Source organism: Coregonus clupeaformis, chromosome 24, assembly GCF_020615455.1.
Source record: "Coregonus clupeaformis isolate EN_2021a chromosome 24, ASM2061545v1, whole genome shotgun sequence".
NCBI lineage: Eukaryota > Metazoa > Chordata > Actinopteri > Salmoniformes > Salmonidae > Coregonus > Coregonus clupeaformis.
This window is the reverse complement of record NC_059215.1, coordinates 22,420,900-22,542,795: the sequence shown is the minus strand read 5'-3', so window position 1 is coordinate 22,542,795 and position 121,896 is coordinate 22,420,900. Positions and strand designations below refer to the sequence as shown.

The window sequence follows — 121,896 nt, the reverse complement described above, 5'->3', positions numbered from 1 at the left end:
AAACAGGCCCCCTCCCGACATACACCCTAACAAAAATCACCTGAAATTTCATCAACATTAAAAAGCAACCAACTTAAAGCCATTAAAATAAATGTGATGCGTCTCTTCAAAGTTGTCACAACGATCTAGTGCAGGAGTGTCAAACTCATTCCATGGAGGGCCTAGTGTCTGCAGGTTTTAGTTTTTTCCTAAGACACAGAAACCAGGTGAGGGGAGTTCTTTACTAATTAGTGACCTTATTTCATCAATCAAGTACAAGGGAGGAAAGAAATCCCAGACACTCGGCCCTCTATGGAATGAGTTGGACACATGATCTAGTGTGTGTGCGAGCCACCATCTCACCATATGAGCACAAAAATGGGGATTGGCTAATGACCAACTTCTCTCTTCAACACAGAATCAGTTAGCTGGTGTTTGACTGGCGTTCAGAATAAAAACAAAAAGGAGATTTGTCCAAGCTGGTGGAACGGAATGTTCAACGACCATTGTCTCTCCCACCGGGAATGTCCCCAAGCTTCCACTGTCCCTCTCAGTCTCTCCCTAGGGTTCAGTAGCTAGTGAGCGGGTTCGACAGGGAGTGTGTGCCCTGGCGAGAGGCAGGGTGTGACAGGGAGCAGGAAGCTCAGTCGGTGGAGAACAGGTCTCCAGCAGAGGGTAGAGGGGCCAGGCCTCCCGTCACATTGGGCAGCAGAGAGAGGTCAGGCAGGCTCTGGATGTGAGACTTGAGCTCCTTGCGCACCTGGGTGACCCGTGCCAGCTTCTGTTTGTACTCCTGCAATACAAAGAACAGTACTCATGTCAGACGGTACAGTTTGGATGGGTTCACTTTCTACTTCTTTTAAACAATCCAAGTAACTCACAAAGCTGCTGTAATTCGATCATGAGAAAATAGATTTTTTTCCCACATTATAATTGCTTGTTTGTAACAGACAAGCAAAACAATGATTTAGATGGTTTAGACTTGCTTCTAGTTTCTTCTCCCTCTCGGTGAGGGCTTCCTTCTGGCTACCGATGTACTCTGTCAGCATGCGCGCCAGCTGCCTCCTGTCCTCCAGCTCAGCAGCCAGACGTCCGTTATACTCAGCCAGCAGTAGACAGGCCTCGTCCACCGTCTTAGAAAGTTTATCAGCTGCCTCCTTATCTATAGGGACAGGGTGAGTCCAGTCAAATAAGGTGGTATTTTGCCTTAAGCATAATATTGAAACAATTGAATACAAACAACGTTAAGTTTGAAAAAACACAATCCCTTGTAGTAGACTAGACTAGGCCTACAATACACATCGAGGTGGGAGAAAGGTGGGGTCAAGTTCCCTTGTGCTTCAGGTACCATGAAGGCTTCCTTACCAGTGATCTTCTCTAGCAGGGACACATCCTGCACCTCCTGTGGCAGAGAGGCAATCTTCTGGCGCACAGCAGCATCACCCGAGGCAGCATTCTCCAGGTCCTGCAGGGCTTTGACCAGCTCCTCCGTCTGAGGGGAGAGGAAGGGAAGGAGAGAAGGGTGTGTGAAAGCTCTGGGCAACAATCTCCAATTTTCAAGCTGGATAATTTTTCTAAACAACAATTCACAAATCAAGAGTCCATGGGACATCCTTTGTATCACTGACACCTAGTGGAGAGTTGGGAGATAATTTCAGCTGGTGTGAAAAGCTGTCACAAATTGCAGTGTAATAGACAAAGTACTGGTGAATGAGCTAAAGACTTATGGAGTTGTGTTGGTTCAGCCTACCAGCTGTGGCCCTGAGATGTCTGAATCCTGTGGGGACATGTTGCCCCTGTAGTCATCGTCTTCCTCTTCCTCCGGCTCTTGGATCATCTTCTGATAGGTCCGTTTAGGGGCCTTCTTCTCCTCTGCAAAAGATACCACAGATTTAGAAAGAAAACACCACTTTTTACAAAAACAACCAATTGGAAGTGTATGTTTCTTGGGAATTCTGACATCCAAAAAGCCTACATAGGAAACAAGCCATCACCAGTAACACATTTAGTAAAGCTGAACTGCTGCATCCGTGAAGACCTAGGGGACTCTGACTGTACCTGTGGGTTGGTGTTGGGGGCTGTTTGAGTCTTCGATGGCAAGCTTCAGCTGCTGGATGAACTCTGCCTTGTAGAGGCTGCGCTCCTGCCAGATAGTGAGCAGCCTGTCCATAGGCCTTCTGCAGCCATCATCTGCCTCTCTGAGGGAGGGAGAGAAAGAGACAGAGATTCATCATGAAATTCAACTCTTCCTAGCCAAGCAACTCAATAACTTATTTGATCCTCTTTGTTCTTGTTTTGTTATGCTGCTGTAGCAGACAGTAGCAGTGTAATCCATTTACCAATGTTTTGAAGCACGTTCATGTCTAACCAGGGCCTAAAATTAACACCTGCCACATGCAGGTAGATTTTGGCATTGGCGGGTAAGATGTATTTTTCACTAGCCACGTTGGCAGGTAGTCAGGGCTCCACAGTGCGAGCATTTCACTCGCATTTGTGAATAAAAAATAGTCAAGTGTGTTCACATTTATAGTAAAATAAATGCTGCAGTAGCTGTTTTCAAAGTATTTCTGCTGTTTTGTTTCATAGCTGGTAAAATTATCGCACAAAGTCAAAGAACTACAAATCCTATAGCCTATTCCACCTCACGCTGCAACACTGCCTGGCTGGGGGCTGTGCGCAAGTGAAGAGCCGAGTCAAAGATTCATTTTTAGAAGCGCTGCGCACAGGCATAAAAGTTGGTCTAATTTACTTTAAACGAAAGTCTACTGAAGTGAGACTTTGTCCTTCTTGGCTATTTACATTGTTTTGTTCAGAAGCTAGGTTGTTTTTCATTGTTTGAGTTTGAACTGCTAGGGAAGAGAAGACAACGTGACTACTAGTCAGACTCAATATCACAGGCAAAAACATGACTGGAGTCGCATTACCACGGTAACATCCCGCCTTTAAAGGGGCAGGTGAAATGTTTTGTCTCATCTGTAATATTTTAGTTAAAAGACTTAAAAATAAACAATATACCACATTACTTCTTACTAGTAATACATTTGTTTTAGAAACATTACAAAGCATGCTCATCCGTTTTGTTGTGTTGGTGTAATTGTAGCGGCAAAAAAAATATTTTGGCTGGTAGATTTTTAAATCTACCTGCCACAGTGGCTGGCGAACAAAAAAGTTAATTTTAGGCCCTGGTCTAACTGATGTAGCTATGCTCAACGCAACGCGGAGTGCCTGGATACAGCCCTTAGCCATGGTATATTGGCAATATACCACAAACCCCCGACGTGCCTTATTGCTATTATAAACTAGTTACCAACGCAATTAGAGCAGTAAAAATAAATGTTTTGTCATACCTGTGGTATTGGATGAAAGCTGTGGTATATCAGACATTATAAACTGGTTGGTTAGAGCCCTGAATGCTGATTGACTGACAACTGTGGTATATCAGACCGTATACCACGAGTATGACAAAACATATACTTTTAGTGCTCCAATTACATTGGTAACAAGCTTATTATAGCAATAAGGCACTTCGGGGGTTTGTGGTATATGGCCGTGATATATAGGCCATATACCACACCCCCCCCCCCCGGGCCTTATTGCTTAAATATACCACTGGTATGACGCAAAATGACTTGTTTAGTGTTCTAATTATGTTTGTAACCAGTTTATAACAGCAATGAGGCACCTAAGGGGGTTGTGGTATATGGCCAATATACCACGGGTAAGGGCTGTATCCAGGCACTCCACATTGTGTCGTGCATAAGAACAGTCCTTAGTTGTGGTATATATTGGCCCTAGCGTATATGATACCAGATTTTCCTTGGCAAAAAAGAAAATACACAAAAAAGTTTACGGTCCTTTAAAACCAACATTTGTAAAATATTGTGTTCTATACCTTGCAAAATAAACAAATGTGACTCTGGGTGACAACATAGGGCTGTTTTTTCCAACATTAGGACTGTTTTCCTCAAGACATTCAGTCTGCTTCAAGTTTTGGTTCCTCTGCTTCCTTACTTCCTAGTATCACGATACTGGTATCTTGACAACATGAATTGGCCATATACCATAAACCCCTGAGATGCCTTAATGCTATTATAAACTGGTAACCAACATAAATAAAACAGTAAACAAGTATTTTTGCATCATACCCGTGGTATAGTGTCTGATATACACATGGCTGAAATGCTGTTTCAGCTAATCAGCATACGGTACCCTAGCTCTCGAAAACTCTAGGCGACATTCTGCCATCTCCCTACAGTTTTCAGCCAATATCTTCGCCCACGACTAACTCATGTGAACTACAATCCCGACGTTGTGTTTTAACGTTTAGTAACGTCAATAATCATTGCTTGCGATACGGCTTTCTAAACATATGGTCCTCATCTTTCATCAGCGAGAAAGAATCCTTCAAATAAAAAAGTTACACTTACAGTAGCCGTTTTGCAGAGATCCATACAGCTATGGGTGCCTTCATCAAATGAAACTACACTTCCCAAGTTACTCTCACACACAGGTGTTCGGAGCATGCTAGATACCTAATTAGCACAGGTGCGCGCCTCTTGTCTTCCATAAACAAGCACTGTAACATGGAGATATGGCCATGTGGGAACACTAACTCTATCAAGGTGTGTATCAATATAACCTTTTGTTTTTAAAATGATTTCTTGCTGATATGAAAGTCCTTATGCTTCCAAAACCATACTGCAAGCGACGCGTGTTAATGTTCAGATTGAGGGTCGGGGCTCTTAACAAAACTTCCCAGTACAGAAGATGCCTTCGTCCAATGACTTATGTGTAATGTACTGAGAGTCATGATCAAGGGCTACCAGTACCCAAACTACCTAGTTTACAATAAACCATAGGCCTGCATCACAAACCTGAACATTTCAGTGCTAGAGAAGTTTAGCCCTGAAACTGTATCATACCAGACTACATACCTTGCAACATGAGAGCAAGCATCAACAAGGACCGTCTCAAAGTCTTTGGCGAACTCTGGACCTTTCTTCTTGCTGTTTTGAATCACGTCATTGGCAAGATACAGGAAAGTCAACTTCCTGCTGCTTTTTGCTGAAAGACAAATACACAATGTAGTCCAAGTAAATAACATGGTTTGGCATACTTCATGTGACATATCAACGTTTCAGTGTGTAACTAGCAGTTAGAGAATACTGTCGTGATGGCGACGTTCATAAGTTCTCTCACCTTTCTTCAGTTCTCTGTGCCATACTTTGACGATGAGCGGCGAGTGTTTGCGATGATGAATGATCCACAGAGACAGCGTCTGAACGCTCTGTTGAGAGTTGCTGAGCTCCGAAAGCTTCTTCTCCAACGCAGACTCAGAAAAAGAAGACATGATGTGCGCAGAAAGTACTCTTTGATGTACCGTTACCTCAACCCACAACTTTCTTGGAGGTTAACTGAGGAAACCAACAATGTCCTCAAAAGCAAAGTTCCCGCCAGTTAAACACGCAACCTGCTGCATGAAACTGTCTAGCTACTAGTAGCTAATAGTCTATGCTTATCTTCCCTAACAAGATAGTTACAAAATCGTGTAAAATATACACGCGCATTTACAATGATGAGTGTGCAAGCTTGTTTACCTAGCTAGACAACTATAGTAGCTATCTGTTTACAAATAGCCAACTAGAAAGTCCTAGGTAGCCTAGCAAGCTAGCTAACCTATCCACACTGGCTTTGTTTACTAGCTAGCTACTACGATACTAGATGTAAGTTACTCACCAATACATCTATTCATAATTTAGTAAATGTGCCGTTTGAATACATGTAGCTGTAACGTTACTTTCAAACGTACGTTTTTTTCGTTAGCTATAGTACTAGTATAGTAGCTAGCTAACTAACTAGCTTTCTAGAAAGCACCACAGCTCTCTGGATCGCTTCAAAGATGGCCGCTTGACCTTTCACCCGACACACAGGATTCAAAGTCTGTTCAAAAACCTTTGCAGAGAAACTTGTGAAATTAGATCATGACTAGAAACATTACTCAAATACTGTCACGTATAGCTATATTTCACAACTTAAAATGACATGCAAAGTAGTTAGCTAGATCAACCGACGTCGGTCAAGACAAGTACAGTATCATCAGCAAAAATGTTGCATTAGCTAGCTAGCTTACGGTTAGTAAGTTAGTGCTGTACTCGCTTAGCTACCTGGGCAAAGTTAACTTTGACAAGAGAACTGTTGCAATATCTTTCTTTTACAGTATCAAGTGCACCAAAGCTAGCTAACAAGCATGGGAAGCATAAACAACTGTATGCGTCGCAGAATAATGACGCACTACAGGGAAAAGTGATGCTTGTGTGACAGCTAGCTAGGACCCTCAGTGGCTAGGACAGCTAGCCTGTCTTCATTCAGTTTCAGTGCTGTATCTCGACATGAGTTCGTCTCAGATGTCCGTCACTAAATATATACTCGCAAAGGTAAACTTATTTGAATCTTACTTTGTTAGGTTGTTCTAGCTTTGTCGTTTAAGCAATCCATTAGCTAGCTAAGGTAGCTAGATACTGTATATCTGGCTAGCTACCTAACTAGCTTTAACAAGGATGGTAACTAGCTTTAGCAAGGGTGGTCAGGCAAAGTTCTGATTTGGGTGACTAGCAACAGACCAAATTAGGCCTATCAAATGAACATTTGGGTAACTCAAAGATATACCTCTAAGCTATTATCCTGATAATCAAAATCAAGTTGCTAGAATGCATTGAGCATGCATACTGCTAAACTGCATCCAACTACTTCCCTAAACAGTATATGGTAGCTATGATTCTATTATCTTAATTCTCTGTTTCAGTGAGTGACATCGGTCTTCAAAGAATGGACCATAAGATTGACAACCCAAAGCTTGCTTTTGCTTACCTCCGTCCAGCCTGTGTGCTTCTGACTCGTGAGCCCACGGTGGGCAATGTGGAAACCCTGAGCACACACAGCTGAGGCATGTAAACGATGGAACCCTGCAGCAAGTGCAGGACTATGTCCTTTTCCCTCTTCGCCCTCAAAATCCCTGGCCCCAAGCGGGGGATGGCTTGGTCCAGGCTGTGGCCGAGGCCATGGCCTACGTTCTGGAGAACACCTGTGTACGGAGCTGGGAGACGCTGAGGGATCTCCTTTCTGAGCTCTGCCTCTGCTCTCCCACGGACCCAGGGAAGCCAGCACCCGCCTCAGAAGAGCTGAAAGCTGCAGTACTGAGATGCCTGGATGCTCTGCTGCATGCAGCCTACGGTGGCGTGGTCTTCAAGCTGTTTGAGCCCACCATGCTGCCTGGCCTTGGGGCTGCTATCTCCCTGCTGCTTGCCCTGGGAGAGCAGGAGAAGTCCCGCACTGTGCAGTCGGCTACACTGAAATGCATGCAGGCCCTGACCCTCCAGTGTGACTGTTCTCTGGACCTTGTGTCAGTGGGTCAGGAAGAGAGGTGTCACCTAGGCAACACCGTGGCTTCTTACCTGGGTTCACCATCGCTGTGAGCCGTGTGATCACTGGGGATATTAGGCATGGACATGCTGTTACTGTTAGGGCAATAAAGGTGTGGTTCAAGACCGTGGGACTGGTGATGGCTGACGACCAGCTACAGAACACCAGGGCTGGGGAGAGACAGCCTGGGAGCTGGGGAGATTAGGGGAGCTAGTAGTGCAGAGGACTCAGGACTGGGTGAGAAACACCTCTGGGAGGCTGGCCTTACTGTTAAAAAATATCATCTCCTGCACCTCAGCTCATCAGAACCTCTCAGACCACCTCCTGGCCAACTGTAACTCCTCCCTGAGTGAGTGTGTGGGCCCCCTCCTAAAGGCTCTGGTGGGGTCTGTGCATAACGAGGAGCCCACTGTGAGGGAGAGGTGTGAGGCTGCCCTGAGGGAGATGTCAGAGAGGAGTCAAAACTCAGATATTAACAACCAGGCCTTTACTGCCATATTGTCAGAGAACCTCCACTCCCTGGCCACCTCCCTGCCGCGCCTCATAAGGACGTCTGACGACCAGCGTAAGGTGTTTGGCCCTGATGCAGGTGTTGGAGTTGGACGTGATGGATGTCCGCATCGTGGAGAAGAGGATCTGTACAAGGAGTCGTCGGTCTACAGGAAGCAGGCTGCCATGGTGTTGAATGAGATGGTCACAGGGGCAGCGGGCATCAGGGGTGGCAGGGGGTACAGAGAGGCAGGGTGTGCCCAGTCAGGAGTACCTGAAAGCAGCAGTGGAGTCAATCATAGAGGAGTACATCAGCCTGAGCCACTGGCACCTGTCAACCCTTATTAGTGAGGGGCACAGGAGCAGCTAAATCAGTCTAGTCTCCATATCTAATGGGGTTGAAGGGAAAGGGAATCCCCTCCAGTTGGTCCAAGCAGTCCACAAGAGCTCCACAATCCATGAGGTGAACAGCAACATCTGGCAGATCTGCATCCTGTTGGAGGGGATAGGCTGCTTCGCCCAGGCCTTGGAGATGGACTTCCGTCTCATTCTGATGACATTACTATACCCGGTTCTGGAGAAGGCCGGGCATGAGACCCTGTTGATCAGCCAGGCAGCACTGGATGCCATGTGGGACATCAGCCAGGCCTGTGGCTACGCGTCCATAAAGGAGCTGATCAATGAGAACTCTGACTACCTGCTAAACGATGTGTCTCTGAACCTCCAGAGGTTGGGCGTCCACCCCCACGCCCCCAGGGTCCTCACCGTCATGTTCAGCCACTCAAACCCGAGCCTGCTGCCTCTGGTTGGGGACATCGTCCAGGACGTCATGCTGGCTCTGGACATAAGTTTCGACGAGACGTTCTGCACTGTGCTGCACTGACTTATGAAGGCTCTAGGTAAAGTTTCCACATCCACTTAAATGTTTTCCCTAGGTTATAACATTGCTATCACCATGTTATGGCATTCTTTTAAATAGGAGAACTCAGAGGAAATTGAAATACAGGACACAAAATGACAACCTTTAGCTATAACACAGCCTAAGTAACACGATCTTAATCATGTTTCTTTTTCTACCACAGCGAGATGGTTCCCCTATTGTGTTGGGGGAACCAGTGAGAATAAAGGAACCAAGAAGGCATGGCGTGAGCAGGACCAGCTGAATGTGTGCCAGTTTCTCCAGGACTACCACAAAGAAAGAGCTGGCAGAGGGCATTGGGGCAGAGGAGGAGGAGTGCACAGAGCACCCAGGTTAGTTAGGGGGCTCGCTTTCTGGCTGCCACACTATTCCCCTGGGAGATCATTTCTCACACTGATGCACAACATTAACGCAATGCTTGGTGAAGCTTCTTAGTACTACTGTGCCATGAATAAATTTCACTCATGCTGTTTTCCTCACAGCTGGGTCCCTAGTCATTGCACTGCTTTTTAGGCATCGGCAGATTTTGTGTGGTGTGCTGCTCACAGTTCAAGTCATGTTTCACAAATGTATTGAAAGCTGTTCTGCAGAAATCAGAATCCATCAGTGTTATGACTCGCTACGTTCCTTGCACTGCATTGAAGTGTTCTGTGGTTGTTATTTCAGAGATCCCACCTCCGATGGATTTTGAAGAAGACATGGATGGTCCTGATGTGAAAGCTGAACTCCCAGCCCACCTCACCATAGCCAAAGATGTCATGGAACGCTGCATTCACCTGCTCTCCGACCTCAGACTCAAGGTACAGCTGTAGATTGTTTAGAACTCAAACATACAACTGGTTTTGCCGCCACATGTTGTTGTGTGTTTAGTGACACCAGAGCAGTTGGTCCCCCTGTCCCAGGCTGTGTAGATCTGACCCTGTGTGTGTTTGGTGTGTATTGCAGGTGCTGGATGTACTGGAGCTATGTGTCTGTGTACTGAGTGAGAAGGAGAATGAGCTGCTACCCATGGCTCACCGCTGCTGGCCTGCCCTCCTGCTCCGACTCACTGCTGATTGTCCTCCGATCCTTCAGGGTATCTATCTCACTACTTCCACCACTCTGACAATTAGTACACTACTATTTAACTCAGTTGAATAATTATAATTTCATAATTGTTTATATAATAAATAATTGATGACATCAATTTGAAAAAGTACACATAGGAATTAATTTATTTAATTAACGATTAGACTTTATGCTGTCATGAATGTATACATGATTCATCTAGAACAATTCTTTTTTATGTATTATGATGTATGTCTGTGTTTGCTCTCTAGGTACTGTGCACACTGGGGGAAACCTGCTGAGATTTCCTGAGGAAGAGGGTGTCCAAACTGACTGCCTCTCTGTCCAAACAGGCTCCAGTGAGTGCCAGGGCCGGCCCAGTTTACAGCCACGCCCTGGCCTACAAGCTGCAGCTGGCTGTGCTGCAGGGCCTGGGGGCTCTCTGCCTCCGCCTGGACCTAGGTAGGCCACCAACACCCTCGCACTTCTTTATTCTGGGTCACACTCGGCTCTGTTTTCATCATTTTATTGGGAATGTTAAAACTATATAGCTTTTTGGCCACTAGGTGTCAATCTTGCACTGTTTTGGAATTACAAAGTGTGTATTCTATAGACTGCATTGAATGGTGTATGTAAATGTCCCCAACCAAGCTCCCAGGGGAAAAATACATTGCTGCTGCATTAGTCAAGGGAGATGGAGACACACACAAGTCAGAGCCAACATGACACCCACTGGTTTTCAACAGTAGATCTGTTTGGATACACTTCAACTAGCTGAGTCGATTCATGGTCTTCCTTGGTGCTTGAAGATGCTGCCTCCTTCCCCATCAGCCCCAGAGGAATACAGCTGAGTAGGCTGAAGTTGACACACTGAGAGACAGAGGCTGCAGCAGCAGAAGCAGTACTAGAACACACTGGTAAACATCGGCTCCACCTCCAGAAAGGCAATTACTAGCCAGGCCACAGAGAAAGATAAATTCTTCCAATGTGATACGCTTTTAGCTTTATTTACCCTATAGAGAAACACCTGGGCTGGCCTCTCCCTCAGTATTTCGCTGTGTGTTTCCCGCTTGTTTCCACACAAGAGAAGGGATAGGTATACAGGATAAAATGAGTGCTGAAATAATCCCATTTATCTTTTGAAATATGCACAATGAGCAGGCTTGTTTTTCAGCTGTGTGGGTTGGATTGGGGGGGTGGTACTACAAAGTGATGAAGTTGCCATGACTATGAAAGGTACTGAGAGTGGGGAGTGGATGTGTGAAAACCAGAGATGGAGACAGGCTGCTGTGAAATTCCCAGGCCATTTCAGCAGTTTTCTCCTCCAAACAATCTCTCCATTACTTTTTTCCCCCCATTTTTTTTCTTCTTTCCCTCAGTTTTACTTCTGGTATATGTGGGGTATCTGTGTTGTATTTTTCAGGGGACTCAGACCTGGATGCTGTAACTGAAGCCTGCCTGCCCTACCACCCAAACTGCAAGAGGCCTGTCTCAGGTATATTTGTAAAGCAATAATACAGCTAGAAGTACAATATATTAAAAGGCCTTGACATACACTATATATACAAAAGTATGTGGACACCCCTTCAAATTTGTGGATGTGGTTATTTCAGCCACACCCGTTGCTGACAGCTGTATAAAATCGAGCACAGTCATGCAATCTCCATAGACAAACATTGGCAGTAGAATGGCCTTAATGAAGAGCTAAGTGACTTTCAACGTGGCACTGTCATAGGATGCCACCTTTCCAACAAGTTAGTTAGTCAAATTTCTGCCCTGCTAGAGCTGCCCCGATCAACTGTAAGTGCTGTTATTGTGAAGTGGAAATGTCTAGGAGCCACAACAGCTTAGCCACGAAGTAGTAGGCCACACAAGCTCACAGAACGGGACTGCCGAGTGCTGAAGCGCGTAGAGCGTAAAAATCGTCTGTCCTCGTATGCAACACTCACTACCGAGTTCCAAACTGCCTCCGGAAGCAACGTCAGCACAAGAACTGTTCGTCGGGAGTTTCATGAAATGGGTTTCCATGGCCGAGCAGCCGTACACAAGCCTAAGATCACCATGCACAATGCCAAGCGTCAGCTGGAGTGGTGTAAAGCTTGCCACAATTGGACTCTGGAGCAGTGGAAACGCGTTCTCTGGAGGGATGAATCACGCTTCACCATCTGGCAGTTCGACGGACAAATCTGGGTTTGGCGGATGCCAGGAGAACGCTACCTGCCCCAATGCATAGTGCCAACTGTAAAGTTTGTTGGAGGAGGAATAATGGTCTGGGGCTGTTTTTCATGGTTCGGGCTAGGCCCCTTAGTTCCAGTCAAGGGAAAGCTTAACACTACAGCATACAATGACATTCTAGACGATTCTGTGCTTCCAACTTTGTGGCAACAGTTTGGGGAAGGCCCTTTCCTGTTTCGGCATGACAATGCCCCCGTGCACAAAGCGAGGTCCATACAGAAATGGTTTGTCGAGATCGGTGTGGAAGAACTTGACTGGCCTGCACAGAGCCCTGACCTCAACCCCATTGAACACCTTTCGGATGAATTGGAATGCCGACTGCGAGCCAGGCCTAATCGCCCAACATCAGTGCCCGACCTCACTAATGCTCTTGTGGCTGAACGGAAGGAAGTCACCGCAGCGATGTTCCAACATCTAGTGGAAAGCATTCCCAGAAGAGTGGAGGCTGTTATAGCAGCAAAGTGGGGACCAACTCCATATTAATGCCTATGATTTTGGAATGAGGTGTTCGACAAACGGGTGTCCACATACTTTTGGTCACGTAGTGTATTTTAACACATCATACATTGTGGTTAAGCATGTGTAATTTATGACCTTTATCTATCAGCTTTCTATTATAATTTTATTAAGTTACATTTATCAATGTGCTATCGCTATTCTGTGCAGTGTCTTCCGGCACCTGATTGAGGTGGACCCTGATGCCTTCTGGTTGACTCTGAATGAGCTGTACTGTCCGTCCCTGCTCCTACACCCCACCCCACCCTGACCTGCAGCCTGTGGAGCTGAGTGGGTAGGGCCTTCACAGGCAACGTCCTGAAACACTTGGAGGACATTGGCTTACCTCTGGACACACAGCCAGCAGGGATCCAGATCCTGTGATCTGCACTGATGAACAGTACCCCATTCATCCACCCGACTGTCCCCAGGCAGAGGAAGGAACACTACACTGACGACGGCCACTGGAGAGCACAGCATGTCCTAGTCTTCCCCTGCCTCTTTTCAGGGACTGTGCCTTGCAGACATCATCCTATTGTTTAACAGTGACTTTGAAACACCAAAATGTTAAGATGATTCTGTGCAAGTGTTGGGTAAGGGTGTACATATTCCAATGTGCTCCCAAGGGATGGACTAAAGGCCAGTATTTTGAATGGTAAAGTAGTAATAATAGTCCTCTTTTTATTGTTTTTTATTATAAAAGATTTTTAAAAAATATCTGACCTTCGTTGCAACTGCTTAGCCTTTCATACAAGTAGATGTAGCAATCGATGTCATAGTTGACCTTCTCCACTGTAAATGGAATGGCAGAGCTTTCATCTTGCCTTCCATTCCAGCTTCAAATTCACATCTTGGTTCCCTTCCTCCTTTAATAACCAGACGTCATGGTCATTCCACACAAACCTCCCAGTGATTCACACAGAACAGATCTGCTACTTGCTGCACAAATGCCTGATTGAAAGTTGTAGCATGATTTTGAATACAAGTTGAACTCCCCTGAGGGTTGAAGTGTTGGTTACAGCCCTGGCTTGTTTGTCAGGTCTTGTTAAGACTGAGGGGTCTGGAATAATCTCTGACATCATAATGAATGTGCGTGCCGGGGAAATGGGAACAGGGTTGCCACATGTGTTTTGCGTTGGTGAGAGAGCGCTTTATCTCTGCCATACTTAGCTATTTATCCAACTGCCAACGCTGACAATAGCTTCATTACTCATCAGCCATGGAGGCCCTGCCTGGCAGCCCATAAAAACACAGCCAGGGATAGGATAATGCGATTTCCACCAAAACCAGGCTTGATAATGACATGCAGCAAGGCTTTTTATTCTGTTAATCATCAAATCATCTGACACAAGCATGGCTGACTAATTAGGCAGGCACTGCTTGGCACACCAATAGATAGATAATACAGTTCAGAGAAAAATACAGATTGTGTTGATTGCTGCTCAGGTTGCATGGGCGTGAGGAAGGAGACTGGTGAGAGAAAATGTATGACTGCTTATGAGTTAGCAGTGATGGAGTATTCTGGATTTTAATAATATGTTTTTACAATGGCAGCATACAGATCAGTGTGTGTTCGCATATACATTACAGTAAGGTCAGATGTTGACTTTTCATGATGAATGTAATACAAACATATTTTCGATCTATCATCAACGTCTCAAGGGCTTACATATTACAGGTACTAAATTATGAAAATATTCTGAAGGCAGATCACATTCAAGTCACAAATAGGTAAATAGGTTCATATACAATGTATTTAATTTGATAAAGGCATACATTTAGTGCGAGACCAACATCCTAGAAGAAATTCTAAAATGTACATCATTTTTACAATGATCTTTTACAAAACATCAAAGCAAAGTTTAGAGCAAGAAACAATCCCATTATCCATCAGGTCTTTCTCACAGCCACATTGTCTGTTGGGAAAGCACAAAACACCATAAACAGGTTTTACTTTATAAACATTGGTTTAGCTCTGGTTGGATGGAAATCATACTTCCATAGACAGAACAACTTTAGTGACCCACTGATATTTCCCCATAGAACCTCCCTCTGGACTTATCACGGAGACACAGCGAATGAACTGCTCAGAAAACAAACCCAAATGAATAAAGCAACAAGTAACGCTTCCAGCTTATACGTCCTCTTAGATGATTGAAAACGATTGTAAGAAAACATGTTGAACATGCACTTTTTATCATTATATACAGTAACATGTACAGTGTGGACAATCTAGAGCAGGGATGGGCAACTGGCAGATCGAACCCAAAACAATGTATTTATTTTTAGGAACTCATTCGGGGGCTCAATTGACTGTTGAGAGTTAGAATAGTAGAATACACAAGGTGCAATTTCGAAATTTGGTTGTGCATCAGCAGTTTTTATCTTATGTCAGTCATTGAAAGTCACTCAATTAACTAAACTAAACAGCAATCTAAACTTGTAGTAATCATGGTCCCCCATCGATTGTTTAAAGTCACTCACTCAGATATCATATTAACGAGGCATAAGTCAGGTCAAAATGAGTATAATTGCAGGTAATGTGTTATAAAATGGCTAAGTCTTCTCTACGCCCCATGGCAAAATGTGTACAATTGCAGGAAATTAACTTTAAAACAAACAAAAAATTATCTCCATTGTCAATAGGGGGGACGCTAAAATGTTTTGCTCGCAAGGTGGGGGGCCACCCAACAAAATTTTGCTTAGGGCGAAAACGCTAGGGCCGGCTCTGACTGCACATGTACAAGTGAGGGAAAAAAGTATTTGATCCCCTGCTGATTTTGTACGTTTGCCCACTGACAAAGAAATGATCAGTCTATAATTTTAATGGTAGGTTTATTTGAACAGTGAGAGACAGAATAACAACAAAAAAATCCAGAAAAACGCATGTCAAAAATGTTATAAATTGATTTGCATTTTAATGAGGGAAATAAGTATTTGACCCCCTCTCAATCAGAAAGATTTCTGGCTCGCAGGTGTCTTTTATACAGGTAACGAGCTGAGATTAGGAGCACACTCTTAAAGGGAGTGCTCCTAATCTCAGTTTGTTACCTGTATAAAAGACATCTGTACACAGAAGCACTCAATCAATCAGATTCCAAACTCTCCACCATGGCCAAGACCAAAGACTCAGGGACAAGATTGTATACCTACACAAGGCTGGAATGGGCTACAAGACCATCGCCAAGCAGCTTCGTGAGAAGGTGACAACAGTTGGTGCGATTATTCGCAAATGGAAGAAACACAAAAGAACTGTCAATCTCCCTCGGCCTAGGGCTCCATGCAAGATCTCACCTCGTGGAGTTGCAATGATCATGAGAACGGTGAGGAATCAGCCCAGAACTACACGGGAGGATCTTGTCAATGATCGCAAGGCAGCTGGGACCATAGTCACCAAGAACACAATTGGTAACACACTACGCCGCGAAGGACTGAAATCCTGCAGCGCCCGCAAGGTCCCCCTGCTCAAGAAAGCACATATACAGGCCCGTCTGAAGTTTGCCAATGAACATCTGAATGATTCAGAGGAGAACTGGGTGAAAGTGTTGTGGTCAGGTGAGACCAAAATCGAGCTCTTTGGCATCAACTCAACTCGCCGTGTTTGGAGGAGGAGGAATGCTGCCTATGACCCCAAGAACACCACCCCCACTGTCAAACATGGAGGTGGAAACATTATGCTTTGGGGGTGTTTTTCTGCTAAGGGGACAGGACAACTTCACTGCATCAAAGGGACGATGGACGGCGCCATGTACCGTCAAATCTTGGGTAAGAACCTCCTTCCCTCAGCCAGGGCATTGGAAATGGGTCGTGGATGGGTATTCCAGCATGACAATGACCCAAAACACATGGCCAAGGCAACAAAGGAGTGGCTCAAGAAGAAGCACATTAAGGTCCTGGAGTGGCCTAGCCAGTCTCCAGACCTTAATCCCATAGAAAATCTGTGGAGGGAGCTGAAGGTTCGAGTTGCCAAACGTCAGCCTCGAAACCTTAATGACTTGGAGAAGATCTGCAAAGAGGAGTGGGACAAAATCCCTCCTGAGATGTGTGCAAACCTGGTGGCCAACTACAAGAAATGTCTGACCTCTGTGATTAAAAAGCAATACATTTTTGACATGCGTTTTTCTGGATTTTGTTGTTGTTATTCTGTCTCTCACTGTTCAAATAAACCTACCATTAAAATGATAGACTGATCATGTCTTTGTCAGTGGGCAAACGTACAAAATCAGCAGGGGATCAAATACTTTTTTCCCTCACTGTAGGTATGGATGTGGGTGCACAGACCCGTGAGCCACTGTGGCCCCTCATGATGAGTTCAGATTTTTTGGGGCCCCCATCCCCATCAATGTTGCCCATCCCTGATCTAGAGGGTTGTGGTAAAGAGAAGGGATGGGAGAGGGTTTGGCCTGGGAGAGGACTTGGGATGTTTTTGATGGGACAGTGTGAGGGCAGAGGGCAGAGATATAGGACTGAGGTGGCACTGAGATATAGTCCCTTTGGTGTCTGGAGCAGGGGTAGGGGTGGGTGAGCAATCAACTGGGATGGATCAGAGGTCTGCGTACACTGCGCTGCGGCCCTCCGGGACTGGAACTACCCACCTGGGGTGTGGGGCTGAGGCCAGACCGAAAAAGGCAGAGGAGGCTATGGGTGAGCTGTGAGGTGTAGAGGACAGCTGTCAGTGCAGTCAGTAGCGCTGTCAGCCTCAGCAGACCTCTTCCTCAGCTCCCTGCCAGTGCCTGTTGGTTTGTGGTTGCTGTGGTGGGCTGCTGGCGAGTGCTTGCCATGCTCCGGCTGGTGCCCGCTGCTCGCCAGGCCCTTGGTGTCCTGGGGTTGGAAGTTGTCCCCATGGTGGCGCAGCTTTGGGTTCTGGTTTCTGTCTGACTCCACCTGAAGGTAGGCCCTCACCTTGTGGTGGCGGGCGTAGCTGTCAGTGTCGCTGAAGTCGATCACGCGGCACTCGTACGTGCCCTCATCAGACGGCTTCACGCAAGACAGACGCAGCTTGTGGGAGATGTTGCTCCCGGCAACCTTCACCACCTGCAAAACATTCCAACAAAATGATGTTTCATTGGTCAACATCCAAGAGTTAAATTATACATTTTGGTCCATGACTGTATACCCTATCTATCAGATCCTTACAAACAAAAACTATAAATCATCCCATCATGATATCTCAACCCTAATTTCTCCTTCAGATCTGAAAATGCTCAGTGTCTGTATTTGTTGTTACTCAATTTGCTCAAAAAACAATAACTTCCTTGTGCACCCCCCCCTTCTCTGTCCCACCATCCGTGGGTGTGGGTGAGCCAGGCTGGCAGCCGTCTCTGTAATGAGATGCTGGCTGCGTCACCACAGTGCAACACTTACAGAGCAGCTGCCCCTCCTCCCCAACCCCTGTATGCTGGCAGCCCCACCGAGCCCAGTCAGGAGTCCTGCCACCGGGCCCCCGCGGTCAATAAAGCTGTCTGGCAACCAAACAGATTGCGTGGGCATGTGAGGAGGCACACACACACACCACATGTACACACACACTCAGTACAATGTCCTATCACATAGGCGCCAGTCCCTTTGTTTCCATGTTGCAGAGAGCTGTTCCATTTGCTCACTTGAACAAATGAGGAGATGCTGTGCCCCTGCATGCATGCTGTACATACAGAACATGCCTTTACTGGGTAAGGATGTAATAGTTCAGTGGCTTATAAAATGCTGTGAAAAATATATCTTAGATCTTAGATAACACAAAGTGATCACATGCTGTGGGAATGTCATTGGTTGTGACGCATCAGGATATAAATCCAGTTGTCTTTATTAGCTTCCTCCCACACAGGTAGTGCACCCAAGGCTAATGAGTTGTCTGTAGCTGTCTATCTCTATTATCAGCCCAGAGTCCTCTAAGCTTATAGAGAAAATCACACAATCACATTCAACCTTTAGACCAATAATACAGACCAAAATACTATTTTAGGACTATAGTTAGTAGGCCTGCATGGTTTAGTATAATCTCATAACATCAATAGAACATGAAGATAGTTAAACTCTGAGGCCATATACAAGGTGCCAGAAAGCTGATTGGTGTTTTCAGTCTGGTTGATGCCATTAGCTATACTTGTGGGGAAACAAGAAAGGCTGGTATGCATCCATGTGTGCTGAAACCGATGTCTCTGGGCTGGAATCCACGGCACCGTTTTACCGGCTGAGCGATGGCCCAGTGGCATCCTCCTCCACACCACAGCTGGTGGTTTCATTATGGTTAGTCAGCAGCAGCTAGCTAGTCAATGGGGAAATGAACCAGGGAGGAAACATCAGATCAGAGATAGGCTTCATCTTTTCCTGGAGACGAGGGAGTAGAGGGAGAACCTGGTTTATACTCCTTCACACACAGCAAGCTGAATAGCCGCTGTGCGAGCATAGAACTAGCTGTTAACAAATCATTTTCCTCAGTTAGCCTGGTGGCAACAACAAACTATGCCGTGCCAGATGAGCTATCAAAAGCACTGTTGACTCCCTGATCATTCTTCAGCAGGGAGCACAGTCTCGTTTTTTTTATTAAGACAGCAGATCGTACTTGTAAAGACAGCAGTTGTAAAGTTAGGCGCATTCATGCTTTACTGAGAGAAGAAAAGAAGACCTTGCACCATCTTACTGCACTGCAACCTCATTCTTTTTATAGATCTGAAACACACAACTGTAGCAGAAGCAAGTGTACTGACATTCAGCTTCCACAGCTTCCAAGAAATGGCAATATCTATTGCACATGTTTTTTTTATTTTTATTTATTTATTTATTTTGTTTTTTTTAGGGGGTAGATCAGCTTTAATATTGCAGATAGATTGTGGCTTCCATCAATGTAATTGTTTGCATCATTTCCAATATATATATATATATATATATATATATATATATATATACACACATTTTCCCCGAACCCTACCACTTATTGCATAGGTTTGGTAATGAGGCCTCTATTGGACACTAAATTACCAACAAGACAAATACAAAAGTGTAAAAGATGCCAGACAGGCAGGAGATATAACATATAATGCAGTAAAGACTCACACTTATTTTGGTAGCATCCTTTGACATCTCACCCTGGGGTACAACCTGTAATAAAAATATTTCAAAGAATGAGAAACATTAGACATACTTTTATTTTTATAAAATGTTCCCCATTGCGTAAAAATGCCTTACATCAATGATGAGTCCACTTCCAGGGAATTTGATCAGAGCAGAACATAGGTAATGGGCCTAGTAATGCCTACTTTACAGGTAATTGCATCAAAGAGGTACAGCTGGACTCAAAATTACATAAACCCAGTGTTCCTCTGTGCATAGTCTGCATACGGTAAGTGGAGAATCACCACTCTATTCAGAGGAATAGATCTAGAGGTGAAACCTGTGTTTCCCCCCAAGGTACCCATCTCTACATTCTTAGTATAACACACATTTGTAATATGAATTTGAAACCAAAAATAGTATGCAATACATTTCAACCTGAGAGGAACCAATATATTATCCTGTAGGCATGGTTCATCCAGGAAAAGAGTGTAGGCCTGACTACATTACAACACAGCCTGTACAGTATTCTAGGCCAGTAGCACCACCTGGCCCACGCTCCAGCAAGGGAGGCATGGTGTCCTCCAGGGGTACACAGCCAGTCCTCCAGGGGTACTTCATGAATAATAACTCTGAGTGAGGTGAGAGGAAGTTTCTTTACATTTCTCCATTTTCCAATTAAAAAGCGTCGAAAGACAGCAGGAGGCATGGAAAACTTTCCATCCTTATTGAAAACCTGCTCTGCATTGCCCAGCTCAGGTAGTCCTCCTGATAAAATATTTCAAATCAAATCAAATTTTATTGGCCACATGCGCCGAATACAACAGGTGTAGACATTACAGTGAAATGCTTACTTACAGCCCTTAACCAACAGTGCATTTATTTTTAATAAAAAAGTAAAATAAAACAACAAAAAAGTGTTGAGAAAAAAATAACAGAAGTAAAATAAAATAACAGTAGGGAGGCTATATATACAGGGGGGTACCGGTGCAGAGTCAATGTGCGGGAGCACCGGCTAGTTGAGGTAGTTGAAGTAATATGTACATGTGGGTAGAGATAAAGTGACTATGCTCAGTCCTCTTTTTTTTCCTGTAGTCCACAATCATCTCCTTTGTCTTGGTCACGTTGAGGGAGAGGTTGTTATCCTGGCACCACACGGCCAGGTCTCTGACCTCCTCCCTATAGGCTGTCTCATCGTTGTCGGTGATCAGGCCTACTACTGTTGTGTTCCTCAGCCTCCTCTTCTGTTCCTGTGCCTCCGGGGCACCTGGGGAACCTGCTGCTATTTATGCCTACTGCAGTGACTCATGTGTGGTTTGTTACCTGCTGCTCACCTCACTCAGTTTAGCCCTGTGTACTATATTAGTTGGTCCTAATTCTGACCTGTATACTGTAGCTGTGCCTCGATGGCAAACTCTAAAGATTGGGACTGAGGAAAGGAGTTTGTGTGCATAGCCTACAGTACTTACTGTATGCTAATGCTTTGCTATTTACATTGCTTTTTGCAATGAGGGTGAATAGGAAGACTCTGTTCCCCACCTATCCATCCTCTGCCTCATCCCTGTGATCACTGATCACAGAACACCTCCTCAGCAATATTCTATCAGCAGTGACAGAGAGCGAGCAGTCTAGCTACCTGATTGGTGGTCCAGGGCTGTTTCTCTGTCCAGTCTCTGTGGTTCCTGATGTACCACCACTGGATCTCCAGGGAGTAGGAGGGGCCTGCCCCCCGGAAAGAGCACGCCATCTCCACGTCCTGACCACTCTGTGCTGTGATGTCATGGGGGACCTCTGTGAACACAGCTGTATGGAGAAAAAAGCAAAGTTAACAGTTGGCTATGAAAAAGATAACCCAGTCCTCTCTGAAGACAATATGAGTGGTGTTTGCACTTACTGCAGTTCATTTACAGTGATGATAATACACTGTGATTGTAAATAGTCTCTAATAGAATGTTGAGTTAACCCTAGTAACAGTGTGCATAAAGAAATTGTATTTCCGTGCTATAGGCCTTCTGCAAATACAACACTCTTTTAGGAACACAATCCAAAAATACTTGTATTTCTAAACAACTATGAGGAATATAATCAAAATCCTCATTAACTAGTTAAAACATTTCCATTTTGATTAATCTCATTGTGCTCACCTGGCTTGCTATTTAGTTAGCGTAATTATTCAATGTTTATAATAAAAAGTGTTGTTGTTAATATTACCACGCTGCCTCTATACTAAAGAAGGCATTACTGCCAAAACAGCTCCCCTGTTGCTGTTAAAGAAGCAATACTAATGTTTTTGTTTTTCAGTAAAAAAATATATCCTGAAGCTTTGAACTACAACAGAGAGCTTTGGTAGATTTTCAAAAGTAGTTCTGATGAGCAATGTCACAACTGATTAGTGCAGCCTTGCTGAAGGGCTGGCAAACTAAAGAGGATTGGGTGTATCGCTCTCCAGCTTAAAACCACACTCAATCGGTGATGGAGGACTAGTGCTTACTAAACCAACGCTCAGAAAATAGTTGTGAATGTGTTCACAAACACACAGTGTAAATATGCAGTGCAATAATAATACAGTTTACCTAGCCTGTCATAATAATATAATTAAAAAATTCAGCTGAGAGCAGCAATGAATGGGGTTCACAGGATGACAGAAAGGACAGAAGATCAGTTGGATAACAAAGCAAGCACTCTATCATGTAGAAACTATCTTCATTTATGTGCAATCAGTAAAAGCTTTACCATGTTTATCTCTCAATACACAAGGATGACGCAAGTGAAGTTTAGTCTAGTGTTCTAGGTTGGTTTGAATGCAGCAGGTAATCATTCTTAAAGTCATCACTTAATGTATTGAGTTGATATACTGATAAAAAATATAAGTGCAACATGTAAAGTGTTGGTCCGATGTTCCATGAGCTGAAATAAAAGAACCCCGACATTTTCCATATGCACAAAGATATTATTTATTCCAATTTTGTGCACAAATTTGTTTACATCCCTGTTAGTGAACATTTCTCCATTGCCAAGATAATCCATCCACCTGACAGGTGTGGCATATCAAGAAGCTGATTAAACAGCATGATCATTACCCAGGTGCACCTTGTGCTGAGGACTACAGCTCAGTGTTCAACACCATAGTGCCCTCGAAGCTCATCACTAAGCTAAGGACCCTGGGACTAAACACCTCCCTCTGCAACTGGATCCTGGACTTCCTGACGGGCCACCCCCAGGTGGTAAGGGTAGGTAACAACACATCTGCTACGCTGATCCTCAACACAGGGGCCCGTGCTCAGTCCCCTCCTGTACTCCCTGTTCACCCATGACTGCATGCCAGGCACGACTCCAACACCATCATTAAGTTTGCTGACGACACAACAGTGGTAGGCCTGATCACCGACAACGATGAGACAGCCTATAGGGAGGAGGTCAGAGATCTGGCCGTGTGGTGACAGGATAACAACCTATCCTTCAACATGATCAAGACAAAGGAGATGATTGTGGACTACAGGAAAAAAAAGAGGACTGAGCACGCCCCCATTCTCATCGACGGGGCTGTAGTGGAACAGGTTGAGAGCTTCAAGTTCCTTGGTGTCCACATCACCAACAAACTATCATTGTCCAGTTGTGAAGAGGGCACGACAAAGCCTATTCCCCCTCAGGAGACTGAAAAGATTTGGCATGGGTCCTCAGATCCTCAAAAAGTTATTCAGCTGCACCATCGAGAGCATCCTGACTGGTTGCATCACCGCCTGGTATGGCAACTGCTCAGCTTTTGACCGCAAGGCACTACAGAGGGTAGTGCGTACGGCCCAGTACCTCACTGGGGCCAAGCTTCCTGCCATCCAGGACCTCTATACCAGGCGGTGTCAGAAGAAGGCCCTAAAAATTATCAAAGACTCCAGCCACCCTAGTCATTGACTGTTCTCTCTGTTACCGCACGGCAAGTGGTACCGGAGCACCAAGTCTAGGTCCAAAAGGCTTCTTAACAGCTTCTACCCACAAGCCATAAGACTCCTGAACAGCTAATCATGGCTACCTGGACTATTTGCATTGCCCCCCCCACCCCACCCAACCCCATCCCCCTCTTTTACGCTGCTGCTACTCTGTTGATTATTTATGCATAGTCACTTTAACTCTACCCACATGTACAGTGCCTTGCGAAAGTATTCACCCCCCTTGGCATTATTCCTATTTTGTTGCCTTACAACCTGGAATTAAAATAGATTTTTGGGGGGTTTGTATCATTTGATTTACACAACATGCCTACCACTTTGAAGATGCAAAATATTTTTTTTGTGTGAAACAAACAAGAAATAAGACAAAAAAATTGAAAACTTCAGCGTGCATAACTATTCACCCCTCCCAGAGTCAATACTTTGTAGAGCCACCTTTTGCAGCAATTACAGCTGCAAGTCTCTTGGGGTATGTCTCTATAAGCTTGGCACATCTAGCCACTGGGATTTTTGCCCATTCTTCAAGGCAAAACTGCTCCAGCTCCTTCAAGTTGGATGGGTTCCGCTGGTGTACAGCAATCTTTAAGTCATACCACAGATTCTCCATTCCAAGACATTTAAATGTTTCCCCTTAAACCACTCGAGTGTTGCTTTAGCAGTATGCATAGGGTCATTGTCCTGCTGGAAGGTGAACCTCCGTCCCAGTCTCAAATCTCTGGAAGACTGACGCAGGTTTCCCTCAAGAATTTCCCTGTATTTAGCGCCATCCATCATTCCTTCAATTCTGACCAGTTTCCCAGTCCCTGCCGATGAAAAACATCCCTACAGCAAGATGCTGCCACCACCAGGCTTCACTGTGGGGATAGTGTTCTCGGGGTGATGAGAGGTGTTGGGTTTGCGCCAGACATAGCGTTTACCTTGATGGCCAAAAAGCTCAATTTTAGTCTCATCTGACCAGAGTACCTTCTTCCATATGTTTGGGGAGTCTCCCACATGCCTTTTGGCGAACACCAAACGTGTTTGCTTATTTTTTTCTTTAAGCAATGGCGTTCTTCTGGCCACTCTTCCATAAAGCCCAGTTCTGTGGAGTGTACGGCTTAAAGTGGTCCTATGGACAGATACTCAAATCTCCGCTGTGGAGCTTTGCAGCTCCTTCAGGGTTATCTTTGGTGTCTTTGTTGCCTCTCTGATTAATGCCCTCCTTGCCTGGTCCGTGAGTTTTGGTGGGTGGCCCTCTCTTGGCAGGTTTGTTGCATGTTCCTTCCATTTTTTAATAATGGATTTAATGTTGCACCGTGGGATGTTCAAAGTTTCAGATATTTCTTTAGAACCCAACCATGATCTGTACTTCTCCACAACTTTGTCCCTGACCTGTTTGGAGAGCTCCTTGGTCTTCATGGTGCCACTTGCTTGGTGGTGCCCCTTGCTTAGTGGTGTTCCAGACTCTGGGGCCTTTCAGAACAGGTGTATACAGTGAGGGAAAAAAGTATTTGATCCCCTGCTGATTTTGTACGTTTGCCCAGTGACAAAGACATGATCAGTCTATCATTTTAATGGTAGGTTTATTTGAACAGTGAGAGACAGAATAACAACAAAAAAATCCAGAAAAAACGCATGTCAAAAATGTTATAAATTGATTTGCATTTTAATGAGGAAATAAGTATTTGACCACCTCTCAATCAGAAAGATTTCTGGCTCCCAGGTGTCTTTTATACGGGTAAGGAGCTGAGATTAGGAGCACACTCTTAAAGGGAGTGCTCCTAATCTCAGTTTGTTGCCTGTATAAAAGACACCTGTCCACAGAAGCAATCAATCAATCAGATTCCAAACTCTCCACCATGGCCAAGACCAAAGAGCTCTCCAAGGATGTCAGGGACAAGATTGTAGACCTACACAAGGCTGGAATGGGCTACAAGACCATCGCCAAGCAGCTTGGTGAGAAGGTGACAACAGTTGGTGCGATTATTCGCAAATGGAAGAAACACAAAATAACTGTCAATCTCCCTCGGCCTAGGGCTCCATGCAAGATCTCACCTCGTGGAGTTGCAATGATCATGAGGACGGTGAGGAATCAGCCCAGAACTACACGGGAGGATCTTGTCAATGATCTCAAGGCAGCTGGGACCATAGTCACCAAGAAAACAATTGGTAACACAGTACGCCGTAAAGGACTGAAATCCTGCAGCGCCCGCAAGGTCCCCCTGCTCAAGAAAGCACATATACAGGGCCGTCTGAAGTTTGCCAATGAACATCTGAATGATTCAGAGGAGAACTGGGTGAAAGTGTTGTGGTCAGATGAGACCAAAATGGAGCTCTTTGGCATCAACTCAACTCGCCGTGTTTGGAGGAGGAGGAATGCTGCCTATGACCCCAAGAAAACCATCCCCACCGTCAAACATGGAGGGGGAAACATTATGCTTTGGGGGTGTTTTTCTGCTAAGGGGACAGGACAACTTCACCGCATCAAAGTGACGATGGACGGGGCCATGTACCGTCAAATCTTGGGTGAGAACCTCCTTCCCTCAGCCAGGGCATTGAAAATGGGTTGTGGATGGGTATTCCACAATGACAATGACCCAAAATATGGCCAAGGCAACAAAGGAGTGGCTCAAGAAGAAGCACATTAAGGTCCTGGAGTGGCCTAGCCAGTCTCCAGACCTTAACCCATAGAAAATCTGTGGAGGGAGCTGAAGGTTCGAGTTGCCAAACGTCAGCCTCGAAACCTTAATGACTTGGAGAAGATCTGCAAAGAGGAGTGGCACAAAATCCCTCCTGAGATGTGTGCAAACCTGGTGGCCAACTACAAGAAACGTCTGTCCTCTGTGACTGCCAACAAGGGTTTTGCCACCAAGTACTAAGTCATGTTTTGCAGAGGGGTCAAATACTTATTTCCCTCATTAAAATGCAAATCAATTTATAACATTTTTGACATGCGTTTTTCTGGATTTTTTGTTGTTATTCGGTCTCTCACTGTTCAAATAAACCTACCATTAAAATTATAGACTGATCATGTCTTTGTCAGTGGGCAAACATACAAAATCAGCAGGGGATCAAATACTTTTTTCCCTCACTGTATATACTGAGATCTTGTGACAGATCATGTGACACTTAGATTGCACACAGGTGGACTTTATTTAACTAATTATGAACGTACGGACTTCTGAAGGTAATTGGTTGCACCAGATCTTATTTAGGGGCTTCATAGCAAAGGGGGTGAATACATACAGTTGAAGTCGAAAGTTTACATACACCTTAGCCAAATACATTTAAACTCAGTTTTTCACAATTCCTGACATTTAATCCTAGTACAAATTCCCTGTCTTAGGTCAGTTAGGATCACCACTTTATTTTAAGAATGTGAAATGTCAGAATAATAGTAGAGAGAATTATTTCTTTCAGCTTTTATTTCTTTCATCACATTCCCAGTGGGTCAGAAGTTTACATACATAGTATTTGGTAGCATTGTCTTTAAATTGTTTAACTTGGGTCAAACGTTTCGGGTAGCCTTCCACAAGCTTCCCACAATAAGTTGGGTGAATTTTGGCCCATTCCTCCTGACAGAGCTGGTAACTGAATCAGGTTTGTAGGCCTCCTTGCTCGCACACGCTTTTTTCAGTTCTGCCCACAAATATTCTATAGGATTGAGGTCAGGGCTTTGTGATGGCCACTTCAATACCTTGACTTTGTTGTCCTTAAGCCATTTTGCCACAATTTTGGAAGTATGCTTGGGGTCATTGTCCATTTGGAAGACCCATTTGCGACCAAGCTTTAACTTCCTGACTGATGTCTTGAGATGTTGCTTCAATATATCCACATAATTTTCCTTCCTCATGATGCCATCTATTTTGTGAAGTGCACCAGTCCCTCCTGCAGCAAAGCACCCCTACAGCATGATGCTGCCACCCCCGTGCTTCACAGTTGGGATGGTGTTCTTCGGCTTGCAAGCCTACCCCCTTTTTCCTCCAAACATAACGATGGTCATTATGGCCAAACAGTTCTATTTTTGTTTCATCAGACCAGAGGACATTTCTCCAAAAAGTACGATCTTTGTCCCCATGTGCAGTTGCAAACCGTAGTCTGGCTTTTTTATGGCGGATTTGGAGCAGTGGCTTCTTCCTTGCTGAGCGGCCTTTCTGGTTATGTCAATATAGGACTTGTTTTACTGTGGATATAGATACTTTTGTACCTGTTTCCTCCAGCATCTTCACAAGGTCCTTTGCTGTTGTTCTGGGATTGATTTGCACTTTTTGCACCAAAGTACGTTCATCTCTAGGAGACAGAATGCGTCTCCTTCCTGAGCGGTATGACGACTGCGTGGTCCCATGGTGTTTATACTTGCGTACTATTATTTGTACAGATGAACGTGGTACCTTCAGGCATTTGGAAATTGCTCCCAAGGATGAACCAGACTTGTGGAGGTCTACAATTTTTTTCTGTGGTCTTGGCTGATTTCTTTTGATTTTCCCAAAGAGGCACTGAGTTTGAAGGTAGGCCTTGAAATACATCCACAGGTACACCTCCAATTTAATAAAATGATGTCAATTAGCCTATCAGAAGCTTCTAAAGCCATGACATCCTTTTCTGGAATTTTCCAAGCTGTTTAAAGGCACAGTCAACTTTGTGTATGTAAACTTCTGACCCACTGGAATTGTGATACAGTGAATTTAAAGTGAAATAATCTGTCTGTAAACAATTGTTAGAAAAATGATTTGTGTCATGCACATAGTAGATGTTCTAACTGACTTGCCAAAACTATAGTTTGTTAACAAGAAATTTGTGGAGTGGTTGAAAAACTAGTTTTAATGTCGCTAACCGAAGTGTATGTAAACTTCCGACTTCAACTGTATGTTATTTTTTTAATTTCACTTCACCAATTTGGACTATTTTGTGTATGTCCATTACATGAAATCCAAATTAAAATCAATTTAAATTGCAGGTTGTAATGCTACAAAATAGGAAAAAACGCCAAGGGGGATGAATACTTTTGCAAGGCACTGTAGCTCCGTCTATGAATTTGAGAGTGGTTACATTTTACCAAAACAGAGGTGGGGTGGCCACTTTGTTATTGTTTCAATTAAGGATTTTTGCATTAACCAATCCCTTAACTTTTCTCAAACTAAGTTAAGAGATGTACCATGGGCCTACATACCGAATTTGGTGTTATTTGGACATACGGTTAATTAGAATATGTTTTTCAAAGGTTTTCAAAAATGTCCTAGATGGAGGAAAATCCTGACAGACCTTATGAGCAAATGTGTTCACCATGAGGAAAGACACTTGCACAGAAAGTTTCAAGTCTTTAGGTCAAACACCGACTTACAGTCATGCATGCATACATTTTACGCATTGGTGGCCCCGGGAATGTAAGCTGGCATTAAATGTTTACTCTTGTCCATGTGGAAATCAGCTAACCTACTGTATGTCAAAAGAGTGTAGCACATTCTGAAGTAAGAACATCCTCCGTTTCCCACTGTAATTCACATGGAAGTGGAGCTAGATTTGGGCCTCATTCCAGACACCTGCCTGGGTGGGAGGAGAGCGGGGAAGCTGCCTGGGCTGAGCTGGCTCCTCTCCATGTATAACACGGGCTGAAATCCCCAACATGGGTAAACTAGCTTTAGCAGAATGAAGACATCAGTTCTTCTGATCCCAGCACATCTGCCTATTAACTGGGCCCAAATCCTCTTAAACACTCTCTTAAACACATTTTTAATTTGCTGCTAATCCCATTCATGATGACGGAGGCTCAGAGGAAGTAACCACACAACCCCACTGGTGTACTGCTGCTCACACCGTTTGAACAGTCAGCATGGCAAACCATTGTGTTCTAGGAGTAACCTCCAAAAAGTCACACAGACCTCAGGTGGGTAGCACAATATCCAATTCTAGCAATGCCTAAAAAAGTACACTTTCAAAGGTAATTTATATACAGTAGCTAACCATTTACCACAGGGAAGTGCTGGAACATAATTGGTGCTTCCTAGTAAACACTACCCCCAAAAACCACATCAACCTTGAGTATTCAACTGGCTGGAAAATGAGAGACAGAACTGCATTCAATGTGAGACACAGAGAGCTGGAGCTGGCCATTGTGCTGAAAGTCCAGTGCTGCTGCCAGCGTATTGTTAGCTCCCATGTGGTAGGCCTATTCAATCTCCACTAGGATACCGGAGAACATTGCATAGAGGCAATAAACAAATTCCCTTTCTTCTTCAAATTTCTATATACCTTTCTTTGTAATCCACCGCTCCCACGTCTGAGTTTAATAGCCTCTGTAAATATCTGTGAGAACACAATGTCTCCCACTCCGGAGAGCTACAAGCCCTCAGTCATATCTCCCTTGTAAATTGATCAAATCCCTTTGTATTTTCCATTTGCCAGACACAAAACACACTTTGCATTGATTCGGCATTACATGGTGGGAAGTGGAGAAGCAGCAGCCTAAGGGCTCTATTCAATCAGATCCGCTTTAGCCAACATCCGCATAGCGGTTGTTTTGGCGGTGTTGGTGGTGGAACTTTGTTAGAGTCCACAAGCGGCTCCTGGTATTATACCTAAAGCGGACGTTGCCATGAAGAGAAATCCCATGCATTAAGAGTCGCATTACGAGTCGCATTAAGAGAAATCCCATGCAGCCTTGTTTACAAGTTCAAACACTGGAATGTGAGATGTATTCTACACTTCAATTAGGCTGATAGAAATCCTCATTATTTAGTTTAATGATTTTCAATTTGAGCCTCATTATTTCCATATAGCCTACACTTTCTCATTCTGAACTTCTAACACGAGTGGGACGGGTGTGGCTTTGTGACAATGATCAAGAGCAGCTGCTCACTGATTTGACAGCTCCAACACAGTTATACCTCAAACACCGCCCAAAACTTCAGCTATGCGGGTGTCGGCTATCGCCGGTTAACGCTTGATCTGATTCAATATAGGCCTAAAGCTTTCTTGTATTCAAAGCAGTGATGTAAATTGTCATTAAATGGATAGGCTCTCTGTAGTGGTTGTTGATCATGTTTCTTTATGATTTAGTATGAATCAGGATGACACATTTATATTACTTGATGCCAAATATGGGTTTAGAGGGGAAATGTGTGAATGATTAACAATACATTTATTTAATAGAATATATTTATTTGATCAAAGCCTACATGACTACATTGATTTGGAAACAATGCTAATTCAAAGATGGCCTGTGTAATCATTAACACCCTATCTGCACATCTTAATTAGAGGCCTCAATGGACTTTGGAAGTTGGATCTGAAGTGCCTGGAGGCATCATTATGTTCAAAATAAAACAGAGTAATAGAATTAGAAAATCACTACAATAATTGCTGGAAAAACTGCAATAGAAAGACAGACGTGACAGATGAAGGAGAAAAGGATAAGAAAGAGAGGAATCTTTTAGGCTTGAGAAAGCCTGGGAGGGCTCCTGTCATGATCTTCCTTTGAAATGTTGAGTTAGTTTATTATATGTTGATCAAAGCTAGCTGGAGGTGACTCGTCGTGGTATCGTCTTAATTAATAACATTTTTTGTAAGATATCACTAATGACAGACAAAAATAGAGATTCACCACATTCTCACTGCACGTAACCTTTTCTTAAATCTTAGTATTTTCTTTGTGGTATTTTGCGAAAATTGCCTAAAGGAAGGGGGGATTGCAGCCCACACTGTACTGTAAGTGAAGAGATGGATATCTATTTGATTGGACAGTATGAAGAATGACTGAGCATGGCTGGGATGGGAAATAAACCATTTCTATCATCTATTCCCTTGAGATCTAATGAGCAAGGCGAGCTGTATGGTAACTTGCTTATTGGAATCTACAGCAGCAGCTTATTTGAACTCAGGAGGAGGAATTCCGCTCAAGGCTCCAAATAACAAATAATTCCAAGTTGCAGTCTGATAGTCACACTGCACAGCACAGTCCAACATCAAGCCATTACACAACACAAACATCATTAGCATTTTCCTATTCTGATCCATACTCTGGGCTGGAAGTTGCTGTACTGCAATGACTCATCCAAATTCCACTCTTACCCCAATGAAATTCCATCGCAACAGTCTTCCCCTCTCTCTTTCGTGCTTTTAAAATATCTCATAACACTGCAACCACAGTCACTAGGTCCACCTCTGAATATAAATGCTTCTATTCTGTGAGATGATTTTGAGTTTAAAAGATTTGAAATTAACCTGCCCATGTTTTGGTGGTTAGACAACAGTAGACAACAGTTGGTAGACAACAGTTGCTGAGATGGTGGCCAGATGAGGACTGTGTGTTCGTTGCTGGTTTCCGCTGTCCTCCATTTAACCCAGCAGTACCATCCACAATCTTGCCTTGGGCATCTTCTAGATACTGTATGTACATATAACTAGGAATAAAAGTGACAGATGGTAAACAGTAGCAGCAGCACATGTGATGTGTCAAAAAAGTTTGTGAAAAAAGGGTCAATGCAGGTAGTCCGGGTAGCTATTTGTTTAATTATGTAGCTTTGGGGAAGAAGCTGTTCAGGGTATTGTTGGTTCCAGACATGGTGTATTGGCACCTCTTGCCGTAAGGTAGCAGAGAGAAAAGTCTATGACTTGGGTAGCTGGAGTCTTTGACAATTTTTAGGGTCTTCCTCTGACACTGCCTGGCATAGAGGTCCTGGATGTCAGGGAGCATCAATGGTGCCGCTGTATAACTTTTTGAGGATCTGAGGGCCTATGCCAAATCTTTTCAGCCTCCTCAGGGGGAAGAGGCATTGTCGTGCCCTCTTCAGGACTGTGTTGGTGTCGTTGGACCATGATAGATCCTTAGTGATGTGGACATTGAGGAACTTGAAGCTCTCGACCCTCTCCACTACAGCCCTGTCGATGTGAATGGAGGTGTGCTCTGCCCTCCGTTTCCTGTAGTCCATGATCAGCTACTTTGTCTTGCTGACGTTGAGGGAGAGGTTGTTGTCCTGGCACCACACTGCCAGGTCTCTGACCTCCTCCCTATAGGCTGTCTCATCGTCGTTGGTGATCAGGCCTACCACCGGCGTGTTGACTGCAAACTTAATGATGGTGTTGGAGTCGTGACCGGCCACACAGTCGTGGGTGAACAGGGAGTACAGGAAGGGACTAAGCATGCACCCCTGAGGGTCCCCCGTGTTGAGGGTCAGTGTTGCGGATGTGTTGTTGCCTACCCTCACCACCTGGGGGCGTCCTGTCAGGAAGTCCAGGATCCAGGTGCAGAGGGAGTTGTACAGTCCCAGGGTCCTTAGCTTAGTGATGAGCTTGGAGGGGACAATGGAGTTAAACGCTGACCACCATCGTCCGTGAGCTGTAGTCAATGTACTGCATTCTCACGTAGGTGTTCCTTTTGTCAAAGTGGGAAAGGGCAGTGTGGAGTGCAATAGAGATTGCGTCCAGGGTGTCTGGGATGATGGTGTTGATGTGAGCCATGACCAGCCTTTCAAAGCATTTCATGGCTACAGATGTGAGTGCTACGGGGCTATAGTCATTTAGACAGGTTACCTTTGTGTTCTTGGGCACAGAGACTATGGTGGTCTGCTTGAAACATGTAGGTATTACTGCCTGGGTCAGGGAGAGATTGAAAATGTCAGTGAAGACACTTGCCAGCTGGTCAGCACATGCTCTGAGTACGAGTCCTGGTAATCCATCTGGCCCTGCGGCCTTGTGAATGTTAACCTGTTTAAAGATCTTACTCACATCAGCTACGGAGAGCGTGATCACACAGTCGTCTGGAACAGCTGGAGCTCTCACGCATGGTTCACTGTTGCTCGAAGCGAGCATAGAAGGTATTTACCTTATCTGGTAGGCTCGTGTCTCTGGGCAGCTCGCAGCTGGGTTTCCCTTTGTAATCTGTGATAGTTTTCAATCCCTGCCACATCCAACGAGTGTCAGAGCGTGTGTAGTAGGATTCGATCTTAGTCCTGTATTGGCGCTTTGCCTGTTTGATGGTTCGTCAGAGGGCATAAACTTTAGCTTTAGCTGTGGCCTGTAATCCATGACTTCTGCTTGGGATATAGACAGTGCCTTCAGAAAGTGGAATTTGGTTTGTGGAAAATGTTTTAAATTAATAAAAAATGTAAAGCTGAAATATATTGCCTAAATAAGTTCAGGAGTACAAATGTACTTAACTAATCGCATAATAAGCTGCATGGACTCATTCCGTGTTCAATAATAGCGGTTAACATGATTTTGAATGACTACCGCATCTCTGTACCCCACACATACAATAATCTGTAAAGACCAGAGATGCTTTTCAACACCTCACAAAGAAGGGCTCTGGTTTGTAGATGTGTTAAAAAAAAGAAGTAGATGCTGAATATCCCTTTGAGCACTGGGAAGTTATTAATTAGGCTTTGGATGGTTTATCAATACACCCAGTCACTACAAATATACAGGTGTCCTCCCTAACTCAGTTGCCGGAGAGGAAGGAAACTGCTTAGGGATTTCACCATGAAGCCAATGGTAATTTTAAAACAGTTACAGAGTTTAATGGTTGTGATATGAGAAAACTGAGGATGGATCAACAACATTGTACTTACTCCACAATACTATCCTAAATGACAGAGTGAAAAGAAGGAAGCCTGTACAGAATAAAAATATTCCAAAACATGCAACCTGTTTGCAACAAGGCACTTAAGTAATACTGCAAAAAATGTGGCAAAGAAATTAACTTTTTGTCCTGAATACATGGCGTTATGTTTGGGGGCAAATTCAACACAACAATCTTCATATTTTCAAGCATGGTGTTGGCTGCATCATGTTATGGGTATTCTTGTCATCGGCAAGGACTAGGGAGTCTTTTAGGATAAAAAGAAACGGAATACAGCTTATAAGCACAGGCAAAATCCTAGAGGATAACCTGGTTCAGTCTGCTTTCCAACAGACACTGGGAGACAAATTCACCTTTCAGCAGGACAATAACCTAAAACACAAGGCCAAATCTACACTGGAGTTGCTTACCAAGACAACACTGAATGTTCCCGAGTGGCCTAGTTACAGTTTTGACTTAAATCGTCTTGAAAATCTATGGCAAGACTTGAAAATGGCTGTCTAGCAATGATCAACAATCAACTTGACAGAGCTTGAAGAATTTTTTAAAGAATAATTGGCAAATATTGTACAATCCAGGTGTGCAAAGCTCTGACAGACTTACCCAAAAAGACTCACAGCTGTAATTACCACCAAAGGTGCTTCTACAAAGTATTGACTCAGGGGTGTGAATACTTATGTAAATGAGCTATTTCTGTATTTCATTTAAAATACATTTGCAAACATTTCACTTTGTCATTATGTGGTATTGTGTGTAGATGGGTGAGAAAAATTATAATATTTAATCAATTTTGAATTCAGGCTGTAACACAACAAAATGTGGAATAAGTCAAGGGGTATGAATACTTTCTGAAGGTATTGTACATATGATCACTGTGGGGACGACGTCGTCGATGCACTTATTAATGAAGCCGGTGACTGATGTGGTAAACTCCTCAATGCCATCGGATGAGTCCCAGAACATACAGTGGGGAAAAAAAGTATTTAGTCAGCCACCAATTGTGCAAGTTCTCCCACTTAAAAAGATGAGAGAGGCCTGTAATTTTCATCATAGGTACACGTCAACTATGACAGACAAAATGAGAAAAAGAAATCCAGAAAATCACATTGTAGGATTTTTAATGAAATTATTTGCAAATTATGGTGGAAAATAAGTATTTGGTCAATAACAAAAGTTTCTCAATACTTTGTTATATACCCTTTGTTGGCAGCCACGTTTCATCTTCAATGCCCTTGCTGATGGAAGGAGGTTTTCACTCAAAATCTCACGATACATGGCCCCATTCATTCTTTCCTTTACACGGATCAGTCGTCCTGGTCCCTTTGCAGAAAAACAGCCCCAAAGCATGATGTTTCCACCCACATGCTTCACAGTAGGTATGGTGTTCTTTGGATGCAACTCAGCATTCTTTGTCCTCCAAACACGACGAGTTGAGATTTTACCAAAAAGTTCTATTTTGGTTTCATCTGACCATATGACATTCTCCCAATCCTCTTCTGGATCATCCAAATGCACTCTAGCAAACTTCAGACGGGTCTGGACATGTACTGGCTTAAGCAGGGGGACACGTCTGGCACTGCGGGATTTGAGTCCCTGGCGGCGTAGTGTGTTACTGATGGTAGGCTTTGTTACTTTGGTCCCAGCTCTCTGCAGGTCATTCACTAGGTCCCCCAGTGTGGTTCTGGGATTTTTGCTCACCGTTCTTGTGATCATTTTGACCCCACGGGGTGAGATCTTGCGTGGAGCCCCAGATCGAGGGAGATTATCAGTGGTCTTGTATGTCTTCCATTTCCTAATAATTGCTCCCACAGTTGATTTCTTCAAACCAAGCTGCTTACCTATTGCAGATTCAGTCTTCCCAGCCTGGTGCAGGTCTACAATTTTGTTTCTGGTGTCCTTTGACAGCTCTTTGGTCTTGGCCATAGTGGAGTTTGGAGTGTGACTGTTTGAGGTTGTGGACAGGTGTCTTTTATACTGATAACAAGTTCAAACAGGTGCCATTAATACAGGTAACGAGTGGAGGACAGAGGAGCCTCTTAAAGAAGAAGTTACAGGTCTGTGAGAGCCAGAAATCTTGCTTGTTTGTAGGTGACCAAATACTTATTTTCCACCATAATTTGCAAATAAATTCATAAAAAATCCTACAATGTGATTTTCTGGAAAGAAAATTCTCCATTTGTCTGTCATCTTTTTAAGTGGGAGAACTTGCACAATTGGTGGCTGACTAAATACTTTTTTTCCCCACTGTATTCCAGTCTATGCTAGCGAAACAGTCCTGTAGCTTAGCATCCGCTTCATCGGACCACTTCTTTACTGAGCGCGTCACTAGTTCTTCCTGTTTGAGTTTTTGCTTGAAAGCAAGAATCAGGAGGATAGAGTTATGGTCAGATTTGCCAAATGGAGGGCGAGGGAGAGCTTTGTGTGTGGCGTAAAGGTGATCTAGTGTATTTTCGGCTCTATTTGCACAGAGGACCTGCTGGTAGAAATGAGGTAAAACGGATTTCAGTTTTCCTGCATTAAAATCACCGGCCACTAGGAGCGCCGCCTCTGGATGAGCATGTTCTTGTTTGCTTATGGCCCTATACAGCTCTTTGAATGCGGTCTTAGTGCCAGCATTGGTTTGTGGTGGTAAATAGACAGCTATGAAAAATCTAGAAGAAAGTTCTCTTCGTAAATAGTATGTTCTACAGCTTATCATGAGGTATTCTAACTCAGGTGAGCAGAACCTCGAGACTTCCTTAAAAGCTGTTGTTAACAAAGAGACACACCCCATCCACCTTGAGCATACCCGACACTGCCGTTCTGTCCTGCTGATGCATATAGAAACAAGTTATATGTGTATTATCCATGTCCTTATTCAGCCAAGTTTCCAACAAACATGGCATATTACAGTTGTTCATTTACTCGCCGGCGTAGCTTCGTTAGGCTGCCTGCACGTCCGCCTCTATATCGCCGTCTCTTTCTCTTCCGAGTCTCTGGGATTAGGGCCCGGTCTGGGGTGAGCAGTACTGTATGTCCTGTGCAGCCGACTCGTTGAAGTAGAAATCTTCATCCAAATCGAGGTTAGTGATCGCTGTTCTGATGTCCAGAAGCTCTTTTCGGTCATAGGAAACGATGGCGGAAACATTATGTCCCAAAAAAAGTTAGGATTAGTGAAAGAAAATAGCGGAATTGGGCGGAATTGGTCATAATTGGTCAGGAGCCCGCAAAACGGCCGCAATGCATTCCAACGCCATTCTATAACATTGGGCAATGGATTTTGGGTATAGTAACCCTTTATTTCCAGTGTGCATCAGCAAGAGGCAGTTCTTTTTGCAGTTTTTGTAGTGCACATGTGAAGGTAAATACCCACTGGATTGATGCAAATAATCATGATATAATTCTGCCAGGTAAGCATAGGCTACTTTGTAATTAACATTTAATTGATAAGGTTTTTGGGAAAGTCTTTCCATCTACCAGAATACTTTTCATTAGCATAATCGCTAACAGCTACACAAAGTGGTAGATGCACGCACCGCACATACACAGACAGGGGAAGTTCTCGTTGCCTCTTCAGAAAGTTGCAGGAAATACGAATCACTGATGCATTCTGTTCAATATATTTAGTTGATTCCCTACTAAGTTCAATACATTTTTTACTTTTGTTGAATTCTGTTTTAATATCTGGATTCCGTTCACGTTCTCTGTGTCGCAGATTTTATAGGGCCTTAATATATCTCTTGTTTCAGCCATCATCCACAGCGCTGAGGATTGTTGAATGTTCTATCACTAACAGTGTTAGGTACATGTAAAACCCCAGCTCTCAGAGCCATGATGATCAATGCTGGGGGTCTGCCTCTGTCACTTAGAGATTCTGCTACTGTAAGATGAAGTATGAGTATATTGTTCCTTACAGCACAGCCTGTCTGGTATCTATAAAGCAATCTAGTGATATTAGTCATGCCATCATCAGGCCTCCTCATAACATGTCAGTGTTCTATGTTACAGGGGGCGAACTCTAATGAACTACACATTTCTACTGATCTGGGGGCAGATACTCAGGGATACATTACACTTTTTAAAATAGAATGTAGGTGCGGGGAACGGAAGAGCAGGTGAATAGAGAGAAGGTGTGTGGGATGACAGTGAGATCACAAAGGGAGCGAGAGATGAAGAGAAACACACCAGTGGTGACGATGGTGTCAGTAGAGAGAAAGAGAGGAGAAAGAGAGAAGTGAAAAGAAAAGGGATAGTTAAATAAAAAAGGAACTGGAGATGGTGGAGAACAGTGACATTTAAAAAGACAGAATTGCACTCAGGTACCACATTCAGGGCCCTGGGAATAGAAATTAACTTACAGAGAATGCAGAACGCTCTGTACACACAAACTTATACATTGCGTTTATAGTCTTGATGCTTTTAACAAAACAATACCTATCCAAATGACAGTATCTACACCCCCAAAAAAACAGGCAGTAAATTCAGCTTTAAACCCTGGATAAAAGAGCAGGAAAAACAAGTTATGAGAGTGATTTGCTTTGATGCTCTCTCCCTCCCTAGATGATAGCTGGCCTAGCAAATTCATTAACCTCTGTAGTTGCCCCCACAGACCCAGGCACAGAGAGGCTTGTCTCCGAGCTCAGCCTCTGCCTTTGATTTCTCACTTATCACTGGCAGGCCAGCCAGCTCCATCCACTCCACTAAAATAATTGCCTCTTCTAACGATGCTCTCTTAACATAATGCAAATAGCAGTGGTCATGTTTCAAAGACACCTGTAAGCTTCTTGAAGACACAGTAAACAGACAGCGATTGACTATCCAAAGGTCATTCATCTAATGCATATAGCACATTCTGAAATTAATCTTTACTAAATGTCTTTTGCTTTCGTTCTTATCAACTGAAATGCTAGCTATGTAGATATTTCTGTTTGTAATGGATAGCCTACATGGTTAGGCCTAGTCATTTTCCAGGAAAAATGTATTGTAAATCTTTTGGAGAACAGTGGAAACTGGGGTAAGTGAAATCAAAATATGATTACATTTCCATTGAGCAATTTTGCCACAAGACAGAGTTTGGATTTATGCAGCTGATTACAAAAAGTCAACAGTTATCATACATAAACCTTGTGAAGACTCTGTTCTCAGATCAAAACAGAAGTCACAATGAGAGATGTGTAATATATTTTATAGACCTTTTAAAGCATGGATTTGTGTCACAGCCAGTTACTATAACAAGCACAAGCAACATCTAAATGGCCTGGGATGGTTAAGATGATCTAGTAAAAATGCCAATGCTTTATAATCCAGTCATTGATAGTAAAAAATAGCTACTTCCAACACATCTAACAGTCAAAATAGTGATATTCAGAATGATCACATAATAATTCCACGAGACTATTCACTTCAGCGATTTACTGTGAGGTGTTCAATGGTTATTGTTGTGCATACAAAGTACTTTTCTTGTTACAGCATTTGGAAGAAATTGGTCAGAATACCATCATATCTAAATGGATTAAAAACCAACACTGCTAAAATTGTCCAATGAGAGAATGTGTTAAATACTTTGTCACTGTTTTATAGAATGTCTGAGCTAAAAGGACAGAAAAGTACAAAGCATACAGTGCCTTGCAAAAGTATTCATCCCCTTGGCGTTTTTCCTATTTTCTTGCATTACAACCTGTAATTTAAATTGATTTTTATTTGGATTTCATGTGATGGACATACACAAAATAGTCCAAATTGGTGAAGTGAAATTTTAAGATCTGGTGCAACCAATTACCATCAGAAGTCACATAATTAGTTAAATAAAGTCCATCTGTGTGCAATCTGAGTGTCACATGATCTGTCACATGATCTCAGTATATTTACACCTGTTCTGAAAGGCCCCAGAGTCTGCAACACCACTAAGCAAGAGGGCACCACCAAGAAAGCGGCACTATGAAAACCAAGGAGCTCTCCAAACAGGTCAGGGACAAAGTTGTGGAGAAGTACAGATCAGGGTTGGGTTATAAAGAAATATTCGAAACATTGAACATCCCACGGAGCACCATTAAATCCATTATTAAAAAATGGAAAGAATATGGCACCACAAACCTGCCAAGAGAGGGCCGCCCACCAAAACTCATGGACCAGGCAAGGAGGGCATTAATCAGAGAGGCAACAAAGAGACCAAAGATAACCCTGTAGGAGCTGCAAAGCTCCACAGCAGAGATTGGAATATCTGTCCATAGTACCACTTAAAGCCGTACACTCCACAGAGCTGGGCTTTACGGAAGAGTGAGCAGAAAAAAGCCATTGCTTGAAGAAAAGAATAAGCAAACACGTTTGGTGTTCACCAAAAGGCATGTGGGAGACTCCCCAAACATATGGAAAAAGGTACTCTGGTCAGATGAGACTAAAATTGAGCTTTTTGGCCATCAAGGAAAACGCTATGTCTGGCGCAAACCCAGCACCTCTCATCACCCCGAGAACACCATCCCCACAGAGAAGCATGGTGGTGGCAGGATCATGCTGTGGGGATGTTTTTCATTGGCAGGGACTGGGAAACTGGTCAGAATTGAAGGAATGATGGATGGCGCTAAATACAGGGAAATTCTTGAGGGAAACCTGTTTCAGTCTTCCAGAGATTTGAGACTGGGACGGAGGTTCACCTTCCAGCAGGACAATGACCCTAAGCATATTGCTAAAGAAACACTCGAGTGGTTTAAGGGGAAACATTTAAATGTCTTGGAATGGCCTAGTCAAAGCCCAGACCTCAATCCAATTGAGAATCTGTGGTATGACTTAAAGATTGCTGTACACCAGCGGAACCCATCCAAATTGAAGGAGCTGGAACAGTTTTGCCTTGAAGAATGGCCATAAATCCCAGTGGCTAGATGTGCCAAGCTTATAGAGGCATACCCCAAGAGACTTGCAGCTGTAATTGCTGCAAAAGGTGGCTCTACAAAGTATTGACTTTGGGGGGGTGAATAGTTATGCACGCTCAAGTTTTCTGTTTTTTTGTCTTATTTCTTGTTTGTTTCACAATAACAAATATTTTGCATCTTCAAAGTGGTAGGCATGTTGTGTAAATCAAATGATACAAACTCCCCAAAAAATCAATTTTAATTCCAGGTTGTAAGGCAACAAAATAGGAAAAATGCCAAGGGGGGTGAATACTTTCGCAAGCCACTGTATTCAACTTGGCTAAACACTGTACCAAATGAGTGGCATGAATGTAGGTACACAAATCACATGACAGACACACATTAAGTAGTATCCTTTGAGACATGTAGGGCTCTGGGGGCTTTTGAGTCCATTGACATATGCAAGTCATGTCTCCCCCATGGCCCAGTTCCAACTGTGTTTCAGCCGTCACGGAGGAGAGCAATTAAATAGCCTCCCCACAACAATCAATGAATTCAGAGGCAAATACCTCACCTCAGAGATAGGACAATCAATAATCACAACAGTACTGCCTAGGAAAGGCATCCAGAAGCTCTATCAGGACTCAGTAAACATGGATTCAAAATACACTCATAACAATACATCCACACACAATAGCCTACACAGCTAGTTAAGGGTGTGAAATCCACTGATATCTTATGAACCTTCATGTAAAACAAGAAAGGAACATTGAAAACAAAAATGAGCATCCTCTTGCGCATCCTCTTTAAATCTCCCCAGCCAAGCCAGCTCTCTGGGGCCAGATAAAAAGAGTGTGATGCAGCGCTACAAGAGATATCAGCAGTTGATATCTAATCTCCTCGCCCTCCTAATGCACCCAGGAGTCTCTCTCTCCAGCAGCTGAGACGGAGAGGGGAGGTGACAGCTCAGAGAGCCAGCCAGGGACAGGAGAGGAGGAGAGGAGCTGGAAGTGTGCCCAATAGTGATGCTGAAATTCACCTCCACCTAAATCTGCTTCTCCTCCGTTCCCAAAGGGATTTTCATGGGGCGACCTGACACCGAAAATAAGAAATAAACAGCCTTTTTGGATAACATGTAGTCAAGGGGATTCAACAAAACAGCTCTCTTTTTTCTTCTCTATCCATTTGTGGTGACTTTGATGAATGATGTAGCTGACACTGCTTATGTTTAGCGCTCATCTGAAATGAATGTAATCAGACAGAAGCAAGCTGGCGCACTGCAGATACCGAGTCAGAAGTCCTATATAGACAGGAAAGTCTTCTAGGAACATTCCAGGTTATATGAGACAATAGCAAACAGTGATTTCCTGTTTCCAAAAGGTAAAAACAAGATATTGAGAGATTTTGTAAAATTTGTACTTTTGTTACACATTTGCAACATGATTATAAACATAACTTAAAAGTACAATGAATACCTGGATTTTCTTTTTCCATTTCACAGTTGTTCTTAAACTCAGTCCTAGCATACCATGAGCTCCATCCTTGATAACCTAGCCTATTTAATGACTGCTGAATACCAGTCAATATCCTTCACATATAAGAACAGAAAGCCAGATAAATAAAAGAGACCTGTCCTACTTTTTTATACCATCCATTTAAAATAAAACACTTCTGCGAACTCTGAGACAGAGACTTTCTCTCTTTCATTGAAAAGTACAGAACACCATCCGGCTTTTCAAGAGTCTCACTCGATGCCATATCAGTGGAGACTTTGACAGCGTGGCTTTAGAGAGAGCGCAGCGATGACTTTGATGTGCCATATTAAAAAGAATAACAGCCATGAAAAGTGTCACATTTGATAGGCCGGAACACATCAACCGTCTGCAGAAAAGTCCCCAGACATCCAGAGAGGGTAAGAACAAGCACAAGCGACTCAGTGAATATGACGTCCTGATAATAATTTATCTGCAGCAGAATGTATCATATCTTGTAGCTAAATGTATTGTCCTTCTAAACATTGTCCTCCACTGATGAAAAGGCCTGGCCAACTAAAGTGATGACAAGTTCAATCTATCAATCTATCTAACAACTGGGGGGATAAGATAGCTATTAACTGTTCATCACAGCAGTGCACTGCACTGCAAATAAGCCTACATGAATCTAGACTTGTGTGTCACTGCACCAGGCAACCCTATGGTCATTATCTTTTTATATCACACCAGCATCTCGCTCTCTCTCTCCCCTCCATCCCGCTCTCCCTCCGCTCCAGCTTATTCATTCGAGGAGCTGTCAGGTTGTTTTCCAGTCTGACAGTTCAGGACGAGCATGAACTTTACCACTGACACAGGACAGCTTTGCACCTGTCACAACTTGTCTTGCTGAGGGGGAGCAGGTGCCTCAGCTGGTTATGGCAGACACAGAGATGTCTATGGAATCTACTTTAAAAACCCTCTAAAACCTCTGAACACCTCCCAAAGTCCCCACAGCTGGTCAGATGGGGGTTTATGGATCTCACAGACTAGAGATGCATAGGGAATCTTGATTTGTTTCATACGATAGATGCTCATCTGTTTCCCTGGTTTAGAATGACAAATACCCCACCTGAGCCAAAACCATAAAATATGCCTGAATGTCATGGTATTGCATAATTGTATATGATATGATAGCCAGATGACGATCTAATTACATGTAGCAAAATCCCTATTTGGTGTAATGAACATATCATTATGATACCTTCTGTCCTTGGCTAAAGCACCCATCTAATAACAAAGTAACTGGATAGAGACAGCACCCCTGCCGAAGGTAGATGTGAGGCCGGCATTAGCTCTGAGCTGCGGGAGGTGTATGCAGTCAAGCAATACAAAACCATCAAAAAATGTAATTTACCATTCTACATTACTGATAGGTGCAAGCCATCCAGCCCAGCAGCCTTTTGAAATACCAAGTAGCCCCTCAAAGGTATCTGACAGCAATTAGAGGGACTGGTGAAAGACAGACACACTGAATATAAAAGACAGGAGCTCTGCATCGCTGGCAGGCAGTAGTAATAACACTACTGGTTGGGATTCAAATTATGCTGTGAATAACATGCAACATGCGTGCAGATATAAATGCCCTGCATTAATGCTAGGTCGTCAAATTGCCTTTCCTACTAAACTGCTCGCAGATATTCCAACGTTTCTACACTTTTGTCCTCTTGTTGTGTAAAATACAGCCTTGTAGATCATGAAAACTATGGAAATACCATAACACCATGAAACACAGTGTAAATACACAGAGAAACAGAAACAGAGTGAGTCTCCTGTGTATTCCCATCTCCCCCTCTGGGTGAGTCAGTCCACTCCCAGAATGAGATGATTGAACAGTGTTGCTGGGTCTCCATTCACCCACTGTGTGTGAACCAGCCGCTCCACAGCAGCATAATTAGGGCTGGTCACTTCAGAGAAAGAGAGACATTATAATGGATGTCCCTGTCTCAACATGGCCCCAGGCCCGCCTTCTAATTGAGCCAGGCCTCTGATATGATGGATGGGAACATGGTGAATGGTTAAAGTTGTATTTCAACACTACACTGTGTAGGCTACCAGACTGAATAATATTGAAAACCAGCCCACATACTTTCAATAGCTACATACTGTAAGCCTATTGCAAAGCAGTTACATTAATATAGATCTATATTGTTTGTACTGATGTGACCCAAATCCATCTCATGTTCACAAAATTATAAAAATGATAATGATTACTAAATAAATGATCATCATAATTGGCAAACAAATGTGTTTTTCTCCAAGCCCTTGAATGTTGTCTAATGCAGATAATGGGAGTAGTAATTTGTTGGTGCCCATCAGCCATGTGACACTGATGTCAATGCCTATGAATCATCAAGAGTGGGCAAAGTAGTTGCCATGATGATGAAGTGTCTAACTCAGTGCATATGACTATTATTTACCGATGACTTCAGACCTAATACTGACAAAAAAAGAAGAGCTTCCGACCTTGTAAAAGCTATTTATCACACTCAAAAACCTTTTTCTTATTTATTTGTTTATGTGTGACTTGTCCTTACAAACAAAGAGATATTATACTTAAAAAGGAGGAGCTTCAGGCCTTATAAAAGCTATTTATCACACTCAAAAAACATATACATATATATATATATATTTTTTTTTACGTTTGGCTTGTCCTTATAAACAAAGTGGTATTATACTTCAGAAATTAACTCAAGCTGCTGTCTTCATTGGTTTGTTTCGGGACACCCATGGGGGCAAACAAGCTATTTGGAGAAGCAAACCTCAGCTCGACTCCACTAAAGCAAATCAACATCATGCTGATGGCCAACAGATGAGCCCAGCCAAGCCCTGCCCAGGAGGTCTGCGATGGCCACCACAGCAGTCATGTGTCAAATGTGAGATAAGATTGCTCACTCTTCCAACCAGAGCCCAGAAAGATCCCTCCATCCAATTCTCTTATTATCAAGGCTGGAGGAAATATGGAGGAAATATGGTTCTGCTCCCTGTGGGGAGAGCCAGGGAATCGTTGACTCCCAGAGACACTGGCATGAAAAGGACATGAGAGAGACTCTCTGACTCTGTATCGCCAGTCGAAAGGCAAATATTTTAGTCTCCAAAGTGCTCTGGGGATATGTTTGGCCAGAGACATTAGGACATGAAAGGGAAATGAGGAGGAAAAGATCTGTTCACTTTAAGGCGCTTACACTCCACAAGAACCATCAGAACTGAATACATAGAGAGAAAACACATTGAATGACTGCTGGCTGACCCTACAGTTTGTAATGGGCAATCTGGAGAGAGAGGAAAGGAAAAAGGAGAAAGAGAGAAAAAGAGAGAAATGGAAGACTGTAATAGGGGCCCTGCTCATTCAATGGAAATAGTACGTTGTGTTCCTTATGCTGCTGGAACCTTTAGGTCAACAGGGCTTCCCCTGCATAACCCACTGCTTGGAGAAATGGTGGTAAGCTACATTGAACCAAAAAGAGTTCAATGGTTCGCTTCATATAAGGCCCTCAAAATACACACCAAAGCAGTTTTTTGTTGTTGTTGTAGTGTAATTACTTTACATCTAAACATCTAATACAGTGGGGAGAACAAGTATTTGATACACTGCCGATTTTGCAGGTTTTCCTACTTACAAAGCATGTAGAGGTCTGTAATTTTTTATCATAGGTACACTTCAACTGTGAGAGACGGAATCTAAAACAAAAATCCAGAAAATCACATTGTATGATTTTTACGTAATTAATTTGCATTTTATTGCATGACAAAAGTATTTGATACATCAGAAGAGCAGAACTTAATATTTGGTACAGAAACCTTTGTTTGCAATTACAGAGATCATACGTTTCCTGTAGGTCTTGACCAGGTTTGCACACACTGCAGCAGGGATTTTGGCCCACTCCTCCATACAGACCTTCTCCAGATCCTTCAGGTTTCGGGGCTGTCGCTGGGCAATACGGACTTTCAGCTCCCTCCAAAGATTTTCTATTGGGTTCAGGTCTGGAGACTGGCTAGGCCACTCCAGGACCTTGAGATGCTTCTTACGGAGCCACTCCTTAGTTGCCCTGGCTGTGTGTTTCGGGTCGTTGTCATGCTGGAAGACCCAGCCACGACCCATCTTCAATGCTCTTACAGAGGGAAGGAGGGTGTTGGCCAAGATCTTGCGATACATGGCCCCATCCATCCTCCCCTCAATACGGTGCAGTCGTCCTGTCCCCTTTGCAGAAAAGCATCCCCAAAGAATGATTTTCCATCTCCATGCTTCACGGTTGGGATGGTGTTCTTGGGGTTGTACTCATCCTTCTTCTTCCTCCAAACACGGCGAGTGGAGTTTAGACCAAAAAGCTCTATTTTTGTCTCATCAGACCACATGATCTTCTCCCATTCCTCCTCTGGATCATCCAGATGGTCATTGGCAAACTTCAGACGGGCCTGGACATGCGCTGGCTTGAGCAGGGGGACCTTGCGTGCGCTGCAGGATTTTAATCCATGACGGTGTAGTGTGTTACTAATGGTTTTCTTTGAGACTGTGGTCCCAGCTCTCTTCAGGTCATTGACCAGGTCCTGCCGTGTAGTTCTGGGCTGATCCCTCACCTTCCTCATGATCATTAATGCCCCACAAGGTGAGATCTTGCATGGAGCCCCAGACCGAGGGCGATTGACCATCATCTTGAACTTCTTCCATTTTCTAATAACTGCGCCAACAGTTGTTGCTTTCTCACCAAGCTGCTTGCCTATTGTCCTGTAGCCCATCCCAGCCTTGTGCAGGTCTACAATTGTATCCCTGATGTCCTTACACAGCTCTCTGGTCTTGGCCATTGTGGAGAGGTTGGAGTCTGTTTGATTGAGTGTGTGGACAAGTGTCTTTTATACAGGTAACGAGTTCAAACAGGTGCAGTTAATACAGGTAATGAGTGGAGAACAGGAGGGCTTCTTAAAGAAAAACTAACAGGTCTGTGAGAGCCGGAATTCTTACTGGTTGGTAGGTGATCAAATACTTATGTCATGCAATAAAATGCAAATTAATTACTTAAAAATCATACACTGTGATTTTCTGGATTTTTGTTTTAGATTCCGTCTCTCACAGTTGAAGTGTACCTATGATAAAAATTACAGACCTCTACATGCTTTGTAAGTAGGAAAACCTGCAAAATCGGCAGTGTATCAAATATTTGTTCTCCCCACTGTATATATTCCTCTCACTCAAATAACAGAGAGTGGATAGGAGGTGTGCCATTCGGAGCAGCTTATATAGCCTGGTCTCAGGATAACCTGGTCAGGGTGAGGCCTCAGTCCCCCTCCCAGCAGAGGGACATCTGTCCCAGGAGGATTCATCCTGGCTGGGCCTTGCAGGGAGAGGAGATGTGTTGATGCCAGCCCAGCCCAGCTCAGCCCAGCCAGGGCCCCACCGCTGATAGCAAGTCAGAGACCAGCCTGTCAGCCTCTCAGCGTGAGTCTGGCTAATGAATAGTCAACACAAACTGCTGAGGCTGAAGCAGCAGTTAGTTGAGGGCTAGAGCAAAGAGCAGAGAGAGGACATGGACGTTTGGTGGCTTTTTGTTTGTTTTATAGCAGCCCTAACTATTGTTGAAGAGGAAATTCCTTGATATGACAACATTTATTCAATAGTCTATTGGTTTAAATAATATTACTGTAATATTCATGATCTGTATACACTGTTGGCTCTCAGTGTCTCAGTCTCTATGTGGTTGTTTTCTTTCCTCTTTAGCACTTAATTGATTAATGTCATTGATTGGCTAGATAAAACCCCCTCTGGATATTCCTGGCCTAAATTAGGATTTAATTAAAAGGTAACAACCAAAACAGTTGGTGATGCAGTCTGCATCATTCAGAAAATCTGTAGTGAATGACAAATATTTTTACTTTCACTATCTGCATGCAGGGTGATTTTCAGCTTTGGGAAATGCTAACCGACTCTGCCAACAGCAGGGGCACTATAATACTTAACCCACCTTGTAGCCCTCCAGGGCCAGTGTGCCCCACCCCTGCTTTATGCTAAGTCCCTGTGGCCTTTAGGTCAGAGGCAGTGGGGGAGTCATGCACCTGTAGAGGTGTTGGCAAGCTGTGGATGGACACAGCTGGCTGTCTAACAGTGTGGCCCGTGTGTCAGCCTGGTTTGTCTAGGTCCAGCCCACTGACCAGAGGTTGACCCACACACCCTGGAGGAGCAGGTAATGAGGGGCTCACACCCTGATGAGGGGCTCAACTTTTTTTCTACACATTCATTTTGGACACCAAGATGCAGAGTTTTATCAGGGCAACATATTCCATGGTGGAATAACATCAGCCCCAGTGAGGCAGTTTTCCTCCCTCTGCTGTCCTTAGATTAAAAGTTAATGAGTCATCAGAGGGATCTCACTTCTGTCACTGATCACACAACCCAATATCCCACTCTACTTCACACAACCCAATCAGAGAAATTATACCATGCATGTTATCATACTAGTATCTGCTAGTAATACCAGTGGGCACAATGGTGATGGTAGAAGAAGATTTGGCAGAAGTAAGACTCTGATGTTCACTTTGTTATAGGGGATCATCATTATCTTGCTCAAGGGCGTGGAGGCACTTAGCCCCACACGCAATCTTCTCTTCTCGACAGTCCATTTTTCTACCCATGCCAAACTTCTGCCCACACATCTGCTGAGCTGACAGCCAAGCAGCTGGGATCCCAAACATAAGATGATGAAGCCAGACAATACACGTTTAGCTGAGTGATGCAACTGTAAAATAGACAACAGGAAGCCAGAGACAGTGTTGGTGCGTCATCAGAGGATCAGTCTCCAGCAGAGATGTTTTTGCCCTCCAGCTAGTAACACAGTCTTTTGACCATTGTAGCTTATTATTGGACGACCCAATGTTCAAATGTCACTTGTTATCCACTCAATTCTGAAAAGTTGAGTATTGTGCCAGAATATAGGCATGATGTATTATTAAAACTACCACCTGCAGCGGTTCTTTCAACAGTTAGGCTAATTTTCATAAGCTGATAATTATATTGTTCTAGCTATTTAATTATGAGGCCAATATCAAAGTAACAAAGTTGACATAGTTTAGTTGAAACAAATAGATAACTTTCACACACATTTTTTTAAATAGACATAATACAGTTGTTTCATATGAACATTACGATATTCCTGAATAAAACAATAATTTATTGAATGTAGCCATGCATTTCTTAATAAAATTAATTGTTTATGTATTAGCTACATTTGATTTCATGTGCAATATAGAGAGTCACTGCACCAACACGCAGTATATTCATCATAATACACTACATGACCAAAAGTATGTGGACACCTGCTCGTCAAACATCTCATTCCAAAATCATGGGCATTAATATGGAGTTGGTCCCCCTTTGCTGCTATATCAGCCTCCACTCTTCTGGGCAGGCTTTCCACTAGATGTTGGAACATTGCTGCGGGGATTTGCTTCCATTCAGCCACATGAGCATTAGTGAGGTCGGGCACGAATGTTGGGCGATTAGGCCTGGCTCGCAGTCGGCGTTCTAATTCATCCCAAAGGTGTTCAATGGGGTTGAGGTCAGGGCTCTGTGCAGGCCAGTCAAGTTCTTCCACACCGATCTCGACAAACTATTTCTGTATTTGTGCTGACGTTGCTTCCAGAGGCAGTTTGGAACTCGGTAGTGAGTGTGCAGGACAGACAATTTTTACGGGCTACAAACTTCAACACTCAGCGGTCCCGTTCTGTGAGCTTGTGTGGCCTACCACTTTGTGGCTGAGCCGTTGTTGCTCCTAGACGTTTCCACTCCACAATAACAGCGCTTACATTTGACCGGGGCAGCTCTAGCAGGGCAGACATTTGACTAACTGTTAGAAAGGTGGCATCCTATGATGGTGCCACGTTGAAAGTCACTGAGCTCTTCAGTAAGGCCATTCTACTGCCAATGTTTGTCTAAGGAGATTGCATGGCTGTGTGCTCGATTTTATACACCTGTCAGCAACGGGTGTGGCTGAAATAGCCGAATCCACTAATTTGAAGGGGGGTCCACATACTTTTGTATATATAGTGTATTTCTGCTTCCACTCTTGTCCTACCATGACACAAATAGCATTGTCAGTGTTCTAATTATGAACTACTATTTGACAGAAAACGGTAGGCTATGTAGATTTGTACATAAAAAATGTAGTTCAATAACTGTGCATATAGAACATGAATTAACCCCAGGAGCTTAACTGATATTAATGTACAAAACACATCGCTCATCCTTCTACCTCAGGTGTTCCCTTATAAAGAAAACACATTTGCATCACTTGCCTCAACGCTGAACACACTCTCTCCCTCTAAACCAGCAGCATCTTCCTCGTGTTTCCTGTTTTCTTTCTGAATTTTGCTCACCCATATCATTACAATTGAACCAAATAAAACATTAGAGGGCAGAAACATACCGTTCCCGGAGATGTGGTTCTCTACCTCTGCGTGTCCACCTTGCCTTGTGGCGGCAGTAAGTTGGATGTAGAGTCCCATGTAATGTAATGTCCCTACTATCACCCCAAAGGCTCCCATCTCTTTTGTCTGAGATTCCAGTATTCTTTGCCACACTCTCACATTAGTTGTAGTAAGTTTACAAAATAAAATCCAGGTAACGTGTTGTAACGGTTTGAGACTAAAGCACAGGTCGCTGATATGAAGCGGTGTGATGGTGCAGCCGCCCGCTAGTTCAAGTCGCTGATATCTCGCTTCAGCTAGGTCGGCTCTGGATGCGACTGAGGGAGATTTTCCCTCACACAAAAAGGGGAGTGCCTCGGCTTGCAATGGGGAATATCAATTAGACGGAATGATCTGAGCGAGTGATTTATTGAATAAACTTTTACAAGACTATAATTCTTAGAGCTGTAGAACCATCCATAATTGACAAACTATCCGTCTCAAATGCATAAGCATAAAGACACACGATGCAAAGCGAAAAACAAATGATGACAATCGATGCAACAAAAGTAGTTGCATCAAATGTTCATCCGATTAAAAATAAATAATGTTATGACTGGTATTTCTAGGTTTTGCAGGTCTGACTACATGCTGTGTGGTATTGCGCTGATATGATCGCTCTAAAGCGAGTGACAATCCGATTACTGCTTTGCTATCATCAAACATTCCATATGCCGCAAAACTCATGCAGAGTTAATGTAGGCAGCTTCACCTGACAGTTAATATGGAATTTGAGAAATAGGTATTTTGAGGGCAATTTAAAGCTTGGGGGGTAATATTTTCCTGATCGTCAAGCCTAACATAGGCTTTTGTCTCCGGTTTGGTCGCAAAAGCACACAGAGGCATCACAATCATTTCAGCACCATGGACAACACAATCAGCACCACGGACAGTACCAAACGAACAGGATGAGCCCTGCACCCTGAATGCACAGTTGCACACTGCACATACAGTGATCAGACTATGGGATAGCATAGCACCATTGGGAATTGAATTTCTTCAATTATCTTCTCCATATAAATATAATAAGTAACTCAGTATGTAAATATTCTATGTTGCAGCCAGGAACATTGGAAATGTACTCCTTCTCATCAACTAACTTTAATGTCTTATCATGTTTAGAGATAAATAATGTGTTATTTTGTTTTATTAGCCATTCAAGGCAAACGGGCTAGAACAAGAATGTATAAACCAGGATTGAAGAACTCTGCTACAGAAAGATCATGTGGCTAATAATGGTCCTTCACAGTGACCATTCCATGAGATAGCTCCTTTACCATGAAAGTTGTAATGATTTAAGGGCCTTACATTGAATCATCCACCAGAAACCAATTATTAAATAACATTCAAGATGCAGTTTGTCTTCCCACCATGTACACTGTAAGGAAGAAGGGAGAAAATCACAGCACAGTTCTACTCAATCACTTGGAAAATACAATTATTCTACCTCCTCTCAGCTGTGAAATTGCTGTACAGCAACTGTTAACACGGTGACGTCATAATCACTGATAAGAGATACGTAGGGTGCCTCCCTGCCAATACAATATGCAAATGACCATTCTCTCGTTATAAGCAATATTAGAGCGTAGGTTCCAGAGCAGCTGTTACGCTGTTGGAGAACAGCCTCCTATGCCTCCTACCCGTCGTGACGACGCCACAGCAACCTGAGACATGAATGATTGGCATGGCAAGATTGCTCCCACATGCTCTTGACAAGCATCACTATGGTGATGTCCTTGAGTCTCTGCTTGAGCCCGGGCCGGGTGGCTCGCTCTCATTTGCATTTGTTTGATGCTGTGGCAGAGAGAGCATCAATAAAAATGCACTCCCTTGTATGACACCCTTGATCACATATGACCTCTTCTAACGCATCACACACACACACAAACAGGATTTATTAAAACTGCTTGAAGATTCTAGTTACCAGGGAGATGGCAGTAATTTAGTGTGAATAGTGTCGGGAGATCTTGGAAATCAATGACCTATTGCACCAGCAGAGCATTAGACTGAACAGCTGTGAGCAATATGAAGCATTCCATTTCTAAAGCTGAATTTTTAATGTCAACATCTATGCTGAGCGAAGTAGCATCAGGGTCGCATGGGAGTCATGAAGAGAAAACAAAGGCATGGGACAGAAAGCTGCACTATTGAAGAATAATCATAATTATCTGCATCACATTAGCCAGGAGGGAAATGTTTTGTATGAAAAGGCTCTGCAGGCCTTGAATTTGAGAGAGAGAGGAGAGAGAATGGTCTGTTCCCAATGTAGCTATGTGTGCTTAGCTATTCTGCTTCCTTCGATATCGTCAGAATTGCATGAAATCCCTAGTTACTCTCCCAAGGACAGTGCAGACAGTAAATAAATACATAAGGTAGTGTGGGTTGACAACACAATTTTCACACTCATTTGCACATGAACAAACCACAGAGCCTACATCTAGGAACATGTTTTCCAAGCACATTTAATTTATATTTTAAACAAAAAATGTTATATCTTTGGTTTTTTCTTAATAAGATCTGCGAATAAGGCCAGCCCGCCCTATTCCATTGGGATTCCCAGGGAAATAATATGAAAAGACATGGTGCAGTATGATACCAAGGCCTTTATGCCATCATGGGAATCCCAGGCATCAGACCACATTTCCATTATGTGCAGCATATGTCCCCCTGTGACTTCACAACCCAACTGTGGCAGTCCTTCTGTGTAGAAGAGGCATATATTCAGACATCATTCTCCCTTGAAGTGGAGATACACTAGATGCCATGTTTAGAAACATTACATATGTATTCTTGAAACATAAATAACATTCTAGTCTTACCAGTTGATGGCAAAGGGCCTGAGAGTGGATGGCTTCTTTTCAGGTTGTGTCATCATGCCCCTGGCCTACACTGGTCTTTCCTCAACCTCGCTTACTGCAAACACAACCCTGCCAATGTAATGTAATTAATCTGCACAGAAAACAATGTGACAGCAATCTTTCTACCTTTCTATCTCAAAAGAATAACTGAAATGAGATGTAAAGGACGGTTTTTTATTCACAAAAAAGCATCTTACCCGGATAGGATTTCATTACCAAATGTTTATTACAAAATACACAAATCAAAACAAACACCACAAACATGTGAGTCTGAAATAGTTGCAGCTTAAGACTGCACATCTTTGTTAATATATTTTGAGTCACTATAGTCCTACACAGTCCTCCAGCACAGAGAAAGCAATCAATACAGCTTCTCTGCACCTGCTGGACCCTGGTATCTTCTGTCTGAGTGTGTGGAGACCCTCCGTCCATGTTGAAGCTCTGACCGCTGGTCAGGTCACTCCTCCCAGGGGTTGGTTAGGGTTAGAAGTTCTCCAGCAGGTCCATGATCCTCTTCTGCTCGCTCTCTTTGAACTCCTCACTTTTCCCGTCACCAATGTTTTCAGCATACTCTGAAAAAGACAAACCCCCAAGTTGAGTTTGGCTGACTATGAGCTCTTCATGCAGTCTTCTTTTTAATCAAACCTCTCCATGGGCATGGTTCCTGTAATCTACACAAATCAAGGGATATTCAACCCTAGGAGGATGTTCCTGAATTACAATGACACATCTCTCACATCCACCCCAGCATTCGTGAGTGAACACCACGCACACACCCAGTTCTCCATACATGAGTAAAATAACCCAGGGTTTAGTACTAAAACCAGACTACAAAAAGGAGAGATTTGGAAAAGGCTGCAGTCTGGAACCTAGAAACATAATTGATGATATAGCTTTTTCTAAAACTGAAACAGTATCTCCAACCCTATGTTCTAGCCTGTCGATCCAGTGTTGCTCTCTAGCAGTGCAGTATACTGTGTGTTTATTCCTATATCCACTTACACCTTGTCTCTCAGGGGTACATAACCTTAGCCTATATTCCCTGCCAACTCACACTAGACTAGACACTTCTCTGACTGAGGCAAACTAGCTGTGGAAATCCAGTCTCACAGGGATCACCTCAAAGCAGCAGTCTATATGTGAGTCTAAAGTGAAGGAGAGTTTGCAGAGGCCCAGAGTAGGTAGCCCCCTCTTGCAGGATTACCAGTTAAGCCCTGGGACCTTGAGAGAGAAAATCGGCAAAAAAAGTGTATATTTTAACTGCCAGAAAATAAAGAAAATGAGTTTTTCTGACAATGGCGTGGGGCAAGAGGAAAAACAAGCCTTCACAAAAATACTGGAGTGAATCACAAAATGTCTGCACACAGAAGACTAATCTCCTCATGAGTTTCACTGTCCAAAGTCACGACCTTGAGCAGAAATTCAACAAAGACAGACACTCATGATATCTGACAGTAAAACTATACACAGTGGTATCAAGCAGTAACAAAAAAAGGACTCCAGATTGTTTCTTGAAGTCCTACATCATACCCTGCTCATTCAGCCCAAATATATGTGTGCGCCAGCAGGGTTCAACAAGTGACCCACACAATCCCAACATCCCCTAGAATTAGCCTCAAGAAGACAGACCCACTCTCTAGAATCACTCCTCCTGTCACCGTGGCGACCAGGCTGAGAGGAATATGGCGTGACAAACTCTGCCACCATTTGCCGGGTCACCGACTAGGGCTTCCTGCTCGGTCGCAAATGTCGCACCGTCGACAAATAGGTTAATCATCCAAGGATCTCTTGCAGAATGGAGAAACCTTTGAAAATGAATGACTCCTGACACTTTGAGCTGTCACCTCTGATGTGTCACCGATGAGGTTACAAGCTGAAGATAACAGGGTGTGCAGACTGCTGCAGTGCTTGTCAAGACACTGAAGAACTTCAATGCTACATTTCCGCCAAGAATAACACCTTTAATCTGTAGTTAGTAGTCTAGAAGACAGAGGACATGGCAGTCACAAACAACACGACCATGGGATCATTATGATTCTGAATGGCACCGTCCACCACACAGACTTCACAGGTTGGGCCCTTTTACTGAGCAACTGTTTATCTGAGCTAGTCTATGAGGCCACAGCTAGTGCTGGGTTGAGAAAGCTACATTCTTAATTCCCCAACACAGTTTCATTGATACCTTGGTTCCACAGAACCTCCCACACTGAGCTGAGGGCCAAAAAGCCCCATCTAGTGGGACCAGTCAGACAATAAGGTCATTTCACCCCGCATGGCCAGACCACTGGGGCTGCTGGACTATAGAGGCCTGGACATATATCCTGTATCATCTGGAGCAGACAGAATGTAATATGCCTACTGCAGGGTTTCCCACACTTGGTCCCCGGGACCCGAATGGGTGCACATTTTGGTTTCTGCCCTAGCACTACACAGCGGATTCAAATAATCAACTAATCATAAAGCTTTGATGATGTTAATCAGCTGTGTAGTGTTAGGGCAAAAACCAAAATGTGCTCCCCTTGGGGTCCTGAGGACCGAGTTTGGGAAACGCTGGCCTAGTGTATAATTGAATAAAAGTGATTACATAAGTACTACAATCTATTCTCAAGCTCCATATTAATCCATAGAATCGGTGTGAGATAATAGGCAGCAATACAAATCTATATATTTGGTCATCCCAGATCATGAGCGGACCACTCTAGACAGCCTCCACCAAAGATACCTTTTCTTTTCATTACAAAAGATCAGGGTCAAGTTCAGAGCCATTGACGTCCTCGCTGCATGTATTTAACCTTTCATGCTGACATTTCCAATGCAGGAGTCAGCCGTTTAATGGGGGAGGTCAGGGATGAGCTTCCCACTCTGTGGGTGCACACATACACATCTGAGCATGAATGTAAAGTGGCTCTCGAGGGACAGGAGACAGGGGACAGGGGACGAGGGGCTAGTGCTGCACATCAACATGACATTCACTACCCTGTCCAAGCTGTGACACATGAAGGATGGCTCCATTTACACCACTACATGTCACCAGGGCAGAAAGAGCCATGCAGTCCACAACTTCCTGGTCTTAGTTGACAATGACAGAGGTCAATAAATAACTGAAAATACAATAACATGAATAGATTAACTAAAAACAGAGAGGACAGATGTATGTATGCCCTTTAGGTAAAGAAGGAAAGAGTGAGGCTGGTAAATAGGCTAGTGTTGTATGGCTTTGGAGTAAATATATGTCGGTGCTAGTCTCTCTCCCTCTAGCAGGGTGTGGAGTGGACGCTCACCTCTCATGATGTGCCGCACCACTTTGACAGAGCCTCCCCTCAGGTTGAGGATCTGATGCACCCTCTGCTGCAGCTGAGAGGAAAAAGGAAAGACAGGGTCATGACTTTCACTGAATCACTGATAACGCTAGCAGACTGTACACTTTGCCACGTTGTGACATACAGTTACACTATTTCACGCAGAGGTTTAGATAAAAAAAAGATACCTACAAGGTACGAAAACCAGTAACTGAATCTTCATATACATTGTGCATGCAGATATCCTACCTGGGATATCCCAGAGTTGCTGATCTCTACCATGATGTAGCAGAGCAACTGGAGGACAAACAGTCCAGCATCCAGCCTCCGCAGGTAGAACTCATCCTCCATCACATCATCAAGGATCTCACCACGTTTGACCATGTCCTGTTACACACACAGGGATAAAAATAGAAGAAAACATTAATTCAAGTGTTGTTTCTCAACCTTCGCACATCCAATCTCTTTATTGATCAAGTCAACACACAAATCAATTGATTAAGAGTTAAGTGGCTAGAGGGTCTGCTCTGCTGCCTCTGTTGGCACGCACACCTGCATAGTTATCCATCTTAACAAATCGGTCCGTATGCCAATAATGTATGGCTGTCAATACACAGCGGCCACATTAATCATCGTTATGAGCCATTGAAACAGACTGAGGAGAAGGGGTTTCTAGCATGTGGTGCCTAACTCCTAACAATGACGACTTCACAGCGAAGAACTTCAACAGAACTCTGATGTGCATGTTAGCCCTTTCCCTGCTGCCAGCCCAGGTGGGGAACATGACAGTTGGCATTCTTTAATGGATATAAAATCACACTGATAGACATTGGCCTCCTCCCTCAGGACTAAATCTCTTTTCAAGGGATATTCTGGCATCAGAACCCATTGGAGAGGGAGGCATATTTCTGGCATGCACACAGCAGCACTCAAGGTGTGCTCTAGTAGTCAAACAAAGGGCATCTAACAGGAATATAAAATCGAAGCTCTATATATGAGCAAACAAATAGAGGATCCTTTAAAGAGGTCTGTGTTTGTGATGAATGCTCTTTAAATGAGGAGCCAAAGGGTAATACTGTGTGCTTGACATTTAGATTCAAATACTGAAGCCTGTCTGTCTGTTGGTTTGAATTTGAAAGCATTACAACTTTTAAGGGCTTCATCTCTTCAAATAAATCATATCAAGACACATTCAAATTTATGACGTTAATCTTAAAATATCTTTAGTCTGCCTCTATCACAGTGTAAATCCAGATCACTATTTTGGGAACTTGTAAGAATGTGCAACTCTAGCCTGTTTAGATGTAAAACAACAAAACTTTTCCTCTGGGGAGAAGGCTGGTGCAGCTTTCAGAACAAACGCCTGCTTATTCCGAGGCGGTCCTCTCATATAGGCTCGCTACTGCATCAGACACAGTGGATAAAAATGGCGGTATATGCTAATGTATAGCAAACACTAGGGACAAGCAAACATACCAGTTAGTCCGTCCTCATTACACAGGAAATTATTGGAGTGGAGAAAAACATTTTCAAAGGAAGCCTGGATGACTCAATTAAAGGCATAAGGTCTGACAACCAACTGCCAAGGAGAAAGTAATAAGGACATATTCTTAGTCTCTTTCCCTTTCCACATCCTGGTCAGGTGCAGGTGTTAAGATGACAACAGCAAAATGGAACGAACACTGGCTCCATGCTTTTCCTCTGTTGGGATGCAAAGACTGAATTAATGTGACTTCCTTGTCAGCGCCTTCTTTGAGCATACTGTAGCCGTCTGTACTCTGTAAAGGGATACAAACTTGCTAAGAGGGAGAGAGATGCTGATTTTCCCTTTTGATAAATCGCAAAGATGGTCAGGGGGCTGGAACATAATTACAAATAATTTGTAGGCTGCAAATTGACCGCAAGAAGCCCAACAGTTATCATATTTCACTAAAACATAATCATTTTAAACATTGCTTACATTTGTATACATATTATGCATGGAAATACTTTGGAACATATTTCCAAAATTAAAAATCACTTGGAGCTGATTTGCTGGTGTTTTTACAGTCTTTTGTGTCCAACAATTCAAATAAAAACTTGGGGGGGGGTCAAATAAAATCACCAGCGGGACAGATTTGGCCCGCGCCACCAGTTGGGGAACCCTGAGTTAGGCTTTTCTGAAATCAAATTGCATTTTCTTTTATTTTGATGTAACCTAGGTAATAGAATCCCAGAAATACAGGCAACCACCCACACACAAACATAGCCGTCTACACACACATACATACATACATACATACATACATACATACATACATACATACACACTTTAAGCAATCACAAGGCTCAATAAGACTCCAGCAGTTGGCTGGGAGATGAGGCAGAGATATAGGACCTTTCCAGGCCTGATCCCTACCCAGCTCCCATCAATCCCTCAGCCAGAGCCCTCCTGCACACAGAGGCTGAGGTAATGGATGTCTGAGCTACAGCTCCATTCCCTTAATGAGGGGAGAAAGAGGAGCAAAAATAGCCAACGCATTGAAAACCAACCACGTACGCTTAAATTGGAAGAAAGGTATGTTAGGCTATAGGCAAGGTGGGGGAAGGCGAGAGGAAGTTGCATTTCTGGATCCTTTGAAATCCTTTCAGCATTGAAACCTCCAGTTATGAATGCAGTTTGCAAGCCGAATGTGCAGGGTCTGCATGTCTCCGTCTATAGCATGACCATTAGGATAGTGTGGCTGACTACTAGAGGAGCTGGCGGTAGTTAAGACTACTCCTCGCTCCCTGCCTGCAGTCAGCAGAGACCTGACTAACCCGACAGGGGCTGCAGCAGGGTTTCCGTTAGGAAAATGTGCCGACCTATGTGCAATGGCTGCGTAACCTGATAAGGGCGTCAACCAACGGTACTCAGAATGACAGAAATCACATTTAGGTTATTGTAATTCATATTAACATGCAAGTCGAGGATGCAACGATGTGCGGTCCATTTTACCGAATTCTGATGCGCACTTTGAAGACGTTAGAATAACTGTCCACATTTACTTTTCCTCAGCCAACAAGACAAGTACCGAACAGCAAAATCACTAGCCCATGTCAATCTACTATCCCCCATAGTTGAAAATTGTACCTATTCTATTGGTCAGTTTGTCGAGAAAGAAATAGCCCATTCCAAACGGACACTGGGACACCCAAAGGACATCCAGTCAACTTGACACAACTGTGGGAAGCATTGGAGTCAACATGGGCCAGCATCCCTGTGGAACGCTTTCGACATCTTGTAGAGTCCATGCCCCGACGAATTTACGCTGTTCTGAGGGCAAAAGGGGATGCAACTCAATAGTAGGAAGGTGTTCCTTATGTTTTGTACAGTTCCAAACTGCCTCTGGAAGCAACGTCAGCACAATAACTGTTCGTCGGGAGCTTCATGAAATGGGTTTCCATGCCCGAGCAGACGCGCACAAGCTTAAGATCACCATGTGTAATGCCAAGCGTCGGCTGGAGTGGTGTAAAGCTCGCCGCCATTGGACTCTCGAGCAGTGGAAACGTGTTTTCTGGAGTAATTAATCACGCTTCACCATCTGGCAGTACGACAGACGAATCTGGGTTTGGCGGATGCCAGGAGAACGCTACCAGCCCGAATGCATAGTGCCAACTGTAAAGTTTGGTGGAGGAGGAATAATGAACTGGGGCTGTTTTTCATGGTTCGGGCTATGCCCCTTAGTTCCAGTGAAGGGCCATGACCTCAACCCCATCAAACACCTTTGGGATGAATTGGAACGCCAACTGCGAGCCAGGCCTAATCGGCCAACATCAGTGCCCAACCTCACTAATGCTCGTGGCTGAATGGAAGCAAGTCCCCGCAGCAATGTTCCAACATCTAGTGGAAAGCCTTCCCAGAAGAGTGGAGGCTGTTATAGCAGCAAAGGGGGGACCAACTCCATATTAATGCCCATGATTTTTGAATGAGATGTTCGACGAGCAGGTGTGCACATACTTTTAGCCATGTAGTGTACAAGACATGAGAGAACATCCTAGCCAGGACTGAAATAAGATAGTTAAAGAAATTGTGACTAGTTAATTAAGTTTCTTCAACCTATAACTAAACATTTTGAACAATGAACTAGGAGTATCCATGTGCATCAAGATTGTGAAGACAGAAAATGGGCTCTTTGGTTATTACTTGGTCATGCTTGCACTTGAAAGTAGTCGGGAATTTCAAGCTGTCACCCTTCCTTTGCAAATAATTAATCTCTCATCAGATATTAATCTGAAAGCTATCTCCCTCTTAAAACTCTACTACCTTCTCCTGCCCTCTCTCCCCCCTGCTGGAGAAGAGACTCCTCATCTCTTATCGGTCTCCTCTCATCTGTCTGAGTGAGCACAGCCTACAGACTAGTCTGGACCTCACACATTCTCTGGGACCACAGGGCATCAGACTGAAACACTGCCTTGTTTAGCAGAGGCTGATTGGATCTTATTGGCCATCTCTGTCCATAACAATGGAGAGGGATTCCAGCCACAACAAACAAACATCACCCACTCACACAGCAGCATATTCTGAGTGGGTCCATGCAGCAGGAGGTGAAGTTTTTTTAATGTTGACAATGACTTAAGTCATTGGATTTGAACCAAGCCCCTCTCCAAGCTAGCCTCTAGTCCTGAAGTTGTGACAATTACAAGCCTCTCTAAAAGGACTCTCCTTATCTAGACACTTGGATCTGCTCTTGTTTCAGAGATATTGCCAGTCAAGGTTAGAATGCAAGCTGTTGGTAGAGGGGGGGGGCGAGAGGTAAGACCCTTACATGTTTCTCTCCTTCGATCCTCTTGTCAGCCACCTGAACAGCTTCCAGGTACTTAAAATGCAGCTCCATCAGTCTATCAACCTGTAGGACGGAGGGAGAAGACATCAGACACCAATGCAAGGCGCTATGCATACAAAACCCTCATGCAGGGAGAAAATAGGATTCAGACCACCAAAGGCTACCATGTAGTATGTCTATGGCCATGTACAGTGGCTTGCGAAAGTATTCACCCCCCTTGGCATTTTTCCTATTTTGTTGCCTTACAACCTGGAATTAAAATTGATTTTTGGGGGGTTTGTATCATTTGATTTACACAACAATGCCTACCACTTTGAAGATCCAGAATATGTTTTATTGTGAAACAAACAAGAAATAACTTGAGCGTGCATAACTATTCACCCCCCCCCCCCAAAGTCAATACTTTGTAGAGCCACCTTTTGCAGCAATTACAGCTGCAAGTCTCTTGGGTTATGTCTCTACAAGCTTGGCACATCTAGCCACTGGGAGTTTTGCCCATTCTTCAAGGAAAAACTGCTCCAGCTCCTTCAAGTTGGATGGGTTCCGCTGGTGTACAGCAATCTTTTAGTCATACCACAGATTCTCAACTGGATTGAGGTCTGGGCTTTGACTAGGCCATTCCAAGACATTTAAATGTTCCCCTTAAACCACTCAAGTGTTTCTTTAGCAATATGCTTAGGGTCATTGTCCTGCTGGAAGGTGAACCTCCGTCCCAGTCTCAAATCTCTGGAAGACAAAACAGGTTTGCCTCAAGAATTTCCCTGTATTTAGCACCATCCATCATTCCTTCAATTCTGACCAGTTTCCCACTCCCAGCCGATGAAAAACATCCCCACAGCATGATGCTGCCACCACCATGCTTCACTGTGGGGATGGTGTTCTCGGGGTGATGAGAGGTGCTGGGTTTGCACCAGACATAGCGTTTTCCTTGATGGCCAAAAAGCTTGATTTTAGTCTCATCTGACCAGAGTACCTTCTTCCATATGTTTGGGGAGTCTCCTACATGCCTTTTGGCAAACACTAAACATGTTTGCTTATTTCTTTCTTTAAGCAATGGCTTTTTTTCTGGCCACTATTCCATAAAGCCCAGCTCTGTGGAGTGTACGGCTTAAAGTGGTCCTATGGACAGATACTCCAATCTCCGCTGTGGAGCTTTGCAGCTCCTTCAGGGTTATCTTTGGTCTCTTTGTTGCCTCTCTGATTAAAGCCCTCCTTGCCTGGTCCGTGAGTTTTGGTGGGCAGCCCTCTCTTGGCAGGTTTGTTGTGGTGCCATATTCTTTCAATTTTTTTATAATGGATTTAATGGTGCCCTAGAGGATGTTCAAAAGATTCAGATATTTTTTATAACCCAACCCTGATCTGTACTTCTCCACAACTTTGTCCCTGACCTGTTTGGAGAGCTCCTTGGTCTTCATGGTGCCGCTTGCTTGGTGGTGCCCCTTGCTTAGTGGTGTTGCAGACTCTGGGGCCTTCCAGAACAGGTGTATATATACTATATAGATCATGTGACAGATCATGTGACACTTAAATAAAGTCCACCCGTGTGCAATCTAACTAAATTATGTGACTTCTGAAGGTAATTGGTTGCACCAGATCTTATTTAGGGGCTTCATAGCAAAGGGGGTGAATACATATGCATGCACCACTTTTCCGCAAAAAAAAATTTTAGATTTTTTTTTAACAAGTTCTTTTTTTCATTTCACTTCACCAATTTTGACTATTTTGTGTATGTCCATTACATGAAATCCAAATAAAAATCAATTTAAATTACAGGTTGTAATGCAAAAAAATGGGAAAAACGCCAAGGGGATGAATACTTTTGCAAGGCACTGTATGTGGTGAGGTTAATAACTCTTTCCACCACAGGATCAATATTTTAGTCATTAACAGTGACCAGTCACAGGCTGATCAATACATTCTCACACCAGTACAAGGGGATCTCTATCAGGGAAGTGAACATGTAAAACCTCAAAAATTGGGCTGGTTTTTCCTGATGTACTTTTTAAGAAATATTGCTGTGAAAATAATCTGCACACAGTGGTAGACCAGTGAAGATCTCACCTTCTCACAGTCGTTCTCAGTGAATTTGCTGAGGAGCCTTGTCCTCTGCTGGGCTTTCAGGTTCCGCAGGCAGGAAGCTATGATGGAACACACGTGTTCTGCAAAGGGAGGAGAACAATATCAGTCCCACTGTGGCTTCATCAAGGTAGCTCAGCTTCATCTTCACGAGGGGTTAGAAGTAGCCTAGTGTTATTGAACCCACAGTGACGGGAGCTACATTTTACATTTACATTTTAGTCATTTTAGCAGACGCTCTTATCCAGAGCGACTTACAGTTAGTGAGTGCATACATTATTTATATATTTTTTTCATACTGGCCCCCCGTGGGAATCGAACCCACAACCCTGGCGTTGCAAACGCCATGCTCTACCAACTGAGCTACATCCCTGCCGGCCATTTAATGACCTTGGGCTCCAAAACCTCTGGTTAATTGACAAAATTAGTAACAAAAGGCAGTTGGTCACGCGTCACAGAACATTTACTCTACCCCAGAGACACATCCATTTCGTTACAGCTTACATTTGCATCTGACATTTAGGCCTAAATCTGACAGAATAATACATAAGAAAATATGGAGTAAAAACAGTCACATGTTGGTATGAGACTGTAATTTGACTTAATTAATAAGAGGTCAATTTCTTTGTTCAACTCATCTTGGAAGTTGCTAAGCAACAAGCAAAATAATTGATTCTTGATTTGAAAACTTGTCTTCAGCAAGGTGCTCAATACTGCTCTCCCATGTGCCATTCAACAACACATTCTGAAGAGAGATAAGTGCCACACAAAGCAAGCTCACAACTCTATTCTCTAGTGTTATCATTTACTGTTTATGTTTATTATGAGAGTTAACTACCATCATAATGTAATGTCACCAAGTGGACAGCCCCTCTACTGTCTGCACATAATGAGAGGAATGCAACTTCTGGGGACACTAATTTATCAACATAACCCGAGTGGTAATTGTAGTCAGCACCTTGACATCACCGTGGGAAGTTATTGATTGCTACAGGGCACTGTCCACATACAGAACACTGTTTCCAGCAAATTTGGGGGCGTCTGACATTTGTTGCACAAGATCGATGCCGATTAAGACACCCTTGTCATCCAGTGAGGGGGGTGTTAGACTACTGATGGCATGAGAGGAGCTGCTGTCACCTCTCAAGCTTTAGGAGCTCCACTATGCTGACAAGAAATTGGAAGAAATATATAGCTTTTCTATGAAAATTAACAGCCAAATAATTGAAACATTTCAACCATCATCTTACTAATTATAAACCCATCTTTTGGCAGTCACAGTGATAAGCCTGTACAGTGATAGGCCCGTTTCCCCTCCAAATCCCCCTACCAAATACTGTACAATCAGAGGGATTTCTAATTCAGGAGGTACACAAACAGAGCAACAGCATGTTAAATCAGACAGCACCACAGAGAGGAGGTGCCGTCTCAGCTCTCACTCTCCTGCCCTCCGGAGGACCAGTGTCACATGGGCACAGTGGAGGTGTGGTGGCTGGCCGTCTGGATAAATTAGGACAATATTAGAGGCTGAATAAATAGTGTCTCTGCTGAAGGATTGGGACCACTGCTAAAACTCTCCCTGGGCTGGAGCATGCCGTGGGAGACGTGCTGGACTGGAGTCAGTGGCAACTAATCTCTGAGCTAAACTCTGCCCTGAGCCTTACATACAGTAGTAGACTTTCACCTGGGCTTCACTGTAGGGCAGGCCTGCTCCTCTCTGTTACGAGGGTAGAAGAATAGGGTGTGTGAATGAGTTAGCTCACTAAAGTGGCACCAGACCACGCTCCAGAGCCCCTCAATGAGAAAAGCCATTAGCAACAGGGCCATGGTCACAGTGTGACTTTCCACAGACTGATGATTACACCCCAAGTGTGATAGAAGGCTTCAGCTTCAACACCTAGTGCAGTAATCATGGCTCCATTACATGTATGTATCTCAGTCACAATATTATGAATTGCAGCCTGCTGCAGGTTTTAGGCCTACTTACCGCATTTAATACTAAATTATGTGTTACCTGTTTGGTTTGAAGGGTTGAGGTTGAGACATGTTCCGGTTACAGTAATTTCTATACCAAAACTTGGTTGGTTCCACATGGTTGGTCCAACTTTGAGGGGTTATGTTAGGCTAAATGTGGTCACAAAGAAGATAATGCACCAATGTAATTAGTGTAGGAATATGTGAACGTGCTTAATTAGTGAAATATGGTTGATTAAATGTATCAATGATTTATCCAACTCTCTCCTTATCACAATTCTATAAAACATCAGGCAGATCAATGTAATTTTAATCAGTGAGTCAAATACAGCTCCCTGTGCTCACTAACAAACCATTAGGCAAACAAAATGACTGTCAGTTCACTTAAATACAGATTAATGTGTGTTAATGGACTCATGCAAATTGTAAGGAAAATGGCTGACAAAGATTGATGGCACCAGCGTAGGAGATGTAAGTAAATTACCCCATTACCCTCGCTTTTACTCAACAACAACAAGCAAACCACCAAGAACAAAGAGCAGCAAAAACAGAATGCTATATCAAATACAGGCACGGTGCATACCAAAGACACATAATAACGACGGTAACCCCATTCGCTCAATACAGGAAGGCCACATTGGCCAACTGCTCATTAGATGTGACCTAGAAAAATGATGCAGCTCTATTACCCTTATCAAAGGCACATCACAACAAGATATAGCATAGACTGCAATATTGGTCTTAGGTCTCCCAACTGATAGAGGACCAGCATGGTTGATGGTTGTTTCTCAGAGAGTAGCACAATGCTGCAGTGTGCTTTTACAAGCTCTAATTGCATTCTCTCCTCCTTGGTGAATGATGGTAGGATATGCATGTTGCACTTTGCTGGTAGAACTCATCATGAGCTTAGAGAACACACAGGCTACACCACCACCCTGCTCCCTCTACCACAATCCCAATCCCTAGTACCCCCTCTTCCATAAATCAGCAGCAGCAGAGACTGACAACACAATGCTTTCCGTATCACAGCCCCTGCAGCTCAGAGTGGGGGACAAGTGGAAAACATTAATGAGGAAATAATACCAGTCACTGGGAGAGCTAGTGTAGTGCCTGTGATGAACCGTCTCAGTCTAGCGTGGTGATCACATTCATGGTTGAGGAGCTATATGTAAAGTGTTGGTCCCATGTTTCATGTTTTTTTTTATAGCTATAATGAAAAATCCCAGAAATGTTCCATACACACAAAAAGCTTATTTCCCTCAAATTGTGTTCACAAATTTGTTTTAGGGCTGTCCCCTCCTAAAAAAAATATTTGTTGATCAAAAGTTGTCTGTTCTTTCGACCAATCGATTGCTAAAAATGTGTACATGTTTATTTATCCATAAATAAAATCAACTATATGCATTGAGCTTGTCTGATGCTTTAAGCTTACAGTTTGCTGCCTCAAGAGGGCGCAAGAGATTTAGATAACCTGAAATAAATAAAAAACCTGACCCAACTATTCTCCTCCCGCTCCTGCTGGCTTTCGCAGATTCTGCCATTACTCTCCTGAAGTTGCCGGTAATAGGCTACACGACGAGTCGGCAACCTTTCTCATGTGGAATGCCAATTTATCTTACCATTTCTACCGATCTGCGTGCCAGTTATGGTTTTCATATGCACATTTTCGTGACAGTTTAATTTAATTCATAACATCTTCATATCTCAAAATCATTGTCATGTGGTTAATCAAAAGTCTATCCAAATCTAAATGAAAATGATAAACCTAAAAATTAACTTCTACTGCCATTGCCAACTATGTAAAAATAGCCTACACAAAGCCAACAAATAAAAACATTACAGCCTGCAGGTAGAAAATATCCTGATAAAAATAAATATTATATAAATCACATTGGCTACACATGGCCTGTCTGCAACGAACTTCAAACATTGCATCAACTATTAACTGGGTCTGGCCCGAAGCTTGCGCTAGTGAACTTGCAACATTGTATAAAATATTCTGGGCCCTCAGAGTTTCCTGCGCCAGTGAGCTCGGTACAGACACAGCTGTAGGCTATTTGCGCAAGGGATAAGAAACAGTGCTTGACTTGGGCAGGAGCTCACCGGAGCTGAGTACCGGCACCTCAAATGTTCTACTGCTTTAGCTCCTGTTCCTCTGAAGATGATTTCTGTCTGTAATAAAGCCCTTTTGAAAAACTCATTCTGATTGGCTGGGCCTGGCTCCCCAGTGGGTGCCGTCCCAGGCACACCCATGTCTGCACCCCTGCCCAGTCATGTGAAATCCATAGATTAGGGCCTAATGGATTTCCTTATATGAACTGTAAAATCTTTGAAATTGCTGCGGTTATATTTTTATTCAGTATACATATAGGATAGCAAGATAAGTAGAGTAGTAGCCTGATTCTTAACTGAGAACTCTGACTACATGATATAAAATAGCTTAATTACTCATTCACTGCGCACATTAGACGTGGTTGTAATAGCCATTTGCAAGGGATGCTGTTGGTCTAAAAGCTGCTACACATCAACCTGGAACAGCCATCAAGTTAACATGCAAATAGCAAAGAGTGCCACGGCAGGCAATTGAGCTAGGAGAAGGAGGAGCAGTAGAGGAGGTTGAGGGTGGCAGGTCCTGACAGTTCTCTGCTGGGGACAGATTGAACCTGAACCAGCCATGTCCTGAGGAAAGCAATCAACCCGGCCAGACCACAGGCACCCCTGCAAGGTACGGGCTCTCGTCTACACTGTCTGAGGCAAACTCCCACAATACCTGACTAGAATAGTCCAGGGGAAGAAAATCACTGACATGGCTGGGCTGCGTTTCATAAGTTATTTTGATTGACGACAATCATGTGATGGCTTCATTATGGCTCCTGTCATTGCTGGGCATCAGCAACATCAAAATGGATTGACCAAGTTCCAAACCAATTCAAAGATATCTGTATGCAGGTATGGATAAGTTCCCCATTATCAAAATCCCTCATTGACAAGACAGGATACTGAACAGGGCTCTAATAAAGCAACTAATTATCCAGTTTGAGTTAAAAGGATTGAGACTACTGGTAGATCGGCCAGCACCATACCACCCTGCATCCCACTGCTGTCTTGCCACTGAAGCTAAACAGCGTCGGTCCTGACCAGATGCTGCTTGAAGTGCTGGAGGGCCAGTAGAAGGCACTCTTTCCTCTGGTCAAAAAAACATATCCCACGGCAGTGATTGGGGACATTGCCCTGTGTAAGGTGCCGTCTTTCGGATAGGACGTTAAACAGATGTCCTGACTCTCCGTGGTCACTATAGATCCCATGGCACATATTGTAAGAGTAGGGATGTTAACCCCGGTGTCCTGGCTAAATTCCTAATCTGGCCCTCATACCATCATGGCCACCTCATCATGCCCAGCTTCCAATTGGCTCATTTATCTCCCCTGTAACTATTCCCTAGGTCATTGCTGTAAATGCAAACGTGTTCTCAGTAAACTTCCCTGGTAAAATACTAAAATCAGTGCGGTATTGTGCACTGATCACAATATTTGTTAAGTCTATTACCTGAAACAAAGTTATTAAAAAAATAAAAATTATCTACTGCAGCTCCTATTCTTCTAATGTAGTTTTAGTATCATGTGAAAACAGGAAAATAATAGAGATATTAAAGAAGCACTCAGCGGCGTTAGCTCGACATCCAAGGAAAACAAAAGAAACTACAAAGGGCTGCGGTGCAGTCAGAACTATTGTGCTGCTGTATGTAAATGAGGTGTTTACTTCTGTTCCATCACACTGTGTGCATCATTAGCCTGCTAAATATAGTCTGCCACCATCAGTACATCCAGAATCTCATTCTATCTATGCACAACATTAGGACATGGAAATTAATACAGACCTTAAAAAGGTAGGCTATGTGAGTCATCACATTCTGAAAAGATCCTCTGCAATATTTCTTCTCATAACTGTTTCCCTTAATTATTTTATTATATGTATGCAAATATTGTCCGACAATTCACAGCCATTGGGCCTCAGTATATTTTCAGAGGCGATTTCATGGGGATCAATCTCTCTGTTTATGATGGAGAGGTTTGGAGAGCGAAATCATGCACCTCAAAACAATATCAAATTAAATACATTCTAAAACATTGCTGCTATGAAAAAAACTGACTTTCAAAAAGTTGAAAAAGTCCCAAATAAAGCTTACACTAAATAATTGATCTCACAATAATAAATAAAATGCAAACGATGTAAGGACACAAAAATAACTAATGCTTAGTATTATCTTCATTTAGTAAACAGGCCTATCTCAGTCAAGAAACGATGGTATGCATTAGGGACAGGTCTAGGAATATGAAAAGGGTTATTAAAGTCCAAGGGTACGTTACTAGCTGTAGTCCACTGTTCTATAGCCTAGATGTCCTCCGGCCTCAGCCCACAATTACTATGAGCATTCAAAGCTGCATACAGCAAAGTAGCGTAACCATTCTTCATGGCTGTCTGGCTGTGACTAGTAGGAGGTCCATCAGTGGGAGCACCAGGGGGATAAGCTTTAGCAGGCCCTGTTATGTCTGGCTTCATACTCGGCGGTTCAACTCTCTCTCTACCCCACCTGCTATTTCAACCTCTAAATGCCCGGCTATTAAAAGCCAAGTGACATTTACTCCTGATGTACTGACCTGTTGTAACCTCTACAACCACTGTGATTATTATTTGACCCTGCTGGTCATCTATGAACATCTTGGAGAAAAATCTGTTATAATGTACTGTTATAATCTCCACCCGGCACAGCCAGAAGGGGACTGGCCACCCCTCAGAGCCTGGTTCCTCTCTAGGTTTCTGCCTTTCTAGGGAGTGTTTCCTAGCCACCGTGCTTCTACATCTGCATTGCTTGCTGTTTGGGGTTTTAGGCTGGGTTTCTGTATAGCACTTTGTGACATCTGCTGATGTAAAAAGGGCTTTATAAATAAAATGTGATTGATTGATTGAAGGGGGGACCAACTCCATATTAATGCCCATGATTTTGGAATGAGATGTTCGACGAGCAGGCGTCGTAGTGTATTTAACCTAGCTACAAGGAGTCCCTCGCAACTTGCTATTGGCAGTCCTTTAAGAACTCCTCAAAACACAAAGCAGGTCTCTGGTCAATTAATTCTGTCCCCCAGATGAAGCAAACAGACAAAGGAAGCCAATTTGTTCACCTCGGGTGGGCCGTCCGGACGTATGAGATATAATTAAAGACAGCGAAGGCAGTGTTTCCCCTATATTCATTTAGCAGTGGCGCCCCTGCTAAAACTAAAAGGGGAAAGGGAGGGTGGCTGATAAGCACTGATGCTTTCATTTGTCTTATTTCACAACTCAACAGTGGATTCTGAGAGGAACAGCAGAAAAAGCAATCAAGTTTAGATTGATAACTTAAAATCGACAGACTAAAAAGCCATGAGACAAACCTGATTAGATCTCCTGCCTTGTTAAATTGTGTTTTGGGTACAGGTGTTGGACAACTAAGCATTTGCGCTAATGTCAGACAAGCAAAATGATTTCATTGTTATAAACGAAATTTGGAGTGTATAGAAATGTGCAAACCTTCATGTTCTTTGTCTGCGGCCCCAGCTTTCCTCATCTTCTTGGGGGTCTTCATGAACAAGGGGAAAATGGTCCTCAGGCCCAGGATGTCCACAAACTTGTGGCAGTTATCAGAACCCTCTGGGCCAATCATGCCGTGGTCTAAGACCCTCAGAGCGCTGGTCCGAGACATTTTCTTTTCCCTGGGAAGAGGCAGTGCAAAAAAATATACATAATACAATAAGGGCTCAATTATCTCTGGCACAACAGATAGTTTACAGCAGAGGTATGCCGCAAGGTCATTATTGTCTTTTGCCAGGCACACAGACTACACTATACATACAAAGGTATGTGGACACCCCTTCAAAATGTGTGGATTCGGCTATCTCAGCCACACCGTTGCTGATAGGTGTAGAAAATCGAACACACCGCCATGCAATCTCCATAGACAAACATTGGTTGTAGAATGGACTTACTGAAGAGCTCAGTGACTTTCAACGTGGCACTGTCATAGGATGCCACCTTTCCAACAAGTCAGTTCGTCAAATGTCTGCCCTGCTACATCTGCCCCGGTTAACTGTAAGTGCTGTTATTGTGAAGTGGAAACGTCTAGGAGCCACACAAGCTCACAGAATGGGACCGCCGAGTGCTGAAGCGAGTAGCGCGTAAAATTTGTCTGTCCTCAGTTGCAACACTCACTACCGAGTTCCAAACTGCTTCTGGAAACAAAGTCAGCACAATATCTGTTCGTCGGGAGCTTCATGAAATGGGTTTCCATGGCCGAGCAGCCGCACACAAGCCTAAGATCATCATGCGCAATGCCAAGCGTCGGCTAGAGAGGTGTAAAGCTCGCCGCCATTGGACTCTGGAGCAGTGGAAACGACTTTTCTGGAGTGATGAATCACGATTCACCATCTGGCAATCCGACGGACGAATCTGGGTTTGGTGGATGCCAGGAGAACGCTACCTGCCCGAATGCATAGTGCCAACTGTAAGGTTTGGTGGAGGAGGAATAATGATCTGGGGCTGTTTTTCATGGTTGCACAGAGCCCTGACCTCAACCCCATCGAACACCTTTGGGATGAATTGGAACGCCGACTGCGAGCCAGGCCTAATCGCCTAACATCAGTGCCCAACCTCACTAATGCTCGTGGCTGAATGGAAGCAAGTCCTCGCAACAATGTTTCAACATCTAGTGGAAAGCCTTCCCAGAAGAGTGGAGGCTGTTATAGCTCCCTCTCTCCCATCCCGGAGAAGCTGAGCCCTAGGACCATGCCTCTGGACTACCTGGCCTGATGACTCCTTGCTGTCCCCAGTCCACCTGGTCGTGCTGCTGCTCCAGTTTCCACTCTTCTGCCTGCGGCTATGGAATCCTGACCTATTCATCTGATGTGCTACCTTGTCCCAGACCTGCTGTTTTCAACTCTCTCTCTCTCTCTCTACCGCACCTGCTATTTCAACCTCTAAATGCCCGGCTATGAAAAGCCAAGTGACATTTACTCCTGATGTACTGACCTGTTGCAACCTCTACAACCACTGTGATTATTATTTGACCCTGCTGGTCATCTATGAACATCTTGGAGAAAAATCTGTTATAATGTACTGTTATAATCTCCACCCGGCACAGCCAGAAGGGGACTGGCCACCCCTCAGAGCCTGGTTCCTCTCTAGGTTTCTGCCTTTCTAGGGAGTGTTTCCTAGCCACCGTGCTTCTACATCTGCATTGCTTGCTGTTTGGGGTTTTAGGCTGGGTTTCTGTATAGCACTTTGTGACATCTGCTGATTAAAAAGGGCTTTATAAATAAAATGTGATTGATTTATTTATTTTTATTTAAAAAATAAAATAATTTCACCTTTATTTAACCAGGTAAGCCAGTTGAGAACAAGTTCTCATTTACAACTGCGACCTGGCCAAGATAAAGCAAAGCAGTGCGATAAAAACAACAACACAGAGTTACATATGGGGTAAAAAAACAAAAGTCAAAAAATACAACAGAAAATATATATATTGTGTGTGCAAATGTAGCAAGTTATGGAGGTAAGGCAATAAATAGGCTATAGTGCAAAATAATTACAATTAGTATTAACACTGGAATGCTAGATGTGCAAGAGATTATGTGCAAATAGAGATACTGGGATGCAAAATAGCAAAATAAATAACAATATAGGGATGAGGTAGTTGGGTGGGCTAATTTCAGATGGGCTGTGTACAGGTGCAGTGATCGGTAAGGTGCTCTGACAACTGATGCTTAAAGTTAGTGAGGGAGATAAGAGTCTCCAGCTTCAGAGATTTGTGCAGTTCGTTCCAGTCATTGGCAGCAGAGAACTGGAAGGAATGGCGGCCAAAGGAGGTGTTGGCTTTGGGGATGACCAGTGAGATATACCTGCTGGAGCGCAGACTACGGGTGGGTGCTGCTATGGTGACCAATGAGCTAAAATAAGGCGGGGATTTGCCTAGCAGTGATTTATAGATGGCTTGAAGCCAGTGGGTTTGACGACGAACATGTAGTGAGGACCAGCCTACAAGAGCGTACAGGTCACAGTGGTGGGTAGTGTATGGGGCTTTGGAGACAAAACGGATGGCACTGTGATAGACTACATCCAATTTGCTGAGTAGTGAAGGGGTGAACCAACTCCATATTAATGCCCATGATTTTGGAATGAGATGTTCGACGAGCAGGCGTCCACATACCATGTAGTGTATTTAACCTAGCTACAAGGAGTCCTTCGCAACTTGCTATTGGCAGTCCTTTAAGAACTCCTCAAAACACAACGTTTCTGCAGCTTATGAGGAAGTCATTTTTTAGACAAAGTTAAACAGTTGAAAAAATTCAAACAAAGGCAATTATAAAGATGCCTACAACCGTGTTCCTAAGCTCATATTGCAAACCCTTTGATAAAGCCTAACCTCTACAAAAACAGAGAAAACTATCGAAGCAGAGGTGCAGAACTTATGATTCTGTGAATCTTATGAGAAGTAAAAAGAGAGAGTTACGTGTTGCTCCCTAGATAACCCATTCTGAGAGCCTTCTCCTGTGGATGATTTAAAAACGGGTTTTGCATCGCTATAATTAGATATTGATTTTGGTTTTAATCGGTCTGTCTGCCTGGCGTCGTCGTGATGATTAGAGCTTGGACATGGAGGGTTTCATAAATACATGTAATGTCTCTGTATTGCTCTTTAAGGTAACGTCGTGGTGCTGCAGCGCTCTGTCGGCTGATTGATTGGACTGGCAGCTGAGCAGAGCCAGAGATGTGCTGTGCGAACACAAAGACATCACTCAACCCTACCACTCACTGGGGTGCATGGTGCGTCCTCTGACAGCCTTAACAGCAAACAAAGGTTGAGTTCAAAGATGTCAATTTACATATATCCCTACTGCGTAATGATCTCAGATCACCAGCGACCTGTGTGAATTGAAAGGAGGGTTGAAATTAAAAAAGGACTACAGCCAAGCCGGGGAACTGTCCATCTCTACCTTAGTCCTCCTTTGAGGAGGTACTTGGATGAAGATTTGTTTTAGCTGAAAGCTTAGGACATTAAATGATTGAAACATTACAACTGAGATATTTGTGTGGAGACTCATTTCTTCAAGAGGTGTTAAACATCTGAGTCTTTACCTAAGCATGAGGTTCATGAGCTGCAGACCCTCTCCCCTGAGGAAGCGGTCCCGATTGGCAGCCAGCATCAGACAGGAGCACAGGGCATCAAACAGGTTCTCCATCATCTCCTGCTCCTCTGCCGTGGCTGGGTTGTGGCGTTTGAACACCTGAAGGAGAATGACACCCACACTTCTACTGTCTATCACCAGGGAGGTGACATGGCCACAAAAAACGTAGAACTGTGATGCTGGTAAATTCAGTAAAAACGAAATAAATGATGAGCTTGTTTGGCTCATTAGCAGACTTTCAACAGTGTAACTGTAATCAATGGTGTATGAGACACATCACATAGATAGACCAGTATTCAACCAAATGCATTTTGGGTGTAATGCAGTGCAGTGCCCTGAGAACTAAGGACACACTGAAAGCTTGCAACCGGATTCGCCAACAGAGTGGAGATGCTTACAAAGCAAAGCAGAACATCTGTCTAGCATCAAGTTACACTTCTAAGTCTTATTAATTTGCATTAGACATCATTATACTGCAGGCCTTGAATATATCAAGTAGTATAATAGTTAGCCAAAAGGCTAATCTAACAGAGGTTAGGAGGGGTTGGTTATTAAACAACTAATTGTTTGTCCATTTTGTAGCCAGTATACACTATACCGTAGCCAGTATACACTTCCTCAAAATAGTCAGAATTCATCTAAAATAACTCAAGAAAAATTGACTTTTTTGCTGAGGAAATCTTAGTCGCGCAATTTTACATCTAACAAAGATTTTTGGTGCAGTATTTCTCAATGGAAAAAATGTGCATTAAAATGAGTCGTCTCTCATTGAATGACAACCAATACTTTATTGAAGAATCCCTACTGTTGACCAATCACCGACGAAGGGGCCAAGACTTCGGCTACCGACTTCAGCTTGCCTCAAGAAAAGAAAAATGCGTGCCCGAACAGCCGAAAACCCCCTTACCAAAGTCCAAAACGTCATAATATGTGCACAAAATCTTCCAAACTGTTTCGGCTGGGAAGCATGCGTACGACCTTTAGGCAGACTAGCTCAGGTCCCCAGCCTCAGGACTACCTGGCCTGATGACTCCTTGCTGTCCCCAGTCCACCTGGTCGTGCTGCTGCTCCAGTTTCCACTCTTCTGCCTGCGGCTATGGAACCCTGACCTGTTCACCGGATGTGCTACCTTGTCCCAGACCTGCTGTTTTCAACTCTCTCTCTCTCTACCACACCTGCTATTTCGACCTCTAAATGCCCGGCTATGAAAAGCCAAGTGACATTTACTCCTGATGTATTGACCTGTTGCAACCTCTACAACCACTGTGATTATTATTTGACCCTGCTGGTCATCTATGAACGTTTGAACATCTTGGAGAAAAAATCTGGCCTTAATGGCCATGTACTGTTATAATCTCCACCCGACACAGCCAGAAGGGACTGGCCACCCCTCAGAGCCTGGTTCCTCTCTAGGTTTCTGCCTTTCTAGGGAGTTTTTCCTAGCCACTGTGCTTCTACATCTGCATTGCTTGCTGTTTGGGGTTTTAGGCTGGGTTTCTGTATAGCACTTTGTGACATCTGCTTATAAATACAATTTGATTGATTGATTGATTGAGTACAGTATGGGGAGCACAGAGATAACGTTGTCTGGCTGGCTGCTACTGCCTGAGCAGAGATGAGATTATGACTTTAAGGAATGAAAAATAATAAAGTCATCAAAAACTAAGTAACTCTGTCGTAGCCGGCCGCGACCGGGAGACCCATGGGGCGGCGCACAATTTTCCCAGCGTCATCCAGGGTAGGGAATGGCCGGCAGGGATGTAGCTCAGTTGGTAGAGCATGGCATTTGCAACGCCAGGGTTGTGGGTTCGATTCCCACGGGGAGCCAGTATAAAAAATAAAAATAAAAGAATGTATGCACTCACTAACTGTAAGTCGCTCTGGATAAGAGTGTCTGCTAAATGACTAAAATGTAAATGTAATATACACAACTGAAATATTGCATTATTTCATAGTAATTTCTTATATTTCTATTGATGTCTACCCAATGTGGACTTGACAGAGACAATGGAATATTTTCAATGTTTTGGCAATTGAATGTTTTACATTTTTACATTTACATACATTTTAGTCATTTAGCAGACGCTCTTATCCAGAGCGACTTACAGGAGCAATTAGGGTTAAGTGCCTTGCTCAAGGGCACATCGACAGATTTTTCACCTAGTCGGCTCGGGGATTAGAACCAGCGACCTTTCGGTTACTGGCACAACGCTCTTAACCACTAAGCTACCTGCCGCCCCAGATGTTCATTATTGTTCATTATTTTTGGCTTTGGAATTACCATTAAAAAGCTCTAAAATCATTTTTTTATGTCATTATTTGATAATATATTTCATGTTTAAAAAGAAAAATCGAAACTTGCAATAAAAAAATCTAACCAAAGCCGAACCGACCTCAAAAAGCACTATTCGCTCAGCACGATGTGAAGAAGAAGGGGGGATGAATAGATCACTCCTGTAAAGAACAGACAGTTCTTATGATCTGCTGAAACTTCAACAGTGTGATGTGAGGTGAGCGTGAGACATGGATGAATCAGAGAGACGGGAGGAGCTAGGGTTGGGCGGTATCAAGATTTCCATACCTTCACACTGTTCCTGTACCATACTGGGGGATACGGTATTACCGGCACTATTTCTTTCCAAACTTTTTTTATGTTATTTAATGTTTTTTTTAAATTGCGGACACTAGCTAAATGCTAACAAGCGCAAGTGAACATAAACTAAATGCAAAGACAGACAACACAGCTCATAAAGTTATACAACAAGCTATCTCAAAAGGCTACTCGCACTTGATCCAGGAGGGGATTGATTGTCTCTGCTGTAACCAAGAAGCTTCATCTTGCAAGCTAGCCACCTATAGCTAGGGCACATCTTAGATAGTTAACTTATGGAGTTATAAGATGTTTAGCTGGCAAACATTAGTAGTGAATTTCAAGTGTAACTTGATCATCTCTTTTGTGCTGCTCAACATTGGATCGGAAAACAAACATACCATGTGACAGGCTCAAATGAATTTGTGAATACTAAAATAATAATACTTTTTGGGGGGGACAGTATTGAAAATCATACCGTCGGCATTTCTAAATACTCCGGTATACGGTATACCACACAAGCCTAGGAGGAATAGTATAACATTTGAAAAGACAGGCTTACAGAGAGCTGCTGCAGTAACACGTCAATTCCATCCAGCTCCCCCAAGAGCTCCCTGGTGCCTGGAAGTAGAGGGAGAGAAGAGGTGGGAGGAGAGGATAAAATAGAAGAGCAGGATGCAGTGAGAGGGAAGGAGAGAGAGGGGGGAGAGAGAGAGAGGGAAGGAGAGAGAGGGAAGGAGAGAGAGAGACTAACTGTTAAAGGAGTGTGGCGCATAAACATTGAAAAACATGGTGATAAAAGCCAAGGGAGAAGATGAATCGATCCAGATCGAGCTGCTATATGCAACACAGCACAACCAACCCAGGTAGCTAAACTCACTCAGAGGGGAACACAGAGAGGAAAATGAGATAGGACTCAAACAGAATATCAATGTTGCCCAGTCCATTACTGATCTGGACCTGGTGCCTGTCTGTCGTCCTGCAGCACTCCAAGGTCTTCTGGACCCAGCCACTCAGACACTGACAAATAGTATACTTTAACCGGTCATGATACTCTACTATTTTGGTCCGCAGCCACAACAATCACCTCTGTGGCTATGTTTATTTTACAAGACTACATTAGACGAAAAACGTTTATCACATTGTACAGCAACTACAGAGGAAAGGGCTGTAAACGTACTGTCATTGTTTTGAAGCAAGATAGCCAAGATTTCACTGCAGTACAGCTTGTTAGCATCGAAAGGAATCTTTGCCTGAAAGAGAGAAAGGGAGGGGCAAAACCAGTGATGGCATGCCAAAACCAGTGATGGCATGCCAAAACCAGTGATGGCATGCCAAAACCAGTGATGGCATGCCAAAACCAGTGATGGCATGCCAAAACCAGTGATGGCATGCCAAAATCAGTCACAGCATGAGCAATTGAAAGCCTGTATACACTATACTGTAGGTCTAGTTCTACAACAGACACATTTCAAATCAGACATATCGACCCAGCCTGCAGAAAGCTCTACATACAGCAACAATAACCAATGGAATGTGTCATCTTCAGTTATATCCTCACCTTTATTCTTTTTAGCAACCACTGCATGAGTCCTTGCTGAGCTGCTTCTGTGCATAGGCCAGGCCTGAACTCTGCCATGTTTTCAATGATGGCTGATGGAGAGAGATGGGATAGAAGAGAGAGGTGAATATGAGACCATCAAATTCTGACAGCACCTCCTGAGAAGTATAGAGGTCTCAGATACCTTTGCTAATATTTGCATTATAAAGCTGTCTGAGACACCTGATATCTCACTCATTCAGCAGAAGGGCGGCAAAACCCCAATGGAGAAAAGAGGGAGAGAGGAGAGAGAGACAAATAGAGGGAGAGATAGAGTGAGTGAGACGCACAGAAAGAGAGGCCTGCTGGAGGAGAAGGAAGCCTTTATCACTAATTCCAACTCAGCAGACACCATCCTGGAGGACATGAGCCTGTGAGCCCCAACCAGGAAGGAGACAAAATGCTTATTCAAGCCTGGAGAGCTGCCTTGATAAGACGCCATCAAAACACTAGAAGTACTGAGCCCAAATTAAATTTTACGAACATTTAAATAATCCCCATATTTTGTCAAGTCATGTACACATTGCGCAGTGGGTCTTACCTAACGTGTTGTAGACTCCATCAGCTTCCTCCTTTACCTGCTCATCCAGCCTCTCCATGTTCTGCACCAGAAGGGCCACAACCTGTCCCTCCAGCTACAGTTAGAGAAGGAGACAGGTTGTTATCAAAGCATTATGGAATATTGTCGTGAGTGACAACAATAAAGACTCATGCCTCATTTCCGCTGCTCATTTATAAGTCGTGTAAGATTTCACCTTTGCCTCGTCTTTCTAAATGTTAGCAGACATTATGAAGGGGCACTCAACCTTTTCCAGAAAACAGCCAATGCCTTTGCTGTTGTCAAAGTGAGTGCAAAGGGAGGGCTAAGACAGACCATTTTAACTAAGGCCATGGACATTAGCTGGGATTTAATCTGCTTTATCTATTGAGTTCATTTTCATCAGCATCAATATGGTTGTGGACGCATGAGACATAACAAGAAAATGGCATATAACCATGCCAGATAACCTAAATGCATACATTGATGGTATTCAAACAAACTGGACTCACCAAAGAGTCTATGAGTACTTCAGCCCCCTCCTCACTTTCATGAAGTGTGTCGATGTCTGTCAGCTCTTGTAACAAATCAACCACTGCAATGGCGATATGTAGGAGAGGCTAAGGATTTTTACAGTTTGTATCAATATGTTCAGTTTAGAAAAATTAGTTGTCTAATTCAAGGTCAAATGCATAGAATAACATAAGTGCAGGTAAATTAACTGAATTAAAGAGTGAAAGATGCTTAGTAAGCCATCTTTGAAGGAAAGGATATCTGTGTTCTCGTGGCTAAGTAAGCCCAGCAGGGAATGGACAGCATTGAGCTCCACCAAGAGGTGGTAGAGATCAGGCATGGTGGCTATGACATGCATCTCCTGGATGATGTCATTCAAATCCAGCTCTGTTTCCATGAACCTGGACAGGGGAATAAAAAAGTATGTCATACATGGAAAATAAGTCCAGACTTGTTGAATGCAATGTCATGTTATTGAAGCAGCAAGTCAATTTACCCTTACAGTAGATTGATAACTCTATAAGACAAAAGCAATTATATTGACTGTATAGCTTAACTCAGGAAGAACGTTTCCCTCTCATTAACTCACCTCCCCGGAGTGTCTGGGAACTTTATCCTCAGCTCTTGGTTCTTGTAGGACCTTTTTTCAAAGGTCAGGATCATTTTCTTCACCGAACTCTCATCCACTGGTTCACCCTGGATAATTTTTTTATAAAAGAAAGAAGAAGAAAAAAAGTGCCCTTTGGTGAAAAGTGTTACCAAGACAACAAAAAGTATGTTAGTAACAAGATCAGCACATTTAGCTATGCATGCATGCTTTATCATGCCACTTAAACTTTCCCCACCTCTTGGTCGTCTGCATCCTCATCATCATCCATGAGTTTCTCCAGTATTCTCTTCCTCTCACCACTCGGGTCTTCACTGTCATCTCCCTCCAGGTGTCTGGCCAGCTCTCTACCGGTCTTTTTGCTTCTGGGGTCATCATCATCATCATCACCTGCCCGTAGACGTTTTGCCCCCCTGTCAGGCTACAATGAACATTAACACCATGTCAAGCAGGTACTTCAAAACAGGGTAATGCATCCAAGCAAAGAGTGGGCCAACCAAAAAGTAAACAATGCAAATTGAAATGCATTCATCGTCACATGTAAATAGTACTTGATTTCTGTAATATATTTGATGCTCAATAAATTATATTCCATGAGAGGGACATTACTTTAGCTAGCTAGCTAACAGAGCAGAACTAGACAAGAGTTTATCACAAACTAGTTAGCTAGCAAAGTAGCTAGACTAACTTGACATCTGATAGACATCTCTCTTTCATCTGTCACATCCCTAACTAACTTAGCTAGTGAACTTGGTTTATTAGCTAACTAGCAATCATGTTAGCCAGTTCGCTAGCAATGTAGCTAGCTAGCTATGGTCAAAGACGGTGACGGTGGTTTAAACATTTATTTTGCTAGCTAGTCAACACATTTGCAGCAAACACTAAGGACATGTCTCACTAATTAACGATACCTGATAATTCAGTAGCTCGCCTACATCCATGACGAAAGGTTATCCAAAACGTGGAAAAATAAACCTTTAAATGTTAAGTTATCGGCAACGGTTAGCTAGCTACAGCTATCCACAAGGAATACTGGCTAATATGCTAGTGTAGCAATTTTCCGCTTACAACTCAAAACAGCAAATGCTACCGTAAAGTAATTAATTGTCGTGATATTCTGAAGAGGAGGCTTGCTTTGGAGTCATGGGTAACTGCATACGTGAGTGTCTGGAAGTGGGCGTGTCAACTGAAGTCAGCTAATTGGACAGATTTGTTGCCGCTCAAGACCGTTTTGCGTGGCTGCTGTGTGTTTTCAAGCTTTCCGAGTGTGGTCTTGGTCGGCAGAGATGACAGTAAGACATTTTAGTTAGGCTAATATTTTGCCATGCACTTTGAGCTGTGTCTTTGGTGTAGCTACCTAAGTTATTGTAGATGTTAACTAGCTGCCTAACATTAACGTGACTATAATCTACCAAGCTAATGTTAGCAAACCTAGTCTGTTAAAGGACACTCAACAAAAATATAAACGCAACATGCAACAATTTCAAAGATTTTACTGAGTTACAGTTCATATAAGGAAATCAGTCAATTGAAATAAATAAATTAGGCCCAAATCTATGGATTTCAGATGATTGGGAAGACAGATATGCATATTTTGGTCACAGATACCAGAAAAAAAAAGTAGGTTAGTGGATCAGAAAACCAGTCAGTATCTGGTGTGACCACCATTTGCCTCATGCAGCGTGACATCTCGTTCGCATAGAGTTGATCAGGCTGTTGATTGTGACCTGTGGAATATTGTCCCTCTCCTCTTCAATGGCAGTTGCTGGATATTGGCGGGAACTGGAACACGCTGTTGTACACGTTGATACAGAGCATCCCAAACATGCTCAATGGGTGACATGTCTGATGAGTATGCAGGCCATGGATGAACTGGGACATTTTCAGCTTCCAGGAATTATTTACAGATCCTTGTGACATGGGGCCGTGCATTATCAATCTGAAACATGAGGTGATGGCGGCGGATGAATGGTACAACAGTGGGCTCCAGGATCTCGTCAAGGTATCTCTGTGCATTCAAATTGCCATCGATAAATTGCAATTGTGTTCGTTGTCCGTAGCTTATGCCTGCCCATGCCATAACCCCACCGCCACCATGGGGCACTCTGTTCACAACGTTGACATCAGCAAACCGCTCACCCACACGACACCATACACACTGTCTGCCATCTGCCTAATGAATTTATTTCAATTGACTGATTTCCTTATATGAACTGTAACTCAGTAAAATCATTGAAATTGTTGCATTTGGTGTTTATATTTTTGTTCAGTGTGTCTACTTGTACATTCATTTGTATACAGTGTGAATAGGATGTTTGAACTCTTAGCCTTGGGGGGCACCTTAATGACCTTGGGCTCAGACAGGGTCTCGTTCACTCGGACCTGCTGGGTCCTGTTGGTCAGAAATGAGTGATACCGCCTGATGGTATAAGGGTTGACTGACATCTGTCTGAGCTTACTGAGGAAGATGTGTGGCTGCAAGATGTTAAATGCGGAACTAAAATCCACAAATAGCAGTCGAGAATAGGCCTTGGGATTCTCCAGATGTTGCAGGATGAGATGCACTATGCTGAGGATTGCTTCATCAGTGCCACGCTTGTATTTGTAAGCAAACTGATAAGGGTCCAACAGTGTGTTTAGTCTGACTGAAGCTTGCACACCATGATCTTTTCAAGACACTTCATCACAATGGAGGTCAGAGCAACTGGTCAACAGTCTGTTTTCTTTGGGAGAAGGCTTTTGGGGAAGAGGGGCGATGATTGCCTTCTTCCACCGAGGTGGAACTGTAGAGAACTCTGAAAGACAGGGACCCAGGCTGGTGTAAGTTCCTTTGCACAAAGAAGAGACACCATCGGGGCCTGTTGCCAGTTTGCTTAAAGACTTTGGTGGCCTCTCTCTAGTTTTTTGTTGTTGTACTTTTACCCCCTTTTTCTCCCCAATTTTGTGATATCAATTGGTAGTAACAATCTTGTCCCATCGCTGCAACTCCCCTACGGACCCGGGAGAGGCGAAGGTCGAGAGCCATGCGTCCTCCGAAACACGACCCCGCCATGCCACACTGCTTCTTGACACACTGCTCGCTTTACCCGGAAGCCAGCCGCACCAATGTGTCGGAGGAAACACCGTCCAGCTGGCCACCGAAGTAAGCTTGCAGGCGCCTGGCCTGCCACAAGGAGTGGCTAGAGCACGATGGGAAAAGGAAATCCCGGCCAGCCAAACCCTCCCCTAACCCGGACGAAGCTGGGCCAATTGTCCGCCACCTCATGGGTCTCCCGGTCACGGCTGGCTGTGACACAGCCTGGGATTGGACCAGAGTCCATAGTGACGCCTCAAGCACTGCCATGCAGTGCCTTAGACCGCTGCGCCACTCGGGAGGCCTGTATAACTAAACCAAGATAGACTACAGCCTGTCGTTTCAAATGCGAACAAATGAGCCATAGTGGGCAGAACAAGCAAGGAGGTGGGCAGAGCCAAGCACGAGCTAGCGAGATCCTATTGGCGCCTTCTAGCCTATATTTGCATATTTCTGTTGGGGAATGCCTACTCTGTGAAGTGCGCGTGTGCAATAACTCAATTTGCCTTTGCACGCCATCTAAACAACGCCGGCCACTGGGCTTCCTCTCACTACCATATTTGGTAGTGAGTGGAAACACCAACTGGATGCTTCACATTTATACATCTGGTGAAATCTGTCTCATTGTTCTAATGGTGTTGAGCATGTTAACACAATTGGCAGATAAGTAATGTCAGTCAAACTTTATGTAGAAGTCATTAAGTTAATTTGCCATTGTCTTTTCGTCTGTTGTGTGCAGTGGTTTTCTGGTGGAAGTCATAATAGTGATGGATTTTATTGTTAACACTTGTCCTTGAATACTCTTCATTCTAAGCTGGTTTGCTGCCCAATTCTACAATAGTAATTACAGTTGAAGTCGGAAGTTTACATACACCTTAGCCAAATACAAATTCATAATTCCTGACATTTAATCCTAGTAAAAATTCCCTGTTTTAGGTCAGTTAGGATCACCACTTTATTTTAAGAATGTGAAATGTCAGAATAATAGTAGAGAGAATGATTTACTTCAGCTTTTATTTATTTCATCACATTCCCACTGGGTCAGAAGTTTACATACACTCAATTAGTATTTGGTAGCATTGTCTTTAAAATGTTTAACTTGGGTCAAACGTTTCGGGTAGCCTTCCACAAGCTTCCCACAATAAGTAGGGTGAATTTTGGCCCATTCCTACTGACAGAGCTGGTGTAACTGAGTCAGGTTTGTAGGCCTCCTTGCTCGCACAGGCTTTTTCAGTTCTGCCCACAAATGTTCTATAGGATTGAGGTCAGGGCTTTCTGATGGCCACTCCAAAACCTTGACTTTGTTGTCCTTAAGCCATTTTGCCACAACTTTGGAAGTATGCTTGGGGTCATTGTCCATTTGGAAGACCCATTTGCGACCAAGCTTTAACTTCCTGACTGATGTCTTGAGATGTTGCTTCAATATATCCACATAATTTTCCTTCCTCATGATGCCATCTATTTGGTGAAGTGCACCAGGCCCTCCTGCAGCAAAGCACCCCTACAGCATGATGCTGCCATCCCCGTGCTTCATGGTTGGGATGGTGTTCTTCGGCTTGCAAGCATACCCCCTTTTTCCTCCAAACATAACGATGGTCATTATGGCCAAACAGTTCAATTTTTGTTTCATCAGACCAGAGGACATTTCTCCAAAAAGTATGATCTTTGTCCCTATATGCAGTTGCAAACCGTAGTCTGGCTTTTTTATGGCGGTTTTGGAGCAGTGGTTTCTTCCTTGCTGAGCGGCCTTTCAGGTTAAGTCGATAGAGGACTCGTTTTACTGTGGATACAGATACTTTTGTGCCTGTTTCCTCCAGCATCTTCACAAGGTCCTTTGCTGTTGTTCTAGGATTGATTTGCACTTTTTGCACCAAAGTACGTTCATCTCTAGGAGACAGAACACGTCTCCTTCCTGAGCGGTATGACGGCTGCGTGGTCCCATGGTGTTTATACTTATGTACTATTGTTTGTACAGATGAACGTGGTATCTGCAGGCGTTTGGAAATTGCTCCCAAGGATGAACCAGACTTGTGGAGGTCTACCATTTTTTCCAGAGGTCTTGGCTGATTTCTTTAGATTTTCCCATGATGTCAAGCAAAGAGGCACTGAGTTTGAAGGTAGGCCTTGAAATACATCCACAGGTACACCTCCAATTGACTCAAATGATGTCAATTAGCCTATCAGAAGCTTCTAAAGCCATGACATCATTTTCTGGAATTTTCCAAGCTGTTTAAAGGCACAGTCAACTTAGTGTATGTAAACTTCTGACACACAGGAATTGTGATACAGTGAATTATAAGTGAAATAACCTGTCTGTAAACAGTTGTTGGAAAAATGTCTTGTGTCATGCACAAAGTAGATGTCCTAACCGACTTGCCAAAACTATAGTTTGTTAAAAAGAAATTTGTGGAGTGGTTGAAAAACAAGTTTTAATGACTCCAACCTAAGTGTATGTAAACCTCACGACTTCAACTGTATATTGAGCCAACCACAATTGTATTGTCATCATCTGATGATAGTCAAATAGATACCATGAGTTATAATAATCAAACCTAGATTTATTGGTCAATGAAAAATCGGTAGTGTGTTTGCTGCCCAATTATACAAGAGTAATTATAATTGGCCTTATTAACAATTGTCATCAGATGATAGCCGAACAGATGTCATATTGAGTTGTAGGCCTAATAATGAAGATTCATTGGCAATAAATGAAAAACTTGTAGACTAATAACTGACGTCAAAATTACTTTTCTTTTCATATTTAGGGTATAAGTGAGGTGTTTGTTGTGTGCTCTCCTAATCTTCTTTCACATGGTCGGGAACTGACCAATAAAAACATGTTCAGAAACTAAAAACAACACACTCAATCAAAACTGTCTAACCAATTACAGAGTGCTGGTGTAGTGCGTATCGCTGTTGATCCTCACACTTCTGTTGACACGCCCACTTTCAGACAGACTCCTTGTATGCAGTTAACCATACTTGCTGCTTTGGGGGAACTGTGATGGTCAGTGCTATCCGGAATCCTTGGGATGTCCCTACCCTAAACATAACCTTAACCCTTACCTGAACCATTTTACATTTCAACTGCAATGGGGTAGGGATGTCCCAAGGATCCCGGTTAGCACGGACTGAACTTTGATGGGGACATGAAATTCTAAGGTCCTTCTTCACAGATGGGATAACAAGCCAGATGTTTCACCGGATGAATAAATCTGAAGCATTCAGTTGGCGTTTCAACTCACCACCAAATATGGTGATGAGAGGAAGCCCAGCGGCCAGCAGTGGGAGAAGATGGAGAAAATTTGATTTTGGCCGACATTCTGATAAATATCTCATCAATGAAACATTTGATTTCAATACAGTTTTCTGTTCCCAAAACTAGAATCTGTTACAAACAGAGTGGACAAAGTTTTGTAGACTTTACTCTTTGCCAAAGTTGTAAAAAAGTATGTTGTTTAGAAAGATGGTCCTCTGTAGCTCAGCTGGTAGAGCACGGCACTTGTAACGCCAAGGTAGTGGGTTCGATCCCCGGGACCACCCATACACAAAAAAATTATGCACGCATGACTGTAAGTCGCTTTGGATAAAAGCGTCTGCTAAATGGCATATTATTATTATTATTATTATTATTATTATTAATATAAAGATTGCAAGGGTGAATTGAGTTATTGCACACGCACACTTCAGAGTAGGCGTTCCCTAATCGAAATATGCAAATACATGCTAGAATACACCAATAGGATCTCGATAGCTAGTGCTTGGCTCTGCCCACCTCTTTGCTTGTTCCGCCCACAATGATTAATTTACTCCCGTTGGAAACGACAGGCTGTGGTCTCTTTCTTTTTTTTCTTTTTCTTTTTTTTTTTTATATATATATATATTTTTTAGGGGGTCTAGCTTGGGTTAGTTATAAAAAAAATCTTCTTCCTCTTCTACTTCTTCTTTTTAATTTTCTTTGTGTGGTTTTCCGGCAGACTAGACACTTTGTTTGCATATTGCTGCCTTTCAGAGTTCGGAAAGTGCATTGCACATTTGTTCACAAAAAAAGGGATAAGGGAAATGAGGTAAAATATAAATATATATATATATATATACACACACACACACACAGTATCAGTCAAAAGTTTGGACACACCTACTCATTCAAGGGTTTTTCTTTATTTTTACTATTTTTTACATTGTAGAATAATAGTGAAGACATAAACTATGAAATAACACATATGGAATCATGTAGTAACCATGTAGTATTTTTGATTCTTCAAATAGCCACCCTTTGCCTTGATGACAGCTTTGCACACTCTTGGCATTCTCTCAACCAGCTTCACCTGGAATGCTTTTCCAACAGTCTTGAAGGAGTTCCCACATATGCTGAGCACTTGTTGGCTACTTTTCCTTCACACTGCCGTCCGACTCATCCCAAACCATCTCAATTGGGTTGAGGTCAGGGGATTGTGGAGGCCAGGTCATCTGATCCAGCACTCCATCACTCTCCTTCTTGGTAAAATAGCCCTTACACAGCCTGGAGGTGTGTTGGGTCATTGTTCTGTTGAAAAACATATGATAGTCCCACTAAGCCCAAACCAGATGGGATGGCGTATCTCTGCAGAATGCTGTGGTAGCCATGCTGGTTAAGTGTGCCTTGAATTCTAAATAAATCACAGACTGTGTCACCAGCAAACCAACCCCACACCATAACACCTCCTCCTCCATGCTTTACGGTGGGAACTACACATGCAGAGATCATCCGTTCACCCACTCCCCGTCTCACAAAGACACGGCGGTTTGAACCAAAAATCTCAAATTTGGACTCCAGACCAAAGGACACATTTCCACCGGTCTAATGTCCATTGCTCGTGTTTCTTGGACCAAGCAGGTCTCTTCTTATTTCTTATTTATTTGGGCTGCAATTTCTGAGGCTGGTAACTCTAATGAATTTATCCTCTGCAGCAGAGGTAACTCTGGGTCTTCCATTCCTGTGGCGGTCCTCATGAGAGCCAGTTTCATCATGAGAGCCAGTTTCATCATTGATGGTTTTTGCGACTGCACTTGAAGAAACGTTCAAAGTTCTTGAAAGGTTCCATATTGACTGACCTTCATGTCTTAAAGTAATGATGGACTGTTGTTTCTCTTTGCTTATTTGAGCTGTTCTTGCCATAATATGGACTTGGCCTTTTACCAAATAGGGCTATCTTCTGTATGCCCCCCTACCTTGTCACAACACAACTGATTGGCTAATACGCATTAAGAAATTCCACAAATTAACTTTTAATGAGGCACACCTGTTAATTGAAATGCATTCCAGGTGACTACCTCATGAAGCTGGTTGAGAGAATGCCAAGCGTGTGCAAAGCTGTCATAAAGGCAAAGGGTGGCTACTTTGGGGAATCTCCAAATATAAAATATATTTTGATTGTTTAACACTTTTTTGGTTACTACATGATTCCATATGTGTTATTTCATCGTTTTGATGTCTTCATTATTATTCTACAATGTAAAAATAAAGAAAAACCCTTGAATTAGTAGGTATGTCCAAACTTTTGACTGGTTGTGTGTGTGTGTGTGTGTGCGTGTGTGTGTGTGTGTGTGTGTGCGTGTGTGTGTGTGTGTATATCTCACTATCACTGGAACCCTTTCTCTCAAAACCCCCTGTAGTTCTTCTGCACTAAAATCTCTGACACCCAAAAACAAATCTGCTGCTACTACTACCAATTCAATCTTCTGTGATTTCCTTTCTATCTATGCGGTACAATTACAGTGGGGGGAAAAAGTATTTAGTCAGCCACCAATTGTGCAAGTTCTCCCACTTAAAAAGATGAGAGAGGCCTGTAATTTTCATCATAGGTACACGTCAACTATGACAGACAAAATGAGAAAAGAAAATCCAGAAAATCACATTGTAGGATTTTTTATGAATTTATTTGCAAATTATGGTGGAAAATAAGTATTTGGTCAATAACAAAAGTTTCTCAATACTTTGTTATATACCCTTTGTTGGCAATGACACAGGTCAAACGTTTTCTGTAAGTCTTCACAAGGTTTTCACACACTGTTGCTGGTATTTTGGCCCATTCCTCCATGCAGATCTCCTCTAGAGCTGTGATGTTTTGGGGGCTGTCGCTGGGCAACACGGACTTTCAACTCCCCTCCAAAGATTTTCTATGGGGTTGAGATCTCAGACTGGCTAGGCCCCTCCAGGACCTTGAAATGCTTCTTACGAAGCCACTCCTTCGTTGCCCGGGCGGTGTGTTTGGGATCATTGTCATGCTGAAAGACCCAGCCATGTTTCATCTTCAATGCCCTTGCTGATGGAAGGAGGTTTTCACTCAAAATCTCACGATACATGGCCCCATTCATTCTTTCCTTTACACGGATCAGTCGTCCTGGTCCCTTTGCAGAAAAAACAGCCCCAAAGCATGATGTTTCCACCCCCATGCTTCACAGTAGGTATGGTGTTCTTTGGATGCATCTCAGCATTCTTTGTCCTCCAAACACGACGAGTTGAGTTTTTACCAAAAAGTTCTATTTTGGTTTCATCTGACCATATGACATTCTCCCAATCCTCTTCTGGATCATCCAAATGCACTCTAGCAAACTTCAGACGGGCCTGGACATGTACTGGCTTAAGCAGGGGGACACGTCTGGCACTGCAGGATTTGAGTCCCTGGCGGCGTAGTGTGTTACTGATGGTAGGCTTTGTTACTTTGGTCCCAGCTCTCTGCAGGTCATTCACTAGGTCCCCCCGTGTGGATCTGGGATTTTTGCTCACCGTTCTTGTGATCATTTTGACCCCACGGGGTGAGATCTTGCGTGGAGCCCCAGATCGAGGGAGATTATCAGTGGTCTTGTATGTCTTCCATTTCCTAATAATTGCTCCCACAGTTGATTTCCTCAAACCAAGCTGCTTACCTATTGCAGATTCAGTCTTCCCAGCCTGGTGCAGGTCTACAATTTTGTTTCTGGTGTCCTTTGACAGCTCTTTGGTCTTGGCCATAGTGGAGTTTGGAGTGTGACTGTTTGAGGTTGTGGACAGGTGTCTTTTATACTGATAACAAGTTCAAACAGGTGCCATTAATACAGGTAACGAGTGGAGGACAGTGGAGCCTCTTAAAGAAGAAGTTACATAATTTGCAAATAAATTCATTAAAAATCCTACAATGTGATTTTCTGGATTTTTTTTCTCTCAATTTGTCTGTCATAGTTGACGTGTACCTATGATGAAAATTACAGGCCTCTCTCATCTTTTTAAGTGGGAGAACTTACACAATTGGTGGCTGACTAAATACGTTTTTTTCCCCCACTGTAATTACCATAGCAATAAATGCCAAAAAGCCAACCTTACTAAATCACAAACTGTACGGGTCACTCTGTACTGGCCTACTACTCACAGGGATCCTCTCAGGCTCCCTCATCCTTCGCCCACCATCCTCTACTTTCCTCACTGCTTCTGCATATGACACTTTCTGCACCGCTCTCACCCTGGAAACTCTCACCCTGGATCCCCAGCAACATGGCCACCCCCACAATTGAAACACTCCACTTTTTCCACCAAAACTACACACTCCTTTGTCCCATGCCCTCCTGCACATTTCTTACACCTCGGAATCTCCCTCCTACATACTGCTGCAACATGACCATAAAATTGGCACCTGAAACACCGTAGTGGGTTCGGAACAAAAGCTATCACGGGATAACTTACACTGAGTATACCAAACATTAGGAACACCTTCCTAATAGTGAGTTAAACAGAACATCCTCAATTTGTCGGGGCGTGGACTCTACAAGGTGTCGAAAGCGTTCCACAGGTATGCTGGCCCATTCACCCTCTGAATGGCACACATACACAATCCATGTCTCAATTGTCTCAAGGCTTAAAAATCATTCTTTAACCTGTCTCCTCCCCTTCATCTACACTGATTGAAGTGGATTTAACAAGTGACATCAATAAGGTATCATAGCTTTCACCTGGATTCACCTGGTCAGTCTATGTCATGGAAAGAGCAGGTGTTATTAATGTTTTGTATACTCAGTGTATATACCCTAGCATGACTTTATCCGGCAAACACTCTGCATCAAAACTCTGAAGGACAGACAGACGGTCTTCTTGGTCTCGTGCTCGCCACCGGGTCTGCGTCACACTAAATGGCGTGCATCACAGCCACCCCAGTTATCACTCCTTTCAGCGGCACTCTGCTCCGGAGAGCAAAGCAGGACACAGCTCTCGTCCTGAGTCACGAAACGCGTAGCGCCCTCTCCCTCTGGGCAGCAGACACACAACAAATCAACAGTCCACTTCTGGATACTTTGACCGAACTGACAGAACCCAACTCCTTCACCCAGCCTGATACCACAAACGGATCTGCCAAAAGGCACAAATCCACTTTCTCCACGAATTGTACTCCTACTGGGCCAAAGTAATCTCAGGCATTTCCCTGACCATTGGGGTGAGGCTCGGAATCCTTCACCTCACCTGTTGGTGCAGGTTCTTCTTCACTTCTGTCAGGTTCAATTTCTGAGCGTTCACGATCCGTTGACTGCTCAGGGTTTTCAGGAGCGTAACATGTAATTATTTATCCTGTACTTGACTCAAAGGAGAAAGTACTCGGCTTGTATTTCGCAGATGTTGGTTTGAGTTTGAACATCGTGCCCTTCTTTCTGCCTCACGTCATCTTGCCATCCGCCATCTTGCACCCGTTCCGGGAGATTCTGTTACCGTGACTGTGTCCGTGTTCCCAGTTCTTCCGGAGATTCTAAGGGCCTTAGCTGTAGGTCTCCATAAATTCAAAGAGGCAACAGGTTTTCCTTTTTGCTTTACAAGTTGCACAGATACCATAGAGTGACATTGAATTTAAATGTTATACGGTAATTATACAGGTGATCATTTTTAAAGAACTTCGTTTTCTTTTCATTATTTGTTTCCTGCCAGTAGCTGCAATTTACAGCATTGTAATTACATAATCATAATACGGTTATTAATTACAAAATAATTACAGAGAAACTATGGCATGATGCAACACACACACACCTACACCTACACAAATAGACATACACATATAAACACAATGCAGCCTTGACAGTCCTCTAACAGAGGCTGCACCAGTGTCTGTTTATTTTTTATTTTTAAATAAAGATTCAGCGCAGGGCCGCATGTGAGACAAGCGGAAAATCACCTTTTCAATCTGCATCATTCAGGATGTATGAGTGTTGTCTGGCAGGGGCCTCCATCTTGTCGCCCTTCACTGTGACCAGCGATCTGTGACAGTAGTGCAATAGCAACAACATCCAAACAGGAGGCCATTGTAAACCAGTCAAGCTTGAGATCCCAGCAACGGCCAACGTGGTCTCAGGGCAATTCGTATTTGTCTGTAAGTAAATGTGTGACACTCCATTTAGTATATGTTACATTACGTTAGGTTACATTATGAATGGAATAGCGGTCATACAATATCATACGAATTAGAGGACGTATAGTATCATACGTCTTACCCGGTCTTACAATAGCATACAAATTGGATAATGTAACTTATCATACATCTTGGAGGATAGTATTGCACGTATTTATCTGAGACCAGGCTGCTTTTTACACCATAACAACAAAGGAGAATTATGGGGAGAATTTACCTTGGTTAGGTTAATTTATGTAGCAGGTTAGGTGAATTGGATTAAGTTTAGAATAAGGGTTAGGGGAAGGGTTAGCTAAAATGCTACAGTTGTCCCTGACACGACTTGAACATGCAAAATTTGGATTGCTAGACTTGACAAAGATTACGCCCACCCATCCTCCCTGACCAACCTCCCTACTTTCGTTTGTCTCATTTAACTAGACCATTAGTACTGTAGGTATCGTACGTCTTGGAGGTGCTCAGAAATATGTAAAGTATATTTCGTATGGTTCTGGGGCCAGGCTGCAGCAACACGGGAAAAAAGAGAAGGAGACAGGGGCAGTAAAATCCTAATATACTGTACATTGAAAGCACAAGCAGTTTGGCAAAGCGAAATATGCACACTTCATGGTGCTGTTATAATTGATAAAAAATATGTTTGTTCTTACCAATCCAGTAAAGATAACCCTACTGTTTAAAAGCCAAGCAGGGTATTGATAAATGGGTGTCGATAAGGAGAAAAGTGTGAATGGCTCTGGTAACTGGTCAGCAGTGTCTCCCTGTTATATAAGTAATTAAAATATGTCATAACTCACACTTATGAGATGGAAAATATACCATTAGGTCTCTAAGAAACACTGCTGGAGGTGACATCACTCATAACCATGGCAACCGTAACTGGTTGGCTACTGAGAATTACTCCTTTTTGCTGTAAGCAGTGTGTGGTAATTCAAAATTAAATGTAGCTATTTCCATTTCATGGAGTCCACAATTGTTATTTTAATGTTCTTCATGGCTATATTACTTTAATCTGTCTGGATGCTTTCCTTGAGTGAAACTTTCCTGCGAAGACATGCGAGAATAACTGTAGATCTACTGTGAAGGCTTGAAGTTGGAGAAAGAACCCAATTGATGAATGGTACAGCACTACAAACCAGGCCCAAGGCATATTTTGAAAGAAACCATTGGAACATCTATTAAATATGTAAAATGAATATTTTGCTGAAAATACATTATCCAAAGACCTAATTAGCTAAAAATGTTATGGTCCTCTGGTTCTTATAGTTGTTCTATTACCTCCCTCCTAAAGCAATAAAACAAGGCCTGATAGGGTGTTATTAATTCCTCTCTATCCTCCAGATGTATAACTTGATACTGCAGATAAAACTTTGTTTAATCTTTAATACACAAATACAACATCAACTATTGTTTTAAAGAAGTTAACCTGGTCCTTAACTTAAAGATGGTCAAGGGAACCGTATAAGCCTACAACTGCACTCTATTATATTAATCGACAAATGATGTGGTTACAGTTTCCTCCATTTTGTCCTTATAGCATTCAAATCAACATGCAGGAGCATATTCCTAATAGTGGCTCTGACAACAATGTTAATCAACAACCACCTGCAAAGGGGATCCCCTGACAGAAGGAAAGCCTTATCACAACTTGATATAGTCTGCTTCAAAATGAGTTTTTCTTCAGCTCCTCGGGTGCCCAAACTAAATCGGCCTGCAGAAAGACATGACACATATTGATCTCAAAATGTAGAGTAGACCTACTGCATGTAGAGATATTATACTAACGGTAGAACATTTGTACCTTGTCAGTGCCATTAGGCATGCATGCCTGAGGAGAGAGTCAGTGAAAATCAGGTAGTGTAAAACATAAAACAGGAGATATCACAGAGGACAGGGTTTCTCATGGCTCTCCAGCTGCACTACAGTCAGCATGTGACCAATGCATTCCAAGGACCATTTGGCCAAAAAAATCTAACCTTGAAATCAATCCACTCTTGTTTCCTCCTGCTGAACCACAAAGCCACCATTAATATCCCCTGTTCAACAGAATGATTCACTTGTACTACGATCCCTGAAGATGCTGGGCCTTTTTATGCAGCGTCTGCTGGCTGTGTTAATGACATCTCTTCCCCCCAATGTATTTGGGATGTGCCGCTGGATCATTTCCATAGAATAATTTTCATTGAATGATCAATCCTTCCAAACGGAACAATATAATTTCACGCAAGCTGTGAGAGCTGATTACCCTAATCCGCGGAGGTCACTAGTGATTGCATCGCAGCAGAGCAGCTACGCTGAGTGCACCCGGCTCCACACTGTGACTCCATTATTTAACATCAGGGGGATATGGTGGCTTGAATTAGTCAACTACAAAGCATTCTTTGACTCCAGAGTCAAATGATGCAATCACAAATTGCACATTTCACCCTGAGATGCAGTGCATTCGGAAGGTATTCAGACCCCTTGACTTTTTCCACATTTTGTTACAGCCTTATTCTAAAAATTGATTAAATAAAAAAGGTTCCTCATCAATCTACACACAATGCCCCATAATGACAAAGCAAAAACAAGTTTTTAGAATAGTTTGCAAATTTATGAAAAATAAAAAAACAGAAATACCTTATATAAATAAGTATTCAGACCCTTTGCTATGAGACTCGAAATTAAGCTCAGGTGCATCCTGTTTCCATTGCATCCTAAATTCAATTGATTGGATATGATTTGGAAAGGCACACACCTGTCTATGTATGGTCCCACAGTTGACAGTGCATGTCAGAGCAGAAACCAAGCCATGAGGTCGAAGGAATTGTCCGTAGAGCTCCGAGACAGGATTGTGTCGAGGCACAGATATAGGGGAAGGGTACCACAAAATGTCTGCAGCATTGAAGGTCCCCAAGAACACAGTGGCCTCCATCATTCTTAAATGGAAGAAGTTTGGAACCACCAAGACTCTTCCTAGAGCTGTTTACCCAGGCCAAACTGAGCAATCGGGGGAGAAGAGTCTTGGTCAGGGAGGTGACCAAAAACCAGATGGTCACTCTGATAGAGCTCCAGAGTTCCTCTGTGGAGATGGGAGAACCTTCCAGAAGGACAACCATCTCTGCAGCACTCTACCAATCAGGCTTTTATGGTAGAGTGGCCAGACGGAAGCCGCTCCTTAGTAAAAGGCTTATCACTAAGCTAAGGATCCTGGGACTAAACACCTCCCTCTGCAACTGGATCCTAGACTTCCTGACGGGCCGCCCCCTGGTGGTAAGGGTAGGTAACAACACACCTGCCACACTGATCCTCAACACGGAGCCCCTCAGGGGTGCGTGCTCAGTCCCCTCCTGTACTCCCTGTTCACCCATGACTGCATGGCCAGGCACGATTCCAACACCATCATTAAGTTTGCCGACGACACAACAGTGGTAGGCCTGATCACCGACAACGATGAGACAGCCTATAGGGAGGAGGTCAGAGACCTGGCCGTGTGGTGCCAGGATAACAACCTCTCCCTCAACGTGACCAAGACAAAGGAGATTATTGTGGACTACAGGAAAAAAAAGAGGACTGAGCACGCCCCCATTCTCATCGAAGGAGCTGTAGTGGAACAGGTTGAGAGCTTCAAGTTCCTTGGTGTCCACATCACCAACAAACTATCATGATCCAAACACACCAAGACAGTCGTGAAGAGGGCACAACAAAGCCTATTCCCCCTCCGGAGACTGAAAAGATTTGGCATGGGTCCTCGGATCCTCAAAAAATTATACAGCTGCACCATCGAGAGCATCCTGACTGGTTGCATCACCACCTGGTATGGCAACTGCTCGGCTTTCGACTGCAAGGCACTACAGAGGGTAGTGCGTACGGCCCAGTACATCACTGGGGCCAAGCTTCCTGCCATCCAGGACCTCTATACCAGGCGGTGTCAGAGGAAGGCCCTCAAAATTGTCAAAGACTCCAGCCACCCTAGTCATAGACTGTTCTCTCTGCCTCCGCACGGCAAGCGGTACCGCAGTGCCAAGTCTAGGTCCAAAAGACTTCTCAACAGCTTCTACCCCCAAGCCATAAGACTCCTGAACAGCTAATCATGGCTACCCAAACTATTTGCACTGCCCCCCCACCCCTACCCCCACCCCATCTTTTTACGCTGCTGCTACTCTGTTAATTATTCATGCATAGTCACTTTAACTCTACCCACATGTACATATTACCTCAACTAGCCGGTGCCCCCGCACATTGACTCTGCACCGGTACCCGCCTGTATATATAGCCTCCCTACTGTTATTTTATTTTACTTCTGCTCTTTTTTTCTCAACACTTTTTTGTTGTTGTTTTATTTTCCTTTTTTTGGGGGGGGGGTAGAAGGATTACTTTATCCTATCCCAGGTATTCCTTAAAGAGGTGGGGTTTCAAATGTCTCCGGAAGGTGGTGAGTGACTCCGCTGTCCTGGCGTCGTGAGGGAGCTTGTTCCACCATTGGGGTGCCAGAGCAGCGAACAGTTTTGACTGGGCTGAGCGGGAACTATGCTTCCGCAGAGGAAGGGGAGCCAGCAGGCCAGAGGTGGATGAACGCAATGCCCTCGTTTGGGTGTAGGGACTGATCAGAGCCTGAAGGTACGGAGGTGCCGTTCCCCTCACTGCTCCATAGGCAAGCACCATGGTCTTGTAACGGATGCGAGCTTCAACTGGAAGCCAGTGGAGTGTGCGGAGGAGGGGGCTGACGTGAGAGAACTTGGGAAGGTTGAACACCAGACGGGCTGCGGCATTCTGGATGAGTTGTAGGGGTTTAATGGCACAGGCAGGGAGCCCAGCCAACAGCGAGTTGCAGTAATCCAGACGGGAGATGACAAGTGCCTGGATTAGGACCTGTGCCGCTTCCTGTGTAAGGCAGGGTCGTACTCTCCGAATGTTGTAGAGCATGAACCTGCAGGATCGGGTCACCGCCTTGATGTTAGCGGAGAACGACAGGGTGTTGTCCAGGGTCACGCCAAGGCTCTTCGCACTCTGGGAGGAGGACACAACGGAGTTGTCAACCGTGATGGCGAGATCATGGAACGGGCAGTCCTTCCCCGGGAGGAAGAGCAGCTCCGTCTTGCCAGGGTTCAGCTTGAGGTGGTGATCCGTCATCCATACTGATATGTCTGCCAGACATGCAGAGATGCGATTCGCCACCTGGTTATCAGAAGGGGGAAAGGAGAAGATTAGTTGTGTATCGTCAGCGTAGCAATGATAGGAGAGGCCATGTGAGGATATGACAGAGCCAAGTGACTTGGTGTATAGGGAGAAAAGGAGAGGGCCTAGAACTGAGCCCTGGGGGACACCAGTGGTGAGAGCACGTGGTGCGGAGACAGCTTCTCGCCACGCCACTTGGTAGGAGCGACCGGTCAGGTAGGACGCAATCCAGGAGTGAGCCGCGCCGGAGATTTCCAGCTCGGAGAGGGTGGAGAGGAGGATCTGATGGTTCACAGTATCAAAGGCAGCAGACAGGTCTAGAAGGACAAGAGCAGAGGAGAGAGTTAGCTTTAGCAGTGCGGAGAGCCTCCGTGACACAGAGAAGAGCAGTCTCAGTTGAATGACCAGTCCTGAAACCTGACTGGTTTGGATCAAGAGGGTCATTCTGAGAGAGATAGCAAGAGAGTTGGCTAAAGACGGCACGCTCAATAGTTTTGGAAAGAAAAGAAAGAAGGGATACTGGTCTGTAGTTGTTGACATCAGTGGGATCGAGTGTTGGTTTTTTGAGAAGGGGGTGCAACTCTCGCTCTCTTGAAGACGGAAGGGACATAGCCAGCGGTCAAGGATGAGTTGATCAGCGAGGTGAGGTAGGGGAGAAGGTCACCGGAGATGGTCTGGAGAAGAGAGGAGGGGATAGGGTCAAGCGGGCAGGTTGTTGGGCGGCCTGCAGTCACTAGTCGCAAGATTTTATCTGGAGAGAGAGGGGAGAAAGAAGTCAAAGCATAGGGTAGGGCAGTGTGAGCAGGACCAGCAGTGTCATTAGACTTAACAAACGAGGATCGGATGTCGTCAACCTTCTTTTCAAAGTGGTTGACGAAGTCATCCACAGAGAGGGAGGAGGGGGGGGGGGAGGATTCAGCAGTGAGGAGAATGTGGCAAAGAGCTTCCTAGGGTTAGAGGCAGATGCTTGGAATTTAGATTGGTAGAAAGTGGCCTTCGCAGCAGAAACAGATGAAGAAAATGTAGAGAGGAGGGAGTGAAAAGATGCCAGGTCGGCAGGGAGTTTAGTTTTCTTCCATTTCCGCTCAGCTGCCCGGAGCTCTGTTCTGTGAGCTCGCAATGAGTCATCAAGCCACGGAGCTGGAGGGGGAGGACCGAGCCGGCCGGGGAGGATAGGGGACACAGGGAGTCAAAGGATGCAGAAAGGGAGGAGAGGAGGGTTGAGGAGGCAGAATCAGGAGATAGGAGGGAGAAGGATTGAGCAGAGGGAAGAGATGATAGGATGGAGGAGGAGAGAGTAGTGGGAGAGAGAGGGCGAAGGTTGCGGCGGCGCGTTACCATCTGTGTAGGGGCAGAGTGATTAGTGTTGGAGGAGAGCGAGAGAGAAAAGGATACAAAGTAGTGGTCGGAGACATGGAGGGGAGTTGCAGTGAGATTAGTAGAAGAGCAACATCTAGTAAAGATGAAGTCAAGCGTATTGCCTGCCTTGTGAGTAGGGGGGGATGGTGAGAGGGTGAGGTCAAAAGAGGAGAGGAGTGGAAAGAAGGAGGCAGAGAGAAATGAGTCAAATGTAGACGTAGGGAGGTTGAAATCCCCCAAAACTGTGAAGGGTGAGCCATCCTCAGGAAAGGAACTTATCAAGGCGTCAAGCTCATTGATGAACTCTCCAAGGGAACCTGGAGGGCGATAGATGACAAGGATATTAAGCTTAAATGGGCTAGTGACTGTGACAGCGTGGAATTCAAATGAGGAGATAGAAAGATGGGTTAGGGGAAAAATTGAGAATGACCACTTGGGAGAGATGAGGATTCCTGTGCCACCACCCCTCTGACCAGATGCTCTCGGGGTATGCGAGAACACATGGTCAGACGAGGAGAGAGCAGTAGGAGTAGCAGTGTTTTCAGTGGTAATCCATGTTTCCGTCAGCGCCAGGAAGTCAAGGGATTGGAGGGTAGCATAGGCTGGGATGAAGTCAGCCTTGTTGGCAGCAGAACGGCAGTTCCAGAGGCTGCCTGAGACCTGGAACTCCAGGTGTGTGGTGCGTGCAGGGACCACCAGGTTAGAGAGGCAGCAGCCACGCGGTGTGAGGCGTTTGTGTAGCCTGTGCGGAGAGGAGAGAACAGGGATAGGCAGAGGCATAGTTGACAGGCTGTAGCAGATGGCTACAATAATGCAGAGGAGATCGGAATGAAATGAACTAAACATCTGGGAAAGGAGAGAGCAGGGCCTCCCTCACCAAAAAAATATAACTCTCCCAACTTCCACCTCAGAAACTATAATTGTTTCACTGAACCACCCGAATAAAACTCTCCCAACTTCCACTTTAGAAATTAGAATTGTTGTAAACTACAGCGGTTCAATGTTTCAAGGAATAGACTCAACTTACTTTATTCAGCTAGCTAACTATGACGCCATAGCTAACTAGCATGCTAGCATCCAATAACACACCGTTTAGCACCAATACTTGGTTACAACAAACTACCAATAGTGTGTTAACACACTAAACAGATAATTCGTGTCCGTGTCTAGTTCTTTCATAACGCAGCAATAATTAAACGTTGGCTAGCTAGCACAAAGATATTGTATTTAGCTACCACAGTACAGCTAGCTGGTAGTGTTGGCTAGCTAGCAATGGCTGCTGTGTTGACTTTGTTTGAAAAACGGCGTCGCTGCGAACGAATGTAGCTGGCTAAAAGGATATTGTATTTAGTTGCTACCATGCTAATAGCTACTCCAACTAGTCCAGGAGGTGAGTTAGCTAGCTAGCTTCGTGCTACACCGGCACCGCCGCTACCGCTGAATACAAAAGTAACCTACAATAACTACCACCCACAACAGCCCACGATGCCTACCTATAATACCTAGTAATATACAGCCCACGATGCCTACCTATAATACCTAACTACAATCTAAATACATAGTTTAAGCCTTACTCGACAAAGCCCAAGCTATGTATAAAGCCAAACTTACCCGACGCCAGCTGTCTGGGTGGCAGACTGCAATCAGTAGCTGTAATTAAGTACAGCAGCTACCAACCACCTAACGTTAATGCCTCGGATAATGAGGTTAGAAAAACAGCTGAATGGTAGGTAGCTAGCTGGCTCAATTACAGGTACTCTTAAGCGTGAAATAACATTGGAAACAACTAACCACAGTTGCTAAAAGTTACCAGTAGCTACCCGCTAGCTAGCTAGCTTTGTTGGTCCAAGTAGTGGGTTAGCTAGCCTCGTGCTTCGCCGGGGTCCGCCGAATACAATACTTACCTACAATAATTACCTACAATAACCTACAATAACTACCTAAGTAAACTACCTATAATACCTAACTACAATACCTACCTACAATCTAAATACATGGTTTAAGCTTTACTCAACACCATATAAGAAGCCAAGCTTACCTCGTAATGTTACACAGAAATAAACACTGCTTCTCTTATCAACTTAATAATGAAAACAGAAATGGGATTTTTGATCCCATAATTTAAGGATACGATTAGGCATAAGGTTAGCAGTATGTTTAAGGATAGGGTTAAGGTTAGGTTTAAAATCAGATTTTATAACTAGACATTTTAGAAATAAGCAGGGTTTATGACTTTGCGGCTGTGTTAACTAGTGACGACCGAGTCACATACACTATACATTTACATTTTAGTCATTTAGCAGACGATCTTATCCAGAGCAACTTACAGTTAGTGAGTGCATACTTTATTATTATTTTTTAAAAATCATACTGGCCCCCCGTGGGAATCGAACCCACAACCCTGGCGTTGCAAACGCCATGCTCTACCAACTGAGCTACATCCCTGCAGGCCATTCCCTCCCCTACCCTGGACGACGCTGGGCCAATTGTGTATATGCAAAAGTTTGTGGACACCCCTTCAAATTAGTGGATTCGGCTATTTCAGCCACACCTGTTGCTGACAGGTGTATAAAATCGAGCACACAGCCATGCAGTCTCCATAGACAAACATTGGCAGTAGAATGGCCTTACTGAAGAGCTCAGTGACTTTCAACATGGCACCGTCATAGGATGCCACCTTTCCAACAAGTCAGTTCATCACATTTCTGCCCTGCTAGAGCTGCCTCGGTCAACTGTAAGTGCTGTTATTGTGAAGTGGAAACGTCTAGGAGCAACAACGGCTTAGCCGCGAAGTGGTAGGCCACACAAGCTCACAGAACGGGACCGCTGAAGCGCGTAGCACGTAAAAATTGCAACACTCGCTACCGAGTTCCAAACTGCCTCTGCAAGCAATGTCAGCACAAGAACTGTTCGTCGGGAGCTTCATGAAATGGGTTTCCATGGCCCAGCAGTCGCACACAAGCTTAAGATCACCATGCGCAATGCCAAGTGTCGGCTGGAGTGGTGTAAAGCTCACCGCCATTGGAGTCTGGAGCAGTGGAAATGCGTTCTCTGGAGTGATGAATCACGCTTCACCATTTGGCAGTCCGACGGACAAAACTGGATTTGGTGGATGCCATGAGAACGCTACCTTCCCCAATGCATAGTGCCAACTGTAAAGTTTGGTGGAGGAGGAATAATGGCCCGGGGCTGTTTTTCATGGTTCGGGCTAGGCCCCTTAGTTCCAGGGAAGGGAAATCTTAACACTAAAGCATACAATGACATTCTAGCCGATTCTGTGCTTCTTACTTTGTGGCAACAGTTTCAGCAGGACAATGCCTCCGTGCACAAAGCGAGGTCCATACAGAAATGGTTTGTCGAGATTGTTGTGGAAGAACTTGACTGGCCTGCACAGAGCCCTGACCTCAACCACATCGAACACCTTTGGGATGAATTGGAACGCCGACTGCGAGCCAGGCCTAATCGCCCAACATTCGTGCCCAACCTCACTAATGCTCTTGTGGCTGAATGGAAGCAAGTCCCCGCAGCAATGTTCCAACATCTAGTGGAAAGCCTTTCCAGAAGAGTGGAGGCTGTTATAGCAGCAAAGGGGGGACCAACTCCATATTAATGCCCATGGTTTTGGAATGAGATGTTTAACGATCAGGTGTCCACATACTTTTGGTCATGTAGTGTACTGTATATTACAGGGTATCACTGATACTGAATCACTCAATACAGAATATGACAACTAGAATTCGGCCTTGTGAGGAAATAGGTTTGCCAGTAATACTGTAAAAAGTGGTGTATGGTACTTAAGTAAAAATTATTTAAAAAGTACTACTTAAGTAGTTTTTTGTGTTATCTGTACTTCACTTTATTATTCATATTTTTGCCTACTTTTATTTCACTACTTTCCTAAAGAAAATTATGTACTTTTTACTCCATACATTTCCCTGACACCCAAAAGTACTCGTTACATTTTGACAGGAAAATCGTCCAATTCACACACTTATGAAGAGAACATCCCTGGTCATCCCTACTGCCTCTGATCTGGCGGACTCACTAAACACAAATGCTTAATTTGTAAATTATGTTGGAGTGTGCCCTGGGCTATCCGTCAATAAAAAAAATGGTGCTGCCTGGTTTGTTTAATTTGAAATTATTTCTACTTCTACTTTTACGTTTGATACTTAAGTATATTTGAGCAATTCCATTTACTTTTGATACTTAAGTATATTTTAAACCAAATACTTTTAGACTTTTACTCAAGTAGTATTTTACTGGGTGACTTTTACTTGAGTCATTTTCTATTAATGTATCTTTACTTTTACTAAAGTATGACAATTGAATACTTTTTCCACCACTGTCTGTAAACATACAGAGGTGGGATGGTTTTGTGGGGTGTATAGGGATAGAATATAACAAATTGTAATCTGAAGCCTATGAATGTAGCAATCACTTATTAACTCGATGGGTACAGAAAGGCTGAAATAAACCTACATTTTAAACCCATATACTGTACATCGTTGTGAATATTGAAAACAAATTAGCTCAGCTAATTTGAATAAGTTAAACTTGCCGACCATACAGGCCATTTGTTTTTCAAGAACATGGATGAATAGGAACCCACCAGACACAGACATCAGTTCAAGGTTTAGTTTTGATTTACATTTGGTTGAGTTGTCAACTAACGTGAATTCATCGTGAAATCAACAAAATATTTTACCATCTCATTGGATTTAGGTTGAGAGAGAGAGACTGAATTTTATCTTGGTTATGAATATGTTCACTATGGCCTGTGCTTTGGCTGACGGCTAGAGGACCAGGTGCAGTGCTTGGGGCAACAAATCACACACATAAAGTCACAGACACATGAGACACAGAGACATGCATGCACAGACACACGCACATTTCCTACAGTATAGAAAAACCTCAGGATAAAAAATCTCAGATCCTTTTGCACAGACACACACACACTCACACTTCAGTTTCTGGCAAATCCTTGCTGCGTCTATCACCTACACTCTTGCTGTGAGGTAATTTCAGCCACAAGTGATGCTTATAAATCTAATTTCCATAAGCTTCTATATTTTCTATGAATAATTCACACTTGATGGATCCAAATCATTCAGGGACTGAGTGCCAGACATGAGATGTGGTCTCTGAATCCATTACTGCCCCTCAAAACAAGAACATGCAAACCTTGCTATAGCATTTGATAGACAGATACATACTTGTACTGTAACATGCTGTAAAAAAAAGCTGAACTTTCACTTCTAATCAGGGGTTGGAATCGGTTCAGGGAATAGAACCTAAAACCGGAAAATAACGAACATTTTCAAGGAATAGAAAAGGAACCGGGAATGAAAGTGATCCATACTGTTCCGGAACATAACCGTTATTTTTAAAATGTTAATTTACATTCCAGGCATTTTTTTCTAGTCCCATAAAAAAACGCAACAAAGCGCCTATGCAAAGCCCTCACGCTGTCACTCAGAAATGTATTCCAGTGTCTGCCTGCAAGCTGACATTTTTTGCTAGCGTGTCTACGTGTTTAAGCTACCTGCCCCTCCCCCCTCCAAAGCATAAGCTACTGTACTGATGTTACAAACATGATTCAGAAGATTGGGAGAGAGATTTTTAATTAGCTAGAGAAGAATGGATTAACTTTTTCAATGCTAGTTAAGGATACTATAGGCCTTGTTATCACATTTCACGTTGGATTTATTAACTACAAAAAGTTAAGACGTGTTTTTGCCGCTCTGCACACACAAGCCTGTTATCTAGCTAGCTCAAGCTTGTTAGCTAGCTAGCTCAAAGGACATTCCAAGTTCCTCCATAAAAGCCGTTCCTCCTAGGTATAATTCTGTGGACCTAATTCAGATAATGCATGTCATAAGATGCCCAACGCTTCAAGCCTTCTCCTCAACCCACTCTTGCCCTCTCCCATCCCGCAAAATTTCAGTCGCATCTTGTGCCATAAGCTACACTTGTCTGTCTATCGCGCATGTAAACAACTAGCTTGCCTGCTCTATCCGCACTGATTGGTGAAGTAATTTAATGAGCTAAATGTAAAAATCTGTTGATTTCACAGGTTAAAAAAGGAACCGAAAGGAACTATATAAATCCGGTACTTTTTGGGAGGTTCAAACCGGTTCAGAACTTTATTTTGCAGGTCAGAACAGTGGAACAGAACGAACAATTTTGTTGAAAATAATTTTGGTTTCAACCCCTGCTTCTAATACACTTTTACAATATACAGGTAAGGTACCATCTAGGTAAAATCTATTGATATATCCCTTGAATAGCTCACCTTTATTTATTTTATCTTACATTTCAGTAAAATTATTAAGCTGAGACTGAAAGGCCTCACCTATATAGTAAGGAAGCTAATTGAAACAGATGTGAGGGATCAGGGAGAAACACAGAGCCATCAGCTGCAGGGGCCCAGGGAGCAGGTTTGAGGTGGAGGGCCAGGTCTGGATACATGATGGGACACACATGGGAGCAGAGCTGGGCAAGTCAGGTGTTAAACTGTGATAAGAGCCAGGATGAAAATGTAATTAAAATAAACACTTATGGAGACTGATAAGACGAAAAGGTCAAAAAGTATTAAATACATTTTCACTTAGTTTTTCCAATGGCTTTTTAAGGCATTAGTGACATTTTATATGAGATAATATGAGTCTCTGGTGAATCTAAACATGGCTACAAAGAGTCACACCCTGTTGTCTCTCAGACAAACTCAACATTATTCCTGTAAGGTGTCGTCTTTGTTGATGCGAGCCACGGAGAGATCTTCCGTCCTCTGAGAGCATGATCCTGGCGGCATGAAATCAAATGTTGAGAATTGCAAACCCTATCAGAATGCTGAGGAGGTAAGGACCATAGTAACCAGGCCACTGTGGTTTGCTGCCTGCCGCCATGGCGCATTGAAGAGTGCATGGCCTTGATGTAAATGAGCCTGCATCTTATTAGCTCTCCACAGGCATATGGAGGGAGGGAGAGCACGTGTTCTGTGGTAATATTTTGACATACAATACATACAGGTTTTGTCTTATGTAGCATGTATGTCCTTATATTTACGCCGTACAGGTGAAAATGCTCTGAACACATGGAGGGACTCGGGAGAGGGGCCAGGGCGGAAGGTGAGAAGAGATCCCCATCTATGACTGCCTAAGCCATCTCAAACCGACAGACAGGGAGGAGAGAAGGAGCACAGATGTGATCTTGACTCAATATGTTAATATGCTCTTCTTTTCCTCAAGCCTGTCTTCACCTCAATAAAACAAAAGCACGTAGCAAATACACTGCTCAAAAAAATAAAGGGAACACTTAAACAACACATCCTAGATCTGAATGAATGAAATAATCTTATTAAATACTTTTTTCTTTACATAAAAAAAATAATCCATGGAAATCAAATGTATCAACCCATGGAGGTCTGGATTTGGAGTCACCCTCAAAATTAAAGTGGAAAACCACACTACAGGCTGATCCAACTTTGATGTAATGTCCTTAAAACAAGTCAAAATGAGGCTCAATAGTGTGTGTGGCCTCCACGTGCCTGTATGACCTCCCTACAATGCCTGGGCATGCTCCTGATGAGGTGGCGGATGGTCTCCTGAGGGATCTCCTCCCAGAACTGGACTAAAGCATCCGCCAACTCCTGGACAGTCTGTGGTGCAACGTGGCGTTGGTGGATGGAGTGAGACATGATGTCCCAGATCAAATCAAATCAAATCAAATTTTATTGGTCACATGCGCCGAATACAACAGGTGCAGACATTACAGTGAAATGCTTACAGATGTGCTCAATTGGATTCAGGTCTGGGGAACGGGCGGGCCAGTCCATAGCATCAATGCCTTCCTCTTGCAGGAACTGCTGACACACTCAATCAATCTCTCTTTTTTTTATATCGCCACATGAGGTCTAGCATTGTCTTGCATTAGGAGGAACCCAGGGCCAACCGCACCAACATATGGTCTCACAAGGGGTCTGAGGATCTCATCTCGGTACCTAATGGCAGTCAGGCTACCTCTGGCGAGCACATGGAGGGCTGTGCGGCCCCCCAAAGAAATGCCACCCCACACCATGACTGACCCACCACCAAACCGGTCATGCTGGAGGATGTTGCAGGCAGCAGAATGTTCTCCACGGCGTCTCCAGACTCTGTCACGTCTGTCACATGTGCTCAGTGTGAACCTGCTTTCATCTGTGAAGAGCACAGGGCACCAGTGGCGAATTTGCCAATCTTGGTGTTCTCTGGCAAATGCCAAACGTCCTGCACGGTGTTGGGCTGTAAGCACAACCCCCATCTGTGGACGTCGGGCCCTCATACCACCCTCATGGAGTCTGTTTCTGACCGTTTGAGCAGACACGTGCACATTTGTGGCCTGCTGGAGGTCATTTTGCAGGGCTCTGGCAGTGCTCCTCCTGCTCCTCCTTGCACAAAGGCGGAGGTAGCGGTCCTGCTGCTGGGTTGTTGCCCTCCTACGGCCTCCTCCACGTCTCCTGATGTACTGGCCTGTCTCCTGGTAGCGCCTCCATGCTCTGGACACTACGCTGACAGACACAGCAAACTTTCTTGCCACAGCTCGCATTGATGTGCCATCCTGATTGAGCTGCACTACCTGAGCAACTTGTGTGGGTTGTAGACTCCATCTCATGCTACCACTAGTGTGAAAGCACCGCCAGCATTCAAAAGTGACCAAAACATCAGCCAGGAAGCATAGGAACTGAGAAGTGGTCTGTGGTCACCACCTGCAGAACCACTTCTTTATTGGGGGTGTCTTGCTAATTGCCTATAATTTCCACCTGTTGTCTATACCATTTGCACAACAGCATGTGAAATTTATTGTCAATCAGTGTTGCTTCCTAAGTGGACAGTTTGATTTCACAGAAGTGTGATTGACTTGGAGTTACATTGTGTTGTTTAAGTATTCCCTTTATTTTTTTGAGCAGTGTATGTTAATTATATTACATGGTTTGTTTCTGTTCGAACTTCTGCGTCTCTGACTGCATTCAGGTATGGCTATGTTATGTCCTATGTGGGTAGGGAATTGAAATATTCAATATTGTAAAAATGTTGACTGCATTTCCAAGCTTCTACATTTAAAAATTCCAGAGTTTGTTTACCACCTGAAATGACTGAGTAATTGCTTTGCAATACTAATGAAGTGAGGAGATTGGAAATTGGAAGGTTAATGAGATTTTCACAAAATGTCTATCTAGCGGTTTGAACCAAGATTAAATTGACACACTATGATTAAAATGAATTGACCTGTGAAATGGCTGTGTCCCTCAACAGTTAGGGATTGATGTGGGGAAATGGAGATGGTAGGAGGATAAAGCTGATCTCCTCACCAACCAGCAAACAGGAGAGAGGTCCCAAGGGCACAGGAGTGGCCTATAGATGCTCCCAAGCAGCATGACACAACCCCATACAATAGTTGCCAACTGTAAATAGGAGGAATAAACCAAGACTGCATGTAGGTCACTGACATTGCTTAGCTGACACTGCAGCAAAATCAAGCAAGCAAAATAAAAAGGAAGAATCCTCACGTCCACCTCTTCAAGGGGACTCAAGACATTGAAGTACAAGCAAAAAGTTCCACAAAGGGACAAAAGACTGGAGGACGTAGGTGGAAATTCACCTCTCTCTTCCTCTGAAAATTCACCTCTCTCTCTTCCTCTGTAACAAAACAAACTAAAACAGTCCGAAAAATAATAATTACACTAGCAGTGTCGTAAAGCTGTTTAAGGATTCTCAAATCAATTCTCCGCATAGGGCAAGATAATACTTCATGACTGTAAGTCGCTTTGGATAAAAGCGTCTGCTAAATGGCTTATTATTATTATTATTATTATTATTACTTCACAAATATAACAAGAAACATGACAGTAGGTACTATAGGCCAATGAGTGGGACATTTTTTTCACCCAGGCTATAGTAGATAAGTCTGAATGGATTGCATTACAGCTTGAATTTCATGGTTGAAATGGCTTTACTGCAAATAGAGAATTGTCATGGTATGGTGGATGTTGAGGACTGACAAAAGTTCAGTCTTTGTTTGAGCTCATTTACATATCTCTCTCTGTCTTTCTCTTTTCTCTCCACTACAACATTTTAATTAATGTTTTATTAATTTATTCAACCAGATCTGTCAAAGCAACATTTACCCTGTGGACAACAAGTTGTAGCACCAAGCTACACAATATTATCCACAGCCAGCCAGGTGTTATTTGTACGGTGCAACCTTTGCCACTATGACTTGTTATTATGCAAATCCCTTTTTTCCTCAGTTGGTGGTGACATTGCATAAAGTGAAACGTAGCATGAAAATATAATTAACATGCAAATCAGTCATGAAAATGACTGCCGTTAGACTCACGCTGTACCGTCTCTGTCATATACTATCTTGTCATTTGGTTGAAATTCAAATCCCCAGTTGGGATACTGGTGTGACTGTGAGCCTCAGACAAATCTTCAAAGGGAATAAATAGTATTCACATCAACAGGCTAGAGAAACCAGCCAAGTTCAATTTTAAATAGATGCATGAAAACCATGAAAAAAAAAAAAAAGAATATGCATAATATCCCACCAGGCACAAATTAGTTGAGTCAACATTGTTTCAATGTTATTCCTCAATTTCTGAATGTATCACATTGGGTGAACATTTATTTATTTATTATTATTTATAAATATATATATATATATATATATATGTATATATATGTGTACAATACCAGTCAAAAGTTTGGACACACCTACTCATTCAACGGTGTTTCTTTATTTTTACTATTTTCTACATTGTATAATAATAGTGAAGACCTCAAAACTATGAAATAACACATATGGAATCATGTAGTAAACAAAAAAGTGTTAAGCAGATCTCTTCTTCTTATTGGTGTCCTTTAGTAGTGGTTTCTTTGCAGAAACCACTACTTATTGGCGGTCCTCATGAGAGCCAGTTTCATCATAGCGCTTGATGGTTTTTGCGACTGCACTTGAAGAAACTTTAAAAGTTATTGAAATGTTCCGTATTGACTGACCTTCATGTCTTAAAGTAATGATGGACTGTCGTTTCTCTTTGCTTATTTGAGCTGTTCTTGCCATAATATGGACTTGGCCTTTTTCCAAATAGGGCTATCTTCTGTATACCACCCCTACCGTGTCACAACACAACTGATTGGCTCACACACATTAAGAAGGAAAGAAATTCCACAAATTAACTTTTAATGAGGCACACCTGTTAATTGAAATGCATTCCAGGTGACTACCTCATAAAAAGTCATCAACATAAAGTACAGTGTTCTAGTATACATTTCACTGTATGTTTAATGCATGAAACTCTACAAACAATATTTTACATAAAATGCTTGCTACGACAAACATAACCAGAGCAAGGGTAGATGATGATCAGTTGTTGTCAATGTACTTATTTACACCACAGGAGGTTGGTGGCACCTTAATTAGGGAGGGCAGACTCGTGGTAATGGCTGGAACAGAATGAGTGGAATGGTATCAAATACAGTACATCAAACACATGGTTTCCATGTGTTTGATAACATTCCATTCGCACCGTTCCAGCCATTATTATGAACTGTCCTCCCTTCAGCAGCCTCCTGTGATTTACACATAACAGGAACCTTGTTGTGGTGAGTCACTGGTCTCTTCAGTTCAGTGTGGCTCTAACGCCATGCAGCACTCCAATGCAACAAGGCAAAAGGCTGGGTTGTTGCTATAGTAACATCTGCACAGAATAAAAGTCAGAAGGAGATACAGAGAGCATATTTGCATGTTTATTTTCTTCTTCAGATTCTTGGTTGCCAAGTGTGACACTAGGAAATGATAACTATTCAATGGCAGTCTATGACCATACCACAGGCAGAGAAGGATAATTACTGTAAGTGACAAATTTGACTTAATTGTCCACAGTCAAAATGTAAATTATTAAATCAAATGTGTTACTTTTGTGGCCATAACAATAGGATGCATATGACTATGATCCATTGAAATGAACCCAACGCACAGATCAAAACACCCAGATATACTTACAGGGAAACCAGACCAGCCACGTTGTGTGCGCAAGCGTTGCAAAATGAATGTACGTGGACGTTATTCAATCATTTCATCCACACTGCTCGCACGTGTCAACGAGCGTCTGCATTGCCGAACGCTAAAATAGAACTTGGTTCTATTTGAGACCCTTGACGCGCTTCAAGTCCCGCCTTTCCCGTCTCCTTATTGGTTTTCACAAAGATACAAACCCACATGGGTGCTTGAAAGATGAATGAGGAGAGATTAATTAAAGATAAATTTAAAAAATAAAAATAAAAATAAACCTTTTTATTTGTGGGTTAGTAGTCGGAGTAGAGAAACACCTGATTTTGTATGACTCCAGGTCAAAATTCTACAAAGAAACAGCTAAAAAGAGGACCATATGCATGTCAGGTAAAATAACAACCCAATGTTCATCTCCCAGGACAAACTGCTAGCAACAGCTGTCTGGCTAAATGTTTAATGTGTGTTTTGACCTGCCCAGAAATTAATATAATTGATTCGTGATCGTGTCTGGTGGGAATAGACAAAATGATCATGCGCACGATGGCGCACATGGACACACGCATGGGGCCGTTTGGTCATGGTGTTTGCTCTTTCCAAATGGGTTGGATCTTTATTATCAATCATGTCTGAACACCCAATGAAGCTCTGCACTTACTGTGTGCCTACATGGAGGGTACTTAGCGGTGTGTGTGGTGTGCTGAGTTAAATGACAGGGGCTCCAATATCACAGGCCTTCTAGCACAGTTCTCTGTCTTAACAGAGGTAATAATTTATCGTTGATGGATTCAGAGAATGACTCTGCTACTGACACCGTGATGAAGTGATTTTCTACTTCAGCTCTTTTCAATTCACATTAAGAGAAATGTGCACTGCTTTAAAAATGCCAGAAGGTAAATTATTCATTATTAGTCCAAATCTGGAGAGCTTATCCCTACCTACATGGCTTCATAAACGGGGCTTAAATGTGCTAATTTTGGTCCTCTTACTTTATAGGCCTATCTATTGTTTTTATGATGTTACTATAAACCGTAAAGTTGAAATATAATTTTCATATAGAGCCTTTATAGTTTTGCAGCACTATACTGTAGGCCTATTTAAATCATACAGAATACCATGACTAACTCAGGAAATGTGCTATCAACAAACTGTATATCAGATGAGGGAACCCCTTCCCAAGGAAGTATCTCTTCCATCCAGGTGACCTTTAAATTGGGTCAGTTGTACACTGAAGATGAGGTTGCTATGGTCACTAAATTGAATTACCCATTTGCTTTGTCCTCTCCCTCTCTCCCCTCTCCCTCTTTCCCCTCTCCCTCTCTCCCCGCTGGTATTGCCCTTAGTTGTCACTGGCACAATACAAATTCCACCACAAAACTCCAGCAGTGATGAAATCACATTGCCCTCTGCAGGAAACCCTTTATTGGATTAGCACACTCACTGAGATGCCAAGGTACAGTAGGCATCAAGGAGTGTCTGTAGGCATTCATGAGTGGTTCAGTAGATCTTTTCAGAGAAGATGATTCACAACACAACATGAGACAGAATTATTCCAGGCGTTGATATTAGTGATGCAAACTGTGAGTGTACTGTCCTCACAATGTCAAAAGGATAACAGGGGAACCTCGAATTTCGACCAAACTCTCCAAGAAACAGCAGCACTCACTGTAAGAACTCAGTGCAATCCACAAAAAGAAATATAAATAACAGTGAGGGATATCATAATGGCAGGGCATGAGCTGAAAATCGGTTTAGTGGATTGGACCAGCAGCAAGATCCACATAAAGTCCCATATAAAACCACTACCCCCCTCTGCAGAGCTATCTGTTGGGTAGCGGTAGCCTCTCTGAGGGTGTACACAGTGGCAGGTCTGCAGGAGGAGAGGGGAATGATGGGAACACAAGGCCCAGTGTAATTACCCACACTCTTCTACGGGACATCTGTTACACTGATAAGCCCTATGTTCATCTATCTCTCTTAAAAATCAGTTGGCCTTCAGAAAGTTGGCTTGAGGGCTTGGCATGGCCTGAACTGGCCCGGTCTGGTGTGTGTGTGTGTGTGTCACAGATGTGGCAGTAATTCCACACCCTGGACAGCCTTTGCCCTGAGAAAGCCCTCGATCACACTGAGCACAAACCGGCCACTCGTTCTCATTCCAGGTATCCCTCTGTCTTTCTTCCTTTCTTTCTGTCCATTCAGTGTTTCCACAGTTAAATACTCTGAATGCAGCAACCACTAAAGTAATCATATTGAAATATGAAATACTGTATCTTCAGAGCTCACTGTATCTACGCAAACATACAATTCATGTCATTAGGTGTTCAGAAAATAATCTATCAAGCAAGATATAAACTATTTGGAAGGAATATACACTGCTCAAAAAAAATTAAGGGAACACTTCAACAACAAATCCTAGATCTGAATGAATGAAATAATCTTATTAAATACTTTTTTCATTACATAGTTGAATGTGCTGACAACAAAATCACACAAAAATTATCAATGGAAATCAAATTTATCAACCCATGGAAGTCTGGATTTGGAGTCACCCTCAAAATTAAAGTGGAAAACCACACTACAAGCTGATCCAACTTTGATGTAATGTCCTTAAAACAAGTCAAAATGAGGCTCAGTACTGTGTGTGGCCTCCACGTGCCTGTATAACCTCCCTACAACGCCTGGGCATGCTCCTGATGAGGTGGCGGATGGTCTCCTGAGGGATCTCCTCCCAGACCTGGACTAAAGCATCCGCCAACTCCTGGACAGTCTGTGGTGCAACGTGGCGTTGGTGGATGGAGCGAGACATGATGTCCCAGATGTGCTCAATTGGATTCAGGTCTGGGGAACGGGCGGGCCAGTCCATAGCATCAATGCCTTCCTCTTGCAGGAACTGCTGACACACTCCAGCCAGATGCGGTCTAGCATTGTCTTGCATTAGGAGGAACCCAGGGCCAACCGCACCAGCATATGGTCTCACAAGGGGTCTGAGGATCTCATCTCGGTACCTAATGGCAGTCAGGCTACCTCTGGCGAGCACATGGAGGGCTGTGCGGCCCCCCAAAGAAATGCCACCCCACACCATGACTGACCCACCGCCAAACCGGTCATGCTGGAGGATGCCGTTCTCCACGGCGTCTCCAGACTCTGTCATGTCTGTCACATGTGCTCAGTGTGAACCTGCTTTCATCTGTGAAGAGCACAGGGCGCCAGTGGCGAATTTGCCAATCTTGGTGTTCTCTGGCAAATGCCAAACGTCCTGCACGGTGTTGGGCTGTAAGCACAACCCCCACCTGTGGACGTCGGGCCCTCATACCACCCTCATGGAGTCTGTTTCTGACCGTTTGAGCAGACACATGCACATTTGTGGCCTGCTGGAGGTCATTTTGCAGGGCTCTGGCAGTGCTCCTCCTGCTCCTCCTTGCACAAAGGCGGAGGTAGCGGTCCTGCTGCTGGGTTGTTGCCCTCCTACGGCCTCCTCCACGTCTCCTGATGTACTGGCCTGTCTCCTGGTAGCGCCTCCATGCTCTGGACACTATGCTGACAGACACAGCAAACCTTCTTGCCACAGCTCGCATTGATGTGCCATCCTGGATGTGCTGCACTACCTGAGCCACTTGTGTGGGTTGTAGACTCTGTCTCATGCTACCACTAGAGTGAAAGCACCACCAGCATTGGAAAGTGACCAAAACATCAACCAGGAAGCATGGGAACTGAGAAGTGGTCTGTGGTCACAACCTGCAGAACCACTTCTTTATTGGGGGTGTCTTGCCAATTGCCTATAATTTCCACCTGTTGTCTATTCCATTTGCACAACAGCATGTGAAATGTATTGTCAATCAGTGTTGCTTCCTAAGTGGACAGTTTGATTTCACAGAAGTGTGATTGACTTGGAGTTACATTGTGTTGTTTAAGTGTTCCCTTTATTTTTTTGAGCAGTGTATGTCCTCTAAGGGATTTGACTGACAGAAAAACGAGTTGGAAGAATAGACCTTGCTGCTGTGTCTTCTACTGTACTTCCCATTCTCGTTGCTGATGATACCAATTTGATTTTATCACACAATAATTTTTATTCACTAATTAATGACACCAACTCGGGCATAGCCAAATCGTCTGAATGGTTCCAGATAAACAAATTATCTTTAAATGTAAAATAAATCCAACTTTATTGTATTCACCAGTAAGAATAGGAAATATTGTTTAAAAAAAAGAGTCAGAATCTCAATTAGTGGGAATTAAATGGAACAAGTCACATCCACTAGAGTCCTCAGAGTTCTAATTGATGAAAAGTTATCCTGGATCATATTCCATTTGTCTGCAGCAGTGTCATGAAATCTGTTGGTATTATCTGAAGGATTCGTGGTTTGGTTCATCAGGCTTGCTTCCTAACTCATATATACTATAGCTTAATTTACCCATATCTCATTTACTGTAATAGTGTCTGGGCCAGTACAAATGCCTCCTACCTACACAAATTACTCATCATACAAAATAAATTTGCAAGACTAGCCACCTCCTCTAATTACCTGACTCCATCTGCACCTTTGTTTTAGAAACTCAATATCTTGTCTATTTACGACATTCATGTACGCCAATTATGCACTTTCATCTACAAATAATCATACCTCCCAGACAGTGTACCTTAGATTATTCCAGGTTAATTCTGAAATCCATCTATATAATACAAGACCTTCACCTTCTCCACCTCACACAGTCAATTCTCTATCAGATACAGAGGTTCCATACTCTGGAATTCTTATCTTCACATTGCCAAAACATCATCATCCCTCAATAACATCAAGCAAAGACTGGGGGTCAGCCCGATGAACCAAACTACTCAGTAATCTCCTCAATATAGCCTGACTCTCACACACTCACATGCACACCAGTAGAGGCTGGTGGAAGGAGCTATAGGAGGACGGGTTCATTGTAATGGCTGGAATGGAATTAATGGAATTGTATCAAACATATGGAAACCACATGTTTGACTCTGTTCCATTCATCCATTGCAGCCATTACAATGAGCCCGTCCTCCTATAGCTCCTCCCACCAGCCTCCAATGATGCACACACACATTTAAACAAAACAATTATTTATGAATTTTTTCGTGATTACTGATCAATTCATTTATACATTCATAATTAGTAGGTTTTATCTGTTTTAACAAACCTTTTTTATTTTGTACTTACGTATTGTAAATCGTTTTTTTGTGGTGTGGTTTTTATATAAGCCCTTGGGCTTCCAACCTCACCTGCACACCGTTTTTGTTTTTGTTTTTTTGTTTCTGTATTGTTGTCTATCACTTGTTTTCTTTGGTGCAAATAAATAAATAAAATAAGAGTCAAGGTAAATGAAAGAGCTCCATTGTGGATGTTTCTGGTCATTGTAAGCTCTGTAGCTAAATGTCAACTAACTTGCAGACTTTGGTTAAAATCTCTGTCATAATCAATTGGATGTGAAATGTTGATGAACACAAAAAAGTAGTCAAAAGTATCTCAAGTTGAGAATCAATGCATAGGGATAGAGGGACGGTCAGCCTCCCAACAAGGCAGTCAAGAGTCCATTCTCCTTACAACTATGGCTACTCTTGATTTGTTCCCTAAATGTGATAGATTGCAGTAGTTGGTGGAAATAACATTCTAAACTTTATTTGATGAATTTTGTTTTGTTTCTCCCAAACTTTAAAACATAATGAACTTATTCCAAGTTCTCTCTGCTCTTAATTACTTTATATTACAGTATAGGATGCATTGATTTAAATCCCATAATAAGATTCTAAGCAGAATAAGCCAACCCACACCCGTCTCTCTCTCTCCCTCTTCTCGCTCTTTTCTCTCTCACACTTTCTTCTCACTCTCTCTCCCCCTCTACCTCTCTCACTCTCACTCTCTCTCACACACAAGTCACACACACATGCACGAACACACACAGACACCCTTGCTTTCTTTATCTCTTTCTTTCAATAAATGCATATAACATAATGAAACTGACTAACACCTTAAAAGACAGCGTAACATATTCAGACAGAAGCAATATTTCTTCATTTGAGGCATATTACTATAGAAATCGTGGCTCTCTTGTCCCTCTGCAGCAGACATATGGTGAGCAATATGTTTGGAACATCGAACCGCGATAAAATCACAGTAAAGAATCACAATACATATCGTATCGGCACTTAAGTATCATGATAATATTGTTCCCAGCCCTAGTTGCCATGCAACAGCCTTATAAAACAGAGATCATGCAGTAATGCAAACTGGCACTCTGTGATTTAATCAGTACACCCACTAACCCATAAATCATCATCAGCTGTGAATTATAGCGCCTTAAGACAGCCAGTCTCTACACCTACCTGAGAGACTATTAGACCTAAGCCCATTGGCTATGCATGAACGCCACTGGCGTAGCTGCACACTCTCAGGGAAAAGTGTGAATCAAAAACAACACATAGATTCTGGATTGAATACTCAATGTGCTTGGATGTAATGTGGAGCACAAAACTATAGCAGCCACACGTATCTCTCTACCCTGATCTGCTAATTCATCTACCTGACCACTTTTCCCTGTCTCTCCCCTGCCTCCTCTTTGTGTAACATTGATCATTCATGGCCTCCTGGTTCTTAAGGGTTTGGGGAGGTACAGGTGACTGTAAACCTTATCTGAATCCCACAGCTGTGACCCTATCGCCGGCTGGATCATCTGTCGAGGGGAATTTAGTTGGGGGTGTTTAAAATTAGATTTAACATCTATCATTTCCCTGGGCTGAATGGGTTTATGTCAGCACTTGGCAGGGGCAATCCTTCACCGGGTGTCCGTCTGTCCTGGCTCAATAGCCCATCAGTCAAGCCTGCGAGAGCAGCAAGGTGACAGAGAGAGGGCCAGCGGTGAGAGGAGGGGCACAGGAGATAGAATAGCACTGCAGGACAAACCACAAATACTCTGAGAAATAAAACACAAAAGATGCCTCTGGACAAGCGAAGCGAATGTCAACGATATGAAAACATTCCCTTCAGAACTCTCAAGAGAATCCACAGGAAGGATCCTGACAGGTGTCTGTGGTCAATGGGAAACAGGGAGGGAGAGAGGGTCGGAGATAAAGGACTTTATGTGTCTATTCTACAAGGCATCAGCCCTCAGCCAAGAGATACAAGGTAAAGCTTGTCTTAACCTTGATGATCCCACATGATAATTATTCTTCTTAAATGTCATGCCACCACTCCTAGTCCAGTTAAAAGGCAGATCCCCTTGCTTCCTATTCTTAAGGTCATCAGAATAATAATCTGTTTTGAATGGGATGGTTTTGTAAGTCAGTGAATTGACCATGCAACTGTGTATGATCATAGAGTATAATAAATATTAAAAGCCATGACTTATGCCTGAAAGATACATTTCTTGATAAGATGGGGAAACTAGCAGAACAGAGCAAACTATTTGTTGATAAGCTTCTGCTTGCTGAGGTTACGGTCAGAGTTAATTTTAAAATAATGGTTAGACTAGGGTTAGGGTTAGGCTAAGGGTTAAGTTTAGGGTTAGGATAAGAGTTAAGGTTAGGGTTAGAGCTAGGGTTAGGGTTAGTAGATAGATAGTTGAAATGTTATTCATAGTTATTCACAATAGATGATTACTTTATGTGCTTTCTTTTTTTACAACGATGTATGCCTTTCAATTACATCAGTACATGAGTCATGAATTGATTCACTTGTGCATGTAACTCATTTATCTTTCAACAAACTATGTAACTGTCACGATGTCAGTGTATGCGGTTGACTGAAGTCAGGCGCAGGTCACAGAACTCAATGAAAAATGTATCTTTACTAATACACGTAAAGAAACAAGAAGCCCGCTCACCAACGACATCAGCAAACAAACAACAAACACGCACAGAACACAATGGGAGCCACAGGGTTAAATAGGGGCGGAGTAATTACAAGATGGGCAACAGGTGTGAAACAATCTGACACAACAGGTAGAACATAGAAACATATAACATAGATCGGCAGCAGCTAGTACTCCGGTGACGACGAACGACGAAACCTGCCCGAGCAAGGAGGAGGGGCAGCCTCGGCAGAATCCGTGACAGTAACCAACATTAAGTTCCCTATGCAGTGGATAGGGAGGACATCTCTCCACAAAATGCTCTAGAGTTGCATATTCTTGCATTACAATCTGTGTGTGTGTGTGTGTGTGTGTGTGTGTGCGTGCGTGCGTGCGTGCGTGCGTGCGTGCGTGCGTGCGTGTGCGTGCCAGCTTGCCTCTGGTTGTACATGCATCTCCTGCACAAAGCATCTGTGAGCTATGTTGCTTCCGTTGCTATGGAACAAGCATAATATCAGCCTCTTTTAGCCTCAAGCAGTTTATTGGCCTTGGGAGATGTGGCTCTACCTGCTCGGTTGTTGACATGGATCTCCACATGCAGAATGAGTCCATGGGCTTCAGTAGACATTTTCAACCTCTCCCTGACCCAGTATGTAATACCTACAGTGCCTTCAGAATGGATTTAGACCCATTGACCTTTTCTACATGTTGTTACGTCACAGCCTTATTCTAAAATGGATTAAATAAAACAATTTCCTCAGCAATCTACACAGAATACCCCATAAAGCCAAAGCGAAAACAGGTTTTTAGAAATGTAGCAATTTATTAAAAACTAAAAACAGAAATATCTCATTTACATAAGTATTCAGACCCTTTGCTATGAGACTCGAAATTGAGCTCAGGTGCATCCTGTTTATATTGATGATCCTTGACATGTTTCTACAACTTGATTGGAGTCCACCTGTGGTAAATTCAATTGATTGGACATGATTTGGAAAGGCACACACCTGTCTATATAAGGTCCCACAGTTGACAGTGCATGTCAGAGCAAAAACCAAGCCATGAGGTCGAAGGAATTGTCCGTAGAGCTCCGAGACAGGATTGTGTCGAGGCACAGATCTGGGGAAGGATACCAAAAAATGTCTGCAGCATTGAAGGTCCCCAAGAACACAGTGGCCTCCATCATTCTTAAATGGAAAAAGTTTGGAACCACCAAGACTCTTCCTAGAGCTGGCCGCCCAGCCAAACTGAGCAATTGGTGGAGAAGGGCCTTGGTCAGGGAGGTGACCAAGAACCCAATGGTCACTCTGACAGAGCTCTAGAGTTCCTATATGGAGATGGGAGAACCTTCCAGAAGGACAACCATCTCTGCAGCACTCCACCAATCAGGCCTTTATGGTAGAGTGGCCAGACGGAAGCCACTCCTCAGTAAAAGGCACATGACAGCCTGCAATGAGTTTGCCAAAAGGCACCTAAAGACTCTCAGACCATGATAAACAAGATGCTCTGGTCTGATGAAACCAAGATTGAACTCTTTGGCCTGAATATCAAGCGTCACATCTGGAGAAAACCTGGCACCATCCCTACGGTGAAGCATGGTGGTGGCAGTATCATGCTGTGGGGATGTTTTTCAGCGGCAGGAACTGGGAGACTAGTCAGGATCGAGGGAAAGATGAACGGAGCAAAGTACAGAGAGATCCTTGATGAAAACTTGCTCCAGAGCGCTCAGGACCTCAGACTGGGGCGAAGGTTCACCTTCCAAGAGGACAACGACCCTAAGCACACAGCCAAGACAACGCAGGAGTGGCTTCGGCACAAGTCTCGGAATGTCCTTGAGTGGCCCAGCCAGTGCCCGGACTTGAACCCGATCTAACATCTCTGGAAAGACCTGAAAATAGCTGTGCAGCAAAGCTCCCCATCCAACCTGACAGAGCTTGAGAGAATCTGCAGAGAAGAATGGGAGAAACTCCCCAAATACAGGTGTGCCAAGCTTGTAGCATCATACCCAAGAAGACTCAAGGCTGTAATC

General features: G+C 43.5%; 3 protein-coding genes, 1 long non-coding RNA gene and 1 pseudogene across 4 annotated transcripts; 2 read left to right on the top strand and 3 right to left on the bottom strand.

Annotated features, from left to right (window-relative positions):
• Window positions 1–234: 234 nt before the first annotated feature.
• On the bottom strand, window positions 235–6,001 carry LOC121538461 (regulation of nuclear pre-mRNA domain-containing protein 1B). The gene is made up of 7 exons (XM_041846490.2): window positions 5,179–6,001; window positions 4,914–5,043; window positions 2,038–2,177; window positions 1,730–1,851; window positions 1,345–1,471; window positions 966–1,141; window positions 235–772 (listed from the first exon to the last, which is right to left on the bottom strand). Exons 1-7 carry the CDS (start codon window positions 5,327–5,329, stop codon window positions 623–625), a joined length of 996 nt encoding a protein of 331 aa, XP_041702424.1. The 5' UTR covers window positions 5,330–6,001; the 3' UTR covers window positions 235–622.
• Window positions 6,002–6,140: 139 nt separating this feature from the next.
• On the top strand, window positions 6,141–10,704 carry LOC121537269 (annotated as a pseudogene).
• A 366-nt stretch (window positions 10,705–11,070) lies between these two features.
• LOC121538463 lies at window positions 11,071–13,300 on the top strand. The gene is made up of 2 exons (XR_005995200.1): window positions 11,071–11,348; window positions 12,755–13,300. It is a non-coding gene; the product is annotated as an uncharacterized LOC121538463 (long non-coding RNA).
• A 3,477-nt stretch (window positions 13,301–16,777) lies between these two features.
• Window positions 16,778–51,357, bottom strand: LOC121537518 (V-set and transmembrane domain-containing protein 2-like protein). Its single transcript, XM_041845126.1, has 4 exons — window positions 50,900–51,357; window positions 21,270–21,436; window positions 19,637–19,681; window positions 16,778–17,617 (listed from the first exon to the last, which is right to left on the bottom strand). Exons 1-4 carry the CDS (start codon window positions 51,015–51,017, stop codon window positions 17,222–17,224), a joined length of 726 nt encoding a protein of 241 aa, XP_041701060.1. The 5' UTR covers window positions 51,018–51,357; the 3' UTR covers window positions 16,778–17,221.
• Window positions 51,358–53,999: 2,642 nt separating this feature from the next.
• Window positions 54,000–82,130, bottom strand: LOC121538460 (beta-catenin-like protein 1). The gene is made up of 16 exons (XM_041846489.2): window positions 81,926–82,130; window positions 81,253–81,435; window positions 80,997–81,103; window positions 80,669–80,808; window positions 80,407–80,504; window positions 79,898–79,991; window positions 79,318–79,409; window positions 78,937–79,009; window positions 78,319–78,377; window positions 75,117–75,265; window positions 71,517–71,698; window positions 63,963–64,060; window positions 61,884–61,964; window positions 57,346–57,483; window positions 57,079–57,151; window positions 54,000–54,369 (listed from the first exon to the last, which is right to left on the bottom strand). The coding sequence occupies exons 1-16, from the start codon at window positions 81,953–81,955 to the stop codon at window positions 54,281–54,283; spliced, it is 1,686 nt and encodes a 561-aa protein (XP_041702423.1). The 5' UTR covers window positions 81,956–82,130; the 3' UTR covers window positions 54,000–54,280.
• Window positions 82,131–121,896: the final 39,766 nt, after the last annotated feature.

Bases quoted from the DNA above. Each gene is read 5' to 3' on its own strand.
- LOC121538460 (XM_041846489.2), bottom strand. From the start codon at position 81,955: ATGGATGTAGGCGAGCTACTGAATTATCAG. The intron at 79,410-79,897 runs GTAAGACCCACT...TCTCTCCATCAG, and splicing joins TGGAGTCTACAACACGTTAG to CCATCATTGAAAACATGGCA. The intron at 61,965-63,962 runs GTGAGATCTTCA...TCCGTCCTACAG, and splicing joins CTGAGAACGACTGTGAGAAG to GTTGATAGACTGATGGAGCT.
- LOC121537518 (XM_041845126.1), bottom strand. From the start codon at position 51,017: ATGGGAGCCTTTGGGGTGATAGTAGGGACATTACATTACATGGGACTC. The intron at 21,437-50,899 runs GTATGTTTCTGC...TTCTCCATACAG, and splicing joins GAACCACATCTCCGGGAACG to CTGTGTTCACAGAGGTCCCC. The intron at 17,618-19,636 runs GTGAGTCTTTAC...AATGTTTTGCAG, and splicing joins AGGATGCTACCAAAATAAGT to GTGGTGAAGGTTGCCGGGAG.
- LOC121538461 (XM_041846490.2), bottom strand. From the start codon at position 5,329: ATGTCTTCTTTTTCTGAGTCTGCGTTGGAGAAGAAGCTTTCGGAGCTC. The intron at 1,142-1,344 runs GTAAGGAAGCCT...CTGTCCCTATAG, and splicing joins CCTGCTAGAGAAGATCACTG to ATAAGGAGGCAGCTGATAAA. The intron at 773-965 runs GCAAGTCTAAAC...TTTGTATTGCAG, and splicing joins AGAGGGAGAAGAAACTAGAA to GAGTACAAACAGAAGCTGGC.